The 144,179-nt window shown below is 47.4% G+C and overlaps 3 protein-coding genes and 1 long non-coding RNA gene across 5 annotated transcripts in view; 2 read left to right on the forward strand and 2 right to left on the reverse strand.

Moving 5' to 3' along the window:
* The window catches only part of LOC141085363 (uncharacterized), a 20,156-nt gene extending 6,707 nt beyond the window's left edge, over positions 1-13,449 (forward strand). The window contains exons 2-3 of the mRNA XM_073570655.1: positions 2,025-2,123; positions 2,861-13,449. Coding sequence (XP_073426756.1) covers positions 2,025-2,123; positions 2,861-6,306 — 3,545 coding nt within the window. The 3' untranslated portion in view covers positions 6,307-13,449. The remainder of the gene's footprint in view (positions 1-2,024; positions 2,124-2,860) is intronic.
* Positions 13,450-20,030: 6,581 nt separating this feature from the next.
* XRCC1 (X-ray repair cross complementing 1) lies at positions 20,031-48,343 on the reverse strand. Its single transcript, XM_073570656.1, has 18 exons — positions 48,193-48,343; positions 42,083-42,258; positions 41,749-41,841; positions 41,533-41,640; positions 41,272-41,430; positions 41,125-41,199; positions 40,333-40,450; positions 39,744-39,850; positions 39,425-39,548; positions 38,832-39,060; positions 34,632-34,748; positions 34,273-34,366; positions 31,950-32,127; positions 31,343-31,400; positions 30,717-30,856; positions 29,235-29,325; positions 21,410-21,485; positions 20,031-21,015 (listed from the first exon to the last, which is right to left on the reverse strand). The coding sequence occupies exons 2-18, from the start codon at positions 42,131-42,133 to the stop codon at positions 20,902-20,904; spliced, it is 1,932 nt and encodes a 643-aa protein (XP_073426757.1). The 5' UTR covers positions 42,134-42,258; positions 48,193-48,343; the 3' UTR covers positions 20,031-20,901.
* A 4,526-nt stretch (positions 48,344-52,869) lies between these two features.
* On the reverse strand, positions 52,870-103,343 carry LOC141085366 (phospholipase A2 inhibitor NAI-like). 2 transcript variants are annotated; one of them, XM_073570657.1, is made up of 5 exons: positions 103,199-103,343; positions 85,502-85,618; positions 70,111-70,260; positions 57,274-57,405; positions 52,870-53,773 (listed from the first exon to the last, which is right to left on the reverse strand). In XM_073570657.1, exons 1-5 carry the CDS (start codon positions 103,296-103,298, stop codon positions 53,580-53,582), a joined length of 693 nt encoding a protein of 230 aa, XP_073426758.1. In that variant the 5' UTR covers positions 103,299-103,343; the 3' UTR covers positions 52,870-53,579. The 2 variants fall into 2 exon arrangements, with proteins under 2 accessions (XP_073426758.1, XP_073426759.1); XM_073570658.1 differs by lacking the exon at positions 103,199-103,343 and adding an exon at positions 96,940-97,048.
* Positions 103,344-121,223: 17,880 nt separating this feature from the next.
* Positions 121,224-122,231, forward strand: LOC141084922 (uncharacterized). The gene is made up of 2 exons (XR_012231170.1): positions 121,224-122,043; positions 122,085-122,231. It is a non-coding gene; the product is annotated as an uncharacterized lncRNA (long non-coding RNA).
* The last annotated feature ends 21,948 nt before the right edge of the window (positions 122,232-144,179 follow it).

The raw sequence follows: 144,179 nt of genomic DNA on the forward strand, positions 1-144,179 counted from the left end.
GAGTGCAGTTCTGGAGTATAATACAGGATGTAACTCAGGATCAGTAATGTAATGTATGTACACAGTGACTGCACCAGCAGAATAGTGAGTGCATCTCTGGAGTATAATACAGGATGTAACTCAGGATCAGGAATCTATGTACACAGTGACTGCACCAGCAGAATAGTGAGTGCTGCTCTGGAGTATAATACAGGATGTAACTCAGGATCAGTAATGTATGTGCACAGTGAGTGCAGCTCTGGAGCATAATACAGGCTGTTACTCCTGATCAGTAAAGGTACCTTCCCATCAGTGGGGTTTGTTTGGCTTCGGAAACTTATTGTGAATTATTTACAAAGTTAATCAGCTTTATATGGAAACTATAAAACTGACAGTAATAACCCCTTTGGATCCTGTACACTTTGGCTTCTTGCACGTCAGGTGTATGTAAGATATTCTTGTAGATGTGATCTGTCATTCGCTCCGTCAGTAATCAGAATTAGGACGACGCCTAAGAAGAGAATCTCCTTTTAGGTTGCTGTAGTTAAAGGGATATTCTATAGAAGCAGCTAATTGTAAACACATGCTGCGAATCTTTGATCCCGCCATCCAAATGTGGCATTAATTCATTGTGAAGTCTGTTTGTTTCCCTTTTTAAATCTGTTCCGTATCCAAAGTGATGTGATTTACAGTGTAGTGGAGGAGGCATGGAGATTACTGGTGACGTCGACAGATACGCCGATGAGTGGAGAAACCCACCATCCTTCTTCTAGGTTGAAGTGAAGCTCCACCTCGCAGTCTTCTGACAGGGGCTGTGTTTAGATTAATGGTGGTCCAGAAGCAGAATGTGGTTTGCATCCTCTCTGTGCTGATCATGGAGATATGGTGGGGGACACTTCTGTTTAAGATGTTCTCTTAGACCGCTTCTAGATGCTTCGGCCTTGGTGTATGTTCACGTATCACGGATATGCTCTTGGGTGATCAAGAGGGTCTGTGACTTCCCTACCGTCCATAAGTGGTGGCTAGCCTCCGAAGTCAGGAGTGCAGCGCTTACAAGCTTTTTCTATAAGACTTGCAAGCTGTAGTGTGCTTGCGATGCTGCAGAGGCGGCAGCAGTTTTGGAAAGTGCACATATTGGGTCAGTGGTGCAGCCATGTTGCCGGTCCAAACAATCAGGAGCGAGCCGCCCCCAACAAGCAGTGGAGTAGTGCACTCCTGTAGCTCAATGTTGAAAACCCCAGAGTGCTCAGCTTATCTTCCCCCAAAAACAGTAGGATCTGGTCTTCAAAGTCCAGCTGCCTGACCCTTCTCATTTGTTGGGGGAGAGTCCGGAGGACCCAATAATGATGTTTTTTGTCTCATGTTAGCTGTGGCCAGCGTGCCGTAATGAAACGGCCCAGAAACCTGGTCACCTAAAATCTAGCGACCTGTCCCACCCATAAGCTCAGATGTTCACCAACTTCAGAGTTTTCTACGCGACCAGTTAAGAATTTGGTGCTGATTAGGGGTCAGAGCACCCCTTTTTTTTTTTTTTTTTTTTTAAATATATTCCAAATCTACTGCTTCTTTTGCTTTTAGAGACTCTTGAATAGTACAAAGCGAGACACACCTAGGGGAGATTTTTTTTTTTGAGTGTGGAAAAGCTAAATGACTATTGCGGAAACACCTAAAGCAACAGACAGCTTTTTCTACTCCTCCATGTACAGCTGGGCATACAGCTAACAGAAGGAAAAAAGCCTCAGCCAGGCACTCACTGAAAAGCAAAAGGATCGGGCATGTTGCATTTCTGCATGTACAGTCCTTCTTTTCCCTGCCATCGGCTGTCACATGCACATTAGATGTCGGCTGAGGTTCCACCATCGTGAATCTGATGTGTATTGTCAGCCTAATGTTGGATTCATCCCAGGGGCTCGGTAGTCGCAGGTGCTCTCCTAAGAAGATTTGTAGATGCTTGATTCTGTGACTGCATCATATAAGGGGCTGACTCGAGGATTTTTTTTTTTTTTTCTCTCCCCACCCTTCTAACATTTGCTGTTTATTTTCAGGTCTCCAGATGTCCAAACCGGATGTGTTATCCATAATGGAAAATGCAGAAGAGCCCTTTGGTCAGGAGAACAATCAGGCCAGGGCAAGTCGGGTGGAAAGTAAGCATCAAACTATTACTGTATTCCAGACTGTACATTGCTGAGAAATCCTATGCAAATGTATATTCAAATATGGAAATTACTCAGGTCAATTTGAAGAGAATGTCATCAGAAAAATAACCTATTGTTTAAGTTGGGATTTTAATTTTTTGTTTTTCATTTTGCGTATCGGTGTAATAAAACTAATTAGAAATTTTGCAATGTTCACACTGGCCACTAGGCTTTATACTTAGACTCATACTTCCTGCTATGTAGACTTTTCAGCAGTTTCATTATCATCATGGGCAAGATTACAGTGAAAGGTAAGCCCTCTACCATAGATAACACAGGAACCACCATTCACAATAGGTGATGTCACAGCTCACCTTCTCCCCTCCTGTTCAATGACTGATAACACCTGTATATAACACAAGATGTACCATTCACAATAGATGACACAGCTCACCACCTCCTGTACAGTGACTGATAAGACCTCTATATACAGTAGATAACACAGGATCCACCATTCCAAATGGGTGATTTTATGATGACACACTCCCTTTCAAGGGGTAGAGCTGTATACATTAATAGAGGGACATCATCTGTTCGGGATCCCGATCTCTTGGTCAGTGTGGAGAGCGGGTAGAAAGAGCAGGGAAATAAGGGAATTTGACTGAAGAGTCTTTTTTGTCTGGAAAGTCTCATGTCTTCATTTCTACTTTGCATTATGTTGCCTCCTAATTTATCTTTTTCATTAGTTGCAGAATGCTGGAGCGGTGGAACGACAGAAGAACCAAGATCCTTCGCTCCTCTAGTTGGAAAACAGCCTGAAGACCAGACCGCTCCACAAAACACGCAAAGTACTCTTATTGTCAGTGAGATTGAAACCGCCGACAACAGTTGGAGGGAAAAAAATATCCATCCCATGATGGCGACTGAACCTGTGTGCCAGTCAGACAGTGGCACTGTTGAATATAGTTATCCAGCAGGGCAAAGCTCACAGTCAACCTTGCCTCTTATAGAGAAGGTAAGACACAGAGAAAATGACATGGTGGACCAAGGAACTGGTGGCCCAAAGATGACAGGAACTGCTGAGGACTCCTCAGTACAGCCGGCATTACACGGAGTCACTCCCATGCCTACCAACTTCGGAAAACTTGAGAAGGATAATATTGTGATCTGCAGACCACACGGGTGGCCGAATGCTGGACCGACAGCTAGAAGAAGAGATTCTGGTTCTACAGAACAACCAAACCAGAGGTTCTGGGGACTGTTTCAGTGCTCGTTCTGTAATTTCGTCTTTCAAGATCTTTCTGAACTTTTGCAGCATCAAGAATCCCACAACCAAGAGAAATTCCAAGTAATCGGGAACGAACAGGGGCGTCCTGATCACCAACAGCAGCAGTCGTCATCTCCAGTCTTGGAGTGGAGGAGATACCGCTGTATAGTGTGTGATAAGACCTTCTGCAAGCAGTCATCGTTAGTAACACACCTGCGTATACACACTGGTGAGAAACCCTTCTCTTGTCATGTGTGTAGGAGAAAGTTTAACCAGCGTACCAGTCTGACTGTCCATCTACGGACTCATACTGGAGAAGCACCGTTTCCTTGTAACAAATGTAATAGGAGCTTTCGACAGCAGTCTAACCTTACTCACCATATGAAGAGTCATCAAAGAGTGGAGGAACTCGACGGAGTGGATTGGAGCGAAGAAAACACGGCCCCAGGTATTCCTTTCATGTATCTAATTTCCGAAGCGGATGAATCCAGTAGCGAAGTTTGGAGCAACAAAGTTCCGTTGGTTAAAGGAGACAAGGCAGAAGATCCAGAATCGTGTAAAAGGCCCTATGTCTGTGGACACTGCTTTAAACGTTTCACTCATCAGTCCAACCTCATGGTTCATCAGCGAATCCACACCGGAGACCGATCGTATCGCTGCCAAGAATGCGGCAAGCATTTCACCAGAAGGACCAGCCTGATGGTTCACTTACGGGGTCACACTGGAGAGATGCCATACTCCTGCATCCAGTGTGGAAAGAGTTTTCGTCAACAGTCAAACCTTCTCTACCACATGAAAAGCCATTCTTTGACAGCTGAACCAAAACCCAACGTGAGCACCGAAAATGAGCAGTCCACAAAGATGTCAGGGCATCTGATTGGACCTTCTGGTCAGTATCTTGAGCGAGATAATTCGCAGATGTTAAACATTGGTGGGGGACGAACTGAAGAAAATCAAGTCAGGGCATACCAATGTAACCAGTGTTCAAAATGGTTCCCGAGCTCTCATAGCCTCTTGTTACATCAAAAGCTTCATGTAGAGCAGTCCAACGCCATCATGCATTGCAGAGAAATTCAAGTCTCGTACCCCATGAACAGAGCCTTTCCACACGCGTACCCTGAGAACATGCTATCTCCTCGTCAGGAACATGATGCTTACCCTCCGCAACATTTTAAGATGGCTCCACGATCTGAAGGCAACATGTCTGGGATGCTGAATAGCCTCGAGTCCAACCTTATCCCCCAGCCAGAACACAGCATTTCCTATCAAAGAGTTGGAAGACAGCCAGGAGAGGGAAGACCTTCAAAAGGTCCTTTCCATGTGCTAGGAAGAGGAAGACCAAGAAAAATTACTTGGTTAGGTCATGGACCGACTCCAGCAGGGTCTTCCATGGCAGGAAAAGCAATACATAAGTGCTGGAAATGTCCAAGACACTTCAATAATAAGTCAAACCTAATTGTCCACTTGCGTATACACACTGGGGAAAAGCCCTTCCAGTGTTGGCTTTGTGAGAAGAGATTCAGACAGCAGTCAAATTTGATCCAACATCTGAAAAATCACGAGGACGTTCTCGGGGATGAACTCATAACTCGTCCACGGAAGCTTGCAATTAAAGAACAGCTAAACGGGAAAAGCATTCAGGCTATAGGAATGAGTCAGTCCCCGAACACTGTCCAGATCCGCTCAGGTTTTCTACCATTCGATGGGAACCAGTTGCATCACAATCAGAATGGGCAGCTGTTCCAGGGACCTCATACTATCCACCTAGGTGATATTGCCTCCAGTAGTGAGTGCATCTCAGATAATTTGGAGGTAAATGGCACCTCATCGTCTACGTCGTCCTCGCCTGAAAGCACATACAAGTGCAGCAGCTGCTTTAAAACATTTACTCATAAATCCAACCTCTTGGTCCATGAACGTATTCACTCAGGAGACAAGACCTATCGCTGCCTTGAGTGTGGCAAACAGTTCAGTCAGCGCACCAGTCTGATGGTGCACCTAAGGACTCACACGGGCGAGATGCCGTACTCTTGTTTGCAGTGTCGGAGACGTTTCCGGCAGCAGTCCAACCTACTTTATCACATAAAGACAAACACTGTGCAAGGGCAGCTAAACTGTACTGCGGAAAACTTGCCAAGTTCTCCATTACTTCCTAGACTAGACCCTACGATCGAGCCAAGCATGAGCTCCGACATGGAGGCTTCACCAGGGCAAGCCCATCCTTGGGTCCACCTAGAAACTAATGCTAAGACCGAAACCGCAGCCGCTTCACCTCCCGATGGAGCAAAAGGAGAGTTCCACTGTCCTGCCTGTGACAAAATATTTACTCACCAGTCCAACCTATTAGTTCACCAACGAATCCACTCCGGTGAGCGGACATACCATTGCCACGAGTGCAACCGTCAATTCAGTCAACGCACCAGTCTGATGATCCACTTACGCACTCACACCGGAGAGATGCCGTATGCCTGCCAATGCTGTGGCAAACGGTTTCGCCAACAGTCCAACCTGTTGTATCATTTGAAGAGTCACGTAGGGCAAGAGATTACCGTAGATGCTACACAAAGTGCAGAGTACGCAGCACCCAGAGCCAGAGGCCGTCCTCGGAAATCAGAGTCAAACGACATCAAGCAAAAACGAATAATTCCTCGAGGCAAGCGTACTTACAAGTGCACCGAATGCCCACGGCGCTATAACCTCATGTCAAATTTGGTTGCGCACCAAAAGTCGCACGACCTACAACCCCTGTACAGTTGTTTGGAGTGCGGAGACAGCTTCCTTCACCAAGGGTATCTTGCTGTTCACAGAAAACAGCACGCTAAGGTCAACCCTCCTCATCATGGCGTACAGTTCTGCTGGAGACCAAATCAGGAGCTGATGGATGGCAGAAATTCAGGGACAGAAGAAGAAAGGAATGCCGTATAGACGCCGCATGTAAAATAATCATAGATGTGATATCGGTAAAGATTTAAGGTCTCTGTAAGGCCTCAGAGTATGGAACTTGTACCTGAAATTTGAGATTGACAATAGTCTTACACTTTGCAAGGTGGGCTTTACTTTTGACATGTCATCGCAATGGCAGACTGTTTTGTACAATTACAAAGGCCTTTTAGGAGGAAAAACAAAATCCTAATTTGGTAGAAAAAGCTGATGGCTACGGTTCTCCGGAAAGACTCCGGAGTCGCACCACTGCATTACTATGAGATGAATATATTGAATATAAATGGGTCGTCCGAGATTGGGAAAACATGGCTGCTTTCTTCCGAAAATCCGCTCTGACCCCGGTCTATGGCTTGTCTGGAATTGTAGCTCAGCTCCAGTACTATGGGCTGCAGTACCACACACTACCTGTAGAACAGGGATGGTGCTTTTTTTTTTTTTTTCTTCCTTTAAACGACCATGTTTTTCTAATTCTGAAACCACTCAATAACAATAAGTCTATGAAATGACATGGGAAGCACTTATCTATATAGAGTAGATTATAAACCGCTGCACCGCTATTCGACTATTGTAACAGTCACAGCGGCATGTAGTATGTATATATATATATATTTTTTTTTTTTTTACAGTTTATGGATGATTTGGTAACATTTATCCAATATTCCTTTTTCCGACTTCTTTGGGCAGACTATATATTTAAGAAATTATCCCCTTTTTTTTTTTCTTTTTTTAAACGTGTTATTTATTTTTATATCTGTCTCGTTTTTTGCTCTTACGTTTCACAATGAAACCCTTACTATAGGCATCTTTCTGTTGTTGGTATAGTAGGGATATGTCGGCAGCTACGACTATATTCTGGCAGGTTGCCTTTTGAATTTACGTGACGTTGCGCCTCGTCGCATCACTTTTGATTTTTACTGTATGAATTTCAGAGGTAACAAGTTATATACGTACGTATTGTCTTATTTATGCGTTTATTATACAAGTTTTACTTTAGCGTTTATATAGGAGTTCGTTTGTGTTATTGCTTTCCTTTTGTGTCCGACCGCTGATTCTTAACCGCAGTCATAACCGTGACGCACCTGCTCTGCTCTGTGAAGACCTATAGGAACTTAAAATGTGTGTGAACACATTCTGGCGCTCTGCTTATTTAATAGAGAACATTTATGCAAAATTCCTGTTGCCTCCACCAGGGGGCGACTTGTATATAGTTGTGTTTGGTCCTTGACATGAATGGGGTCAACATACGGACTGGTCAACTAGAAGTAGCTGATATTTATACAAGGGATGGAGAGGGGTAGCTGTTTTAAGACTAGTCTCAGCCATAGTTGCCAGCTGTCGTGTGTTTTTTTTTTTTTTTTTTTTTTTTTTTTTTTTTTGGGCTGGAAAGTGTTTTTTCCCCTAGTGGTTTCAGTAAGAGGTGGGGCTAAGAGGGCAGGACTTAAAATGGAACTGTCACTTCAGGAGAACTTGCTGCAGAATGTTTGTATGCCTCTAGCTCCTCCCTCCATAGAATATGACGGTTTGTTTAACATTCTATTACCGCAATAAGAATCTATCTTCACTGACTACAGATTTTACCCGTGAATTGAAAGTGAACGGTCAGTCCAGAAGGATAAAGAAGATTTCTCTGATTAACATATATTGCAAAGTTACTTATTTTCACATGTACTATTGATTTATGGAATAAAAATTAAAATGACAGTGACACTTATTCCCCTTACCCCATAAATCTTGGCAGCTATCACCCAATTTGCAGATAATCAGGGAAAAAACAGAGTAAGGTGGGGCCGGTCGCTGATGTGTGTCACACACAGCGAGATCGCCGATGCGTCACAAAATCAGCAATCTCGCCAGCGATCTCGCTGTGTGTGACGGGGCCCTAAGACAGCTTGGCTGAACCAGCTGTGAAGCAGCATTTTTTTCAGTGGAAGGTTCTCGCAACCCCTTTTCTATTGATAGCAGTACTTTAAAGGGGTTGTCCACTTTGTGAGATCTTCTTAAAAAGTAGAGAAACCAAACAGGCAGTACTGACGTTTTCTATTTCCTGGTCTTTTCCCGACATGAAAAATGACCCCCTTGATAATCTGTGGCAGAGGCGGATCCTCAGTGTGGCCAGTAATTGGCTGTTTAATCATTTGCTATGTGTCAAGAGTGACAAGGAAGAAGGGCCCCCAGAAGAATGTGGACAGGAAAAATGGGATATTAGTGAGGAATCACTATATTTTAGCACATTTTGTCATTCTGACTCTTAGATTTGTTATGCCAAGTAAAGGTTCACTTATTTATTGAAAGCTGTGAGATATCCATAGACTATTGTTCTCTTGAGATAAAAGCTGGTTTGGATAGCCCCCAATTTGCAAAACGACCACTTGAAAATAAGTTGGGGACATTGTGTTTCACTTCTGAAGATCCCTAGTGATCAGCTGAAACATCCTGGCAAAAAGTTCAGTTTCCCTACAGCCCTCCAACAGGAGATATAAGGTATTGCAGCCATAAAAGCAATGGCCTTTTTCGTGTAATGCCCAGATGGCTCTTGACCCTATAAATCTTTGGTTCAAACGTGATTAAAACGGCAAAACCACTTCATTTTTCACAGCCTTATGCGAGAAGAAATCAATAGGAAGAGGAAATTTGGTGAAGGAAGGGTATAATATCTAATGATTTCCCTATATTCCTGCAAAACAAATGACCTTTAAGTGTATAACTCGGTTGCTTCTTGGAGATTTATGGCTTCGTCTGGAGTTTCACACCTTTTCTAGTGCAGGAGATATAGTGCTTTTCTTGCCCTTTTTAACATTCGAAGACTCTCAATAAATTCCCAAGGGAGCGACTTGGTTGCCATTTGGATCTTTTATATGAATCCTTCAGTATATCGTTATTGCTTCCCGAAAAATATGATAGTAAATACTGGAGCGTTTTTATGCCCCACCCCCATGGTGTAATCTTAGTCCTAGAAAGTGCAGCCTCCCAATGGGGATTTTAGTAATGTGTTACTAAACAACTGTTTTCCAAAAAAAAATCGTCTAAGTAGCTACGTCACCTTTTCGGGCATTGGGTGCGCTTGTCCTAGGAAGCTTACATTTAAATTTTTTTTCCCTGTATATCGTTTAGTTTTGTGGACTGTTACGAAGATCTGCCCGCCCTCAAAATAAGACTCAGTCGTGTTACTTTGCATCATTAATCACATAAGTGCTTCCCATTTCAGCAGTATTATTATGACTAAAATGAGTATATGTACCTTTTGTCTACAGACGATTAAGGCAGCCGTTTTTTTATTTATTTTTTTTCCCCTTTTTTTTGTTTTGTTTTTGCCCCAATCTGATCAATTCACCAGGAACCAGTCAGGTAATTCTCATCTTTGTGCCTCAATACCATCACTAGCTCCTGGTAGATTGACATTGTGGTATATGGGCTCCGGCAAATAAAATGGCTGCCTTTTGAAGTTTGTAGACGGCGGTTAAACCTCGCCTCCAAGGGGGTTAAAAGAAAAAAATCTGAATTGTTAGGATGTTACGTGAGTGAATATTATAAGGTTCATATATATATTTTTTTTACTAATACATAGTTGTACATATGACTTGTCTAACCTGCAAAAAAACAACACACAAATCTAACGTATTAAGAGGGGGGGTTATCCATTTGTGTTGCCAAAGGCGAGAAGCTCCTTTGCATCGCACCGTTTTGTCGCTTTGCGCTTATTACTGCAGTCAATGGAGTCTCATGATGATTCGTGGTCCTTGACTAAACAGAATGGGCCTTACTGTCCATAACAACCAGCAAAAAAATGGTTTGTTTTCATTGGAAGGATTTTTTTTTTTATGATTATTAAGAATAAGAAGCAATGTTATGCTAATTAGACTTCAGAATACAATACAGAAAAAAAAAATCTTCACTAGCCATTTACAATTCATATATATAGCAAATATATAAAAAGTCAAATAATATATATACTGATCCTGAGTTACATCCTGTATTATACCCCAGAGCTGCACTCACTATTCTGCTGGTGCAGTCACTGTGTACATACATTACATTACTGATCCTGAGTTACATCCTGTATTATACTCCAGAGCTGCACTCACTATTCTGCTGGTGCAGTCACTGTGTACATACATTACATTACTGATCCTGAGTTACATCCTGTATTATACTCCAGAGCTGCACTCACTATTCTGCTGGTGCAGTCACTGTGTACATTACATTACTGATCCTGAGTTATATTTTTTTATTATACCCCAGAGCTGCACTCATGCACTCAGTATTCGGCTGGTGGGAGTCCAGAGCTGCACTCACTATTATAATAAAGGATGTAACTCCAAATCAGTAATGTATGTACACAGTGACTGCACCAGCAGAATAGTGAGTGCAGCTCTGGAGTATAACACATGAGGTAACTCAGGATCAGTAATGTATGTACACAGTGACTGCACCAGCAGAATAGTGACTGCAGCTCTGGGGTATAACACAGGATGTAACTCAGGATCAGTACAGGATCAGTAATGTATGTACACAGTGACTGCACCAGCAGAATAGTGAGTGCAGCTCTGGAGTATAATTTAGTCTAATTCAGAATGTGATGAAATTACAGTTTACAAATGTCTGCCAATTCACCATGAAGATATATTCGAAATAACAATCTGTACAATAATAACAGTGGGGCTAGGGCTCCAGAATCTTATTATAGAGTAACCATCAGGTTGGGCAACCAAAGTCTTGGCTAAGTTGGTACCCACCCTTCCATGGTCAGACACAGTCCCGCTGTCTGTGCAGTGCCTTCCTTTCCTGGCGCCCATGCACACTAGGCTCCACTAATAGAACATCCATGCCAGTTTGCAGCGCCAGCAGTTCGCTGTCAGTGGTAGTTATAGTATAGACAGCTCTTGTCTTCTGCACGACTAATGAAGGCCCATATTCTGGGGACCATCTCCGACACTATATTATATTCTGAGTCACAGTTATTATTAGTACCAGAACGAACATTTGGTAATCTGTTAGGAATGAAGATGTTATGAGACGCTTATGTAGATCGAGACGAAACAGTTAATATCTTTGCTTATAAAATTTGAAACAGTGACCTCGTTATCTGTATGTGACAGTTTTTTTTCTATCCTGAGAAAACTTTATATGCATAAAGTCTTCGCTTTTTTTTTCTCTCTTCTATTTAAAAACTAATTGCAATTGAAAGATCGCAGTTTACGTATTGACCTTTAGAGGGCAACAGAAAGCATCTCCCTTTACAGGGTGTTGCAAAACTATAAGTCCACTGCTGAGAAGTGATGGTTCAAAGCTGCTTGAGCCAGGATAAACAGCTGTTAAAAACAAAGAGGTTGTGCTACATCTCATTTTCCCAGGAGATTGAAGAGTGTCTTGTATTCTGCAAGTCTACATACATCCTCTGTCTCCAGAGGGGGTCTTAAACCCCATGAATTTTTTTTTTTCTTAAACTGCTGAGAATTGTATAAAATAAAAAGTGTAATCGCCTTATAATTCCCTTCCCCCATCTCTACGCTGCAGCCAATCACTGGTGTCAACACGTCACCCGATATAGTGATTGGCTACAGCGGTCATGTTTCTACATGGCAGAAAACACTGTTTGGGGTTTTGGTTTTTTTTATAGGAACGGTTTTCCAAGAAGTGTTTGTTTCTCTTTAAAGCGAATCTGTTAAAAAAAAATCTGTGAACGTTGAATTCTAGAAGTTTATGCATCTGGGATTTTCATTGAAGGAGCCCTTTAAAATAGGTTTTCAGATTTTAGTAAACCTCCTGCAGCTGGGTCAGAGGGGTTTTCCGAAACCCCCTTTAATGTTTAGCTCAAATTGGATCCAATCTATAAGAGCAAATCATCAGGAGTTGACGCCAAAGACTGCAATGAGGCATTAAGCTAATTTTGCCTTGTGCCTCTGTTTTTTTTTTTTTTTTTTTTTTTAATAAGCTCAGACGACAAAACTAGTGGTGAATGTAGAGAAAATTAGGGAATAGATTGTTTGCATACATACGACTGCTCCTACATGTAGCATGTTACTGTAGAAGGAAAGTCACTGAGTGTCTCTCCCCACAAGGGTACGCTCTGAAAATTGTTTCTGAACCTCTGTCCTCAGGGTGAAAAGTGCAGTGTCTGTATGTATTTTGCAATAATCAAAGATTATCGTCTTGTAGAAATCCTCTTTTTCTACCCCGAATAATGAAATCTGATGTATCTGTTCTCTCCATTGTGCATATTTACCCATTTGTGATCGGTTTTATTTCTTTTACAAGAAACCTTCTTTGTCTTCCATGGAAACGTTAAATTTGGATTGTGTACAGTAAAGGGAGGGTGGGTGGGAAGGAAAAAAAAAAAAAAAAAAGTGGTCTCTTCTCATAAAAAGACGTTACCTCACTTGCTAATCGTGCGTTTCGATCTGTAAGGACCTGCTTTCCTTCCGTGATAAACCAAAAACGGTTGGATCGATGGAAGACTTTCTGTTCTGAAAGCCCAAACATGATGGAGAAATACTTGTATTGTGAAACGACAGACATTAGAGATCTCATTGTTACTTTCGATGGTGAGCCATCATTGGAGCAGAATATTGTGTACCCACGCTTAGTTTTGTGGAGAGGATGAGCTTAGATCAGATCATCTCTCACTCTGAAGGATCCCAACACGTTTCTCGGTTAGATGAAGACCATGTTTTGTGTTCACTTTTAGACCTCATGGGACAAAAGGTCCTTTTTGAGGGGAAAAAAAGAAGTCCTCAATGGAAAGAAAGTAAAAACGGGGTAGAGACTCTACAGCTGGAGGGTGATGAAGCTACCTGGAAAGCTAGATCTACACCATCTGTTACTTACCCAACCAAAGGGAAGCTTCAGAACAACTGCTAGTCCATAAGTGGTTGTGGAAATCAATGCTCAGTGGAGCGATATGGCATCTGTTTATGCGGTTGAGGACTAAGACTTGCCAACGAATGGACTATTAACTTTGTAAAAGTTCTGTCTCGCTCAACCAACCTTCCAAATGTACTCTCTGCTGTAACACTTCACCAGGCTCTTTTGTAATAAAGCCTTCTGTAGTATGCTCCTGTTAGATTAATTCTCCATGTGGTATTACTAACAATGCATTAGCAAAAGAGAATAAAAAAAATATATATATATCACGTTTGGATAAGTCAATGCTTAGCGAGATTTTCTTTACTCCACTGGTCGGCCTTTCTACCATAGACCTCTATCGGAAGGGGCTGATTGCTTGGACTATTGGCCAGTGGTTCGTGGTATTTTTTGTGTTATATATTAGAACGAGAGCCCTGTGAACTGCCTCCTACTTGCCCGTATTCACAGCTCCTATTTTGATTAGTTGGCACATCATCTTATGATGTCATATCAGGCTGGCTAACTGGAAGAAGAGACGCAAATGTCGGCAAGTAAGAGGCAGTTCATAAGGTTCCCATCCAACAGTCAAAGATCATTGACGCAGCCGGTGGACCCTAGGGTACTGCTAGTCAATTCACATCTCTACTAGAAAACTATCATGTCAACTACAGAAGGTGGCGAAAAAAATACTCAGTGGTTACAGACTTGTGAATTGTTATGGTATTAAACTGGAACCATCTTCTAAAGGTAAAGTTATAACACTTGTAAACTTCAGAAGCTAGACCCTACATAGCCAGCCTATATGTATTGTTCATTCATCGGCCATAACATAGACGACACATGTCTTATAGGGTGTAGACCTCTGTGCCGATAGAACAGCTATGACCCACAAAGGCCTGGATTAAATGATATCTTTGAAGTGTCCTGTGATGTCTGGCACCAAGATGTTAGCAGCAGATCCTTATACATGTGGCCTTCATCAGTCTTGTTTTTCTGGGACATCCCACAAATGGTCAATTGGATTGAGATCTGGGAACTTATGTTCCTCCACTACTGACTGACGTTATCTCTGAATGAGGCACTGTCATTAGGAATCCCACTGCTATGAAGGTACTTGGTGTGGGCAGTGTTAGGTGTCCTGTGATATCTGTCAACAAGATGTTAGCAGCAGGTCCTTATATTTGGGGCCTTCATTGATCAGACTTGTTTTTCTGGGACATCCCACAAATGGTCAATTGGATTGAGATCTGGGAACTTATGTTCCTCCACTACTGACTGACGTTATCTCTGAATGAGGCACTGTCATTAGGAATCCCACTGCTATGAAGGTACTTGGTGTGGGCAGTGTTAGGTGTCCTGTGATATCTGTCAACAAGATGTTAGCAGCAGGTCCTTATATTTGGGGCCTTCATTGATCAGACTTGTTTTTCTGGGACATCCCACAAATGGTCAATTGGATTGAGATCTGGGAACTTATGTTCCTCCACTACTGACTGACGTTATCTCTAAATGAGGCACTGTCATTAGGAATCCCACTGCTATGAAGGTACTTGGTGTGGGCAGTGTTAGGTGTCCTGTGATATCTGTCAACAAGATGTTAGCAGCAGGTCCTTATATTTGGGGCCTTCATTGATCAGACTTGTTTTTCTGGGACATCCCACAAATGGTCAATTGGATTGAGATCTGGAAATGGAGGTCTACACATATTACCTTGATCTCCTCATGCTCCTCCACTCCTGAGGCAGTGCCATTAAGGTTGTACTTGGTCTGTACAATGTTAATTGTCACATCCACATGTCAAACTCAACCTATCCACCAGAACGTTGCTTCATCACATGGTCTCCCCTACTTCCATTGGTGCAGCCTGCTGCCATCTCTGCCCCAGGTAAGTGACACGTGATCCATCAGACCTGGTGCCTCCTTCTGCTATTGCTCCATTTCTGATGCTCCTGTGCCATTATGGCCAGAGATCAATATAGGCACCTTGACTGCACAGCCCCATACCTAATAAGCAGTGATGATCTGCGCGTTCTTACACCTATATAAATTTTGCCCTACACGGTGTGTACGTGGTGAAATCTCTCTATTTTCATGTCCCAGGACTTCACCACTCCCTTCCACCTGCTCTGTGAACTCCTACTCTCCTCTACTACATTACACCTATCACAGCCAGCAGGAACTTCTTCAGCAATGTGTAGCACAGTCATTCTTACCACAGTCCAATCTACTCTCCTCATTACCTTGTCCTTGGTTCGCCAGTTCTCCTTCCTTGGGCTACTTCTGATTGGTACAAACTAGTGATTAGCGAATGTGCTGGGATAAGGTGTTATCTGCCATGCTTGGGTTCTAACCGAATGTCTTCGGCTTGCTCGAAAAATATCACTAGTACTAACCTTTGAACACTGGAAACAGAACCTCAGGGTGTGCCGCACGTCGGCAACCTCCACAAGACGTGACATTTTGTTTCCTGATATTTATTTTACTCATTTATATAGCGTCATTAATTCCACAGCACTTTACAGACATTATTGGCACTTTCCCCATTGGGGCTCACAATCTAGATTCCCTATCAGTATGTCTTCGGAATGTGAGAGGAAACCAGAGAACCCGGAGGAAACCCATGCAAACACGGGGAGAACATACAAACTCCTTGCAGATGTTGAACCCAGGACCCCAGCGCTGCAGTGCTAACCACTGAGCCGTGCTGCCCAGATATATTCATCCTACCAGCATATACGAGACATGTTCAATAATTTTAGCTACCTGAATATGAAAAACACATTTTCGGAGTAAATTTAATTTGCTCCTTTTCAATATAATGCCCCCCCCTGAATTCAACACACTTATTCCACTTCTCTTCCAGTGATCGGATGCCCTCAAAATAAGGAGACTCCTTGCTACCGCAAGAACCCCGTCATCATCATCAGGAAATAATTGCCCAAGCAAATATTTCTAAAATAGAAAATCACTATGAACCACCGGGTGTTAGGGACTGGCGGAACGCACCTAATTAAATAGACGTAGAGACTAGGTGCGTTGGCAGTCCGGGATCCACTGTGCAGAGGCGTTAACTGCTGCTAGGCAATGACGGACAGTGTATGGTAAAGAATGGCCAAACTCACACGGGTTAGAGTCACCCGATGTGTACTGAGGCAAACTGTTACTTCACAGAGAGTGCCCTGAACGATGTAGGAACCGTAGCCTGTTCAGCCTCATAGACTACGACTAGGAGAGCGCTAGTGTGACATCACAGGACGCTGCCCCAAGCCACAGGGTAAGCGCCCCTCTAGACCCACTCGCGCACGGAACCACTATTGTGGTGCCGGTAGTAAACCTTTAAGGTACGCTGTGCCCTGTTATGTCACAGGGTGCAGCAGTTGCTTACCGCACTGGTGGATGCCACTAACCAGCCTCAGTTTAGAGCTGGAAAGCACACTATCTGTGCACGGCGCCGCTCTGATGGACGCTGTGGTAATGCGGTACCGAGGTGCCATGTGCTGAATGGCGACCTCAGGCGCTAATACATAAATGGAGCTGAGAGCACTGCGGCGCTAGGCAGTGCCAGTACTTGGTGCTGACTAAAACCCCTAAACCCTACCAACTTACGTATCAAAGGGAGGGGAAATATAAGTCATTCACCAGTCTCAGATATCCATCATCAAACACACCATTTTAGCAACATGTCTCTATATCAGCACATGGCTGGGCGGCCATGCAAAACTTTTATAGCTACAGCCATCCGGGACCTTCCTGGTGGCCCAATCGGAGCAGCAACAGGACCTGAGCACGTGACCTCCGACCTTCAGTGAGAAATCGACCCACGGGCATGCTCAGTAGGTGAAAAGCAGGACTTTGCCCCAGGAGTGTCTGTTTGCTGCTGACTTAAGCATGATACAATAGTAGAGCCAGAAGGAGCAACCAGATGCCTAGCATTAGCCTGGGCAAGGCACTAGGACCAACATCTCTGTTGAGCAGCCTCCTCTCTGGCTAGAGAGGAATGGGAGACCACAGAAGGCAAGGCTCGAGTGCCCTCCTGTGCAGAGGCAGGAACCTGATACCTAACAACGGGTCTGGACTGTAGGGAAGACTTAAACTCCATGAAGCCGTGTTCCCCGAGAGCAGCGGTTTATGAGCTGGCACAATGTCATGAAATGGCAACACACCTGCTGACAACTTCCTATGTTTTTTTTCTCTTTGCTTGCCTCGCGTAATGTCTTCATTGCTGAAGCATAGGTGTCTCCATTAATTGTCTTGTGTGGCATAAATTCTAGTAATAAAACTTAGCATGATCTTTCCAGCTGACTGCTGGACACAAACATTTTTTGGAGTTCGTAACCCATTGTGTTTCCATTGGATGGACTCTTATTTGATGTCAGGATCATGATGGCGGACTAAGGGTCTGTGCACACGGTGCGGTTTCTACTGCGGATCCACAGCGGATTTACCGCTGCGGATCTGCAGCAGAACTGCAGGTGATGTACAGTACCATTATAGCCTCTGTAATAAAAAAACGCTGTGCACATGCTGCGGATTTTTGCGCGGAAAAAAAAAAGCAGCATGTGACTTCTTTTGTGCAGTTTTGCTGCAGTTTTCCACCTGCTCCATTCTACAAATCCGCAGGTGGAAAACTGCAGTGGAAAACCGCACAAAAACAGCAGTAAAACCGCAGAAAAGAAGAAATCCACAGGAAAAATGCAGGTCATTTGACCTGCGGATTTAGTAAAGTCCGGGGGAGGATCCGCACTGTGTGCACATAGCCTCAGGCTTCATCACCAGGAATAATTTAATTTGAAAATAGATTTTCTCTTGGCACGTTTACGTTCTCTTGGCTACATGTTCTTTTTGCTCAGGCATCAACATTTGTGGAACCCACCAGGAACAGACCTTTGACGTCAAAACATCATGAAGAATACTGAAATGCCTAATTAATGAGCTAGAACACTGACTGACACGAAGATCGTCTATAATCATGGCCTACAAATTACTGCATATTTTCTATGAAGATGCTTCGATAGCTTGCCCTGAACAGCAGTCATCTTCAATTAATTCCCTACCATTGGCCCAAACCTTTACTTGGTAATAGGTAGATGCATCATCACCACACACCGCAATCATGCTTGCATGGATTTCCTTAGGCTTCTTTTCTTCCTTTGTAAGGAAATTAATCATGGAATGATGCTCCATATCATTCACTTTTTTTGTAGAACCAAACTGTACTGCACTTACCATCTTGTCAGTTCCAGTGCTTTAATCAGACTGAACTTCTAATGTGTCTGTTGCACATCCAAACATGTCAGCGTGCACAGAAAAGCTCTCTAAAGGTACTGTCACACTTAGCAATGTACCAGCGATCCCGACCAGCGATATGACGCGGTCAGGATCGCTGGTACATCGCTAAGTGGTCGCTAGTGAGCTGCCACACAGGCAGATCTCACCAGCGACATCGCTGGGGACGAGGGTCGCTACTTACCTGTCACACCAGGCGATCCTGCGTCCTCCCGCCCGGCTCCACGCATCGCTCGTCGTCACAGCAGGAAGCGCCGCAGGAAGCTGACGACGAGAAACAGTCCTGGACGTTCTCGCGCGATCAGCGATAACCAGCGGGGGAGCGGGTCGTAGGTAAGTATCAGACACAGCGATATCGCTAGGAATATCGCTATAACGTCACAAGTTATAGCGATATTGCTAGCGATATCTCTTAGTGTGACATGCCCTTAAGGGAAGAGGCAGATGGCCTTACAACTCAGAAGCGGATCACAAGGCGATGCTCAAACTGGCCGTTGGCTCTCTGTCACAAGGGCGTCACATCCCCTGGAAGACCTGGAGTTAGTCATGTCGGGTAATGAATTGCAAGTCTTTCTTGTGATTTGTGTCCCATATTAAATGGATTTAGTTTCCTCTGATGCTGAAGTGGTTAACAACACTTTCTATGCGAGTCAGAAAAATGTAGCCCCATTTCAGCTGCTTCTGATCTTGCCATTACCTCTTCCTATAAAACATTCTTGTCCCTGCCATTGAAAGATTTGTCTTCCTGTGCTGTGTATTAAAGCTAAGTGTTTGGAGTAGAGTTGTTGTAGTAGTGATCTGTTTGCTGTAGTGCGTGTGTATCTCCTGGTCCCTGTTCCCATTTAGTTTATTCCTCCCAGTTCCTATCCTCCTCCCTATTGTTTGTTAGTGTTTTGTATGATAAAGGTTTTCTGTTTGCCCTATTTTGTCTGTGTGTCTTATTTACATTATATTTCTGTCCCATGCCTCATGGTGTGGGGGAGGAAACAGATCAGGGTTTAACAGGCGCATAGTAAGGTCGGAGACTTGGGCCTCTCTACCTTCAAGAGTACATCTGGGAAAAGGATAATTAGGGTCCCTGTTCCAGGGACAGTTTAAGGCCCCCCTTCCTTACTGAAGATCGTCATAGCGTGATCCTCTTCTGACCCAAGCGTGACAGCTGCAAATACATGCTGTCATGCCAAGGTGGGGAGAACTGACAGCCAGTCTAAGTATTGTGTTGTGATCCTCATCCAAGTTATATGGCCGGGTGACTTTTCCTTAAAAGTTAAAGAACATGTTGGGGTACATAAATTGAACACCCCTCATGCTCTATGCTAATCACCTTACCCGTTTGTGTTGTGGTCAGTTAGTGTTGAAAATGAAGGCATTTAATTTATTATGAAACACTGCTATATATAGAGAAGACCCTACCCGTCCATTACATGATCACCTGTGCCTGTGAAAGAGCACCACGTAGCATTACGTCACATGAGCCGACCCGTGGGGATTAGAGATGCCGTGTGGGACTGACGTCCATCATTTTCCTTGCAAAATACATACAGAATAAAGAGAAAAAACAACCTGAACGAAGCAACTTGTTTTAGATTAAAAAATACTATTTACTACATTTGCATCTCAATAGAAACAAAACAGGAAGAAACGACGACATTACGAAAAAAGGATGTGAAGGAAATTTCCATCTTTGTAACTATTCAAATTTTTTTGTGTCGATGCGTCTAAAACCAAAAGTGAGGCATCTTTGAAAAAAGGTTACGTTAACGATCTTCTACCGTTTTTGTTCACAGCTCCCGTGCAGTTCAATGTCTGTGTGGTTACAGATCACAATGTGTAGTCGTACGCTGTGTAACTTCCAAGTAAACAAAAAAAAGTAGGGAAAGTATGGCTGCAGAATCAGGCTATGTACTGTAGTTTGTAACTATAGGTCTGCAGGGGAGCTGTGTACACAAAACGGAGAGTTGCTTTATATTTTTATTATGCATCGAAACCATACAAAATTTGCCACACGTAGCCCTTAAAGGGGTTTTCTGGTTTTAGACTAATATATATATATATATATATACGCAAGAGTGCTGCCTGATGGGTCTCTGCCATATGCAAAAGTGTGTACAACAGAACAACGTACCCCCAAAAATTAAAAAAAAGAAAAATAAGTCGCCACTTTATTTTTTTCTATTTTCCAGTGACTTGTTCCTAGGAAAGCCGGGTAGCTATCAATATGGCCGCCATTAGGGTTCCTGACTCGCCTTCTCTGTGTAGTGGATTTGCTCCTCTTCGGGATATGTTCAAAGTAACCAACCAGCCCTTAAAATGGCGACTGACAACTCTGTGAGTGCTGTAATCAGTCAGATCGGTTGTCAACCACATCCCGTAGAAACTGATGTGTGTGGTGGTGAGGAGGGAGGGGAGATTCTCTTCTGAGTGTTAGAAATACACGGTTGTCATCCATTATGCCTGCGGGACCACCACGTACGGCTGGTGGGGGATGCACTTTTGCCTTTCGTTGCAGTTGTAGATCCAACGTGGACGGACGAAATACAGGCTGACGTTATCGTTGAGCGCCTGTGAGGGGAGGGGAATAAAATAAAATTCCTACATTAAATTCATTAAATTAACCCTGAAAGAACGAATGAGATAAAATTGAAAGTTTGCTTTATTTTTTATTTGGGGGGGGGGGGGGGGGGGATTTTTTTTTTTTTGAGATGTTAACTTTGGGGTACAAATGATCCAGCGACATTGTTCTACATATTTCGCTTATCAACAGGATGTGTGACATGTGTATGATCGATTACAGGGTAGGGGGAAGAGTCAGACGGATCGTGAATAAAAGGTTCCAATGTTCTCGGGATCACAAAGAAAAGTTCCAGTAGTGGGAGACCCACCAATCATAAATCGATTATTTTCTGCAGAACACTCCCATTAAAACCTCCCCATTTTCTTCCTGCTCGGACCTCACCTCTTCAAAGCTGTCATCCCATTCCTGCACTGTGATCACGTACTGAACCTTTTCATTCATATATTCTTCCATCTCCCTGCAGAGAGAAACGTGTGGGACATGGGACACTGCAATAGGTACAGAAGGGGCATAAATGGCGGATAGGTGGGGGGATATGCGGCCGCCTCTATGCATACCCTCCCCTTTCCTCCGTGGCACAATGCTCCGACTTATAGACTTGCTGAATCCGAACAGTGGCACCCCTTTATCTTCAGGATCGTACACATGGTCAAAATTGTTGGCACCCCTTGTTTAATGACAGAAAAACCCACAATAGTCACAGAAATAACTTCTATGAAAATGAAAGTCAGACATTGCTTTTCAACCATGCTTCCACAGAATGTAAAAAAAAATATATAACTCATGAAATAGGCCTGGACAGAAATGATGGTACCCATAACTTAATATTTTGTTGCACAACCTTTTGAGGCAATCACTGCAATCAAACGATTCCTGTAACTGTCAATGAGACTTCTGCACCTCTTGACAGGTATTTTGACCCACTCCTCAAGAGCAAACTGCTCCAGTTGTCTCGTGTTTGAAGGTTGCCTTTTCCAGATGGCATGTTTCAGCTCTTTCCAAAGATGCTCAATAGGATTTAGGTCAGGGCTCATAGAAGACCACTTCAGAATAGTACAATGTTTTCCTCTTAGCCATTCTTGGGTGTTTGTAGCTGTGTGTTTTGGATCATTATCCTGTTGCAAGACCCATGACCTGCGACTGAGACAAAGCTTTCTTACACTGGGCAGCACCTTTCTCTCTAGAATACCTTGATAGTCTTGAGATTTTATTGTACCCTGCACAGATTCTAGACAGCCTGTGCCAGATGCAGCAAAGCAGCCTCCTCCATGTTTCACAGTAGGGACAGTGTTCTTTTCTTGATATACTTCATTTTTCCATCTGTGAACATAGAGCTGATGTACCCTGCCAGAAAATTCCATTTTTGTCTCATTTGTCCATAGGACAGTCTCCCAGAAGCTTTGTGGCTTGTCAACATGTACCGTATATACTCGCGTATAAGCTGAGATTTTCAGCCCATTTTTTGAGGCTGAAAGTCCCCCTCTCGGCTTATACGCGAGTCATATACGAGCTTCGGCGGGGGAACAGGGGTGTCAGAGATCATACTCACCCCCTCCTGGCTCGTCTCTGCAGCCCCCCTGCTCCTTCCATGGTCTCGGCGCCCCAGTTGTTCCTGCATTCAGTGGTCACCTGGTACCGCTCATTAAAGTCATGAATATGCGCATATTTAACCCCTTCATGACCAAGCCTATTTTGACCTTAATGACCAGGCCATCTTTTGCAATTCTGACCAGTGTCCCTTTATGAGGTAATAACTTAGGAACGCTTCAACGCATCCTAGCGATTCTGAGAATGTTTTTTCGTGACATATTGGGTTTCATGATAGTGGTAAATTTAGGTCGATAATTTTTGGGTTCTTTTGTGAAAAAAATGGAAATTTGGCGAAAATTTTGCAAATTTTGCAATTTTCAAATTTTGAATTTTTATTCTGTTAAACCAGAGTGTTATTTATTAACTATTTTGTGTCACATAACATTTCCCACATGTCTACTTTACATCAGCACAATTTTGGAGACAAATTTTTTTTTGTTAGGAAGTTATAAGGGTTAAAAGTTGACAAGCGATTTCTCATTTTTGCAACAAAATTTACAAAACCATTTTTTATAGGGACCACCTCACATTTGAAGTCACTTTGAGGGGTCTATATGGCAGAAAATACCCAAAAATAACACCATTCTAAAAAACTGCACCTCTCAAGCTACTCAAAACTACATTCAAGAAGATTATTAACCCTTCAGGTGCTTCACAGGAACTAAAGCAACATGGAAGGAAAAAAATGGACATTTTAATTTTTCCAACAAAAAATTTATTTAGCACCAATTTTTTCATTTTCACATGGGCAACAGGATAAAATGGATCCTAAAATTTGTTGGGCAATTTCTCCTGAGTACACCGATACCTCATATGTGGTCATAAACCACTGTTTGGGCGCACGGCAAAGCGTGAAAGGGAAGGACCACCATTTGACTTTTTGAATGGAAAATTAGCTCCAATCGTTAGCAGTTGCCATGTTGCATTTGGAAAGCCCCTGTGCGTCTAAACATTGGAGCTCCCCCACAAGTGACCCCATTTTGGAAACTAGACCCCCAAGAAACCTATTTAGATGCATAGTTAGCACTTTGAACCCTCAGGTGGTTCACAAATTTTCACTTTTTTTCACAAAAATTTTCTTTTAGCCTCAATTTCTTCATTTTTACATGGGTAACAGGATAAAATGGATCCTAAAGTTTGTTGGGCAATTTCTTCTGAGTACACCGATACCTCATATGTGGTCATAAACCACTGTTTGGGCGCACGGCAGGGCCCAGAAGGGAAGGAGCGCCATTTGACTTTTGAATGGAAAATTAGCTCCAATCGTTAGCGGACACCATGTCGTGTTTGGAGAGCCCCTGTGTGCCTAAACAATGGAGTACCCCCACAAGTGACCCCATTTTGGAAAATAGACCCCCCAAGGAACTTACCTAGATGTGTGGTGAGCACTTTGAACCCCCAGGGGCTTCACAGAAGTTTATGACGCCGAGCTGTGAAAATAAAAAATCTTTTTTTTTCCTCAAAAAATGATTTTTTAGCCTGCGATTTTTTATTTTCACCAGGGTAACAGGAAAAATTGGACCCTAAAAATTGTTGTCCAGTTTGTCATGAATACGCTGGTACCCCATATGTGCGGATGAATCACTGTTTGGGACACGTCGGGGCTTGGAAGGGAAGTAGTGACGTTTTGAATTGTCGACTTGATGGAATGGTCTGCGGGCGTCATGTTATGTTTGCAGAGCCCCTGATGTGCCTAAACAGTAGAAACCCCCCACAAGTGACCCCATTTTGGAAACTAGACCCCCCAAGGAACTTATCTAGATGTGTGGCGAGCACTTTGAACCCCCACGTGCTTCACAGAAGTTTATAACGTAGAGCCGTAAAAATAAAAAAATCATTTTTTTTCACAAAAATGACCTTTTTGCCCCATTTTTTTATTTTACCAAGGGTAGCAAGAGGAATTGGACTCCAAAAGTAGTTGTGCAATTTGTCCTGAGTATGCTGATACCCCATATGTGGGGGTAAACCTCTGTTTGGGTGCACGGTAGAGCTCGGAAGGGAAAGAGCACGTTTGACTTTTTCAACGCAGAATTGGCTGGAATTGAGATCGGACACCATGTTACGTTTGCAGAACCCCTGATGTGCCTAAACAGTGGAAACCCCCCACAAGTGACACCATTTTGGAAACTAGACCCCTAAGGAACTTATCTAGATGTGTGGTGAGCACTTTGAACCCCCAAGGGCTTCACAGAAGTTTATGACGCCGAGCTGTGAAAATAAAAAATCATTTTTTTTCCTCAAAAAATGATTTTTTTAGCCTGCAATTTTTTATTTTCACAAGGGTAACAGGAAAAATTGGACCCTAAAAATTGTTGTACAGTTTGTCATGAGTACGCTGGTACCCCCATATGTGGGGGAGAACCACTGTTTGGGCACACGTCGGGGCTCGGAAGGGAAGTAGTGACGTTTTGAAATGCCGACTTGATGGAATGGTCTGCGGGCGTCATGTTACATTTGCAGAGCCCCTGATGTGCCTAAACAGTAGAAACCCCCCACAAGTGACCCCATTTTGAAAACTAGACCCCCCATGGAGCTTATCTAGATGTGTGGTGAGCACTTTGAACACCCAAGTGCTTCACAGATGTTTATAACGTAGAGCCGTAAAAATAAAAAATCATTTTTTTTTTTTTTTTTCTTCACAAAAATAATCTTTTTGCCCCCAATTTTTTATTTTACCAAGGGGAGCAAAAGGAATTGGACCCCAAAAGTTATTGTGCAATTTGTCCTGAGTATGCTGATACCCCATATGTGGGGGTAAAACACTGTTTAGGTGCACAGTAGAGCTCGGAAGGGAAAGAGCGTAGTTGGACTTTTTCAACGCAGAATTGACTTGAATTAAGATCGGACACCATGTTGCGTTTGCAGAGCCACTGATGTGCCTAAACAGTGGAAACCCCCCCACAAGTGACACCATTTTGGAAACTACACCCCCTAAGGAGCTTATCTAGGTGTGTGGTGAGCTCTTTGAACCCCCAAGTGCTTCACAGAAGTTTATAATGCAGAGCCGTGAAAATAAAAAATCATTTTTTTTCCCACAAATATAATTTTTTAGCCCCCAATTTTTTATTTTACCAAGGGTATCAGGAGAAATTAGACACCCAAAGTTGTTGTGCAATTATTCCTGAGTACGCTGATACCCCATATGTGGCGGTAAACCACTCTTTGGATACATATCGGTGCTCGGAAGGGAGGGAGCACTCTTGACTTTTTGGACACAAAATTGGCTGGAATCAATGGTGGCGCCATGTCAAATTTGGAGACCCCCTGGTGTGCCTAAATAGTGGAAACCCTCTCAATTCTAACTCAACCCTAACCCCAACACACCCCTATTCCCAACCATAACCCTAACCGCAAGCCTAACCCTAATCCCAACCCCAACACACCCCTAACCCTAATTCCAACCCTAACCCTAATTCTAACCTTAACCCTAATTGCAACCCAAACCCTAATTGCAACCCAAACCCTAATTACAACCCAAACCCTAATTACAACCCAAACCCTAATTGCAAGCCTAACCGCAACCCTAACCCTAATTCTAACCCTAAAGGAAAAATAAAAATAAATATATTTTCTTTATTTTATTGTGTGTCACTAGCTATGGGGGTGATAAAGGGGGGCTTTATTTACATTTTTTTGTATTTTGATCACTGTGATAGTTTATCACAGTGATCAAAGTGTACCTGTATGAATCCGCCGGCTGGCAGACTCGCGGGCGCACTGCGCATGCCATTTTGTAAGATGGTGGCGCCCATGGAGAAAAGACGGTGGGACACCGGGAGGTACCGGGACTGATAAGGTACCGGGAGGGGGGGGGCTATAGGGGGCGATCGGAAGGCAGGGGGAAGCGGAGGGGGAGCAGATTATTGCGGCGGCTGCCGATCGCCGCCGTTAGAAGGTGGCGGCGGCACATCACCGCTGCCAGCCGGGTGGGTGGGGGTCGGATCATGATCTCCAGCCATGTCTGATGCTATTGCAACATCAGCCATGGCTGGATAGCAATATTTCATCAAATTTCATTGATGAAATATTACTATCGCTCTGATTGGCTTTTTCACTTTTAACAGCCAATCAGAGCGATCGTAGCCACGTTGGGGCGAAGCCACCCCCCGTGGTGAAGTACAAAGCCCCCTGTATCTGCGGGTCCGGTGACCTTTCATTGACCCCGGTCACCCGACCCCGCAGGGGGGCTTTAAACTCATGATACAGCGTATGTGTCACTGGTCGGATTGGCACAGACTTTCATGACGCATACGCTGTGTCACTGGTCGTGAAGGGGTTAATTAGCGGTACCACGCGACCTTGAATGCAGGAACAGCTGGGGCTGAAGAGACCGTGCACCAGGAGGGAGTGAGTATGACGGGGGGAGGATGGGGAGCAGAGCAATATTTACCGGTCCCCGCTCCATCGCTGTCTCCCGGGTCCTCTGCAGCAGAGGACGCAATGACGTAGTCAGTGGGCGCCCTCTGCTGAACGTCACTGCAGAGGACCCGAGAGATAGCGATGGAGCGGGGACCGGTAAATATAGCCAGTGCCGGGAGCCTGAGCCAGCGGCGAAACTGGCACCTGGCCCCCAGCGACGGAGAGGTGAGCATGTCTTTTTTTTTCTTTAATAGCAGCGGCAGCAGCATATGGGGGGCTATTTTATGTATGGAGCATCTTGTTGGGCCACCGTTAACCTTTGTGCAGCATTTTATGGGGGGGGTATTTATCTATGGAGCATCTTGTTGGGCCACCATTAACCCTTGTGCAGCATTTTATGGGGGGTATTTATCTATGGAGCATCTTGTTGGACCACCATTAACCCTTGTGCAGCAATATATGGGGGTATTTATCTATGGAGCATCTTGTTGGGCCACCATTAACACTTGTGCAGCAATATATGGGGGGTATTTATCTATGGAGCATCTTGTTGGGCCACCGTTAACCCTTGTGCAGCATTTTATGGGGGGTTTATGTACGGAGCATCTTCTTGGGCCACCATTAACCCTTGTGCAGCATTTTATGGGGGGGGGGTTTATCCTTGGAGCACCTTCTTGGGCCACCATTAATCCTTGTGCAGCATTTTATGGGAGTATTTATCTATGGAGCATCTTGTTGGGCCACTATTAACCCTTGTGCACCACCACCCTTGGCTTATACATGTCAATAAGTTTTCCCAGTATTTTGTATCAAAAATGGGGGGGGGGGGTTCGGCTTATATGCGGGTCGGCTTATACATGAGTATATACAGTAGTTTGGCAAATTCCAGTCAGGCCTTTTTTGTGATTTTCTTTCAACAGTGGTTTCCTCCTTGGTCATTTCCCATGAAGTCCACTTTGGCTCATACAATGACAGATGGAACGATCTGACACTGATGTTCCTTGAGCTTGAAGTTCACCTTTAATCTGTTTAGAAGTTTTTCTTGGCTCTTTTGTTACCATTCGTATTATCCGTCTCTTTGATTTGTCAGCAATTTTCCTCCTGCGGCCAAGTCCAGGGAGGTTGGCTACAGTCCCGTGGAGCTTAAATTTCTGAATAATATGTGGAACTGTAGTCACAGGATCATCAAGCTGCTTGGAGATGGTCTTATAACTTTTACCCTTAATATAGTTGTCTATAATTTTCTTTCTAACCTCCTGAGCCACCTCTTTCCTTCGCTTCCTCTGGTCCATGTTGAGTGTGATACACGCCATGTCACCAAACAGCACAGTGAGTGTCTGTAGCCCTCTATACAGGCCCACGCACTTATTCCAAGATTGTAGACACCTGTGATACTAATTAGTGGACACACCGTGATTTAACATGCCCCTTTTCTCACATTATTTTCAGGGGTTCCATCATTTCTGTCCAGGCCTACAGTATTTCATGAGTTTTATTATTTTTTTTTTTTTTTTTTTTTAATTCTGTGGAAGCATGGTTGAAAAGCAATGTCTGACTTTCATTTATTCATTTTAATAGAGTTTTGATTTGTTATTACTTTTGTCAGATTCAAATTATTTCTGTCATTACACAAGGGGTACCAACAATTTTGACCATGTGTGTATATAATAATATGATGACATTCTACCATTATGCCTTGGCTACAAAATATGGGAACACCCCCCCTTTCTAAGGATTTATCTTTTTATTGCATAGGCTATCCCAGTGTAAAAACAATAAAAAGAGCTGTACCGAGCCCTCATTGTGACCTCGTGACTGCAACACGTGAACACTGCAAACAATCACTGGGTTTAGCGCTTTTGTGCCCAGTGATTGGCTACAGTGGTCACCTGTGTTAGGTAAGTAAGGGTTATTTACAGCAGGCAGTAAAAAAGAAACAATAAGAAAAAAAAAAAAAAGCAAAATGTTTATACCTTAAGCGCTGCTGAATGTGCCTGTAACGGAGCATGGGTGCAATAAAACACTTACCAATCGCCATCTTCCTTGTTTTTTTCAGTCCTCTATTCTGACCATGTGAGCACCGGCTCACACAGGGTCCGAGTAGGAAGGCAGTGTCACTACCCCGACGTGAGCCAACGGATGAGGCGCCAGCCCCTGTGTGATCCGGGGAGTCACAAACAGGACTAAAGTGACACCAGGGAAGACGGCGATCAGTGATTATTGTCATGCCTTTCTGTTTAGCTCTAATAAAACATACCCATTAAACGCCGTGATGTATCGCTGCAGCAGGCGCCGTTCAGCAGGAGGAAACTCTCCGTACAAGAAGAAGTGTTTGCCAACAAATAAATCTGTAGAAGGACAATAACGATACACAAGGGTCACCCTACGATTTTTCATGTGTTTTCCTTGGTGATGCTGATAATCTCTGCTGCTGGGGGGCAAAATTTTTTATAATCAGTCTCCTTCCCCTTCTGGCAGATGACAAAACAAGCGCAGATGCTCTGCTCCTGTCCCGACAAGCAGGCAGAAATCCATTTATGAATATTATACAGAGACCTCGCTGTGGGAAAAGCGACTGAGCATGTTTGTCCGTTCATTACATGAACACGCACATTGCTATACGCGCTGAACACCAGGTGGCGCCATTTTATAAAGAAAAACCACCACTAGATGATTTTGTGGCCTATAAAAGGCAAATATGGTTCACTAGATGTGTGCCCGATGCTATCGCATCGGGAGGGCAGAAACATCACAATGGGGGCAGCTTTGTGGCGCTGGGGGTGGCGGCCCACCCACTTCCGTGCAGTCAAAGTCGGCAGGAAAGACGGTGTTTTGCGGCCTGTGCTGGAGATGGTGTGCGGTGCCACCAGAGGGTGCCTGACCCAATCTCCAGCACAGGCCTCAAGCCGCGGTCTTTCCTGCCGGCTGTGACTGCACGGAGGTGGGTGGGCAGGCAGCGGCGGGATCCGGCGCGTGTAGTCAGGCGGTGGCATCCCTCTCATTACTCCCCCCTCATTACACCCTTTCGTTACACCCCTCTCACAGCCGGCAAGAAAGACGGTGTTTTGCGGCCTGTGTTGGAGATGGTGTGTGGCGCACCAGCACCCAATCTCCAGCACAGGCCTCAAGCCGTGGTCTTTCCTGCCGGATGTGACTGCACGGAGGTGGGTGGGCGGGCAGGGGCGGGATCCGGCGCGTGTAGTCAGGTGGTGGGTCCTGGCGGGGGTCCGGCGGCGGCATCCGTCTCATTACTCCCCCTTCATTACACCCCCCTCGTTACACCCCTTTAACAACCTCGTGATCGCAGCAGCGGCCTGGACCCGAGCGGCAGCTGGGATCTGAGAGGCGGCTGGGATCCCAGCGGCGGTTGGGATCGCAGCGGTGGCCTGGATCCGAGCGGCAGCTGGGATCCCAATGGCGATTGGTATCGCAGCCGTGGCCTGGATCCGAGCGGCAGCTGGGATCCCAGCGGCAGTCGGGATTGCAGTGGCGGCCTGGATCCGAGCGGCGGTCGGGATGGCCGCTGCGTCCTGGATCCGAGCGGCATCACTTGGGTGTTCCAAAATGGCGGTCGGCGTACTTCCGGTGCGGCGCAGTGGATTGTGGGATTCGGGGACATCCAGACGGAAGTGGTTGACAGACAATTTAAGGCAATTATATATATAGATGATCACTTTAAACAGTATATCTAATGGCGGTGACCACTCCTTTATCTGTACATTGTAAGGTTCTCACCCACCTGGAAGCTCAGGAATCGGGAGGTCGACCTCCGGCTCTTCCTCCACATCTGTGTTCTCATCAGTAGATCCGGCATAGGGATCATCTCCTCTGGGTGGAGAGTGCGCTTCTTTCTTTGCCGCCTGCTTCTGTTCCTCCACCCTGAGAATAACGAGACGATACGTGGACAGTGAATTTTCACAAGCGGCCCAAGCACCGTACCAGAGTATTGCTCCGGGCGAAAAACGTCCGTAAACGCTATCAGTGCGGAAAAGGCAAAAAAAAAAAAAAAAAAAAAGTGAGATCTTGTATAAAAGCCAATGCTGTGCTTTTCTGCAGTGTTCAATACCTCTGCTTGCTGTTCGTGAATGGTCACAGAAGAGGCTGAAAAACTGTCCTGGGTGACGAGAGACCTCAAATACATCTGTGACCAGGTCAGGCTGGGGGTTTTAGCTTCTACAAGTGAACAAGATCGCTCCCATTCACTGACAGCAAGTGGGGATCTTGAAAATGGCAGTGTGAACAGAGGTTATGTACACATATCCACAAGATAGGTGATAAGTGTATGACAGCTGGGATATGCCCCAAAGTCTGCTGTGTTAACGGAGCGCTAGCGAGCGTCGCCCCATTCACTTCTATGACACCCACTTTCTTAGCTCGTCTTCTGTATCTCCCTCCGAGTCATCATCTTGATACCGACCTCCACCTGTAAAAAAAAAAAAAAGATGCAGAGTTATTATCTGTAAAACAAGGGAATCAGGAGAAGCGATCCACCTGCGACTGTCAACCAGTTAAATTCCACTGTCCAAACTCTGACAGCGGTAGTCAACCCGCGCAATCGCCGTGCCGTGAACGTAGGGTGCCGAATGGTCGCCATGACAGTCAGGGGTCTGCTGAAGACCCCCATGCTTGTTATCTCGATCCTCCTGTGAAAGGCAGCCTTCAGCTGGTATTCATAGGAGATCGTGATTTTCACATAGCACTGCTAGGAAAATGGTGACAAGCAAAATTTTGGTTTTCTTACAAATTTTTGAAAAATATTTTTACCACTTAAATGAAATAAACTATACATGCTTGGTATCTGCGAACTCGTACTGGCCTGGAGAATCATAATGGCAGCTCAGTTTTACCATATAGTGAACGTGGTGAATAAAACAAAAAAACATCATTGTGAAAGTGCACTTTTATTTCGAAATTTCAATGCACCTGGAATTTTTTTTCCCGCTTTCCAAACTGGGTCCAGCCAATCACTCACCCGCCTCCTCCTCATCTGTAGACCCTCCGTACTCATCCTCTTCTTTTGGGGGATTCTCTCTTTTTGTGACACTGCGTGTTTCTTCCTCGCTGTCTTCTTTGACTGTGGTTTTTGCAGGTTTGGCTTTTACAGGGCTGGATGACTGATTCTTGTGGTTTGTCCGCCCGGAGTCCGGATTCTGGAAGAGATGAAAAGAAATAAAAAAAATAAATAAATAAATTATATATATATATATATATATATATATATATATATATATATATATATACATATACACACACACACACAGTTGTGTCCAAAAGTATTGACACCCCTGCAATTTTGTCAGATAATACTCAGTTTCTTCCTGAAAATGATTGCAATCACAAATTCTTTGGTATTATTATCTTCATTTAATTTGTCTTAAATGAAAAAACACAAAAGAGAATGAAGCAAAAAGCAAAACATTGATCATTTCACACAAAACTCCAAAAAATGGGCCAGACAAAAGTATTGGCACCCTCAGCCTAATACTTGGTTGCACAGCCTTTAGCCAAAATAACTGCGACCAACCGCTTCCAGTAAACATCAATGAGTTTCTTACAATGCTCTGCTGGAATTTTAGACCATTCTTCTTTGGCAAACTGCTCCAGGTCCCTGATATTTGAAGGGTGCCTTCTCCAAACTTCCATTTTTAGATCTCTCCACATGGTTCTATGGGATTCAGGTCTGGACTCATTGCTGGCCACCTTAGAAGTCTCCAGTGCTTTCTCTCAAACCATTTTCTAGTGCTTTTTGAAGTGTGTTTTGGGTCATTGTCCTGCTGGAAGACCCATGACCTCTGAGGGAGACCCAGCTTTCTCACACTGGGCGCTACATTATGCTGCAAAATTTGTTGGTAGTCTTCAGACTTCATAATGCCATGCACACGGTCAAGCAGTCCAGTGCCAGAGGCAGCAAAGCAACCCCAAAACATCAGGGAACCTCCGCCATGTTTGACTGTAGGGAACGTTTTTTTTTCTTTGAATGCCTCTTTTTTTCTCCTGTAAACTCTATGTTGATGCCTTTGCCCAAAAAGCTCTACTTTTGTCTCATCTTACCAGAGAACATTCTTCCAAAGCGTTTTAGGCTTTTTCAGGTAAGTTTTGGCAAACTCCAGCCTGGCTTTTTTATGTCTCGGGGTAAGAAGTGGGGTCTTCCTGGGTCTCCTACCATACAGTCTCTTTTCATTCAGACGCCGACGGATAGTACGGGTTGACACTGTTGTACCCTCGGACTGCAGGGCAGCTTGAACTTGTTTGGATGTTAGTCGAGGTTCTTTATCCAACATCCGCACAATCTTGCGTTGAAATCTTGTCAATTTTTCTTTTCCGTCCACATCTAGGTTAGCCACAGTGCCATGGGCTTTAAACTTCTTGATGACACTGCGCACGGTAGACACAGGAACATTCAGGTCTTTGGAGATGAACTTGTAGCCTTGAGATTGCTCATGCTTCCTCACAATTTGGTATCTCAAGTCCTCAGACAGTTCTTTGGTCTTCTTTCTTTTCTCCATGCTCAATGTGGTACACACAAGGACACAGGACAGAGGTTGAGTCAACTTTAATCCATGTCAACTGGCTGCAAGTGTGATTTAGTTATTGCCAACACCTGTTAGGTGCCACAGGTAAGTTACAGGTGCTGTTAATTACACAAATTAGAGAAGCATCACATGATTTTTCGAACAGTGCCAATACTTTTGTCCACCCTCTTTTTTATGTTTGGTGTGGAATTATATCCAATTTGGCTTTAGGACAATTCTTTTTGTGTTTTTTCATTTAAGACAAATAAAATGAAGATAATAAAGAATTTGTGTTTGCAATCATTTTCAGGAAGAAACTGAGTATTAGCTGACAAAATTGCAGGGGTGTCAATACTTTTGGCCACAACTGAATATATATATATATATATTACAGATCTTATTATCTGCTACTACTACCCTCAGTAAGTCAATAGAAAGATCTCCTGACATTGACTCTTAAAGGGGCAGGAAAATAACACAAATGGCTGCTTTATTCTAAAAAATGTTGTCCAAGTTCGGGTCTATTTTTGCATTTCAGCTCCATTCATTTTAATAGCACTAAGGTGCAGTACCACACATGACCCGTGGACTGGGGTCGTACTGTTTTTAGAAGATATTAGCTATGTTTTTCTAATCCAGGATAACCCTCCGAATACCAACCAACTGGTCTCCCGAGCTGAACCCATCAGCCTGAAATATACTGTGGAGTGTCAATTCCGTAAACCCGTGTCCAGTCTGTGACACGTAGATGTGTGAATGCGTCCTAAGGAACAGAATAATTACCGGTCTGTGTGTCTGAGCTTTCTGTCGGGGTGGAGAGTCGTCTTCGCTGTCGTCATCCTCTTCACTGCTGCTGTCGGCCCCGACCATCAAATATCTGAAAAGAACAGAAAATATCAAAATTCAGGACGAGAGATGAGTGAATTGATGGCAGAATCAGGTCCCTGCGGCCACGTCAGTAGTCCGCGGCCACCAGATTTGAGCACTGTGAGCCGCCTCCTGCCTGCAGGTATCCCCCCCAAGGTTACTGTACCCTAGTTATACTCTGAGCACCCCCTAGTGGTGACTGCAGGATGCCAGGATTTTATCATTTACCTCCATGCAGGGGATCTGGAGTCCGTGACCCGCATGACGTGACTTACTGCTTATAGGGTAAACGCTGCTTCTTTTTGTAACAGTCCAGAATCCACTCCTTGCGCACAATGATTCCTCCGGCAGCTTTGACTTGACCGTATTTTGGGGTGTTAGCAAATGCACATCTAAAAAAAAAATGTGTATAAAAAAAATGTGACTATGAGTTCAATGATTGATCGGAGCCCAGTCAACCTGACACCGGGGGCAGGGAACAGTGGTCTGCCCCACTGACTTGAAAGGGGTCGTGCCGCAGTTTCCTGTACTTCCCGGTGGCCTTGGGGAGGGTACGGGACGCAGCACTTTACCAGGGTACACAGGGTAGAGGACACAGCACTTTACTAGGGTACACAGGGTACGGGACGCAACACTTTACCAAGGAACACAGGGTATGGCCGCAGCACTTTACTAGGGTATACTACACAGGGTACGGGACGCAGCACTTTACCAGAGTACACAAGGTAGGGGACGCAGCACTTTACCAAGGAACACAGGGTACGGGACGCAACACTTTACCAAGGAACACAGGGTATGGCACGTAGCACTTTACGAAGGTACGGGATGCAGCACTTTACTAGGGTATACTACACAGGGTACGGGACGCAGCACTTTACCAGGGTACGGGACGCAGCACTTTACTAGGGTACACATGGTACGGGACGCAGCACTTTACTAGGGTATACTACACAGGGTACGGGACGCAGCACTTTACTAGGGTATACTACACAGGGTACGGGACGCAGCACTTTACCAGGGTACGGGACGCAGCACTTTACTAGGGTACACAGGGTACGGGACGCAGCACTTTACTAGGGTACACAGGGTACGGGACGCAGCACTTTACTAGGGTACACAGGGTACGGGACGCAGCACTTTACTAGGGTACACAGGGTACGGGACGCAGCACTTTACTAGGGTACACAGGGTACGGGACGCAGCACTTTACTAGGGTACACAGGGTACGGGACGCAGCACTTTACTAGGGTACGCAGGGTACGGGACGCAGCACTTTACTAGGGTACACAGGGTACGGGCCGCAGCACTTTACTAGGGAACGGGACGCAGCACTTTACTAGGGTACACAGGGTACGGGACGCAGCACTTTACTAGGGTACACAGGGTACGGGACGCAGCACTTTACTAGGGTACACAGGGTACGGGACGCAGCACTTTACTAGGTTACACAGGGTACGGGACGCAGCACTTTACTAGGTTACACAGGGTACGGGACGCAGCACTTTACTAGGTTACACAGGGTACGGGACGCAGCACTTTACTAGGTTACACAGGGTACGGGACGCAGCACTTTACTAGGGAACGGGACGCAGCACTTTACTAGGGAACGGGACGCAGCACTTTACTAGGGTACACAGGGTACGGGACGCAGCACTTTACTAGGTTACACAGGGTACGGGACGCAGTACTTTACTAGGGTACGGGACGCAGCACTTTACTAGGGTACGGGACGCAGCACTTTACTAGGGTACGGGACGCAGCACTTTACTAGGGTACACAGGGTACGGGACGCAGCACTTTACTAGGTTACACAGGGTACGGGACGCAGCACTTTACTAGGGTACACAGGGTACAGGACGCAGCACTTTACTAGGTTACACAGGGTACGGGACGCAGCACTTTACTAGGTTACACAGGGTACGGGACGCAGCACTTTACTAGGGTACGGGACGCAGCACTTTACTAGGGTACGGGACGCAGCACTTTACTAGGGTACGGGACGCAGCACTTTACTAGGTTACACAGGGTACGGGACGCAGCACTTTACTAGGTTACACAGGGTACGGGACGCAGCACTTTACTAGGGTACGGGACGCAGCACTTTACTAGGGTACGGGACGCAGCACTTTACTAGGGTACACAGGGTACGGGACGCAGCACTTTACTAGGGTACACAGGGTACGGGACGCAGCACTTTACTAGGGTACGGGACGCAGCACTTTACTAGGGTACGGGACGCAGCACTTTACTAGGGTACACAGGGTACGGGACGCAGCACTTTACTAGGGTACACAGGGTACGGGACGCAGCACTTTACTAGGGTACGGGACGCAGCACTTTACTAGGGTACGGGACGCAGCACTTTACTAGGGTACACAGGGTACGGGACGCAGCACTTTACTAGGGTACACAGGGTACGGGACGCAGCACTTTACTAGGGTACACAGGGTACGGGACGCAGCACTTTACTAGGGTACGGGACGCAGCACTTTACTAGGGTACGGGACGCAGCACTTTACTAGGGTACGGGACGCAGCACTTTACTAGGTTACACAGGGTACGGGACGCAGCACTTTACTAGGGTACACAGGGTACGGGACGCAGCACTTTACTAGGTTACACAGGGTACGGGACGCAGCACTTTACTAGGTTACACAGGGTACGGGACGCAGCACTTTACTAGGTTACACAGGGTACGGGACGCAGCACTTTACTAGGTTACACAGGGTACGGGACGCAGCACTTTACTAGGTTACACAGGGTACGGGACGCAGCACTTTACTAGGTTACACAGGGTACGGGACGCAGCACTTTACTAGGTTACACAGGGTACGGGACGCAGCACTTTACTAGGTTACACAGGGTACGGGACGCAGCACTTTACTAGGTTACACAGGGTACGGGACGCAGCACTTTACTAGGTTACACAGGGTACGGGACGCAGCACTTTACTAGGGTACACAGGGTACGGGACGCAGCACTTTACTAGGGTACGGGACGCAGCACTTTACTAGGGTACACAGGGTACGGGACGCAGCACTTTACTAGGGTACACAGGGTACGGGACGCAGCACTTTACTAGGGTACGGGACGCAGCACTTTACTAGGGTACGGGACGCAGCACTTTACTAGGGTACGGGACGCAGCACTTTACTAGGGTACACAGGGTACGGGACGCAGCACTTTACTAGGGTACACAGGGTACGGGACGCAGCACTTTACTAGGGTACGGGACGCAGCACTTTACTAGGGTACGGGACGCAGCACTTTACTAGGGTACGGGACGCAGCACTTTACTAGGGTACACAGGGTACGGGACGCAGCACTTTACTAGGGTACACAGGGTACGGGACGCAGCACTTTACTAGGGTACGGGACGCAGCACTTTACTAGGGTACGGGACGCAGCACTTTACTAGGGTACACAGGGTACGGGACGCAGCACTTTACTAGGGTACACAGGGTACGGGACGCAGCACTTTACTAGGGAACGGGACGCAGCACTTTACTAGGGTACGGGACGCAGCACTTTACTAGGGTACGGGACGCAGCACTTTACTAGGGTACGGGACGCAGCACTTTACTAGGGTACGGGACGCAGCTCTTTACTAGGGTTCGGGACGCAGCACTTTACTAGGTTACACAGGGTACGGGACGCAGCACTTTACTAGGGTACACAGGGTACGGGACGCAGCACTTTACTAGGTTACACAGGGTACGGGACGCAGCACTTTACTAGGTTACACAGGGTACGGGACGCAGCACTTTACTAGGTTACACAGGGTACGGGACGCAGCACTTTACTAGGTTACACAGGGTACGGGACGCAGCACTTTACTAGGTTACACAGGGTACGGGACGCAGCACTTTACTAGGTTACACAGGGTACGGGACGCAGCACTTTACTAGGTTACACAGGGTACGGGACGCAGCACTTTACTAGGGTACACAGGGTACGGGACGCACTTTACTAGGTTACACAGGGTACGGGACGCAGCACTTTACTAGGTTACACAGGGAATGGGACGCAGCACTTTACTAGGGTACACAGGGTACGGGACGCAGCACTTTACTAGGGTACGGGACGCAGCACTTTACTAGGGTACGGGACGCAGCACTTTACTAGGGTACACAGGGTACGGGACGCAGCACTTTACTAGGGTACACAGGGTACGGGACGCAGCACTTTACTAGGGTACACAGGGTATGGGACACAGCACTTTACCAGAGTACATAAGGTAGGGGACGCAGCACTTTACCAAGGAACACAGGGTATGGGACACATCACTTTACCAGGATACACAGGGTACATGATGCAGCACATTACCAGGGTAAACAGAGTATGTGACGCAGCACTTTACAAGGGTACACAGGGTATGGGACACAGCACTTTATGAACACTGAGCGCAATTCGCACTCATGGTGCCATTGATCATGAAGTGATGCCGTATTGGAGCCACAGACAATTCTACCTACATGAGGTGGGTGCTGTCCGGGGTCCAGTCGGGTCGGTATTTGGCCCCCATCTCCAGGGCTTTATCCCTAAGGTCAGATCGGAACGGATTCTGAAAACCACTCAGTACAAACACCGTCCCTTGTAAGATCCGGTTCAGCTCTACGGGCTGGGAGGTGGTGGGGGTCTTCTTCTGAGAAGGTTTCTCTGGTGGAGAAGTCTTCTTTACAGAGGGTGCAGGTTGCGGCTCAGCTAAAATGACAGGAACACAAGAGTACAGCAGCTGGACCAGGGTCCTAAAAACGTCGCTGGCCGGCACGTGAATGGTTGCATCCATCCTGGGTGCTGCTACTAGGCTTTCACAATACCATGAGGTTGTAAGGCACCCAGGAAGTTTGCAGGACCATGGTCCAGATGCCTCGTGACACCTTTGCATGGATTGTCTTAGGCATTAGTGCTCGGCTCATTAAATATGGCTGAGGTGTAATACCGCACACAACCTGTAAATGAGGGGTGGTGCTGTTTAAAAAAAAAAAAAAAAAAAAAAAGTAATTCTTTCTGCTCCTGGATAAAAAAAATAACAACAATGCAATCAGGAACAATATCATTACATTACCTTTCATTTTTTTGGGCATGGGCTGAGAGTTGCCCTCTTTGGCGTGGGACGGGGAAACCTTGGTGTGTGGGTGACTCGGGGGCTCTTTTTTAAACTCGTACTTGCGTTTTCCAGAAGATGGATCCTAAGGTGAAAGACAGGAAGTGAAAACTACCATACTGGTTTGTGAGGCAACCGGATGGGAGAACAGGAACAATATCTCGTAATTTCCAGCACCCATGCTAGGAGTTTAAGTATGGTGTGGTGCTGCCTCATAGGCCGCAGCTGGGCTAGGAAGGCAGAAGTCACCCATGATGTATGGAATGATGAGATATGTTACCTTTGGGGTTGTGCTGCTGGGGGGCGTTTTAGTCATTTGTTTTTCAGCGTTCGTTTCGGTAGAGCTGGACCCCTGTAATGTCGCTGCAGCGTAGCTGGTCTGTGGGGCTACACGGGAAAATAAAAGAGACAGTTACTGTAAAGGAGCATGGAGACCTTACGCATTTTAGGACGGGAGAGTAATTTACTGTGGGTCGACTACGAGCAATGTAACCGGTCATCCTGCGAAATAACAATCGCAGGTTTAAGTCCCCTGGGACTAAAAAAAATTAAAGGTAATAATAAAAAATAAAAGATATTAGAAAATGTAAATAATAATTAAAATATATTCCGATCTTTCAAACATATATTATTTAACCCGTATATTATATGGTGAGCATGCTCGGGACTTTTGGGGACCCCGTGGTCCAGAGATTGGGGTAGGATCAGAGGTGAGCATGCTCGGGACTGCTAAGGAACCGCTCCGCTCTGTCTATGGGATGGCTGGATGAGCGCTGCACTCGGCTTTCTCTACTCCAGCACTTCCACAGACAATGGATTGGGGGTCCGCATATACAAGAACAGACATACATTTTATCACCTTTCTTTACCTTTCGGGGGTGTTATTTCAGTTTTGCTCGCACGATTGAAGAAAAGACTTCCAGGACGCATTGAGGGGGACGAACTCTCCTCATCTTTCACCTTGAACTGCCCCAGCTTGGTGACTTTCTGTAAGCAAACATTATAAAAAAACAGATAAAAAAATAAAGTTCAATAATAATAATAAGAAGAAGATTAAAAAAAATTGTCATTTTTTCCAAGAATGCACTCCTTTTGTGATCGTCGTAACCAGGGCATCTGGGGTAAAGCTGGTCTGCCAAGCCCCTGAGTCTAAACTATGGTGGAGGTGTATATACGCCAGGTCTTATAGCGGCAGCATAGCTGAGTGCTTGGTAGGCTGGAAAAGAGAAGAAGGGGTACTTCTGCCTTCTGGGGGTCCCTGGTGGTCTTTATCATCCAAGTAACAACCTGCTCCTTCTAGAACATAGGAACCTCTAATCTCAGCGTTACATATGCAATAAATTTGTGCTGCACCTGAACAGGTTAAAGTGGGGGTCTGATACCTGACATCCGGATGTAAACACTGAGCAGCATTAATGAGAAGACCCCACTGTCTGAACAGGAGCTGGTTTGCACAGCAGCGGCTGCTACACTTAAAATTCAGCTCCGTTTACTGTTTACATCTCTCCACCATCAGATCTGATCGGTGATGGGTGTCAGGTGTTGGACCCCCATCGGTCTGATAATGATGGGTGGGGGTCATTGATATTATGTGCCCTTTAATACACAGAACACAATAGACATCAGAAGGAGCAGAAGCAGCGATGGCGACAGATACTGACCGGAGACGAGGGAGGAGGGTCGTCTTTGTCCGGAGGCGAATGGAAACGTATAAATGACAGTCCGTACGCCAGATTCTACAATGGACAAGAACGGTAAGTTACCGGACTATGGCACACGACGAGGCAGACGCTGCGGATGCCGCTTACCTTGGTGTACGGCTGAGTGCACACGATCTTCACCCGGTCCCACTTCTTCTCCGCCGCCGTTTTCACCAGCTTGTCCGACCCGAACATCCGCGTGCGGTTCAGGTTGCTGCCGTTCTTGCTCTCGCTGGGTGACATAAAGGACGACATTCCCAGGAGCACCTGATGGAGGACATTGGGCCAAGTAGAAGAGTATGTGAGACCCCTGGATTGTTTCCATTCACTGACCACAAGCAGAAGTATGAAGACCGCCTCAATCCTGACCTCATACTCCTGCTCACTGACGGACGTGGAATGACCAACCAGCAACTCCACAAACGCAGAGCCTTCGTTTCCGATGTCGATGCTATGGATCTGCTCTTCCTTCTCAAACTAAGGAGACAACGACAGTCGGGTCAGACCCTATGGAAGAGGAGGACCAGAAGTGCACTCTCCGCAAATATCTAGCCGGCGGCACAAGACCCAGGCTACGCTACGCACCTGCAGGATCACTGAGACCTGCTTCTCCCCGGCTTGTTTTGCTTTCCATTTTCGGTAGGTGTCAGGCTTCAGTAGGTTCTCTGCGGTGTGAGTCTAAGACGAAGAAGGAGGAAGAGGAGGAAGATGTAAGCAACCGGGGTCAGCAAAGTGCGGATTTTACCCTACGCACAATGAATGGCCGTCCTGCACATATAAACATCCACATGGCAATTTCTGTGCAGACATTTTCCGCACTGTGTGGACGATGCACAAGGTCACATGAAGCATCAAATTGCGCCGTCCCTTTAAATAGACTCACCCAGCCATCCTCACCTTCACGTGTGCCGATACTCACCGTGTCCGCGCTGCTACAGGACACCACGTGCTTCAGTTTGATCTCTGGCATCTTTCTCCCTTTCTAGGGAGCGACACAGAAACCCAAGAGCCGCTCAACCGACCAGTCTTCTACCGTGCTCCACGGGCTGCCAGCACATGCCCACTACACGTACCAGAAAGCGAGACCCAGCAACACTGCAAAAGGGGTTCAATTGTGCTTTTTTTTATAAAGTTTATTTAAATAAGCATAGAACCCACCCATAATGTAATGTATGTACACAGTGACTGCACCAGCAGAATAGTGAGTGCAGCTCTGGGGTATAATACAGGATGTAACTCAGGATCAGTAATGTAATGTATGTACACAGTGACTCCACCAGCAGAATAGTGAGTGCAGCTCTGGAGTATAATACAGGATGTAACTCAGGATCAGTAATGTAATGTATGCACACAGTGACTGCACCAGCAAAATAGTGAGTGCAGCTCTGGAGTACAATACAGTATGTAACTCAGGATCAGTAATGTAATGTATGTACACAGTGACTGCACCAGCAGAATAGTGAGTGCAGCTCTGGAGTATAATACAGGGTGTATCTCAGGATCAGTAATGTGATGTTTGTACATAGTGACTGCACCAGCAGAATAGTGAGTGCAGCTCTGGGGTATAATACAGGATGTAGCTCAGGATCAGTAATGTAATGTATGTACACAGTGACTGCACCAGCAGAATAGTGAGTGCAGCTCTGGGGTATAATACAGGATGTAACTCAGGATCAGTAATGTAATGTATGTACACAGTGACTGCACCAGCAGAATAGTGAGTGCAGCTCTGGGGTATAATACAGGATGTAACTCAGGATCAGTAATGTAATGTATGTACACAGTGACTGCACCAGCAGAATAGTGAGTGCAGCTCTGGGGTATAATACAGGATGTAACTCAGGATCAGTAATGTAATGTATGTACACAGTGACTGCACCAGCAGAATAGTGAGTGCAGCTCTGGGGTATAATACAGGATGTAACTCAGGATCAGTAATGTAATGTATGTACACAGTGACTGCACCAGCAGAATAGTGAGTGCAGCTCTGGAGTATAATACAGGATGTAACTCAGGATCAGTAATGTAATGTATGCACACAGTGACTGCACCAGCAAAATAGTGAGTGCAGCTCTGGAGTACAATACAGTATGTAACTCAGGATCAGTAATGTAATGTATGTACACAGTGACTGCACCAGCAGAATAGTGAGTGCAGCTCTGGAGTATAATACAGGGTGTATCTCAGGATCAGTTATGTGATGTTTGTACATAGTGACTGCACCAGCAGAATAGTGAGTGCAGCTCTGGGGTATAATACAGGATGTAGCTCAGGATCAGTAATGTAATGTTTGTACACAGTGACTGCACCAGCAGAATAGTGAGTGCAGCTCTGGGGTATAATACAGGATGTAACTCAGGATCAGTAATGTATGTACACAGTAACTGCACCAGCAGAATAGTGAGTGCAGCTCTGGGGTATAATACAGGATGGAACTCAGGATCAGTAATGTATGTACACAGTGACTGCACCAGCAGAATAGTGAGTGCAGCTCTGGGGTATAATACAGGATGGAACTCAGGATCAGTAATGTATGTACACAGTGACTACACCAGCAGAATAGTGAGTGCAGCTCTGGGGTATAATACAGGATGGAACTCAGGATCAGTAATGTAATGTATGTACACAGTGACTGCACCAGCAGAATAGTGAGTGCGGCTCTGGGGTATAATACAGGATGTAACTCAGGATCAGTAATGTAATGTATGTACACAGTGACTGCACCAGCAGAATAGTGAGTGCAGCTCTGGGGTATAATACAGGATGTAACTCAGGATCAGTAATGTAATGTATGTACACAGTGACTGCACCTGCAGAAAAGTGAGTGCAGCTCTGGGGTATAATACAGGATGGAACTCAGGATCAGTAATGTAATGTATGTACACAGTGGCTGCACCAGCAGAATAGTGAGTGCAGCTCTCTGGGGTATAATACAGGATGTAACTCAGGATCAGTAATGTAATGTATGTACACAGTGACTGCACCAGCAGAATAGTGAGTGCAGCTCTGGGGTATAATACAGGATGTAACTCAGGATCAGTAATGTAATGTATGTACACAGTGACTGCACCAGCAGAATAGTGAGTGCAGCTCTGGGGTATAATACAGGATGTAACTCAGGATCAGTAATGTATGTACACAGTGACTGCACCAGCAGAATAGTGAGTGCAGCTCTGGGGTATAATACAGGATGGAACTCAGGATCAGTAATGTATGTACACAGTGACTGCACCAGCAGAATAGTGAGTGCAGCTCTGGGGTATAATACAGGATGGAACTCAGGATCAGTAATGTAATGTATGTACACAGTGACTGCACCAGCAGAATAGTGAGTGCGGCTCTGGGGTATAATACAGGATGGAACTCAGGATCAGTAATGTAATGTATGTACACAGTGACTGCACCAGCAGAATGGTGAGTGCAGCTCTGGGGTATAATACAGGATGTAACTCAGGATCAGTACAGGATCAGTATTGTAATGTATGTACACAGTGACTGCACCAGCAGAATAGTGAGTGCAGCTCTGGGGTATAATACAGGATGTAACTCAGGATCAGTACAGGATCAGTAATGTAATGTATGTACACAGTGACTGCACCAGCAGAATAGTGAGTGCAGCTCTGGGGTATAATACAGGATGTAACTCAGGATCAGTAATGTAATGTATGCACACAGTGACTTCACCAGCAAAATAGTGAGTGCAGCTCTGGAGTACAATACAGTATGTAACTCAGGATCAGTAATGTAATGTATGTATACAGTGACTGCACCAGCAGAATAGTGAGTGCAGCTCTGGAGTATAATACAGGGTGTATCTCAGGATCAGTAATGTGATGTTTGTACATAGTGACTGCACCAGCAGAATAGTGAGTGCAGCTCTGGGGTATAATACAGGATGTAGCTCAGGATCAGTAATGTAATGTTTGTACACAGTGACTGCACCAGCAGAATAGTGAGTGCAGCTCTGGGGTATAATACAGGATGTAACTCAGGATCAGTAATGTATGCACACAGTGACTGCACCAGCAGAATAGTGAGCGCAGCTCTGGGGTATAATACAGGATGGAACTCAGGATCAGTAATGTATGTACACAGTGACTGCACCAGCAGAATAGTGAGTGCAGCTCTGGGGTATAATACAGGATGGAACTCAGGATCAGTAATGTAATGTACAGTTGTGGCCAAAAGTATTGACACCCCTGCAATTTTGTCAGATAATATTCAGTTTCTTTCTGAAAATGATTGCAAACACAAATTCTTTGGTATTATTATCTTCATTTAATTTGTCTTAAATGAAAAAACACAAAAGAGAATGAAGCAAAAAGCAAAACATTGATCATTTCACACAAAACTCCAAAAAATGGGCCAGACAAAAGTATTGGCACCCTCAGCCTAATACTTGGTTACACAACCTTTAGCCAAAATAACTGCGACCAACCGCTTCCGGTAACCATCAATGAGTTTCTTACAATGCTCTGCTGGAATTTTAGACCATTCTTCTTTGGCAAACTGCTCCAGGTCCCTGATATTAGAAGGGTGCCTTCTCCAAACTGCCATTTTTAGATCTCTCCACAGGTGTTCTATGGGATTCAGGTCTGGACTCATTGCTGGACACCTTAGAAGTCTCCAGTGCTTTCTCTCAAACCATTTTCTAGTGCTTTTTGAAGTGTGTTTTGGGTCATTGTCCTGCTGGAAGACCCATGACCTCTGAGGGAGACCCAGCTTTCTCACACTGGGCCCTACATTATGCTGTAAAATTTGTTGATAGTGTTCAGACTTCATAATGCCATGCAGACGGTCAAGCAGTCCAGTGCCAGAGGCAGCAAAGCAACCCCAAACATCAGGGAACCTCCACCACGTTTGACTGTAGGGACCGTGTTTTTTTTCTTTGAATGCCTCTTTATTTCTCCTGTAAACTCTATGTTGATGCCTTTGCCCAAAAAGCTCTACTTTTGTCTCAACATTCTTCCAAAACATTTTAGGCTTTTTCAGGTAAGTTTTGGCAAACTCCAGCCTGGCTTTTTTATGTCTCGGGGTAAGAAGTGGGGTCTTCCTGGGTCTCCTACCATACAGTCCCTTTTCATTCAGACGCCGACGGATAGTACGGGTTGACACTGTTGTACCCTCGGACTGCAGAGCAGCTTGAACTTGTTTGGATGTTAGTGGAGGTTCTTTATCCAACATCCGCACAATCTTGCATTGAAATCTCTTGTCAATTTTTCTTTTCCGTCCAAATCTAGGGAGGTTAGCCACAGTGCCATGGGCTTTAAACTTCTTGATGACACTGCGCATGGTAGACACAGGAACATTCAGGTCTTTGGAGAAGGACTTGTAGCCTTGAGATTGCTCATGCTTCCTCACAATTTGGTTTCTCAAGTCCTCAGACAGTTCTTTGGTCTTCTTTCTTTTCTCCATGCTCAATGTGGTACACACAAGGACACAGGACAGAGGTTGAGTCAACTTTAATCCATGTCAACTGGCTGCAAGTGTGATTTAGTTATTGCCAACACCTGTTAGGTGCCACAGGTAAGTTACAGGTGCTGTTAATTACACAAATTAGAGAAGCATCACATGATTTTTCGAACAGTGCCAATACTTTTGTCCACCCTCTTTTTTATGTTTAGTGTGGAATTGTATCCAATTTAGCTTTAGGACAATTCTTTTTGTGTTTTTTCATTTAAGACAAATTAAATGAAGATAATAATACCAAAGAATTTGTGTTTGCAATCATTTTCAGGAAGAAACTGAGTATTATCCGACAGAATTGCAGGGGTGTCAATACTTTTGGCCACAACTGTATGTACACAGTGACTGCACCAGCAGAATAGTGAGTGCGGCTCTGGGGTATAATACAGGATGGAACTCAGGATCAGTAATGTAATGTATGTACACAGTGACTGCACCTGCAGAAAAGTGAGTGCAGCTCTGGGGTATAATACAGGATGTAACTCAGGATCAGTAATGTAATGTATGTACACAGTGACTGCTCCAGCAGAATAGTGAGTGCAGCTCTGGGGTATAATACAGGATGGAACTCAGGATCAGTAATGTAATGTATGTACACAGTGACTGCACCAGCAGAATAGTGAGTGCGGCTCTGGGGTATAATACAGGATGGAACTCAGGATCAGTAATGTAATGTATGTACACAGTGACTGCACCAGCAGAATAGTGAGTGCAGCTCTGGGGTATAATACAGGATGTAACTCAGGATCAGTACAGGATCAGTAATGTAATGTATGTACACAGTGACTGCACCAGCAGAATAGTGAGTGCAGCTCTGGGGTATAATACAGGATGGAACTCAGGATCAGTAGTGTAATGTATGTACACAGTGACTGCACCAGCAGAATAGTGAGTGCGGCTCTGGAGTATAATACAGGATGGAACTCAGGATCAGTAATGTATGTACACAGTGACTGCACCAGCAGAATAGTGAGTGCGGCTATGGGGTATAATACAGGATGGAACTCAGGATCAGTAATGTAATGTATGCACACAGTGTCTGCACCAGCAGAATAGTGAGTGCAGCTCTGGAGTATAATACAGGATGGAACTCAGGATCAGTAATGTAATGTATGTACACAGTGGCTGCACCAGCAGAATAGTGAGTGCAGCTCTGGGGTATAATACAGGATGGAACTCAGGATCAGTAATGTAATGTATGTGCACAGTGACTGCACCAGCAGAATAGTGAGTGCAGCTCTGGAGTATAATACAGGATGGAACTCAGGATCAGTAATGTAATGTATGTGCACAGTGACTGCACCAGCAGAATAGTGAGTGCAGCTCTGGGATCATGTACATCCTGTACTATACTCCAGAGCTGTGCTCATTATTCTGCTGGAGTAGTCCATCAGAAGTGTCACTCCTACGGATGTTATGGCAATCCATATGTAATAATGTGAGTAATAGACACTACATTCTGTGGCCACCACCTATACACAGGACACACTGTAACATGCCATACACACAGTGCGCTAGCCCCGGGCATACATACACAGATATAACCGCATAGATAATACATACTGTACACACGGCCCACGGCACTAGCGTTTCTCACTCTGAGACCAAACCTCCCGCCCTGGAAGTGATCCTCTTTCAGCAGTATAAGGCGCACCGGAAGTCGATACCAGCCATGTTTTTTCCCCTCACACTGCCGGAAGTTTTTTGGAAGCCATATCTTTGTACATCAATGAGGGTAATGTTGTCGGCCATCTTTGTACACCAATGAGGGGTAGATGTTGTCGGCCATCTTTGTACACCAATGAGGGGTAGATGTTGTCGGCCATCCTTGTACACCAATGAGGGGTAGATGTTGTCGGCCATCTTTGTACACCTTGAACATTTTTTTAGATTCTTTCTACCTAGGCATTGCAAGTAATGACTACTACTGATGACACAGCAGAGAATATACAGGCCCCACAATATGTTCTATATACAGAATTTAGATTTTTTTTTCCATTATTTTATAGTTTTCAAAACATTCTGAACATTGTAAAATAAAAATATCCGAGATCGGTAACTTTTTGTTTATTTTTCCATCTACGGAGCTTTGCGAGGTCCTGTCTTTTATGGTGTAGTTTCTATTAATACCACTTTGGGACATATACAACATTTTGATTTCTTTGTATTGCATTTTGGAGGGTTAGCCGTGACTGAAAACTGGCAATTTCGATTCTTCTTTTTGGCATTTACCATACGGTATATATTATATTTTGATCCATTGGACTTTTACAGTTTCAGGGTTGACAAATGTGCTTTTTTATGGAAAAATGAGGGTGATTTCATGTTTTTAAATTATATATATACAGTATATGTGTGTTGTTTTTTTACCTTTTTTTCATTATTTTTTAGGGGATTTGAACGTGTGATCATTTGATTCCTCTTTCCATATACTGAAATACGCTCCACTTAACGGGAGGACCAAGATGGCGGTGATTGAGGTTTTCCGCTGGCCATTAGCTACAGTGGCAAGGTAACGGCACCCACAATGCCTGCAGTAGCTCCGTCACTCTTGACTCTTTCGACAGTGGCCACTGACATGGAAATAACAGTCAGATGGCCGTACAAGTTGGACAAGGATCACAACACAACTAACAGACTGGCCGTTGTGTTGCCAACCCGAACCTGACAGCTGCTTAAAAATACATGTTAGGGTCAGTAGAGCTGATGGCCAGTCCAACTCCTCCTTTAGGCCGGGGTCACACTTGCGAGTGTGATGCAAGAATCTCGCGCGAGTCTCTCACCTCAATACCCGGCACTCGGGACCGAAGCGCTCAGCTGCATAGAAATACATGCAGCCGTACACTCCGGTCCCGAGTGTCGTCGGCAGTGCCGGGTATTGAGATGAGAGACTCATGCAAGTTTCTCGCATCACACTCGCAATTGTGAACCCGACCTTACGCTGTCACTGGATGTGTTTGGTAGCACTCGGCATAGTTTATGGGACTGTTGGCTTCAGGGAATATAGAGTCATAGCTGTCGGTGCCCTGTCTACCCCGATATATGACGTGGCTCTCATTATCCCACTTAGATTATGAATATCATCTGAGGCTTCATGGTAGAGGAAAATATATTTTAGCACCAGTGTGTTGATGATTGGACATTGTGTGGTGGTGACTGGTCATTCTCAGTCCCATGCGGAAAGCACGTACAGTCTCAGGGAGAGTAAGAAACAGACTATAGATGAGGATCAACCACCACCATTTCATAAATCCAGAAATCGCAGCCATGTCATTTCTAGTCTTGTTATTCTGGCTATAGGTCATCATACCGACATCATGGTGCGTCTGGCAATCCTGTAAGTTTCTCAGTCCGGCCTCCATGTATCGGACTTGTTTTTGCGGCACATCCCATGGTGATCGATCGAATCGTGATCTGGGAAATTTGGAGATAAGTCATCACTCTTTCTCATGTTCTTCCTTTCCTGATCGACCATTATCTGCTGAAAGAGAGGGCCCTATACAATATTATGTTGGCAGGTTCCAGCTAATGTCTTTTGGGACAACCCCTTTATACACAGTGCCTTGTGAAAGTATTCGGCTCCATGGAACTTTTCAGCCTTTTCCCACATATCATGCTTAAAACATAAGGATACCAAATGTAAATTTTTGGTGAAGAATCAACAACAAGTGGGGCACAATTGTGAAGATGAACAAAATTTATTGGTTATTTTAAATTTTTGTGGAAATTGAAAAACTGAAAAGTGGGGCGTGCAATATTATTCGGCCCCTTTAACTTAATACTTTGTTGCGCCACCTTTTGCTACGATTACAGCTGCAAGTCACTTGGGGTATGTCTCTATCAGTTTTGTACATCGAGAGACTGAAATTCTTGCCCATTCTTCCTTGGCAAACAGCTCGAGCTCAGTGAGGTTTGATGGAGATCGTTTGTGAACAGCAGTTTTCAGCGCTTTCCACAGATTCTCAATTGGATTCAGGTCTGGACTTTGACTTGGCCATTCTATCACCTGGATACATTTATTTGTGAACCATTCCATTGTAGATTTTGCTTTATGTTTGGGATCATTGTCTTGTTGGAAGACAAATCTCCATCCCAGTCTCAGGTCTTCTGCAGACTCCAACAGGATTTCTTCAAGAATTGTCCTGTATTTTGCTCTATCCATCTTCCCATCAATTTTAACCATTTTCCCTGTCCCTGCTGAAGAAAAGCAGGCCCAAACCATGATGCTGCCATCACCATGTTTGACAGTGGGGATGGTGTGTTCAGGGTGACGAGCTATGTTGCCTTTACGCCAAACATATCGTTTGGCATTGTTGCCAAAAAGTTCGATTTTGGTTTCATCTGACCAGAGCACCTTCTTCCACATGTTTGGTGTGTCTCCCAGGTGGCTTGTTGCAAACTTTAAACAACACTTTTTATGGATATCTTTGAGAAATGGCTTTCTTCTTGCCACTCTTCCATAAAGGCCAGATTTGTGCAGTGTACAACTGATTGTTGTCCTATGGACAGACTGTCCCACCTCAGCTGTAGATCTCTGCAGTTCATCCAGAGTGATCATGGGCCTCTTGGCTGCATCTCTGATCAGTCTTCTTGTTTGAGATGAAAGTTTAGAGGGACGGCCGGGTCTTGGTAGATTTACAATGGTATGATACTCCTTCCATTTCAATATGATCGCTTGCACAGTGCTCCTTGGGATGGTTAAAGTTTTGGAAATAATTTTGTATCCAAATCCGGCTTTAAACTTCTCCACAACAGTATCATGAACCTGCCTGTTGTGTTCCTTGGTCTTCATGATGCTCTCTGAGACTATCACAGAGCAGGTGCATTTATAAGGAGACTTGATTACACACAGGTGAATTATATTTATCATCATTAGTCATTTAGGACAACATTGGATCATTCAGAGATCCACAATGAACTTCTGGAGTGAGTTTGCTGCACTGGAAGTAAAGGGGCCGAATAATATTGCACGCCCCACTTTTCAGTTTTTGAATTTCCACAAAAATGTAGAATACTGTATATACTCGTGTATAAGCCGGGCTTTTCAGCCCATTTTTGGGGCTGCAAGTCCCTCTTTCGGCTTGTACACGGGTCATATACCTGGGGGTCGGCGGGGGAGCGGGGGTGTCAGAGATCATACTTACCTGTCCTGCCGCGGTTTCTGCAGCCTCGCTTCTCCACTGCCTCCCTTCCTGTCTTCAGCGGTCACGTGGTACCGCTCATTACACTCATGAATATGCGCATATTCAAGAGTGTAATGAGCAGTACCACTTGACCGCTGAAGACAGGAAGGGAGACAGTGGAGAAGCGAGGCTGCAGAGACCGCGGCAGGATGGGTGAGTATAGCGATAATCACCTGTCCCCCGGTCCATCGCTGCTCACCGCTGTTTCTGCTGCATCCTGTGTCAGTGACGTTTAGGCAGCAGGGGGCCCGATGACGTGGTTAGTGCGCGCCGCCCCTCTGCTGGCTGAACAGTCACTGACACAAGAAGCGGCAGACAGCGGCGATGGACCCAGGGGAGGTGAGTATGGCGGGTTTTTTTTTGCAGCATATGGGGGCATAGTCTATGGAGCAGCATATGGGGGCATAGTCTATGGAGCAGCATATGGGGGGCAAAAACTATGGAGAAGCATATGGAGGGCAAGAACTATGGAGACGCATATGGGGGCATAATCTATGGAGCAGCACATGGGGGCATATTCTATGGAGCAGCATATGGGAGCATAAACTATGGAGCAGCATATGGGGGCAGAGTCTATGGGGCAGCATATGGGGGCATAAACTATGGAGCAGCATATGGGGGCATAGTCTATAGATTCCACCCTCGGCTTATACACAAGTCAATAAGTTTTCCCAGTTTTTTTATGGCAAAATTAGGGGGGTCGGCTTATACACGGGTCGGCTTATACACGAGTATATACGGTAACCAATAAATTTCGTTCAACTTCACAAATGTGTCCAACTTGTTGTTGATTCTTCACCAAAAATTTACATTTGGTATCTTTATATTTGAAGCATGATATGTGGGAAAAGGTTGAAAAGTTCCAGGGAGCCAACTACTTTCGCAAGGCATTATACTTTTCGAGACACTTCCAAAGCTAAAAATGTACCGACTGCTCCGGTTAATACCAGTACTACTGTTTTCGGGGGACTCGTGATCAATGTTCCCTTCCAAGTGATCTATAATCAGTGTTATCGGACAGCATGCAAGTGCAGGATCAACAAAGAGTCCAGTCAGGTTTTATTAAAAAAAAAATTATATTTAATTATTAATTTAATTTATGGTTCAAAAAACACTATTGACGAAATGCAATCATAGCAACATTTCAAGAATCACAGAGGATCGTGGTGTATATAGCGTGTTCCATACACAAAGCATGTCTCACCGGTCAGGTAACATTTCCAGCAATCAGGGAGGGTGGGAAGGGTGTTTCTTTTATTTAGGGAACTACAAGTCCCATCATGCTCATGAGAGTCTTTTGTGAAGGAGATGTTCAACCAAAGTGTAGGAGTGCTGAGGCTTGTAGTTCTACTATTTGCAGAGAAAAGGGGTGAGGGCAGTGACCTGCATCGCTTCTGCTGTTGGAAACTGCTGGAAGTTGTAGTTCCATGACAGATGGATTAATAGGCTGCTGACCATGAGGCTATTTGGAGTATATTACTTGCTATGTAGTATGGTGGCAGGGCTCGGTGGGCACCTCGGAGGGTGCAGTAATGTGTCCGAGTAGCTTGGTAGCCATGCAGTTGCTGTTGTACACGACCCATATAATAATATAATTTCTGCACATACATTTATACATAATTCGGAGCTGTTATATAGATATACCTGCGGTTACACATGCATTGCCCCATTTGTATACGGTAGATACGTCTCCGCAATGCATTCTCGCCCGTGAAGGGTCCACATGAAGTCTCCTTGGGGAATGGGGGTGATATATGAGGTGGAATATTATGATAGCAGCTTGAGCATCGCAATCCCAATGGCCGCAGGGAACAGAAGGCCGGGGAGAAGCGCTGGTGCTTGGTTAGAACAGTCGAACTGTTTGGTGAGAATCTGGTCGTAGGGCAGGACAGTCACGTTCTTCATTGCACACACGTTCTCGGTGACGCACGCTTGAGCTGAGTGTGACACCTTTGTCTTCGCTGTTGGAAAGACAAAGATTATAGTGGTCATATGGACATTTGTTATTAATTCTTCTTTCATTGTCATTAAGAGATACATATAAAATACTCTACGATTTCTAATTGTTTTTTGAGGGGATGTAAATAAGGAAAAAAATATTTTTGGAAAAGTATTTTTGCCATATTTTATTCTATTATTCTTATTACTACTGTTAATTGTAGAACAATAATAAATATCAATATACAAATATAATATTATTATATTATTAAAATTCACTCCTCGACATTAAAATTGCAACACCAGAAAGGAAAAGTTGTGGAAATCAGCGGAAATGTTTTCAAAAACATCTCGATTTATTCAGTACGGAGTATGAGCGCAGATAGGGTATGTGCACATAAAGGAGCAGGTGTCAAAACACTGCGGATCCGCACAAAGAATTGACATGCTGCGGATTTAAATCCTCAGAAAATCCGCGCGGCAAAATCCGCGCGGCAAAATCCGCAGCATGTGCACAGCATTTTTGATTTTAGGTTGACTTTAATGGTACTGTACAATGCAGCAGAATCTGCTGTGGATAAGCAGGGCCAAATCCGCTGCGGATCCGCAGCAGAATCCGCAACGTGTGCACACACCCTTAAAGTCATGGCTGCTATGTTATCAGACAGGTTATTAATGGTTGTCTGAGGAAGGTTTTGCCTCACTGAATGCACTTGGGTGAATTATCAAGATCCACTGCTGGCAGCTTCCTCTGCAATTACCGAGCAAAGACGTCCCAGAGGTGCTCGATGGATGACAAGTCTGGTGACGCTGTACGCCATGGTGGCACATGTAGACTGCTTATAGTAGCACCAGAAACATGCAATCTGAATGTGTCGTGTTGAAAAATGGCTCCTGGGACACTTTTAGGTTCCCTGTTTAGGCCTCTACATCCCAATTTCCACGTAGACTCTAGACCAATCTCAAGCTATCATTGTGTCCAAGACAAATGTCCAAGAGGACTGGTACAGGCATTACATTTTGCAGATCTTTTGCTTCTGAAAAAGTGTTAAATCCTGCACATGGAGGTGTCAAACTACACTAACAGCTCGGATTATATTGATTTTGTCGTGTAACCAGTGGTGCGGCCATTTTTCAAAAATGTTCTCGTATTCAATTTTCAACAAGACAAGGCCAGGCTGCATGTTGTGAACAGCCTGCGTCGCCTAAACGTGATCACATGGCTGCAGCGTCTCCGATCTTGTCTCCCATCGACCACAACTAGGACGTCATTGCTCTGTGATTTCAGAGGAGCTGCCAGCAGCGGATCTTGATGATTCACCTAAGTGCATTCAGTGGCAGAATCTTACTCAGACGACCATTAATAACCTCACTGATGGCACCCGAGGTTGGAAGTGCCGTGATATCTGCTTGTGGCTCTCATACTCCGTACTGAACAGATCAAAATGTTTTGAAAATGTTCTTTCCATTTTTTCATCATTTGCAGATCAGTGACACGTCTATCCATCCTGTGACTTCCATATTTCCATGAGATTTCCTCCTGGTGTTGCAATTTCATTACTAAGGAGGTTTTATATATATATATATATATATATATATATATATATAAAATTATATATATTCTTATGTATTTTGTATTAATTATGTGTAATTTTGTTTTAAAGGGGTTGTGCAGCCTTCTGGGTGTTTTTTTAACGACTTAATTGGATCAGTATCTTTTTTTTTGTGTTTTTTTTTAGCCCACACTGAGACTGGCTTAGTTATTAAAAAAGAATGGCTGATTACCCCCCCCCCATTTTTAATATCATTAGCTTTGTACTAAATAATTATGGTTTTTGAACTTTATCTGTGTGTACCTTGTTTGTGACATTTTTAATGTATTATAAATATTTTTATTTTATGTTTATTTATTTTTAACTTGTAATGTATTATCTTAGTCCTCCACACCAATGCAAGCTACTTTGTCACTATGGTGCAGTCGTTTGCTATGGGCAAATTTATGAAATGAGAGGACCTGTCTTTGAAGTCCATAGCAACCAATCACAATGCAGCTTTCACTTTTTTAAAAAGCTCTGTAAGAAGTGAATGCTGTGATGTGATTGGTTGCTAATGTTAACATAGCCAGGTCCTTTTTCAAACAGCTTTATAAAACTTTTTCTAAGGCTAAAGCTAAAGCTTATAAATCTTAAGCCCCCGTTACACACTGCGATATCGCTAACAATATCGCTGTAAAGTCACTGGTTTTGTGACGTTGCAGCGATATTGCTAGCGATATCGCTGTGTCTGATACTTACCTCCGACCGGCTCCCCCGCTGCTCATCGTTGGTCACGCAAGAAGGTCCTGGACCATTTCTCGTCGGCCACTTCCTGCTGCGCTTCCTGTGGCGCAGACGAGCGAGGCATGGACGCGGGCAGGAGGACGTCAGGATCGCCTCGTCTGACAGGTAAGTAGCGACCCCCGTCCCCAGCGATGTCGCTGTGAGGTCTGCTTGTGTGGCAGCTCACTAGCGACCACTTAGCGATGCACCAGCGATCCTGACCGCGTCATATCGCTGGTCGGGATCGCTGGTACATCGATAAGTGTGACAGTACCCTTACTTCGCTGATGATGCTGTAACGCGCAGATCCCAAGATTTTTTTGACTTGCATGTTGTCGCGGCTCTTTGCTGAAACAAGATGCACAGCAGTCCTCTATTGTGTCCCTGGGAAAGCCTGTGATCTAATCAAAGCAGGATGTCCCCTTTGATCATGATCTGTTTGCTCCTGACAAACAGTGAAATGGCCAAGATTGGAGCTATCTCTCTTCCTGTGATTTTCAGCAGGAGCTTAGCTGTTTTAGGTTGGCAGGGGACACCGATGCAGAAATAAAGTACACCCCATGTCATGCGGGAGTAGTGATGAGCGATTATACTCGTTGCTCAGGTGATCTCCGAGTATTTTGGCGTGCTCGGAGATTTAGTTTTCGTCGGCTCAGCTGCATGATTTATGGCTGCTGGACAGCCTGAATACATGTGGGGATTCCCTATCAAACTGGCATTCCACACATGTATTCAGCCTGTCCAGCAGCCATAAAACATTATTATTTTTATTATTGCGCCATTTATTCCATGGCGCTTTACATAAACATGCAGCTGAGGCGACGAAAACTAAATCTCCGAACATGTCAAAATACTCAGAGACCGCTCGAGCCTGCTCGGGGAGACCCGAGCAACGAGTATACTCGCTCATCACTATGCGGGAGCTAAAAATGTTATCAAGGCAATATGGCCGCTTTGCTAACGCAAATCACTGCCCAACTAGGAAAGTTTAGACTTTAATGTAGTTTAGGAAAGTTGAGGAACAAGCCTCTCGGGATCTGGGATGGTGGCCATATTGGTTGCTAGATAGAGATTAGTAAGAGAAGCCTGGATAGGAGTTTAAGTAATGTGACAGAGGAGGTCATATGTGACTCGAGGACATATGTGACTAAGAACGGTGTAGTGTAGCGGGTATGAGTTGAGATTATGGCGGTGCAGGTACTTACCGTCTATGGCAGTGTAGCTCGCGCACTTTTTCTCTTCTCCGGTGCACTTGATTTTGATTGCGTTTTTGCATTTCTCATTGGGTTCATTGCATGTCATACACGCCACCTTGTTTTCACTCATGACTTTTGGTACTGGCAAAGTATACAAAGAGACAGAGATGGCCATTTACATTTTTTTCCTATAAACCAGGTGATGTTCTTACCACTGATCGCTCACTACGCCAATTAAAGTAACCAAAGTTCAAGTACGGACTGCAATGTCCAGACCGGCCGAGGGTCTCCTGACCCGACCCATAGTGATATGTGAGGCTGTTGATATGCAAGGGTGAACGTTGGCCATGTGAAACCGGCCTAACATTGGTCAAACCCAGAAGTGGGCTGCCACTTACTTAATAGTGGATGTTTGTCCGACTTTTGTTCCGTAGGTGTTTGGGATAATAGGATCAGGCATATCGAATCTCTGCATGCCCAATGCTCTCTTCAGCCCCTCATCCAGAACACATGCATGCTTGGCCAAACTGAGCTTGCATGAGTGTGAGAGGGGAAGAAAAATAACTGTGCACAGCCAACACTCGCTAGCACTGCTTTACACTACCTCCCGTATGTGCCCACTAGTGACAGGTGGGAGAAAGCCACTTGCACGTTATTAATCTCTCTCATTGGGGGCAAAAATGATGCAGTCTGGTGACAATGTGCCGTTAACATAGAATCTAAAAATAAAATCCAGAAAATCACATTGTATGATTTTTACATACATTTCATTTTATTCCATGAAATAAGTATTTGATCACCGACCAACCAATAAGAATTCTGGCTCTCACAGACCTGTTCTTCTTTAAGAAGCCCTCCTAATCTGCACTCATTACCTATATTAATTGCACCTGTTTACACTTGTTACCTGTATAAAAGACACCTGTCCACACACTCAATCACACTCCAACCTCTGCACCATGGCCAAGACCAAAGAGCTGTCTAAGGACACCAGGGACAAAATTGTAGACAGAAAAAACAGGAACGTTCCAGCTAATAAAAATGCTTACTTTATTTCAAAATAAAAAATTCCAGTAAATTGGCTTTCTCCTCATAAGCAAATGGATGTGCTGTGGGGCACTAAAGCATCAGCTACGCGTTTCGATCCTGAACAGATCTTTTTCACAGCTGAAAATTAATTACATGACACAAACCTTATACTCGTCAAGGACCAATGAAAATTACAACTTTTGTCACGTGTTTTAGCAGAAGGTCCTGTGCGCATTTCTCTACATAATACAGGTTTGCGTTATGCTTACAGATTAAAGCAAATTTACAAACAAAATTGTAGACCTGCATAAGGCTGAGATGGGCTACAGGATGTCACGGACGTGGTTTGTGGAGAGCCTGGAGGGACGTGACTAAGGCCTGTTTCACACATCCGTTTTTTGGCATCCGCCATCCGTTTTTTGCATCCGTTTTTGTGTGAAAAAATGGATCCGTTTCCGTTTTACCGCAAACGGATGCAAACGGATCCATTTTTTTTGACGGATCCGCGGTAACCGCTAATGGAAGTCTATGGGACCAAAAAACGGATCCTCCAAAAAAATGGCGGATCCGTTTTTTAAAGGAAAATGACAGATTTGGACGGATTTTAAAAAATGGAAGTGTGATCCAGGCCTAAGTGAGCACCTGACTGTTCACTAGAGCCTCTGATGGTGAAGTTAGACTTGGCTCCCGATGAACGCCAGGTGTCACGTCAAGGCAGACCAATGGACGCGCAGCAACTGAACCCAGAGGACAGACTGGATGGAGCAGAAGGCAGAATTTGTATTAGCATGCAGCAGAGTTTGCATCAGAGTGCAGCAGGCAGGGATTTGCATTAGTGTGCGGCAAGGATTGGTATGCAACCATACACAACATAGACAGCAAACAGGAAGGTTGCTCAGGCACCTCCCCAGTGGGGAGGAAGCAATATATACATAATGCCTCTCAGCCATTGGCTGGGGAGCAAATAGCAAGTGCATGTGCTGGCCCTTTAAGAGGGCGGGAGCACACACGCGAGTGCCCTAAGGACATGGCTTAAAGCTCTGTTGGAAGCATGCAAAGTATGAGGAAGGGGGAAACCGACAGCAGCACAGGTGAATGAAGTGACACAACAGAGACCTTGCCTGTCAGATCAGGGATCTAGTGTGGTGCTAACAGTATCCCCCCTTTACGCCCCCTCCTCTTCAGGCCATCGAGGAATTTCCGGAGGAGAATTGGAGCGTGAATGTTTTCCTTTGGCTCCCAGGATCCATCTTCGGGACCAAATCCCATCCAGTCAACAAGGAAGAAGGTCTTGCCTCATACCTTCTTCATGGCCAATATGTTCGCCACTTCAAAAACATCATCCAAGGCAGTTGGCATGGGTGTGGTACTGGGATCCTTGAAGAAGGGACTCAGGATGACTGGCTTCAGCAGAGATATATGGAAGGAATTCGGAATCCGTAATGAAGGAAGCAGCTTCAATTTATAGGAGACCTCGTTGATCGGCTTCTATACTTCGAAAGGCCCGATAAAATGAGGACCCAGCTTGTAAAAGGGAACCTTCAGCCGGACGTACCTGGACGAGAGCCATACCTAGTCACCAGGGCAGAAGCACGGAGGATCCAGAACCCTTTTGTCTGCATGTCTCTTCATGCGGGCAGAGGAAGCTTCTAAAGTGGCTTTGGTGTCTTCCCACAACTTTACAAAATCCTTGGAGAGGACATCTGCCGCAGGAACGTCAGAAGGAACCATCACCGGGAGGGGAAACTTAGGTTGCCATCCTAACACAATGTAGAACTGAGACTCTCCCGAGGTTTCACCAATGTGATTGTTGTACGAGAACTCAGCCCAGGGAAGTAATTTCACCCAATCATGGTGGGCATTGATGAAGTGTTGCAGGTAGTTAGTTGCCCAGGACCTGGTTGACATGCTCCACTTGCCCATTGGACTGAGGGAGATAGGTCGAGGAGAAATCCCAGACGATATCCAGATGTTTACAGAGAGCTCGTCAGAATCTGGAAGTGAACCGCGAACCTCGATCGGACACAAAATGACGAGGAAATTCTTGCAGGCGGAAAATATGTTTCATGAAGCTGTCAGCCAGTTCAGAAGTGAACGGAAGAGAAGACAATGGGGTAAAATGCACCATTTTGGAGAAGCGATCCATGACTACCCAGATGACGGTGCAACCCTCGGATACTGGCAAAATGAAATCCATAGCTATGTGTTGCCATGGACCAGCTGGTACAGGTAGCAGCAGGAGAGAACTGGTAGGAAGTCGTCTGGGGACTTCATTGCGGGCACAAATCGGACAGGTAGACACGTAAGCACAGATCTCCCTCCTCATGGATGGCCACCAGTAGTGACGGGAAATCAATTGTAGTGTCTTCCTTTCTCCCGCGTGACCAGCCACCTTGGACGAGTGGCCCCAAGACATAACTCGCTCCTTCTCGGATTCAGACACAAGGGTCTTTCCTGGGGAAATTCGCGACAGACTGACAGGAGCGACAGTGACCATCTTGGATGGTTCAATGATAAACTGAGGATCCTCCTCTTGATCCCCAGACAGAAAAGAGAGAGAAAGGGCATCGGCTCAGACATTCTTGTCACTGGACCTGATATGCAACAAAAAAAAAAAAGCGGGCAAAAAACAAAGACCACCTGGCTTGGAGTGGATTAAGTCTATGGACGGACTGGAGGTATGCCAGGTTCTTATGGTCCGTGTAGATAACTACTGGATAAGCTGTGCCCTCCTTCAAAGCCATCTTAATGATGAGTAACTCTCAATCACCAATGCAGTAGTTAGGTTCTGGAGCAGAGACTGCCTTTGAGAAGAAACCTCAGAACACGCTGCGACTCGAGGAAGATTTCTGAATGAGCACAGCTCCAGCCTCTAATGACAATACGTCCACCTCTACGAAGAACTGCTTGCTCAAATCCGGACGATGCAGAACAGGAGCAGTGGAAATGGACCATTTAAGAGAGTGGAAGGCCTCCTCAGCCTCTGAGTACCAATTCTTGGGGTCGGCTCCTTTTCGGGTAATAGCAGAGGTAGGAGCGGTCAGAGTGGAGCAGTGAGGCATGAATTGGTGATGATAGTTGTTAGCAAAGCCAAAGAATCTCTGGATGGCTTTGACTCCAACGGGCAACGGCCATTTAAGGATGCAAGAGACTTTCTCAGGATCTATCCTGCGTCCGGTATCTGAGATAATGTATCCCAAGAAGGGAAGGGAGGACTGTTCAAAAACGCATTTCTCTTACTTGGCGTAGAGTCGTTTCTCCCTAAGATGCTGAAAAACTTGCCGAATTGCTCGTCTGTGGGAGGCCAGATTTGGGCAAAATACCAGAATATTGTCTAGATACACAACCACGCAGGAATAAAGCAGGTCCCTGAAGATATAATTGACAAACTCTTGAAAAACTGCCGGTGCTTTACTGAGGCCGAAGGGCATAACTCGGTATTCATAATGTCCGTCCCTGGTGTTGAAAGCCGTCTTCCATTCGTCTCCCCGACGAATGCGGACTAGATTGTAGGCGCCGCTCAAGTCTAATTTGGTGTAGATACTGGCACCTCTTAGGCCTGTTTCACACATCCGTTTTTTGGCATCCGCATGGATCCGCCAAAGTGTGAAAAAACAGATCCGTTTCCGTTTTGCCGCAAACGGATCCTTTTTTTTGACGGATCCGCGGTAGCCGCTAATGGAAGTCTATGGGACAAAAAAACAAAAAAACGGATCCGCAAAAAAAATGGCGGCTCCGTTTTTTAGCGGAAAACGGATTTTGACGGATTTTAAAAAACGGAAGTGTGATCCAGGCCTTAATCAATGAAACAACTCAGGGATCAATGGGATAGGGTATTTATTTTTTACCGTGATCTGGTTGAGGCCCTGATAGTCTATACAGGGTTACAGTGATTCGTCCTTCTTTTTAACAAAGAAAAACCTGGCCCCAGCAGGATAGAAGAACTTCTGAATGAACCCCCTGGCCAAATTCTCCTGAATGTAGTCCGACATAGCTTGAGTCTCAGCTGGGGACAGAGGGTAAATTCGGCGTCTAGGGGGTGTAGATCCAGGAATCAAGTCGATAGGGCAATCGTACGGACATAGAAGACATAGACATAGAAGACTATCCTGTCAGTATAAAACATCCCAATAGAGACCTCAAGCTGCTCAGTAGTCAGACGAACCATCTCCTGAAGAGTTCTCCCATCAACAGATGTTATTGCCAGGGGGTTCTTGAGTGGATAAACTGGGATTTGGAACCGATCCACTACAGCCTGGAAGATAAAATTTTCCAGCTGCCCCAGAATCCAAATACGCCGACTCAACAAACTGGGATTCTCCAGTTGTCACGGCCACAGTAAGGCTATGTGCACACGCTGCGGATTCACCTGCGGGTTTTTTCGCACGGAACCGCAGGTAAAGTGACCTGCGGTTTGGCCTGCGGTTTTCCCCTGCGGTTTCACACCTCTACTATGTTAAAGGTGTGAAACCGCAGCGGAATCCACAGAAACAATTGACATGCTGCGGTTTATAAACCGCAGCAAAACCGCGCGGAAAAAAACGCAGCGTGAGCACAGCGGTTTTTAAAACCCATAGGGTAACATGGTACTGTACCATGTCTGCAGAACTGCTGCAGTTCCGCAGGGTCAAAAACGCTGCGGAACTGCAGCAGAATCCGCAGTGTGTGCACATAGCCTAAGGGTCAGGGGTAGGGAGATGTCTTTTCTGTCTAGGGAGGCCTCTCCTACCGACCCTAGATGCTGGAGCTTCTTCGGTTTTACCAGACAGACTCGAATGGAGTGACCCATGTCTCCACAATGCATGTACTGGCCTTTAGCATGTTGATCCCTCAGTCGCTGTCTAGCAAGGGGAAGGTGATCGATCTGCATGGGTCCAGATCAGAGGCGTAGCTAGGGTTTTGGTTCGGGGGGGGGGGGGCGAAACTTCTGAGTGGGCCCCTAACCAGAGAATCTCAGCAGATGACCGCACTGTTGTCAAAAATAATCTCTCTCTCTCTATATATATATTCATTCCATTATTGCGGCGTCAGCGCGGCCCCCCAGTGCGCGCCGCAATAATGGAAGAGAGAGTCTGAATAAAAGAAAGACTATGCAAAGAACTAATTTAGGATCACCACACACTGATAACTAATAATTGTGAAAAAAAATCATGAATTTTATTGTACATCAGGTCATGAAACACTACACACAATAAAAACATTTAAAAACAAGGTAAGGGACTGTAACAAACAAAAGGTCCCATAGTCCACAGTATGTCCACCAACTGCCTAGACAATATACAAATCACATATAAATTACTATTTAGTAGTAGTATGCTGCTGGTTGTTCCATTTAGGTAAGACCATAGGTTGTGTCAAACAAGACCTGATACACAGTGGTTATAGTATACTCAGATAAAGTGTAATGTCATATCAAGCATAATAACTGAATAAATAACCACACAAAGAATGTGTTCAATCCCATTAGTCAATGGCTATAGCAAATCAGAAGTGAAATACTGAAAGATGCACTAGCCCTGGTTGTAGTATAGCTATACATCACCATTTCCCTATCAGGATAAGTATCGGAGTCCGGTCACCCAGTCATCCCAGTCAGAATCTCGGCACATGGTGTAATACCCGGAAGAGCACGTATTACACCATGTGCCGAGATTCTGACTTCAACCGCTCTATTGCTGAGGGCTCCCAGCTGGTAATAATCTTTTCATTATCTTTTAATGAATTTAGTATATAAATATCTGGTGTACACAGGGATGGGATACACTCACCTTGAGGAAGACACCTTGTGTGTCGGAACGCGTGGGTTTCTTTATGCCACCTGATGGGCTGCCTGTCTGACTGCTGACTGGGATGACTGGGTGACCGGACTCCGATACTTATCCTGATAGGGAAATGGTGATGTATAGCTATACTACAACCAGGGCTAGTGCATCTTTCAGTATTTCACTTCTGATTTGCTATAGCCATTGACTAATGGGATTGAACACATTCTTTGTGTGGTTATTTATTCAGTTATTATGCTTGATATGACATTACACTTTATCTGAGTATACTATAACCACTGTGTATCAGGTCTTGTTTGACACAACCTATGGTCTTACCTAAATGGAACAACCAGCAGCATACTACTACTAAATAGTAATTTATATGTGATTTGTATATTGTCTAGGCAGTTGGTGGACATACTGTGGACTATGGGACCTTTTGTTTGTTACAGTCCCTTACCTTGTTTTTAAATGTTTTTATTGTGTGTAGTGTTTCATGACCTGATGTACAATAAAATTCATGATTTTTTCACAATTATTAGTTATCAGTGTGGTGATCCTGAATTAGTTCTTTGCATAGTCTTTCTTTTATTCAGAATCTATAGTACTTCTATGTAAATTTGGTGATCCCAGTAGGTTATATTTTTGTACTATTTACTGATGGTGCCCGCTTAAATTGTCTTTGAAAATGGAAGAGAGAGTGTCACATGGCGCTCCCTCTCCCATCATTACCCTCTTCCTCTGACACACAGCAGGTGCACGATGACGTCACTTCATCGCGTCCCCGCTTTTGCCGGTCTGACTGCAGCGCAGCTCCTGACATCAGAGCAGAGCCGCCGCCGAAATCAGCGTGGGAGCGAGGAGAGTATAGTTTTTTTTTTTTTAATTTATATAATGAGTCCTGGTTGCATGATTATGATACTCCGTATGGGGGTGGGGGCGGCAGCATGATACTCGTATGAGGGTGCAGCATGATATACCCTGTATGATGGAGGGCAGCATGATACCCCGTATGATGGGGGCAGCATGATACCCTGTACCATGGGGGGCAGCATGATACCCTGTACCATGGGGGGCAGCATGATACCCTGTATCATGGGGGGCAGCATGATATCCCGTATAAGGGGGCAGCAAGATATCCCATATAAGGGAGGGCAGCATGATACCCCATGAGGGGGCAGCATGATACCCCATGAGGGGGCAGCATGATACCCTATGAGGGGGGCTGCATTATATTCTGAAGGGACTACATTATATTCTCTGGGGGGGCTGTATTATACCATATGAAGGGGGCTACATTATAGAGAAAGAAAGAACAGAGAGAAAGAAAGAACAGAGAGAGAAAGAAAGAACAGAGAGAAAGAAAGATTCTATAAAGATACTACAGCAGCCCGGCTCCCATTGTGGTGCCCACCTGAGCCTCCCGATGCAGAACATATCATGATCCGCTCACATGGCCGACATCCCCGAGTACAAGGCGATCCCGCTGTCCGCGCCGTCGGAGGAGACACGGTGATGGATCTGAAGCACTCCCTGAAGTGCCTCCACGGTTCCGTCACATTCTCCTCCCCAAATTACCTAATTTCCAGTGAGCTTCCAGCACATCACTTCCGATGGAACGTCAAGTGCGAATTTTAAAGTGCTCCGCGGGGCTCAGTCGTGTACTGCTGTGTCCGCGGGAAAACTAAGCTCCCGACCGGGGCAGACTCTCTCAAAATCGAGATTTTTGGGAGGTGTGAATGCTCCCCACCACACACCTTGTACACGCATAGCTCCGCACACCTCATACACACACCGTTCCGCTTTCTATGCCGCGTACACACGGCTCCGCTCCATACACCTCGCACACACATGGCTCCACTCAGTACACACACGGCTTCATTCCGTAAACCTCGTACACACGTGGCTCTGCTCTGTACACATCGTACACACACGCGGCTCCGCTCCGTACACTTCATACACACACGCGGCTCCGCTCCGTACACACACGCGGCTCCGCTCCGTACACTTCGTACATACACGCGGCTCCGTTCCGTACACTTCGTACACACACGCGGCTCCACTCCGTACACTTCGTACACACACGCGGCTCCGCTCCGTACACCTCGTACACACACGGCTCCGCTCCGTACACCTCGTACACACACGCGGCTCCGCTCCGTACACCTCGTACACACACACGGCTCAGTTCCGTACACTTCGTACACACACGCGGCTCCGCTCCGTACACTTCGTACACACACGCGGCTCCGCTCCGTACACTTCGTAGACACACGCGGCTCCGCTCCGTACACTTCGTAGACACACGCGGCTCCGCTCCGTACACTTCGTACACACACGCGGCTCCGCTCCTTACACTTCGTACACACACGCGGCTCTGCTCCATACACTTCGTACACACACGCAGCTCCGCTCCATACACACACGAGGTTCCGCTCCGTACACTTTGTACACACACGCGGCTTCGCTCCGTACACCTCGTACACACACGCGGCTCAGTTCCGTACACTTCGTACACACACGTGGCTCCGCTCCGTACACTTCGTAGACACACGCGGCTCCGCTCCGTACAATTCGTACACACACGCGGCTCCGCTCCTTACACTTCGTACACACACGCGACTCTGCTCCATACACTTCATACACACACGCAGCTCCGCTCCGTACACACACGCGGTTCCACTCCATACACTTTGTACACACACGCGGCTTCGCTCCGTACACTTCGTACACACACGCAGCTCCGCTCCGTACACACGCGGTTCCGCTCCGTACACTTTGTACACATACGCGGCTTTGCTCCGTACACTTCGTACACACACACGGCTCCGCTCCGTACAACTCGTACACACACGCGGCTCCGCTCCGTACATCTCATACACACACGCGGCTCCGCTCCGTACACCTCGTACACACACGCGGCTCCGCTCCGTACACTTCGTAGACACACGCGGCTCCGCTCCGTACACTTCGTAGACACACGATGCTCCGCTCCGTACACTTCGTACACACACGCGGCTCCGCTCCTTACACTTCGTACACACACGCGGCTCTGCTCCATACACTTCGTACACACACGCAGCTCCGCTCCATACACACACGCGGTTCCGCTCCGTACACTTGGTACACACACGCGGCTTCGCTCCGTACACTTCGTACACACACACAGCTCCGCTCCGTACACACACGCGGTTCCGCTCTGTACACTTTGTACACACACGGCTCCGCTCCGTACACACACACGGCTCTGCTCCGTACACTTCATACACACACGCGGCTCCGCTCCGTTCACTTCGTACACACGCGCGGCTCCTTTCCACACACTTCGTACACACACGCGGCTCCGTTCAGTAGACTTCGTACACACACGCGGCTCCGCTCCGTACACTTCGTACACACACGCGGCTCCGCTCCGTACACTTCGTACACACACACGGCTCCGCTCTGTACAACTCGTACACACGCGGCTCCGCTCCGTACATCTCGTACACACACGCGGCTCCGCTCCGTACACCTCGTACACACACGCGGCTCCGCTCCATACACTTCGTAGACACACGCGGCTCCGCTCCGTACACCTCGTACACACACGCGGCTCCGCTCCGTACACTTCGTACACACACGTGGCTCCGTTCCGTACACTTCGTACACACACGCGGCTCCACTCCGTACACTTCGTACACACACGTGGCTCCGCTCCGTACACTTCGTACACACACACGGCTCCGCTCCGTACACACACGCGGTTCCGCTCTGTACACTTCGTACACACACACGGCTCCGCTCCGTACACTTCGTACACACACGCGGCTCCGTTCAGTAGACTTCGTACACACACGCGGCTCCGCTCCGTACACTTCGTACACACACGCGGCTCCGCTTCGTACACACACGCGGCTCCGTTCAGTAGACTTCGTACACACATGCGGCTCCGCTTCGTACACACACGCGGCTCCGTTCAGTAGACTTCGTACACACACGCGGCTCCGCTCCGTACACTTCGTACACACACGCGGCTACGCTCCGTACACTTTGTACACACACGCGGCTCCGCTCCGTTCACTTAGTACACACACGCGGCTCCGCTCCGTACACTTCGTACACACACAAGGCTCCGCTCCGTACACCTCGTACACACACGGCTCCGCTCCGTACACCTCGTACACACACGACTCCGCTCCCTCTGCCCCCCGGTAGCTACACTACTGGTCCAGATGAGTCCACGACAAGGGAGGGTGAAGGAACAAGTGGCCTTTGAAAAGACGGAGCCACTTCACAGGCACACTTACAGAAACGAAGCTCTATACGGATGGCGAGGGTGATCAGGTCGTCAAAGGTAGTTGGTAAATTTTGACCAGCTAGCTCATTCTTTATGTTTCCAGGAGGTCCTCCCAGAATGTTGCCACCAACGCTTCATTATTCCAACCAAGCCCAGACGCCAGAGTACGGAAGCGTACCGCATATTGTCCCACAGACGAGTTGGACTGACGTAAGCGAAGAAGAGTGGAAGCTGCAGAAGTGGTTCGCCCGGGTTCATCGAATACTTTGCGAAAGGCTTCCAAGAATATGGTCAAATTGGAGATGATAGGGTCCTTTCTCTCCCATAATGGATTCAACCACGCAAGGGCCCCACCTCCAAGATGAGACATAAGAAATTCCACCTTTGTTCGGTCTGACGGGAAGTGATGTGGAAGGAGTTCAAAGTGTAGCCGGCACTGATTGATGAACCCGCGGCAGAGCTTCGGATTGTTGTCAAAGCGTGGTGGAGCTGCGAGTCGGGGACCTGGATCTTGAACTAAGCAAACTGTCTGGGAAGTCTCCGGAGAAGACACGGCTGCTTTAGCATGCGGGAACACTGGAGAGATGTTTAAGGCCTCCAACTTGGTGGTTATGGATTGCAATGTAGAGATGTTTAAGGCCTCCAACTTGGTGCTTATGGACTGCAACTGTATAGACAGCTCTTCCTGTGCATCTTTCTGTCAGCAGAGCTCCTGGTACATGGTCTGAACAATCAGGATCCAGGGTCCAGCGGGGTCCATGGCCTAAACAAATTGTCATGGATATGGTTTGTGGAACCACTATGCCACGGACCATAGAGAGCCTGGAGGGGCATGACTAAGCGAGCACCTGACTGTTCACTAGAGCCTCAGATGGCGAGGTTAGACTTGGTTCCCGATGAACGCCAGATACCACTCCAGGGCAGACAAACGAATGTGCAGCAGCTGGACCCAGAGGACAGACTGAATGGAGCAGCAGGCAGAATTTGTATTAGAATGCAGCAGAGTTTGCACCAGAGTGCGGTAGGGATTGGTATACAACCTTACACAACATAGACAGCAAACAGGAAGGTTGCTCAGGCACCTCCCCAGTGGGGAGGAAGCAATATATACATAAGGCCTCTCAGCCATTGGCTGGGGAGGAAATAGGAAGTGCACTCACTGGCCCTTTAAGAGGGCAGGAGCATGCGTATGAGTGCCCTAAGGACTTGGCTGGAAGCCTGACTGGAAGTTCTGCTGGAAGCATGCAAAGCATGAGGAAGGGGGCAACCGACCGCAGCGAGTGAAGGGACACGCCGGATACCCTGTCTGTCAGAGCAGGGATCCGGAGTGGTGCTAACATAGGACACTAGGTGTAGGTGGGAAAACTTTGGCAGTGTATCAAATAATTATTTTCCCCACTTTATATAAACTGGGATCCAAAAGAACCAGCACTTTTTGGTGAGCCAGGCTAAATGATATACAACTGGACTGCCCATCATTAGTGCCCACTATCAAAACTGGTATAATAATTTACCCGCATGCTAAAACTAATCATCCGCTCTCTGCACTAATCTACCAATTACTCCATTAGTAGTAGGCACACCTTTGGATAAGGGACTGCCTCTCCTTAAGGTGTATTAAGTCTTATTGGCAATGCATCATTGGAACATGTTAATAAGCCAGCACCATAGGACGCTACTATTCATCAGGCCATGTTTGGGATCGGGAGGAGACTTGTGCATCACCCTCCTGACTGGCGCAATCATGCTATCTCATAGGCGGGAGGCACTCACCTTCCAGGCTACTAGTTGGGCATTTGTCTCTCTCGCAGCACTTGGTTGTGGCATACAGGTTCGTGGCGTTCAGGGAGATGCTGTAAGTCACGTTGCACATATCCTTGGTCCCGCAGGATCTCACAATTGATTTTGTTGTTCCTTTACCTTCTGGTAATTTTGGAAAGAAATGTAAATGTTATCTCATCAGGAAAATGTACAGATCTCTGAAAAACTAACAAAGTATTACTCCAACCGGCGGTTATTTTGGGGGTGTAGGAACTCTGGATATGCCTGATGAAGATAAAGAGGACCTGTCGCCAACGCAAAAGTGTCCAGTTTTTGCTCTTATTTTATTCTTGCTGTTACCTTGAGTTTTTTTTTAGTTTTTAAATCCAACATACGTTTCCAGAAATGCAGGCCTTTTTATTTAGTGCTAATTTTATATAGACATGGCTCACAGGATCCTCTGGGGCGTGTGTTTAAGCTGCTCTACATAAGTATCCTGTGAGTCACACCCCCTTAGTAAAGACCATGAAAACTAACACTAAATAAAAAGGCTTAGGCCGGCATCACACATGCGAGAAACACGGCCAAGTCTCGCATGTTAATACCCGGCACTGCTGCCGGCACTCAGGAGCGTGGGTTTTTTTTATTCAAGGGGGGCTGAAAGAAGTTTCCTTTGTGTTGTCTGAGCACTGGTGTGCATGGAAAGTCTAAGAAGGGACTTAAAAGCACCGTCGCCCCTTAATTTTCTGGATTAGTAAGGGTCCAAGAGATCGGACCCCACTAATTCTAAAAATAATGTCATTTCCTAACTTTACTCTACCATTTTCCAAGATGGAAATAACTAATATGTGCTAAATAGATGATAACTGGGGGTCTGATTACTGAGACCCCATTTGATCAGGAAAAAGGGCAGACCAATTTTACCTGTGTGAACAGAGCAGTAGTGAGCACGTGCGACCACCAATGGAGCAGTGGTCGAATATGCTCACTACCACTCCATTCACACAATGGTCTTTGAGACCCCTTTTCTCATGATCCCTGGATTTCCAGCACGCAGACCCCTGGGGCGATCACCGCGGCTGCTCATTTCTCCTGCAGTGGTTTCTATGCAGATAATGTGGGGTTTCACATGGCCATTTAAATGAATGGACGTCCATGCAAAACATACAAGTGCTTCTTGCAAAATTAGAATATCATCAAAAAGTTAATTTATTTCAGTTCTTCAATGCAAAACGTGAAACTCATATATTAGAGTCATTACAAACAGAGTGATCTATTACGTGGCACCCCCAGGAGTATGGTCGCCACAGTGGCATTGCCTTCCTCCTAGGGAGTGTGATGTCATGCTTGGAAGCAATAAAGGATCTCTCTAGCAGTTAACCACAACACACAACACAGTTTCCATTCCAGGTCAGCAGAGGGAGCTCTGAACCAAACCTGGGGGAGGAGCTACTCTCTGGGGGCCAGGAAGGAAAGTTAGGGAGTTCGTGTGAGGAGGGCAACGTGTGTGGGTGTGAGAAGAGGAGCTGGGAGATTGAGCAAAGAGTTCAGGCTCATACCCAGCTATAGCGCATGATCTGGAGCCCGGTCTCCAAGGCTGTACGGACACTGATGGTCCTGCAACAGAAACCGGAGGAATAGGAAGCTGTAAATGCTCTGTTCCCACATAAGACTCGGAGGCACAACAGCGACGTGTGAGCCAGAAGAGGAAGGCTACAGCTGTCTGCCATACGAGGGAGTTCTAAAGAGAATAAGCAAGTGGAACTTCAGTGTAACACAGTACTGCAAGTACCTAAAAATAAGCGCTAGGATGGAGACTACACAACCCATCTGCATAGAGAGATTCCTAAGTTGCTTCCAGGCTAGCCAGCTCCTGTGCCATCTGTAATCTGGACCCTGGACTGCATTTGCCAAGCAAAGTAAAGGTAAAGAAACTGCACCCTGTTGTGTCCTTGCCTTCTTCCTGCAACCCCGTCAGCACTGCTTCATCCCTGTGCCAGACACTGCACCCTCTTCCTCAACACCTATCCTCACTGCCCTGGGATTACTGCCCTACCTGTGGAGGGCCACAACATCATAGCTGCACCACACCATCTGTCCCAGGGGATCTGTCTGCAGCGTCGGCTTAACATCTTCATTGCCGAACACCAGAGGTGGCGTCACGAATCATTCACTCATAAACTTTATTCCATCACTTAAACCCTTTTACATGGGCGCCCAGGGCCACAGACCGGGTCACCGCTGCTGTGACATTCCCCTTTGAGAGACCGGCCCGGTACCGAGTACCCCACAGCCCTGGTAGGGCGACCCAATTACACGTGTTTATTTCTGTTAATGTTGATGATTATGGCTTACAGCCAATGAAAACCCAAAAGTCATTATGTCAGTAAATTAGAATACTTTATAACACCAGCTGAAAAATGATTTTAAAATCCGAAATGTTGGTCTACTGAAATGTATGTTCAGTAAATGCACTCAATACTTGGTCGGGGCTCCTTTTGCATCAATTACTGCATCAATGCGGCGTGGCATGGAGGTGATCAGCCTGTGGCACTGCTGAGGTGTTGTGGAAGCCCAGGTTGCTTTGATAGCAGCCTTCATCTCATCTGCATTGTTGGGTCTGGTGTCTCTCATCTTCTTGACAATACCCATAGATTCTCTATGGGGTTAAGGTCAGGCGAGTTTGCTGGCCAATCAAGCACAGTGATACTGTTGTATGTAAACCAGTTATTGGTACTTTTGGCAGTGTGGACAGGTGCCAAGTCCTGCTGGAGAATGACATTTCCATCTCCAAAAAGCTTGTCGGCAGAGGGAAGTGGAGCACCCGCCAGGGCCGTGGGGTACTCGTTTTAAAAGGGCAAGTGTCACAACAGCGTTGACCTGGTCTGTGACCCAGGGCGTCCAATGAAAATGTTGAATAAAGTTTATAGAGGATGATTTAAAAGGGGATTAGTTTGTGACGCCACCTGTGGTACTCGGCAAGTGAGGTGTTAGCCAACGCTGCAGATTCAGTCCACTGGGGCAGATGTTAATGCAGCAGAGTTGGTTCAGCTCTCCCCAGGCAGAGCTATTCCCCAGGGCAGATTATGGTGTAAGGGCTGGTGATGATGGTGGTTGTTGTGCAGGGCAGATGATACAGCAAACAAATCTGAGGACACAGCGGGGTTGTAGTTTCCTTCACCTCTACTGGATGTATAGAGGAGCAGACCAGAGCACTGGTTACTAGAGTTGAGCGAAACGGGTCAAAAAATTTCAAAAGTCGCCGACTTTTGGTAAAGTCGGGTTTCATGAAACGAAACCCGACCCTAGGGTGAGGTCGGCCACGAGCTCGGCGACTTTAGCGCCAAAGTCGCGTTTCAAAAGTTTGTTTTCCACCTTTTTTCAGCCAATCAGGATCCACGGACACTGTGGGCAACGTGATGACATAGGCAGGGGTCACCACCATCTTTGGGAAGGGCATGCAAGTGATTGGCTTGCTTTGGGGGGTGTCACAGGGGGTATAAAAGGGCGTGCACGCCGACCGCCATGTTACTCATGTTACTCATGCTGATCTCAGAATAGGGAGAGCTGCTGCTGCTGCTGATTCTGTAGGGAGAGAGTTAGGCAGGGAAGAAGACACCAAAAACTGCTTCTGCTGTGTGTGCAGTGCAAGTGGAGGCTATATTGTGCTGGATCAGCTGTGTTGGTTGTTAGGCTGCCTTATAAGGCTTCCTGATAGCTGCATTGCTGTTTTCCCACTGCTCTGCAAACTGCTTTTTTAAAAGCAATCCAAATTTTTTTTTTTGTCCTGGTGAGGTACTGAGCGTGCATTTTTTCACACCATACAGCGGTGTACGCTCATCACACAGTACCGTGTAACGGCTGTTATCACGGCCACAGTGAAGCTATCTGCGTGTGACTCTGTAAGAATAAGTCGAGGACATGTTCCGTTCTTACAGACCTCCACCTTCTAGTTTTGTCTGGTTTTCAAACAGTTAAGTAGATCTGCTGTTTGATCACATTCAAAACTATAGAGAGACAGCGTGTGTCAGTCCGTATACTTAAAAAACACGGAGCTTGACAATTTTACGGACACCTGACAGCGGTGTACGTGCACGCTCCTCTCTCAGTACCGTGTAACGGCTGTTATCACGGCCACAGTGAAGCTATCTGTGTGTGACTCTGTAAGAATAAGTCGAGGACATGTTCCGTTCTTACAGACCACCACCTTCTAGTTTTGTCTGGTTTTCAAACAGTTAAGTAGATTTGCTGTTTGATCACATTCAAAACTATAGAGAGACAGCGTGTGTCAGTCCGTATACTTAAAAAACACGGAGCTTGACAATTTTACGGACACCGGACAGCGGTGTACGTGCACGCTCCTCTCTCAGTACCGTGTAACGGCTGTTATCACGGCCACAGTGAAGCTATCTGTGTGTGACTGTAAGGATAAGTCGAGGACTTGTTCCGTTCTTACAGACCTACACTCTAGGGAGATTCCTATTCTGCCCAATTCTATATACACCTTGTAGTTTGTCATACACTAGCCAATATCTGCCTGTGACATAGCGGTGTGATATTCACTGGGCCTCACACAATCCAACAGTGTCCACAAGTGTGTTCAGAAATTCTACATCTCCCCGTCCTATAGTGACATTTTTCACACCTGCGACATTGAGACTGTGACATAGCGGTGTGAAATTTACTGGACCTCACACAATCCAACAGTGTCCACAAGTGTGTTCAGAAATTCTACATCTCCCCTGACCTATAGTGACATTTTTCACACCTGCGACATTGAGACTGTGACATAGCGGTGTGATATTAACGGGGCCTCACACAATCCAACAGTGTCCACAAGTGTGTTCAGAAATTCTACATCTCCCCTGTCCTATAGTGACATTTTTCACACCTGCGACATTGAGACTGTGACATAGCGGTGTGATATTCACAGGGCCTCACACAATCCAACAGTGTCCACAAGTGTGTTCAGAAATTCTACATCTCCCCTGTCCTATAGTGACATTTTTCACACCTGCGACATTGAGACTGTGACATTGCGGTGTGATATTAACGGGGCCTCACACAATCCAACAGTGTCCACAAGTGTGTTCAGAAATTCTTCATCTCCCCTGTCCTATAGTGACATTTTTCACACCTGCGACATTGAGACTGTGACATAGCGGTGTGATATTCACAGGGCCTCACACAATCCAACAGTGTCCACAAGTGTGTTCAGAAATTCTACATCTCCCCTGTCCTATAGTGACATTTTTCACACCTGCGACATTAAGACTGTGACATAGCGGTGTGATATTCACAGGGCCTCACACAATCCAACAGTGTCCACAAGTGTGTTCAGAAATTCTACATCTCCCCTGACCTATAGTGACATTTTTCACACCTGCGACATTGAGACTGTGACATAGCGGTGTGATATTCACTGGGCCTCACACAATCCAACAGTGTCCACAAGTGTGTTCAGAAATTCTACATCTCCCCTGTCCTATAGTGACATTTTTCACACCTGCGACATTGAGACTGTGACATAGCGGTGTGATATTCACAGGGCCTCACACAATCCAACAGTGTCCACAAGTGTGTTCAGAAATTCTACATCTCCCCTGTCCTATATACACCTTGTACCTTGTTTTACATTACTATACAGTTTGTGGGATTTTGTGTACATTTTAACCAAAAATGAGGAAGGCTGGTGGAAGAGGCCGTGGAATTGGGCGGGGGTTGCCAGCTGGTAATGATGGTGTTGGTGGTGGATCTGATTGTAGTGGCAGAAGCAAAATAGGACTGAATGCAGGAGGTGTTAAGCCTGCGTCATCGTCTGGCTCCACAAGGCTTAGTTTTCTAGGAGTTGGCAAACCACTTTTAAAGCCAGAGCTTCAGGAAAAAGTTTTGGCTTACATTGCTGACTCAGCCTCCAGCTCTATCGCCTCCTCTTCTGAAGTTGTAAAAAATAAAAGCACTGAGTTGTCATTGGAGGCTCATGTTCATGAACCACACCTTTCCTTGTGTCCTTCACCCCAACCAAGATTGAAGGATGACGCAGGCCATACAACTGATTACTCCATGGAGCTGTTTTCACATACCATGCCTGGGTTATCAAGTGAAATGGTGAATTACCCAGGCCAAGATGAATCTGACATGGAGTGCACTGATGCACAGCCACTGATAGATGATTCTGCTGGTACATTCAGTCAGAGCACTACATTGTCCTCGCAGTGTAATGAGCCAGATTCTGACCCTGATGAGACTCAGGTGCCCCTTCCCGCATACTATACCTCCATACACGGTGACACAGAGGAAGGTGCACATGACATTGAAGAGGAGGTGATGGATGACCCAGTTTTGACCCAGATTGGCATCCATTGGGGGAAGAAGATGCTGCTTCCAATAGCTCAGATGAGGAGGAGGAGCATCCACAGCAGACATCGACATAGCAACAGCTGTTATCTGGCAGGCCCGGAGCACTCCAAAGACAGGTTCCAAAAATCAAAAGAGTTGCTGGACAGCTTGTCCAGACGGTCAAAATAGCACAGCGTGCTAGGCCGCAAAATGTCTTCCAAAGTAGGAAGAGTGCAGTGTGGCACTTTTTTGAACAAAATCCTCATGATCAGGCCAAGGTTATCTGTAAGAAGTGCGCAAAGACCTTTAGCCGAGGGGAAAATCTGAAAAATTTGAATACCAGTTGCATGCTTAGACATTTAACCAGCATGCACTTGCAAGCGTGGACACAACACCAAACCTCAAGTACCACATGTGCAACTGATCACAAAGAAGGTAGTCAGCAACGCTACATTGTTTCCCCCACTGTAAGCCCACCAGTTAGCACAGCAGCAAATGTTGAGGTGTCGTTGCAAGGCCAAAGCAGTCCGGGAATCCCACTGTTATATCAACGAAAGACTGAATCTAGGCCATCAGAAAGAACACCAACTCCATCACCATCATCAACCCTCTCTCAGTCTGCCCTGTCCACCGCTAGTTCCACCATATGCAGCTCGCAAGTCCAGCTCACCCTCCCAGAGACTATGAGTAGGTCAAGAAAGTACTCAGTCTCTCATCCGCGTACACTGGGTTTGAACGCCCACATTGCCAAACTAATCTCGTTAGAGATGATGCCCTATCGGTTGGTGGAAAGGGCAGCTTTCCGTGAACTCATGGCCTATGCAGTACCACGCTATGACCTACTCAGTCACCACTTCTTCTCTCGCAAAGCCATCCCAGCCCTCCACCATCATGTGAAAGACCGCATTGTCCATGCACTCAAGCAGTCAGTGAGTGGAAAGGTGCACCTCACAACAGATGCATGGTCCAGTCGGCATGGCCAGGGCCGTTACGTGTCCATCACTGCGCACTGGGTTAATGTGGTGGATGCAGGGTCCACAGGGGACAGCGGTGGTGGGACAGTGCTGCCTAGCCCACGGTATAGGAAACAGCTGGCTGTAGGCGTTCGACCCTCCTCCTCCTCCAGAAGCGAAAGCTCGTCCACAGAGCGCAGTCGTACGAGCACTCCATCTGCAGCTGCCACTGTTGCACACGAGGTGTCCCCCTATCGAGCAGCTAGTGGAAAGCGTCAGCAGTCTGTGTTGCAGATGATGTGTTTGGGCGACAGACACACCGCGGAGGTGCTGGCCGAGTACTTTCAGCGACAAACTGAGTCATGGCTGGGCAGTATACATCTTGAGGCAGGCAAGGTAGTTAGTGATAACGGCCGTAATTTTGTGGCAGCCATAGCCCTTTCAAAACTCAGCCACATACCTTGCATGGCTCACACCTTGAACCTGGTGGTGCAGTGCTTCCTCAACAATTATCCGGAGTTAACAGCCCTGCTCCAGAAGGTGCGAAGACTGTGCGCGCACATCCGCCGGTCGCCTGTACACTCCATTCGTATGCAGAAGCTGCAGCGATTGCTCCACCTTCCCAACCACCGCCTCATTATCGACATTGCAACAAGGTGGAACTCCACCCTGCACATGGTTGAGCGGCTGTGCGAACAGAGGCAGACCATAATGCATTTGTGGGAGGATACACGGCCAGGCACTTTGAGAGCAGACATGGAGTTGACAGGTGTGCAGTGGTCGAAGCTGAAAGACCTCTGTAAAGTCCTTCAGTGTTTTGAGGAATGCACACGGCTGTTAAGCGCGGACGATGCCATCCTAAGCATGAACATCCCACTTATGCGTCTGCTCATGCAAACTTTGACGCACCTTAAGGAGCAGGCGTCTGCAGCCAATGTTGACGAGGAGGAAGAGGAGGAGGGAATCCTTGATGACATTCAGCCATTGTCTGCTCAGGGACCTCTCCTGGACGAGGTTGAGGAAGAAGAGGAGGAGGAGGATGATGATGGGGATGATTACTTAGGGGAGGAGGATGCATCTCGTGGGGCAAGTGAAAATGTTGGCGTGGCAAGGTCTGGTACAGGGTTTGTGCGTGATTGGAGGGATGTGAATTTGCTAGAAAGTGCTCCTCCAACCAGCACTCGCAGTGCATCATTGACACCGAGAACATTGGCCCACATGTCAGATTATGCCTTGCAGATCCTAAAAAGGGACCCCCGCATTGCCAAAATGATGAACGATGACGACTACTGGTTGGCCAGCATCCTGGATCCACGCTATAAAGGCAAATTACAAAACATCATGCCACACGAGAACCTTGACCTAATATTGGCTAATAAACAAGCAACTCTGTTAAACCGGTTGAGGCATTCCCAGCACACAGCAGCGGTGATGGTTCTCACACGAGCCGTACGGGCCGGGGGCAGCTTGGCAGAGGTGTTCGTGGTGCACACAGCAGAAGTGGCGTTGGGGACAGGGGTTTCATGACAATGTTGTGGACTGATTTTTCAAGTTCCGCTCACACAACTGGTCATACTGCATCGATGGAAAGTGACAGGAGACAGCAGTTGTCAACTATGGTTACAAACTACTTTTCCTCCCATATCGATGTTCTCCCGCACAGGTCATTCCCCTTTGACTATTGGGCCGCTAAACTGGACACCTGGCCTGAATTGGCACAATATGCCTTACAGGAGCTCGCTTGCCCAGCTGCAAGTGTGCTATCGGAAAGAGTCTTCAGTGCAGCTGGATCAATCCTGACAGAAAAAAGGACCCATCTGTCAACCCAAAATGTGGATGATCTAACCTTCATTAAAATGAACCATGCATGGGTTTCCAAGGATTTTGTCCCACCTTCCCTTGATGACACATAGGTTGCCAGAAAAATGGCTTGTTTTGGTCCTCCTCCTATTCCGCGAACTTGACCTATTTCGCCTTTTGCAGCAGCTGAATGTCCCACATCAACATATGCCACTTTGTAAACCGCCCTAACTGGGCTGCCCCCCCCCCATGGCCGGGGTCACCACCTAGCGCACGAAACCGTGCGAGTGCCGTTGCCCTGGACAGCTGGGTAGGCCGACTCTTGGGCGCAGGCACTGGCACAGGGTCCCTCATAGTGCAATCAAGTGTCTCTGACGGTGGTGGTGCACACCCGCCGTCAGACACACCACCGTACTATGAGGGGCCTAGTGCCAGTACCGACTGTGTAGTCTGGGCTGTCAAATCCTTCACTAGGAGTGCCACTACAAATTGATTGAACTGAAAGATGATGGTTAAGATGTAGCTATGCCCTGTCCTGCTGGCCGGGCTCTAGCTCCAGATGATCAATGGCTTCCATTTCTTATGGACGTCGACTCACAATGACATGCAGTGGTGGTTTATCATCTGCTTTCACAGTTTTCCTACTCACAAAAGGTGTGACATTCCGGCGCACATTTTAAAATGTGCCCTCTCATGCCAATCAAATAGAATCGCCTACGGACTGTGGCTTCTGTCTTTTGCACTCCAAACTTACGTGACAGATCATGATAGCCAGTGAGCACCATGTTTACATCGCTCCCTGTGATAAAAATTTGATTGAGATGAGTAACAGTGATGGAATCAACGGAAGTGCGATACAGCAAGACTTTATTCACAAAAACATGTTTTCACTGTCTCAACACACAAATTAATTGAGGGCCAGCATCGCCTATGAGAATTGTGACGGAAGTTTTTCCCGTGAATAGTAATTCCTAGATTTCTGCAATCACTAGCCTTAATGTCAGTAATTGTATGCATCTCATTTCCTATTGCGGAGAGGCTGGACTGTATTACTGAGACAGAAATATATATGAAGATTTAAAAATAACACCAAAAGTATATAGTTGTGTACGCCTCAAATGCATTTCCATTTTTCCACTTTTTAGATTGCTGTGTAATCTATACTGAGAAAACGGAGATTTTACATGTTTAAACTATGCTATATATACCTGCTATCCAGTGATAAAGTACCCTTTCTCAACTTTGTACAATCTGGTCAAATCCATACTGGGCCTGAGAACATCTGAGTCTGCCTCCTGATCTATAGACATATATTTTTAATGTGTAAACTAGGCTACATATATACGTGTTATCCAGTGAAACTGTACCCTTTATCAACTTTCTACAATGTTGTTGAATCCATACTGGGCCTGAGAACGGCTGCCGAGCTGTTAAGCAAGCTACAGCACCTGTGGTTTGGACACGTAATTTTTTCAGGAATGACGGTTAGGCCTAACTCCGGAATTGCGGTTGACCTGAACTTACTGGGAAATCATTGTTCGCGGGGAATAATCTGAATCCCAGATCCCCATCACTAACGGAGTTCAGCAGGTTATCTGCACCTGTAAGCGACAAAAGCTGGTCCTTTCAGTGTAGCGTGCATGCAGCCCTGGACATGTACGGGAATGCTAGACCTGTTATTGCTCAATCTCACGTGCCAGAGCCTCACTTATCCCTCTAGTAAGCTTGACACGTACTGCGGAGGCATGCCGGAGTCTCGGTTGTTAACGGAATAAAGCTGAGAAATCGCTAGCACAACTACAAACACACATACCACACCACACACACACAGAATCGACAAAGCTTTCAAAGTGTGCATCTTTTCTTTAGGTGGCATGGTTGTGGTTTCCCGGGTGGAGTCCAATTAAGCCACAGGCTCCACTCCTGGTAGTGCCCTTTTGGACATTCCTTTAAGGTTCACCTTTGCAATCATACTGCCCCCGGAAACCAAAAACTTTGCCTTCATGGACGCTGTTTGGAGGTTCGTGGGAATAACGCCGCCCGATCAGCAGTCGGCATATGGGTCGCCCTCCCAGGGCTGTGGGGTACTCGGTACCGGGCCGGTGTCAGTGGGATGTGTCACAGCAGCGGTGACCCGGACGGTGGCCCTGGGCACCCATGTAAATGGCGTGGCATAATGGTAAAGAGTTTATAGAGATAGTTTGACGCCACCTGTGGTGTTCGGCAACATAGATGTTAGGCCGACGCTGCATGCAGATCCTCTGGGACTGATGGTGTTGTGCAGCAAAGATGATGAAGCTCCCCACAGGTGGAGCTGGAGTCCCAGAGAAGTGTAGATGTAGTGATGGGGGAAAGGCACAGGCAGTGTAGGTGCTGGTACCCAGATGTGGCGGTGCTGGAATAACTGTAGGACACCAGAGCGTGCAGTTCCAAAGCTTTACTCACAGTCTGCAGGTTACACAGATGCCTGCCTCCGTGCTGTGTCCTCCGGGTCAGGACCTCAGCCAACCTCCGGGACCAAAATGGAAAGCTCCCTTCCAACACTCCGCCAACATGTACCTTCCTAAACGTCTCCTTTCTAGCGCTTGTGGGGGAAGCACTCACAGGACCGTGGTTCACTGAAGCGCCTCCTGTCTAACAGATGTTCCTCAGACTTTACTTGCATGGCAGACAGCTGTAGCCTTTTCCTTCTGGCTCCCACACGTCGATGCTGGGGCCTCCGAGCCTTAGTTGGGTACAGAGCATTTATAGCTGCTACTTCCCCCGGTTTCTGCTGCAGGAACGTCAGTGTCCCTACAAACTCGGAGACCAGAATCCGGACCATGCGCTCCAGCTAGGATTGAGCCTTAACTCTGCTCATCCTCCAGCTCCCCTTCTCACATCCACACACTTCCCCTTCCCTGCACAGAGTGCCCTAACTTACCTCCTCCCGACCACAGAGAGCAGCTCCTCAGCAGTCAGGTTCAGAGGTCTCCCTGCTAGCCTGGAGTGGGAAATGTGTTGTGTGTTGGTTTCACTGGTAGAGAGATCCTTCATTGCTCCCAAGCTTGACAACACACTCTCTAGGAGGAAGGTAATTCCACAGTGGCGACCGTACTCTTGGGGATGCCACAAGTGCACTGAGGCCCAGCCACTGCTGGATGATGCTGCTGGTACATTGACCCAGACCACTACATTCCCCTCGCACTCTACACTGCCAGAATCTGACCCAGAGGAAACTCAGGTTCCCCTTCCCACATACTATACCACCTTACACGGTGACAAAGAGGAAGGTGCAGATGAAAGTGCAGGTTCCTTGAGCAGGTGGGGGGGGGCATACTCATGGGCGATGGCACTGGCACAGGGCACCGCATAGTATGCAAAAGTGTCTCTGCCGGTGGGAGGGCCTAAACAGCCAAGTGCAGTGAGATGGAAGATGGGGACGACAAGGAGTTCAGAGTAGTGCAGGGATTCCCTAGCAAGGAGACTTATGTAATTGTTTTCAATGTTGGGACAGCAATTTTTGGGGAGCACTATACTCTGGTGAATGATATATGGGGCCCACCATACACTGGAGCATTCCAAAGGTGGACATCAGACACTGGAGCAGCATTTACAGGGCCCATTATACACTAGAGCAGTAGAAATGGCGCCCATTATATATGGAGCATTATTTGGGCCCATAAGACAGTGGAGCTTCATCCATTGGGACCAACATATACTATAGCATTATGTGGAGCTCATCATATACGGTTTGAAACATTATATGGGATCAATGATTCCATATGGAGAAATATATGGGCCTCATTACTCTGTATAGCGCACTAAGCGCTGGCCATAATACTGTATGGAGTTATATACTGTCCGTTTTTGGAGGTATTGGAGAATTTAAAATGGATATCAGTCATGAGATGTAAGAAGTGAAGTATTTTTCATTGTACTATACTGCTATTTCTCTGCCGTATCGGAGCATCATGAGTTGTGGTATGTGTTAAAGGGGCGCTCTTTGGCCTTGGGCCCACGAAAACCTGGAGCCAGCCCTACCCCCCACAACTGTAGCCAAATAACCCCCATTTTTCAGTGCGTAACTAGTATTATGAAGTAAATTAAGGTTGACAAGCTTAAGTAATAAGAATTGATGCTTTTGGCATTCAAATGGGCACTGTAGGTGTGTTTCCTGTCCTCCTCTCACTGCCGACTTTAATTCCCCATTGACTTACATTGGGTTTCGCGTTTCGGTCGGAACCCCGACTTTTCCCTATAGTCGGCCGATTTTGCTCGACCCGACTTTTGGAAAAGTCGGGTTTCATGAAACGAAACTCGACCCTAAAAAACCAAAAGTCGCTCAACTCTACTGGCTACAGATGACAATGGGCAGCCCGAAGCAACTCAGGATCCACTCAGCCAGGTGGGTTGGAGGCCTCCTTACTGTGCTGCTCTATTTGAGGTCCTTGCTGCCTAAAGCTCTGCTCAGTCCTCTGTTCCTCTCACTGTCAGAAAATGTTACCCGCATGGCAACAAGCTTGAGCCTTTCACTGGTATCTCTCCTCGTGGCATCTACAGGTTCTAAGGCTAGTTTCAGACTAGCGTTCAGGAGGGCTACGGATGGCAGCCTAGTTCCTCCGTGAAAATCTGCCTACTGCCGTATGCATCCAGCATTTCCCTGCATACCTATCTTTAACATTAGGTACGCAGGGACATGCTTTGTATGCGGATGCGTCCGCATGCGGCAATTTGACGATTTGACGTGTGCAGCGACCGCACGGAAACACAAATAGAACGCATGTCCTTTCGTAGCTAATGTTAAAGATAGGTACGCAGGGAAACGCTGGATGCAAGCGGCAGTAGGCAGAGCGTGGGCGGAACTTCATGGAGGAAGAAAGGAGGAAGTAGGCAGCCATCCGCAGCCCTCCTCAACGCAAGTCTGAAACCAGTCTTACCTGCTGCTGTGCCTTCAAGTGTGTGATGGGGCCAGAAGACCTGCAATCTTCTGCCCTCCAGATTTAGCTACTAAGACCGTAGTGCTCTGCAGCCACGGACTCCGGTGTCCAGTTCTCGCGCTGAGCTCTGGGATGAGTGTGGTCACAGCTCCTCTTTCCAAGCTTCCCTATACTTTTCTCTTCCTCTCTGACTCAGAATCCAGTTTGGGGACAAGCTCCTCACTTGCTCAGTTCCCCAGCACTGACTGACTGAAACTCTAACTTCCTCCTCCTGACCAGAGAGAGCAGCTCCCCTGAAGTTGGGTTCAGAGCTCCCCCTGCTGGCCCGGAGCAGGAACTGTGTTGCATGCTGTGTATACCTGGCCAAGGGATCCCTCCTTGCTTCAGGCCTGACATCAACCCTTGTGAGGGAGGCAATGCCATTGTGGCAACCGGACTCCTGGGGTGCCACAGAAGCTTGATAAAACACAGTGGACCTACACCAGCAGATGACATGGCTCCCCAAACCATCACTGACTGTGGAAACTTCACACTAGACCACAAGCAGCTTGGATTGTGTGCCTCTCCACTCTCCCTCCAGACTCTGGGACCTTGATTTCCAAATGAAATGCAAAATTTACTTTAGTCTGAAAACACCTTGGACCACTAAGTAACAGTCCAGTTCTTTTTCTCCTTGGCCCAGGTAAGATGCTTCTGGTGTTGTCTGTTAGTCATGAGTGGCTTGACACTAGGAATGTGACACTTGTAGCCCATGTCCTGGATATGTCTGTGTGTTGTGGCCCTTGAAGCAATGACACCAGCAGCAGTCCACTCCTTGTGAATCTCTCCAAAATTTTTGAATGGCCTTTTCTTAACAATCCTTTCAAGGCTGCGGTTATCCCGGTTGCTTGTGCACCTTTTTCTACCAAACTTTTTCCTTCCACTCAACTTTCCATTAATATGCTTGGATACAGCACTCTGTGAACAGCCAGCTTCTTTAGCAATGACCTTTTGTGACTTACCCTCCTTGTAGAGTGTGTCAATCACTGCCTTCTGCACATCTGTCAAGTCAGCAGTCTTCCCCATGATTGTGGAGCTACTTAAACAGACTAAGGGACCCTTTTAAATTCTTAGGAAGCCTTTGCAGGTTTTTTTTGTTAATTATTCTAATTTACTGAGATAATGACTTTTGAGTTTTCATTGGCTGTAAGCCATAATCATCAACAATAACAGAAATAAACACTTGAAATAGATACTGTGTAATGTCTCTATATAATATATGAGTTTCACTTTTTGTATTGAAGAACTGAAATAAATTAACTTTTTGATGATATTCTAATTTTGTGAGAAGCACCTGTAGATGGGCCAGGTCCTTCAGGGGGATATGTGTAAAGAAGAAACGAAAGGACTTACGTGTGATGGTCTCGGTGATGGTGGAAAGGCAGATGTCAAAGGTTTTCTCACATGGCTTCTCGTTGGTGCTACAGTCGCTCCCAGTGGAGGTGCAGTGGTAGCAGTTCAAGGAAAAGGCTGAGAAAAATAAAAATTGGTTTTATTCTCCATAAATCACAGAATATACAGAAAGTCATACAGAATAGCATTATATAGGGAAACACTGGGGACATTCTAGTACCCATAGGTCACCTCTATAGATGTGTCCCTACGACAACTACTCTGTACAGGGAGCATTATAATAAACCATTGGTCACCTCTATGTAATACTAGAATTGTCCTTATGACAAATACTGTGTACAAGAAGCATTATAATAAACCATAGGTCACCTCTATGTAATATTACATGTGTCCGTATGATAACTAACCTGTACATGATGGAGCATTATAATAAACCATAGATCACCTTTATGTAATATTAGATATGTCCCTATGATAACTACCGTATTTTTCGGAGTATAAGACGCACCGGACCATAAGATGCACCCCAATTTTCAGAAGGAAAATAGGGAAAAAAATAATAATGTGTCAAATGGGGGTCCGTCTTACAGACCGAATTCAGCTTACCTGGGAAGGAATCCGGCACAGGTGGAGGAGTGGTCACAGGGGTCATTCAGTGGTCCAGGCTTGTGCAGTGGCAGCTCTGTGCTGGGGCAGGTTGGTTGTGCTGGAGCAGCTGGGCTGTACTGGGGCAGCTGGGCTGGGCTGTTCTGGGGCAGTTGGGCTGTGCTGGGGCAGCTGGGCTGTGCTGGGGTAGCTGGGCTGTGGCAGCTGTGCTGGGGCAGCTGTGCTCAGGCTGGGGCAGCTGTGCTGGGGCTGGGGCAGCTGTGCTGTGCTGGGGCTGGGGCAGCTGTGCTGTGCTGGGGCAGCTGGGCTGTGCTGGGGCAGCTGGGCTGTGCTGGGGCTGGGGCAGCTATGCTGGGGCTGGGGTGGCTGGGGAGATTCAAATCTCGGCAATGAGATCTCGTCTCCCGAGATCTCGGGACGGGATCTGAACCTGCGCGTGCGCCGTCCCCGGACCGGCGGCCATCTTCCCGGCGTCCATGTTCCCGGAGGCCACCGCAACATGGCGGCGGCCAGCAAGGGATGTGCGGGGGCCTCCGGGCTTGGAGGAAATGCCGGCGGAGCCGCCGCCCCTGCACCGGAGCACAGAGAGCCGGTACCCCTGCACCGGAGCACAGCCCGCTGCCACCACCGCACTACAGAGCCCCGCGGCACCCGCACCAGCCTCCAGCCATGATCGGAGGTTAGTATATTGCGACTATAAGACGCACCCCCCACTTTCCCAAAAAATTTTGGGGGAAAATAGTGCGTCTTATGGTCCGAAAAATACGGTACTCTGTACATGGTCCATTACAGTATAATAAACCATAGGTCACCTCTATGTAATATTAGATAAGTCCCTATGATAACTACTCTGTACCTGGAGCATTATAATAAATCATAGGTCACCTCTATACAATACTAGATGTGTCCCTATGATAACTACTCTGTACATGGAGCATTATAATAAACCATAGGTCATAGTAACATAGATTTGAAGGCTGAAGGAGGATCTTATGTCCATCTAGTTCAGCCTATTTTTAGTGCAGCTGTTCTGCATTGTTGATCCTGGGGAAGGAAAAAAACCCACAGAGTAGCAGCCAATTTTCTCCATAGGGAAAAAAATTCCTTCCCCTAAGCTGGGTCAACCATCTACCTATAATATTCTGTTATTTGTAACCTTCTACACTGTTACTCACAAGAAAAGCATCCATTCCTTTCTTAAATTCATTCAGTGAGTTGGCCATCACCACTTCCTCAGGAAGAGAATTCCAGAGCCTCACTGCTCTTACCGTGAAGAACCCTCTTCTATGCTGGTGCAGAAATTGTCTTTCCTCCAAATGAAGAGAATGCCCCCTTGTTCTTGTCACAGTCCTTGGTACAAACAGTTCATTGGAGAGATCTCTGTATTGCCCTCTGATATACTTGTATATATATATTAAGTCTCCCCTAAGTCTTCTCTTTTCTAGAGTAAATAGACCTAATTTTGATAACCTCTCTGGGTATTGTAGTGAACCAACTCCATTTATCATTTTAGTAGCCCGCCTTTGAACCCTTTCAAGTTCAGTAATGTCTTTCTTGAGCACCGGCGTCCAAAATTGCACACAATACTACAAGTGTGGTCTGACGAGTGATTTGTACAGAGGGAGAATTATGTTTTCATCTCGTGTCCCCAGACCTCTTCTAGGGTCATGGGATGCATTAGAAGAGGTCTGGGGACACGAGATGAAAACATAATTCTCCCTCTGTACAAATCACTTGTCAGACCACACTATACAATACTAGATATGTCCCTATGATAGCTACTCTGAACAGGAAGCATTACAATACACTATAGGTCACCTCTATGTAACATTAGATGTGTCCCTATGATAACTACTCTACACGGAGCATTATAATAAACCATAGGTCACAGCTATAATAAATAATGAATAATCTTTATTTTTATATAGCGCTAACATATTCCGCAGCGCTTTACAGTTTGCACACATCATCATCACTGTCTATGTAATATTACATGTGTCCCTATGATAACTACTCTGAACAGGAAGCATTACAATACACCATAGGTCACCTCTATGTAACATTAGATGTGTCCCTATGATAACTACTTTGTACACGGAGCATTATAATAAACCATAGGTCACCCCTATGTAACATTAGATGTGTCCCTATGATAACTACTCTGTACACGGAGCATTACAATAAACCATAGGTCACCTCTATACAATACTATATGTGTCCCTATGATAGCTACTCTGAACAGGAAGCATTACAATACACCATAGGTCACCTCTATGTAACATTAGATGTGTCCCTATGATAACTACTCTGTACACGGAGCATTATAATAAACCATAGGTCACCTCTTTACAATACTAGATGTGTCCCTATGATAACTACTCTGTACATGGAGCATTATAATAAACCATAGGTCACCTCTATACAATACTAGATGTGTCCCTATGATAACTACTCTGTACACGGAGCATTACAATAAACCATAGGTCACAGCTATGTAATATTACATGTGTCCCTATGATAATTACTCTGCAAATAGAGCATTATCATAAATCACCTCAATGTAATATCAGATGTGTCCCTATGATAACTACTCTGTACATGAAGCATTATAATAAACCATAGGTCACATCTATGTAATATCAGATGTGTCCCTATGATAACTACTCTGTACATGATGCATTACAATACATTATAGGTCACCTCTATGTAATACTAGATGTGTCCCTATGATAACTACTCTGCACACGGAGCATTATAAAAAACCATAGGTCACCTCTATGTAACATTAGATGTGTCCCTATGATAACTACTTTGTACACGTAGCATTACAATAAAGCATAGGTCACAGCTATGTAATAATACATGTGTCCCTATGATAACTACTCTGCAAATAGAGCATTATCATAAACCATAACTCACCTCTATGTAATATTAGATATGTCCCTATGTCAACTACTCTGTACATGAAGCATTATAATAAACCATAGGTCACCTCTATGTAATATCACATGTGTCCCTATGATAACTATCTTTGTGTCCTTGAATCTTTGCACACTGTGCCGCGACTGACACCCGGTATTTACCGTCTCGGCACCAGATGTCCCATCCATAAAGTGATTTGTTATTCCTGTACACATGCTCCTCTGCTCCGTGCGTCATCCCCACCGCTTGCTGACCTATTTCGCAGGTGCTCCTTTCATCCTGGCGACTATTTTGGTATTTTGGAGTAAAATCTTGTAACCCCCTGACATTAATCACTGTGAAATAAGTCAGTGCCGGTGAGAAATCACTAAAATAATTCCGCTTTTTTTTTGCTGCTGATACTTTTGAGCAAATCATAAATGATTTTTATATTAAATGTTTAGGAAGTGCTGTCATAGGGGTGACAGGGCTTCTTCTCTTTAATCCTTTTCTCCAAACTCTATTTTGTGCCATTCCTCTATTATTCCTCCTGGAAGTTTATGAATAAATTGACATCTGTGTTTTATTATTATTAAGGGGCGTGTCCCTGACTACTCTGATAGTGTCCAATCAGTGATGACTGCATAGAGACACGCCTCCTTAACAAGGGAAATGGGAACACACATACATTTTCAGGAGGAATAACCAGAGGGACAATATAAAAATTAGTAATAGAAAATGATGATCCGGAGTTGTTATTTCATGAGGAATACAGATGTTTACTAAAACGGACATGTTAGGACTGGTGACTGGTCCCCTTTAAGGAATACTCCGTGCAAAACTGTGCTCTTTGAAACCCTATTTCAGGCTCTGACGCCCCCTACAGTCTTGCACAAGTAATTATTTTTACAGAAATAGTTCCACTTTTGTCCATAGGTTGTGTCTGGTATTGCAGCTCAACCCCATTTAAGTCAATACGACTAAACTGCAGTACCAGACTCGGCCTATAGACAAGAGTGGTGTTTTTTTTAGAAAAAAAATGCAACAAATGCAAAAAACATTCAGCCTTATTTTAAAGGAGTCATCCAGGACTAAGATATTGATGAGTCATCCTGAGGATCACTCGAGATCTGGCACCTGCACAGATAAGCTGTTAGTAGGCAGCCAATATGAATGACATATATCATGCTGGGACTAGGCCTATAGACAAGAGTGGTGTTGTTTCTAGAATGTATAGCGTACGTATATGGTGCTGGGACAGCACAGCCCCGTACGGTGGTCAATGTCAGATGCTGCAGCTCAGCTACTATTGAAGTCAATGGGAGCTGACCTAAGAACAATCACTGCAGTTTACAGGACACTTCTGGCAATCACACACCTGCTAACAGATGATTGATGGGGGTGCTGAAGGACAGGTCTTCGATATTGTTGTCTTGGACAATCCCTTTAATTTTATCTTTATTTGGGAAAGAAATATGCCAGCCCCTATCATCCCCTAACTTCAGTCCATACTTGATGACGCCCTGTGACTTTGCTGGAAGCTCAGTCATATTTTGGCAGCCAAAGATGGGCGACGCAGCTTTCCGGAATCTGCAGAATGATGATTAATCGTTGTCTGCACTAATTGTACTTTTTCCAATCACCTGACTGGTCAAAAAAATGACTGAGATGCATTCAGGATCCCATGGGCATTGGGCAAAAGTACATTCAGTGCTACCAGCCCAGGCCTCTCCGCGATCTATCGATCACCATTGTATCCCCGGGACCTGTCCCATAAATCTATATAAAATATGGAGGCACGTCCAGATACTTTTACGCTGAAGTATATACAATGCGAGGAGGGAGGGTGCAATTCTGACATTAAACAGGTTCTCTGAAAATATGCAAAACTGGCCCTAAGTTAGGGAAAGTTATAAAATAAATTGCAACTACTAACTCCTTGAGTCCCCCTGCTGCTTTGGTGGTCATCAAAAATGATGACATCCTATACATCAGTCGCCTGACCACTGCAGCCAATTGGTAGTAACATTTGGGTGCAGTAGTTGGTATTTCTTTATTTTGTAACATTCCCTACCTTAAGAACAATGTTGTGGAATTGCAGGAAACCCTTTAACATGTTATTTGCAGGTCACAGGTCTGTGGTCAGTGATGAGGTGAGATGTTATAATGCAGCTTGGTTGTCCACAGAAGCTAGGTATATCCTGTGCAGCGTTTTGACTATATGTAATGTGATATTGTTCTGGGAAAGTGATAGATAGATTGTACACTTGTGTTCCTCATGTCCAAGTTCTTAAAGTAGTGTTGTAGTCATTTACTGTAGCTTACAAGCTGTCTGTCAAAGACTGTAACTGACAATTGTGTATCAAACACTTAAACACCAAGTTGTGTGCCAAAGACTCTAACCATCAAGTAATATACCAAAGACTGTAACCACCAAGTTGTGTACAAAAGACTGTAACCACCAAGTCGTGTGCCAAAGACTGTAACTGCTTAATCGTGTACCAAAGACTGTAACCACCAAGTCATATACCAGACTGTAACCACCAAGTCATATACCAAAGACTGTAACCACCAAGTTGTGTACAAAAGACTGTAACCACCAAGTCATATACCAAAGACTGTAACCACCAAATCGTGTAACAAAGACTGTAACCACCAAGTTATATACCAAAGACTGTAACCACCAAGTCATATACCAAAGACTGTATCCACCAAGTTGTGTACAAAAGACTGTAACCACCAAGTCATATACCAAAGACTGTAACCACCAAATCGTGTAACAAAGACTGTAACCACCAAGTCTTGTACCAAAGACTGTAACCACCAAGTTATATACCAAAGACTGTAACCACCAAGTCATATACCAAAGACTGTATTCACCAAGTCGTGTAACAATGACTGTAGCCACCAAGTCTTGTACCAAAGACTGTAACCACCAAGTCGTGTACCAAAGACTGTAACCACCAAGTCGTGTACCAAAGACTGTAACCACCAAGTCGTGTACCAAAGACTGTAACCACCAAGTCGTGTAACAAAGACTGTAACCACCAAGTTATATACCAAAGACTGTAACCACCAAGTCATATACCAAAGACTGTAACCACCAAGTCGTGTAACAATGACTGTAGCCACCAAGTCTTGTACCAAAGACTGTAACCACCAAGTCGTGTACCAAAGACTGTAACCACCAAGTCGTGTAACAAAGACTGTAACCACCAAGTCGTGTAACAAAGACTGTAACCACCAAGCCATGTACCAAAGACTGTAAAAGCCAAGTTGTGTGCAAAACACTGTAACTATTAAGCTGTTTTTACCAAACACTGTAACTACCAAGCTATGTGATAATGACTGAAACTGCACAGCTATGTGCCAAAGACTATGCCAGTATGCCAAATGCTGCAACCGACAAGTTGTGTTTCAAAGACTCTAAGAGCTAAGTTGTGTTTCAAAGACTGTAACCACCAAGTTGTTTGCCAAAGTCCATAACTATCAAGCTCGGAATCACAGCCTATAACCAATATTATTTGTGCCGCAATCAGAGTAAACTACAGTTCGCTTGAACCAGAATGAAGTCTGTTTGACTCCCATTGAGTTACTGTAAAAGGTCCCATGACCCAGGTCCTTAACCTCAACTGTCTTATAATTTATTTATTCAGTCATTAAATGATTATTTCCAACTGGACAAGATCTCACCTATCCACAGAACAGGTGATACATTGTTAACTGCTGGGGGAACCCACACCGATATTGAAAAAGGGGAACTGCAATGCCCCTTTCGAATGGACTGCCACCTACTGGCCAGCTAGGTTGGTGTGATGGGCACCACCACCACCTCTTGATCAGAACTACTCAGGTTAGTGGGTTATAAAGTGGATGTCCCCTTTAAAGGCACAAAACCACTTTCATGGAGAAACACAGCAGACTATAGATAAGTTCACACTGGGCGTTTTTCCTGCATTTTTTAATGCTAATTTTCAGTTGCTTTTTACAGTATCAGCAAAGCCTAGGAGTTTCTTTGAGATCAGGATTTTGTGCTTTGCATCGTTTTTTGCCATAGAGCATGTCACTTCTTTCAGCATTTTTTTAGCGTTTTTGCAGTGTTTTTCAATCATTGACTTGAATGGATGGTGAAAAAACGCTGCAAATACGCAGGTTGACTTTTCTTGCAGCACATGTGCTGCAGAAAAATCAAGGACAGCCGGATGTGACATCACTCGGCTCTGTTACATCTAGATGGCAGGCTGCATATTGTGTTCATACAGCCTGTCATCCAGCAGAGAGGACCCGAACCCCATTCACTTGAATGGGGGGCCCGACAATACAGTGTTTGACATGCTGTCATATGCATGACAGCACAGAAAACACCACTTCTGATCGGTGGGGAAACCATCCTCGCCGGTCAGAGAGCCGCGGTTACCACGCTGTCAAAAGACAGCGTGAGCGCTGAGCTGTGATCGGAGATATACAGCTTACCTCCGGTCATTGGTGTCAGCTGATGGGACAACCGCTCCCATCATCCGACTCCTGCTGCCGCCAATAACAGTGCAGGAGCGGATGAAGGGAGTATTCATTAGCCTCTCCTGCGCTGTAAATAATAACTAAAAAAAACCTGTGTGGATTCCCCTGTATTTTTGATAACCAGCCAGGCAAAACTCAGAGCTGGGGGCTGCAACCCTCAGCTATCAGCTTCAGCAAGGCTGGTTATCAAGAATAGAGGGGTCCCTGTTTTTTTTTATTATTTAAATAAATAAGAATTTAAAACAAAACAGTGTGGGGTCCCCTCTATTTCTGACAACCAGCCTTGCTAAAGCTGACAGGTGGGGGCTGGTACTCTCTGTGAGATCCCCGCTAGCATGGTGAGAAAGTCGCACTGTGCAGAGGCGAACTCACCACAGTTGAAATTCACCGCAGTGAAATTCGCCCAGTGAACTCGCCTCGCCTCTGCCACTGCTGTTAAGCCCGGCTGGGAACGCAGCCTCAGTGACATCACCACTAGTCACTGAGGCTGCGCTCGCAGCAGCTTATTTACCAGTAAGTTCTCAGCCTGGACAGTCACATCTTGGCACCGTCCAGGTTGGAAACTATTTCTCCCCCAGACATGGATTACGGCATGGGACAGAATGACGGAGAGGTGAGAGATATTGTTGTTTTATTATTTTAGGTTTATTACAGGAGAATGAGGGCTTCAGTGGAATTAGGTGAGGTTGTAACTGTGGTTTAATTAAGATTACTAAAGGAGTCTGTGTCATTTTATTCAATTAAAGGACTTTATTCTTGGTGTGTGTGTTTTCATACAATGTGACTATAGGGTTAGTAATGAGGGCGTCTTATTGACTTCTCTACATTACTAACTTCAGGACTTGATGTCACCTGACAATACAAAGGTAACATCAACCCCACAAATATTAACCCCACTTGCCAACGCTACAGGGCAAGTGGGAAGAGTGAGGCTAAGTGCCAGAATTGGCGCAACTTTTCTGTGGCGTCTGAGAGCTGATGTTTTTAGCCTGGGGGGCAGTATCCATGGCCCCTTCCTAGGCTATTAATATCAGCCCGCAGCTGTCTGCATAGCCTTTGCTGGTTATACATACAGTATATATGTATTTAATGTGTATATACCTATTCTATCTATTCTAACCTGGCACTCTGTGATTTTACTGTATGCCGCATATGAATTACTGGCTTTTCAAAGGATCTAGAGGTATGGTTCTACAGCAAGTAGTTTTTTTTCCTCTGGGGGGCACTCAATTTTATCAGCATGCACAAAGAGACACAAGTTATCCCCAAAAACGCATGAAAAAAACGCACTAAAACCGCAACAAAACGCAAACAAAGAAGCACCAAAAACACACCTAAATATGCGTTTTTGCCGCAGCAAAAACGCCCAGTGTGAACTTACCCTATGGGTCCTGCAGGGGGGCCGTGCTTTCTCGGATTTGTTTTTTTTAGAAGGCTGCAATAAATATTTCCCTGAGAGCATCTTCCTCAATGCCCATAAGTGACTGAGAATGAGGACGCCCTTGGTAATAAATACAAGAAATGCAGCTAAATGGATTTTCCCCCTTCTTCACTTAATTCATATAATGAGCTCATCCATCCAAGCTCAGATGTAAAAATTCTGGGGGAAAAAAATCTGCAACTTTTTAACATACTTTGTGCTTCTATTGTTCACTATTGTCAGGATCACTGTTCGCTGTCAGTGAATGGGAACAGTCTGAGGCTGAAAACCTGTATATTCCACACATTTCTGCATTGATACATTGTAGCAAATTAGCACTACAGGAGAGAGCTTGATGCTAAAGACATCTGGTCTGGAACGTACCTGTCCTGCCACCTCTACATGTAATGTCTGCCTGGATGTGGTGACCACCGCCTCAAGCACATCAGGGGACCCTCATTCTTCCCACTGAGGTTTTTTATTTGGCTGAGTTTTCGGAGCAAAAACTTTACAAAACCACAAGTTTTGCTGGAGAGTTTCTGCCCAACTCGGGAAAAAACTTAGTGTGAATACACCTTTAGACATATGGATATACCGTACCGTAACCGGCGATCAAGGTTAAAAAAATGTATTTTGTAATGAGCCTTAAATAGTAATTTCTATAATTTACTAATAAATTTTAGGTAAGAAAGATATGTATCGGATGTGACAGAGAAGGGGGCTGGCTCAAGTACGAGAATAAGCAGAAAGAGAGCAGCCCACTTCTCTGTATGCATTGTCTGTGACAGAAAAGGGGGCTGACTCAGATATGGAAATAAGCAGACAAACAGAAGCCTCCTTCTCTGTCTATGCATCAGATGAAACAGGGAAGGGGGCTGGCTCAGATATGGGGATAAGCAGACAAACAGCAGCATCCTTCTCTGTCTATGCATCGAATGTAACAGAGAAGGGGGCTGGCTCAGATATGGGAATAAGCAGACAAACAGCAGCCGCCTTCTCTGTGTATGCATCAGATGTAACAGGGAAGGGGGCTGGCTCAGATATGGGAATAAGCAGACAAACAGCAGCCTCCTTCTCTGTCTATGCATCAGATGTAACAGGGAAGGGGGCTGGCTCAGATATGGGAATAAGCAGACAAACAGCAGCCTCCTTCTCTGTCTATGCATCGAATGTAACAGAGAAGGGGGCTGGCTCAGATATGGGAATAAGCAGACAAACAGCCGCCTCCTTCTCTATCTATGCATCGATTGTAACAGAGAAGGGGGCTGGCTCAGATATGGGAATAAGCAGACAAACAGCAGCCGCCTTCTCTGTGTATGCATCGGATGTAACAGGGAAGGGGGCTGGCTCAGATATGGGAATAAGCAGACAAACAGCAGCCGCCTTCTCTTTGTATGCATCAGATGTAACAGGGAAGGGGGCTGGCTCAGATATGGGAATAAGCAGACAAACAGCAGCCTCCTTCTCTGTCTATGCATCAGATGTAACAGGGAAGGGGGCTGGCTCAGATATGGGAATAAGCAGACAAACAGCAGCCGCCTTCTCTGTGTATGCATTGTCCGTGAAAGAGAAGGGGGCTGGCTCAGATGTTGGAATAAGCTAACAGAAGCCACCTTCTCTGTCTATGCATCCGATGTGACAGAGAAGGGGTCTGGCTCACACATAGAAGTTTGCACTTAGCCAGAAGGCAAACCCCCTTCTCTGTTTATACATCACCCATGAGAGAGAAGGGGGCAGGCTCAGATAGGGAACTGAACAGCCAGCCCTGTGATTGAGAAGGGGCCTGGCTGAGATATAAATCTCCATTACACAGCACTGATATCTTGCCAACATGGGAAATTATACACATATATACTGTATATATTAACTGGACCACCCCTTTAAGTAATTTGTCTGCCTACATAATTCATCTTCATAGAGTTTCTGAATTCTCCTATTTTCTGTGCAGGTTACAGCTGCAGTTTGTGCTTCAAAGCTGACCTTTCCTTTGTACCTGAGGACAGGAAGTTGCTACCATGGTCATCCATGCTGAAGGCCATGGGACTCAGGCTGCTGGTCACCCGGTCACCGGCCGGCAACCTCCTCATATGTTAGCAATGGATAATGTGAACCATGACCACCGTCCAGCAATGATTTGTAATCTGGCCAGTCCCAATATATAGCGGGTATATATAACATTACTGAGCAGCTGGAAGGGAACCAAGAAGTCAATTACTTGTTCCGACTCCCATCTGCTGTGTCACTAATGGGGCTGAGGTCACTGCCATGGAGTTTAGGAAAAGAGATTCATTACACTACAGCTTTCTACTTGCAATGTAGGCTGCCTGCCCATCACCTGTAGTCAGTGAAAACCTGCCCACCATGGAAAAGAGGCTAAAACAAGTGCCATTAGTTGGTATGAAGTGGGGGTCTGACCACCGGGACCCCCACAGATCCTAGCAATGAAGCTGAGGTGTGTATTATGATGTTCTGCAGCAGCTGAAGTGTAGTATGATGTTCTGCAGCAGCACTGATGTATTATGATGTTCTGCAGCAGCTGAGGTGTATTATGATGTTCTGCAGCAACTGAGGTGTATTATGAGGTTCTGCAGCAGCTGAGGTGTATTATGATGTTCTGCAACAGCTGAGGTGGATTATGAGGTTCTGCAGCAGCTGAGGTGTATTATGGGGTTCGCAGCAGTTGAAGTGTTTTATGAGGTTCTGCAGCAGCTGAGTTGTGTCATGAGGTTCTGCAACAGCTGAGGTGTAATATGATGTTCTGCAGCAGCTGAGGTGTATTATGAGGTTCTGCAGCAGCTGAGGTGTATTATGAGGTTCTGCAGCAGCTGATGTGTATTATGAGGTTCTTCAGCAGCTGAGGTGTATTTTGATGTTCTGCATGAGCTGAGGTGTATTATGAAGTTCTTCAGCAGCTGAGGTGTATTATGATGTTCTGCAACAGCTGAGGTGTACTAAGAGGTTCTGCAGCAGCTGAGGTGTATTATGAGATTCTGCAGCACCTGAGGTGAATTATGAGGTTCTCCAGCAGCTGAGGTGAATTATAAGCTTCTTCAGCAGCTGAGGTGTATTATGAGGTTCTGCAGCAGCTGAGGTGTGTTATGATGTTCTGCAGCAGCTGAGGTGTAATATGGGGTTCTGCAGCAGCTGAGGTGTATTATGAGGTTCTTCAGCAGCTGAGGTGTATTATAATGTTCTGCAGCAGCGGAGGTGTATTATGAGGTTCTGCAGCAGCTGAGGTGTATTATGATGTTCTGGAACAGCTGAGGTGTATTATGAGGTTCTGCAGCAGCTGAGGTGTACTATAATATTCTGCAGCATCTGAGGTGAATTATGAGGTTCTGCAACAAATGAGGTGTATTATGAGGATCTGCAGCAGCTGAGGTGTATTATGAGGTTCTGCAGCATCTGAGGTGTATTATGAGGTTTTGCAGCAGCTGAGGTGTATTATGATGTTCTGCAGCAGCTGGGGTACATTATGAGGTTGTGCAGCAGCTGAGGTGTATTATGAGGTTGTGCAGCAGCTGAGGTGTATTATTAGGTTCTGCAGCAGCTGAGGTGTATTATGATGTTCTCCAGCAGCTGAGGTGTACTATGATGTTCTGCAGCAGATGAAGTGTATTATGATGTTCTGCAGCAGCTGAGGTTTATTATGAGATTCTGCAGCAGCTGAGGTGTTTTATGAGGTTCTGCAGCAGCTGAGGTGTATCATGATGTTCTTCAGCAGCTGAGGGGTATTATGAGATTCTGCAGCAGCTGAGGTGTATTATGATGTTCTGCAGCAGCTGAGACAAAACCCTGTATAATACACCCTGCTGCCTCTGTAATGTCGCTATTTCTCTCAGTAGCGAAGATCAGCAGTGTTTCCGTGGCGGAAATGAGCAGTGTCTCGATGGCGGAGATCACCAGTGTCTTGATGGCAGAGATCAGCAGTGTGTCGATGACAGAAATCAGCAGTGTCTCAATGGTGGGGATCAGCAGTGTCTCTATGGCGGAGATCAGCAGTGTCTCGATGGCGGAAATCAGCAGTGTCTCGATGGCGGAAATCAGCAGTGTCTCGATGGCAGAAATCAGCAGTGTCTCGTTGGTGGAGATAAGCAGTGTCTCGTTGGTGGAGATAAGCAGTGTCTCGGTGGTGGGGTTCAGCAGTGTCTCGGTGGCGGAGATCAGCAGTGTCTCGGTGGCGGAGATCAGCAGTGTCTCGGTGGTGATCAGCAGAGTCTTGGTGGTGGAGATCAGCAGTATCTTTATGGCAGGGATCAGTGGAGATCACCAGTGTCTCTCTCGGTGATGGAGATCAGCAGTGTCTCGGTGGCGGAGATCAGCAGTGTCTTGGTGGTGGAGATCAGCTGTGTCTCCGTGGTGGAGATTAGCAGTGTCTCGGTGGTGGAGATCAGCAATGTCTCGGTGGCAGAGATCAGCAGTGTCCCTCTCGGTAGCAGAAAACAGCATTGTCTTGATGGCGGAAATCAGCAGTGTCTCCGTGGTGGAGCTCATCAGTGTCTAGGTAGCGGAGATCAGCAGTGTCTCAGTGGTGGAGATCAGTAGTGTCTCAGTGGCGGAGATCAGCAGTGTCTCGGTGGTGGATATCAGCAGTGTCTCAGTGGCGGAGATCAGCAGTGTCTCGGTGGTGGAGATCAGCAGTGTCTCAATGGCGGAGATCAGCAGTGTTTCAGTGGTGGAGATCAGCAGAGTCTCGGTGATTGAGATCAGCAGTGTCTTGGTAGTTGAGATCAGTAGCGTCTTGGTGGTGATCAGCAGTGTCTCGGTGATGGAGATTAGCAGTTTCTCAGTGGAGGAGATCAGCAGTGTCTTGGTGGCGGAGATCAGCAGTGTCTTGATGGCAGAGATCAGCAGTGTTTCGATGACAGAAATCAGCAGTGTCTCAATGGTGGGGATCAGCAGTGTCTCTATGGCGGAGATCAGCAGTGTCTCGATGGCGGAAATCAGCAGTGTCTCGATGGCGGAAATCAGCAGTGTATCGATGGCGGAAATCAGCAGTGTCTCGATGGCGGAGATCAGCAGTGTCTCTATGGTGGAGATCAGCAGTGTCTCGGTGGCGGAGATCAGCAGTGTCTCGTTGGTGGAGATAAGCAGTGTCTCGGTGGTGGAGATCAGCAGTGTCTCGGTGGTGGGGTTCAGCAGTGTCTCGGTGGCGGAGATCAGCAGTGTCTCGGTGGCGGAGATCAGCAGTGTCTCGGTGGTGATCAGCAGAGTCTTGGTGGTGGAGATCAGCAGTGTCTTTATGGCAGGGATCAGTGGAGATCACCAGTGTCTCTCTCGGTGATGGAGATCAGCAGTGTCTCGGTGGCGGAGATCAGCAGTGTCTTGGTGGTGGAGATCAGCTGTGTCTCCGTGGTGGAGATTAGCAGTGTCTTGGTGGTGGAGATCAGCAATGTCTCGGTGGCAGAGATCAGCAGTGTCCCTCTCGGTAGCAGAAAACAGCATTGTCTTGATGGCGGAAATCAGCAGTGTCTCCGTGGTGGAGCTCATCAGTGTCTAGGTAGCGGAGATCAGCAGTGTCTCAGTGGTGGAGATCAGTAGTGTCTCAGTGGCGGAGATCAGCAGTGTCTCGGTGGTGGATATCAGCAGTGTCTCAGTGGCGGAGATCAGCAGTGTCTCGGTGGTGGAGATCAGCAGTGTCTCAATGGCGGAGATCAGCAGTGTTTCAGTGGTGGAGATCAGCAGAGTCTCGGTGATTGAGATCAGCAGTGTCTTGGTAGTTGAGATCAGTAGCGTCTTGGTGGTGATCAGCAGTGTCTCGGTGATGGAGATTAGCAGTTTCTCAGTGGAGGAGATCAGCAGTGTCTTGGTGGCGGAGATCAGCAGTGTCTTGGTGGTGTGAGATCAACAGTGTCTTGGTGCCGGAGATCAGCTGTGTCTTGGTGGTGGAGATCAGCAGTGTATCCATGGCAGAGATCAGCAGTATCTCGGTGATGGAGATCAGCAGTGTCTCAGTGGCGGAGATCAGCAGTGTCTCGGTGGTGGACATCAGCAGTGTATCCGTGGTGGAGATCAGCAGTTTCTCGGTGGTGGAGATCAGCAGTGTCTCGGTGGCGGAGATCAGCAGAGTCTCGGTGGCAGAGATCAGCAGTGTCTCTCTCGGTAGTAGAAATCAGCATTGTCTTGAAGGCGGAAATCAGCAGTGTCTCCGTGGTGGAGATCATCAGTGTCTCGGTAGCAGAGATCAGCAGTGTCTCGGTGGTGGACATCAGCAGTGTGTCAGTGGCGGAGATCAGCAGTGTCTCGGTGGTGGAGATCAGCAGTGTCTCAATGGCGGAGATCAGCAGTGTCTCAGTGGCGGAGATCAGCAGTGTCTTGGTGGCGGAGATCAGTAGTGTCTTGGTGGTGGAGATCAGCAGTGTCTTGGTGATGGAGATCAGCAGTGTCTCAGTGGAGGAGATCAGCAGTGTCTCGGTGTCGGAGATCAGCTGTATCTCGGTGATGGAGATCAGCAGTGTGTCAATGGCGGAGATCAGCAGTATCTCGGTGATGGAGATCAGCAGTGTGTCAATGGCGGAGATCAGCAGTATCTCGGTGATGGAGATCAGCAGTGTCTCAGTGGAGATCAGCAGTGTCTTGGTAGTGTGAGATCAACAGTGTCTTGGTGCCGGAGATCAGCTGTGTCTTGGTGGTGGAGATCAGCAGTGTATCCATGGCAGAGATCAGCAGTATCTCGCTGATGGAGATCAGCAGTGTCTCAGTGGCGGAGATCAGCAGTGTCTCGGTGGTGGATATCAGCAGTGTCTCGGTGGTGGATATCAGCAGTGTCTCAGTGGCGGAGATCAGCAGTGTCTCGGTGGTGGAGATCAGCAGTGTCTCAATGGTGGAGATCAGCAGTGTTTCAGTGGTGGAGATCAGCAGAGTCTCGGTGATTGAGATCAGCAGTGTCTTGGTAGTTGAGATCAGTAGCGTCTTGGTGGTGATCAGCAGTGTCTCGGTGATGGAGATTAGCAGTTTCTCAGTGGAGGAGATCAGCAGTGTCTTGGTGGCGGAGATCAGCAGTGTCTTGGTGGTGTGAGATCAACAGTGTCTTGGTGCCGGAGATCAGCTGTGTCTTGGTGGTGGAGATCAGCAGTGTATACATGGCAGAGAACAGCAGTATCTCGGTGATGGAGATCAGCAGTGTCTCAGTGGCGGAGATCAGCAGTGTCTCGGTGGTGGACAGCAGCAGTGTATCCGTGGTGGAGATCAGCAGTTTCTCGGTGGTGGAGATCAGCAGTGTCTCGGTGGCGGAGATCAGCAGAGTCTCGGTGGCAGAGATCAGCAGTCTCTCTCTCGGTAGTAGAAATCAGCATTGTCTTGAAGGCGGAAATCAGCAGTATCTCCGTGGTGGAGATCATCAGTGTCTCGGTAGCAGAGATCAGCAGTGTCTCGGTGGTGGACATCAGCAGTGTCTCAGTGGCGGAGATCAGCAGTTTCTCGGTGGTGGAGATCAGCAGTGTCTCAATGGCGGAGATCAGCAGTGTCTCAGTGGCAGAGATCAGCAGTGTCTTGGTGGCGGAGATCAGCAGTGTCTCAGTGGAGGAGATCAGCAGTGTCTCGGTGTCGGAGATCAGCTGTATCTCGGTGATGGAGATCAGCAGTGTATCATTGGAGGAGATCAGCAGTATCTCGGTGATGGAGATCAACAGTGTCTCGGTGTTGGGAGATCAGCAGTGTCTCGGTGTCGGAGATCAGCTGTGTCTCGGTGGTGGACATCAGCAGTGTATTTGTGGCGGAGATCAGCAGTGTCTCGGTGGTGGAGATCAGCAGTGCTCGGGCAGCGCCGCTCTTCCCTGTATTCTCCGCGTTCTGACATCGGAATGAGGAATTTTATTGGCGGACAATGAGGATACTGATATCGGTGTCATAACCCGGGGGATGCCGCCTCACATCTCTACTTGGATTTAGTCCCTTCATAAGCTTAAAAATCATTCTGAATAATGAGCCCCATGGGGACAGGGATGACGGAGGGGGGATTGTGCTCTCTGTACAGTGCTGTAGAATATGTTGCCGCTATATATGAATGGAGATACATAGCTCAGCATCTGTCCCTATCCGTGGACCTGTCTCATTCCCCTGCAGAAACCCAATTCCTTACAATGTGCGTCACAGGCAGACATTACCCAGACACCAGAGGCATGCAGGGATCTAGCAGAGGACTGGGAACCGCGTACTATACACACACCCACAGATGTAGCAGAGCTGATTCTCTTCTGTGAGGCTCAAGCTCAGCTCTGCTGCATCACTGCTCTGTGCACAGAAGCACTCACCTCCTTCCAGTATGCTGGCCACAAGACAGAGGAGGGCGACGGCGGCCACCATGGTGCTGCTCTGCAGTGCTCGGGATGCTCTGTGGATGATCTGGATCATCCCATCCTCAGGGTGTGGCGTTTTATACGCAGAATGCCAGGGTGGGTGGGAGTGGGGGGCGAGTGCACGGATTCAGTAGACAGAGGCGGAGAGGAGACCAATGAAAGCCGGGCAGTGGGAGAGGTGTGCGGCATCTACAGACACAGGTCCCCAGCACCAGCGTATGGCCTGGGGGGGCGCTGGACCCCAATAACTGGCTACTGGGGACAGATATAAACTATTCACAAATACAAGAACATTGTACGGACAGATCACACCATATCCCGCTGCTGCCAGTCACATATCAATACAGAGGGGTATCATGCATCATCTATCTATCTTTTATCTATCTATTATCTATCATTCTGTTATCTATCTACTATCCTTTATCTATCTATCTTTTATCTATGTATCTATATGTCTATCTATTATCTATCTATTATCTATCTATCTATTATCTATCTATCTTTTATCTATCTATCTATCTATTATCTATCTATCTATATATTATCTATCTTTTATCTATCTATCTATCTATATATTGTAGTGTGGCTAAGGGTCACATAGTTGATGAGAGATATGTGTCACAGAGATGGCTGGTCTCTCTGAAGTAACCCAGAGTATTTTCTCTAGTGCATGAAAGCACTAAGAGGTTCGTTTGTTGCACCTGGGTCCGGACTGCGGGTAGCTATGAGAGATGGGCGGGGCTGGCTACCCACATACCTCACATCTGGGTGTGGTTACAGCCTATATAATGGAGACTGTTGATTGGCACATGGCCTGGGGAGGGAGAAGGCCTCTTGTGAGTTTGGCTCCAGAATGAGCCTGAATACAGGACACTACCCCAGCCTGTGTGCCCTCAGGCCTGGTGGAGCAGAGCCCTGCTATGGACATTTATACTTTGTTTTGCCTGATCTAAGGCTATATGCAAAAATTGTCCGCAGCATTTCCACAACTCTCTGCCGTGGGTAAAACGCATGCGGAATTCGCATGCGTTTTCCCGCAAAACACAACCGTTTTGCAAGCGTTTTTAGCTTACAGAATGCTAGCGCTTTTCCAAGCGATTTGAAACATCGCTTGGAAAACTGATTGACAGGTTGGTCACACTTGTCAAGCATAGTGCAGCATCAATAGTAAAAGATAGAATGTTAAAAAAAATATGGCTATACTCCCCTCCTGGCGGCCCCTGATCTCGTCAGCGGCGATCCCGGTCCTCAATGGCGCTGCCGGCAAGTTCCGTTCCCATGCGTGCTTTGCGAGAATGACCTTTGTGATGTTACAGTCGGGTGACCGCTATGTCATCAGAGGTCATTCTCTCAAAGTACGCCTGGGAGCAGAACTTGCCGGCAGTGCCGCTGAGGACTCCGGCGGCCGATAGAGGGTAAGTATAGCCCTATTTTTTATTTTAATTCTATTTTTTTTACAGGATTATGGAACCCAGAGCCTGGAGGAGAGTCTCCTCTCCTCCGGACCCTGGGTACCATCCGCACATGAAGCGCTCACTTTACGCATGGTGGGCATAGCCACATGCATAAAGTGAGCGTTTCAATGCAATCGCCACGATTCCGCAAAATTAATGGACATGCTGCAGATTTTTCCGCTATGTAATTCTGCAGCTGAAAAATCCGCTGCATTGGCACAGCAACTGCGGAATCCCATAGGATTGCATGGGGATGCGTTTTGTTAGCGTTTTTTAAGCGTTTCTGCAGCGACAAAAATGCGTCGGAAACGCTTAAAAAACGCAACATGGGCACACAGCCTAAAGGCTACTTACTTTCTGTTTTTGCTTCTGGGTTTATGAAACAATAAACCCACATGAACTTTTAAAGGAATGTGCTTCCTGATTTCCTCCCATCGCAAGTACAATCCAAACAATATCTATTATCTATCAATATATTATCTATCTATCTATTATCTATCTATCATCTATTATTTATTGATCTATTATCTATCTATTTATCTAATATTTATCTAGAAAAAGAAAACACAGCAGCACTCTACTCTATTATCTATCTATCTATTTATCTATCATCTATCTATTTTCTATCTATCTATCTATCATCTATCTATTATATCTATATATTATCTATCTATCATCTATCTATTATATCTTTCTATTATCTATCTATCATCTATCTATTATCTATCTATCTATCATCTATCTATCTAATCTATCTATTATCAGTCTATCATCTATCTATTATATCTATCTATCTATTATATCTATCTATTATCTATCTATCATCTATCTATTTTCTATCTATCTATCATCTGTCTGTCTATCTAGCATCTATCTATTTTCTATCCATCTATCTATTATCTATCTGTCTATCTATTTATTATCTATTATCTATCTATCTATCTATTATATCTATCTATTTATCTATCATCTGTGACGAACGGCCCACCGCCGTTCGTCCAAATACGGAGGCGACTAACGGGGGTCCCGCTGCCACCAAAACGTGACGGACAGCGGACCCTGTGTCACCACTATGTCACAATCCCACCACTGACACGGGTGTATCAGCGGACGGAGGGACGTGACACAATGCCGGCACACGGCTATCACAGGCACAGTGGGGGCTTGTCTTAGTTATCCCACCACGGGCACCATGTGACAAAAATATCCAGCAAGCTAATCTCGCTCTACAATTTGCTGCAGGGGAGTATTTTGGGTGCCCCACCACTGCTATCAATCTTCTAAGTACTGCGGGGATTTATGTACATCCCACTTTCTCTCAGTTCCACTTTGGAACTCGCAGCTCTCCGGCGCCCCCCTTACCCTCAGGTCAGTCAGGGAACTGCACCTAGGATAATTAGTCGCCGGACGGGCTGCCTGTTGTGAACCGGCAATTAGGCTTCTGCAGTAAGGGAATTATCAATGCTGTGGCCGCAGCCCCTCATTCAGCAATATGAGACCCTTCTAGACTACCAGCAAGCCGCAATAGCCGTATACAACGCGTTGCCACCAGCTCCTGGTTTCTCCGCTTAAGTTATAGACTCAAGGGAGGGGTTCGAAGCCAACCCGACAAATTAGTAGCGATTATCTAACAAAGGCATATAGTTCGATTCTTAGAGCATGGAGACAGGCTAAATATTAAATCATTTATTTTCCAAAAGAGGACAGTGATTACAGATAAAAGTTAATTATGTACAGTTACAAATATAAAATAAAAGATGGATGAACATAGAAAGTACACTCACGGTTGTTCATGGCTCTTTAGGCAAAACCATGTGGCGGAGAAAGAAGGCGGAGCCACATATCTCCGCTCATCTGGAGTTCTTGTCAGCACAAGGACTGGAGCTCTTCTGAGCTGGTTTTGCCCAGGGAATGCCTTATAGACTTTCCTATATGACATCACGGAGAGGTGCATTCTGGGTTAATCCCACCTCTCTCATCCCAATGTAGGAATCTTGCTAAAACTTATAATCCTCATAACTCTATGGGGGAAGCTAGTATGGACTCATCAGTGGTATCAATGGTTGCAATTTACCGAATAGAATCAAACAATACCATGCACGCCATAGGTACGACCTTCTATTTGGGAGCAAATCATATCTCAGGTTCAGGACAGGTTAGAATTTCGAAAGATACCCTGTAGCGGAGCTGGGACCGCTCAGATTACCAAACTATGATTTTCATATCTCTACTCTGTACGGTTTTCACAGGGCAGGCTCTTAAAGGTTTACTTCTAACTCCGGATTTCAGACAAAGAGTTTTTTTTTTCCCGCACTTTTTTTTCCTTTCAGCTGAGGCTGAGAGAAGCCAAATGGTGTGACAGGAAGTTGGTTTATAATACTTGGGGGGGGGGGAAGGGAAGCTGCTGCAGTGTGCAATGTAACTGAGACACTGGCAGGCAGCTACTGACAAAATGGAGGGTTTTTTAGCACATTCCAACAGAAAACAAATCTTGCAGACATTGTACATCACACCTCCCCCCCTAAGAGGGCGCTAAGGAGGCATTACCTCTCGGTAATCGGCCATGCGCACCTCAGCGGGTTCGCCCCGGCGGGACAACCCATCGGCATTGCCATTTTCACTGCCCTTCCTGTGTTTTACAGTGAAGTCGTACTGTTGAAGGGCAAGGCTCCAGCGGAGCAACCTTCCATTGGATCCGGACACTGTGTGCAACCAACTCAGAGGGTTGTGGTCGGTTACCACCGTGAAGGCGCGCCCGTACAGGTAGGGCTGCAAACGTTGCAGTGCCCACACCATGGCCAGACACTCCTTCTCGATGGTCGAGTATGCCACTTCCCTCGGCAAAAGTTTCTGGCTCAGGTACAACACGGGGTGCTCTTGGTCCCCCGAGTCGACCTGGCTAAGCACAGCACCGAGGCCAAACTCACTGGCGTCGGTCTGTACCAGAAACGGGCGACTGCTGTCGACTGCTCTCAACACTGGAGAGCTGCACAGGGCTGCTTTCAAAGCTTGGAAAGCCGCCTCACAGTCATCTGTCCAGTTGACTGTTTGGGGTAGCCTCTGCTTGGTGAGGTCAGTCAAGGGTTTGGCAAGGGCGCTATAGTCCTGTACGAACCGCCTATAGTACCCTGCAGTGCCCAAGAAGGACTTCACCTGCTTCTTGGTCCTGGGGGTGGGCCAGGACACAATTGCGTCCACTTTTCCTGGCTCCGGACTCATGGAACCCCCGCCTACCCGGTGCCCCAGGTAGTGGACCTTGTGCATGCCTATCTGGCACTTCCCCGGCTTGATGGTCAGGCCTGCCTGGTGAAGACGCCTGAGCACCTCCTGGAGGTGCTGAACGTGTTCCTCCCAGGTGGAATTGAAGATGGCAATATCGTCTAAGTACGCCACCGCGTACTCCTCCAGTCCCCGAAGCAGGTGGTTGACCATCCGCTGGAAAGTGGCAGGGTCATTCTTCATGCTGAAGGGCATGACCGTGGACTCGTACAGTCCAAAGGGGGTGATAAAGGCGGATTTCTCCTGTGCCTCAGGGCTCAGGGGAATCTGCCAGTATCCCCGACTCAAATCCAAGATGGATATGTAGTTGGCGTTTGCCAACCGCTCGAGCAGATCCTCGATGCGCGGCATCGGGTGAGCATCAGAGGTTGTGATGGCGTTGAGCCCCCTGTAGTCCACGCAGAACCGGGTGGTTCGATCCTTTTTAGGCACGAGGACTACAGGTGAAGCCCACGCGCTTTTTGACCGTCGAATCACCCCCAGCCTTAACATCTCATCGATCTCTTGGTGCATGACTTGTTGCACCTCTTCAGAGATCCGATAATGGGGTGTGATTCCCAGTGTCCACCTCATGAACCGCTAACTCCGTCCTCCCAGGACGGTTGGTGAACACGGCCCGGAAGGGTTCCAGAGTTTCCACCAACTGCAACCGATGGGACACGGTTAGCGAACCACTTATCTCCATGTCCTCAATGGACCCATCAGCCTTGGCCTGGGCCAGCATGTCCAGGAGGGGATCTTCCTCCCCATCCTCGGGCAGGTTGCAGACGGGTAGGACGCAAGCTTCACGTTCGTGGTGCGCCTTCAGCATATTGACGTGAAAGGCCTTGCGCCTACCCCGATCATGGTCAAGCGTGACCACGTAGGTGACCGGGTTGAGTTGTTGGTGGACGACGTACGGGCCTTCCCAGGCTGCCTGAAGCTTATCCGTTGGCACGGGGACCAGCACCCACACCTTTTGACCCACCTGGTAGGTCCGCTCCCGGGCGTTCTGGTCGTACCATTGCTTCTGGTCAGCCTGAGCCTGCGTCATGTTGTCATGTACCAACTGCGTCAAGGTCTGCATCTTGTCACGGAAGCGCATGACATAATCCACGATGGACACTTCTGTGGGGTTTGGCTCATCTTCCCAGGACTCTTATCCACCCAAGGGGTCCCCGGACTCGCCTGCCATACAGGAGCTCGAAGGGGGAGAACCCGGTCGAGGCCTGCGGAACTTCTCTGTAAGCGAACAGCAGGTGTGGGAGGTACCACTCCCAGTCGCGCCCTTGGGTCTCAACCAGTATGCGGAGCATCTGTTTGAGGGTACCGTTGAAGCGTTCACACAAACCATTATTCTGTGGGTGATACGCACTCGATACCAGGTGCGTCACCTGCATTTTCTCACAGAGAGCCTCCATTAGGCGAGACATGAATTGGGGCCCTTGATCGGTAAGCATCTCCCTGGGAAATCCTACTCTTGAAAAGATGGTCACCAGTGCGTCAGCCACCTTATCTGCCCTGGTTGAAGACAGAGCTACTGCCTCTGGGTACCGGGTAGCGTAGTCTACCACGGTGAGAATGTATCGCTTTCCGGAGCTGCTGGGGACGGACAGCGGTCCTACAATGTCCACCGCGATTCTCTGGAAAGGCTCCTCTATCACCGGCAAAGGAATAAGGGGAGCCTTAAGAGCAGGCCCCGCCTTACCCACTTTTTGACAGGTGGCACAGGAGCGGCAGTAGTGTGTTACATCTGTCCTCATCTTGGGCCAATAGAAGTGTTGAGACAGCCGTGCCTTTGTTTTGCTGATCCCCAAGTGTCCAGCGAGTGGAATCTCATGGGCAATCCGCAACAACTCAGTTCTGAACTGATAGGGGACGACCAGCTGTCTTTCCCTCAACCACTCCTTTTTAGGATCTCCGGGTACTGTCTCCCGGTACAACCTTCCTCGTTCCCAGAACACCTTCTCCTTATCAGTCTCGGAGGTGGGCGTCTTGGCGAGACCTCTCAATTTCTCCAGGCTGGCATCTGAGTGCAGAGCAGCCTGGAACTCCATGCTGGAGGCTGCCAGAAGTGACGTCAGGGTCCCCTCTTTACTGGGACCTCTGGAACCGGCTCTGGGTTCACCTCTGGTTCAGTCTCTCCTGTAGCAGCAGAGGGTCCAGAAGACAGTGCGTTACCTGCGATCTGGGCACTCTGACTGCGTGCGACAGCTGCTATGTATGCTGCCTCCCTGGGGATTTCTACAGACCCACCAGCCGGTGCTGCCCTGGGCTCTACCTCCCCATCCACCCCCAACACTTCAGGAGCAGTGCTACTTATGGGCCAGTTACCTTCCTTAGTGCCACTGGTCAGTTGCATGGCATTACATTCCTCATGGTCCCCATGCACCTCCCCATTTCCTTGAGCACCGTTGCTTGCTCCTGCCAGGGGTTCCTCAGCCGTCTCACTCCGCAGAGTGACGGGGCTGAGCACTTCGGTACCTGTGGACACATCTACCGTTTCAAAGAAAGGGTTAGCAGGTTCAGTCGGCACAGATACATCATCATCATTATCATTATCATCATTCCTAAGAAAAGAATGGTTATCAGATTGCTTTGGTACATTCACATCACCATCAGCATCATACCTGGGGAAAGAATGGTTGTTAGTTGCATCATTACTCATCAAGGCATTAGCAGGTAACACATTCAGTTTCCCATCATCATCATCATCATCAGGGTTAACGTTACCCTTATTATCAGTTTGGGGAAGGGTGTCAGGGACGTAGTATGCAACCATCCGCCCCAAGTCAGTCCCCAATAAAACGTCAGTGGGCAAGTTTTCAGACACTCCCACCTCCCTCAACCCGCTCCCAGCACCCCAATCAAGATAAACCCGGGCAACTGGCAAGGGACAACGGGTGCCTCCAATCCCGGTGACAGGGTTTTCCCCTCGACAAACTCTTCAGGGGCCGCCAGTTCAGGACGGATGAGGGTTCGTTCAGCCCCGGTGTCCTTGAGGCCTGTAGCAAGACGGGCCCCCACCTGGACAGGTTGAACGTTGTCGTCAGCCCTCCCAACCACACCTCCCACCAAAAGAACAGAGGCGTTGGGCCCGGGGGCCTTGGCTGGGGGACTCTTCGGCTTTTCCGGACAGGTGTACGAGAAGTGACCAGGCCGCTGGCAGTGGTGACACAGGCGCCTGTCAGTAGCCGGCCTGCTGTTGGCAACAGGGACTGGGCCTCCGGAGGGACGGCTTGTTGGGGCACTGGGGTTGGTTGCAGGCTTACCCCCTTTCCAGCTGGTGGCGACTGGCCTCCGCGTCTCAGGCTTCCGGTTGGCCTCGTAGTTGTCGGCGAACTGCGCCGCTTTGTCCGCATTCGTTGGTTCGCGGTCCAGGATGAACTGTCGGACCTCAGCTGGGCAGAGATGCAGGAACTGGTCTTTGATCATCAGATCCCGTAGCTGCTCAAAGGATTCAACGGACAGTCCATGGATCCACTGGTCAAAGTGGGTCCTGAGTCCTTGCACCACATCACTGTAGCTATGATGTGGGCCACGTTGGAGGTGTCGGAACTTCTTTCGGTATACCTCAGGTGTCAGCCGATATTTGGCGATCAGCGCCTCCTTTATGGCGCGATATTCATCATCATGCGCTTGCGGAAGAGAAGCAAGCGCCTCCAGAGCTTTGCCTTTTAGCCCTGGGGTCAAGTACCTGGCCCATTGGTCTTTGGGCAGACGGTACTGTCTGCAGGCTTTCTCAAAGGCTCGCAGAAACGTGTCCAAGTCCCCGTCCTTTTCCATCACGGGAAAATGCTCTGGCCGGGGTTTAGGAGTCTGGACGCTGCTGGGCTCACTGCTTCGGGCTGTGGGGGCATTCCCACCCCGCTGGAGTACCTCCAGTTCATGGGCCCTCTACGCCTGGCGCTCGGCTCTCTCAGCCTCTGCTCGGCGCTCACGTTCGGCTCTCTCAGCCTCAGCTTGGCGCTCGCGTCTCTCCGCCTTCCGCTCGACTCGCTGCTCTGCTCTCTCTCTCGAGCTTGCTGGATGAGCTGCAGACGTCCGTCACGGTCTTCGGCAGGGAGTGCGTCCAAGGCCGCTTGCAGGTAGGGGTCCAGCGTGCTCTGATTGAATGTGGGGCCAGTGCTCATGAGTGGAGCCTCTGCTGCAGCCCCGTTGTTACTTGGGCCAACGTCTGCGCCCGCTGGATTCTGGTCGTTGTCCAGCTGCACCAGAGCCGCAATCAGCTGGGCTCTGTTTTTGTTCGTGGCGTCAAGGCCTTGGAACGTGCATAACCCAGCAAGAACTTCCTTTGTCTGCTGTTTGTACCAAGGTTCTCCTTTTGCCGCCATGGTTGCCAAATAAAAGATAGAAAAAGAAAAACGAAGAAACGGGAGGGGGATACTTGCAAGTACACACTAATGTCTCAGGACTAGTAACCACTGAGTCTGTTCTCCAAAACCTATGATGCAGGATTCCCGCAGGAACCGTGCAGGTTTTTAGTGAGAGGAATGATTGCTCAAACCAAATCACTAATGCTCTAGGATTATCCCACCGCTCTGCCACCAATATGTGACGAACGGCCCACCGCCGTTCGTCCAAATACGGAGGCGACTAACGGGGGTCCCGCTGCCACCAATACGTGATGGACAGCGGACCCTGTGTCACCACTATGTCACAATCCCACCACTGACACGGGTGTATCAGCGGACGGAGGGACGTGACACAATGCCGGCACACGGCTATCACAGGCACAGTGGGGGCTTGTCTTAGTTATCCCACCACGGGCACCATGTGACAAAAATATCCAGCAAGCTAATCTCGCTCTACAATTTGCTGCAGGGGAGTATTTTGGGTGCCCCACCACTGCTATCAATCTTCTAAGTACTGCGGGGATTTATGTACATCCCACTTTCTCTCAGTTCCACTTTGGAACTTGCAGCTCTCCGGCGCCCCCCTTACCCTCAGGTCAGTCAGGGAACTGCACCTAGGATAATTAGTCGCCGGAAGGGCTGCCTGTTGTGAACCGGCAATTAGGCTTCTGCAGTAAGGGAATTATCAATGCTGTGGCCGCAGCCCCTCATTCAGCAATATAAGACCCTTCTAGACTGCCAGCAAGCCGCAATAGCCGTACACAATGCGCTGCCACCAGCTCCTGGTTTCTCCGCTTAAGTTATAGACTCAAGGGAGGGTTTCGAAGCCAACCCGACAAATTAGTAGCGATTATCTAACAAAGGCGTATAGTTCGATTCTTAGAGCATGGAGACAGGCTAAATATTAAATCATTTATTTTCCGAAAGAGGACAGTGATTACAGATAAAAGTTGCTATAAAGTTGAGACATTAATTATGTACAGTTACAAATATAAAATAAAAGATGGATGAACATAGAAAGTACACTCACGGTTGTTCATGGCTCTTTAGGCAAAACCATGCGGCGGAGAAAGAAGGCGGAGCCACACATCTCCACTCATCTGGAGTTCTTGTCAGCACAAGGACTGGAGCTCTTCTGAGCTGGTTTTGCCCAGGGAATGCCTTATAGACTTTCCTATGTGACATCACGGAGAGGTGCATTCTGGGTTAATCCCACCTCTCTCATCCCAATGTAGGAATCTTGCTAAAACTTATAATCCTCATAACTCTATGGGGGAAGCTAGTATGGACTCATCAGTGGTATCAATGGTTGCAATTTACCGAATAGAATCAAACAATACCATGCACGCCATAGCTACGACCTTCTATTTGGGAGCAAATCATATCTCAGGTTCTGGACAGGTTAGAACTTCGAAAGATACCCTGTAGCGGAGCTGGGACCGCTCAGATTACCAAAATATGATTTTCATATCTCTACTTTGTACGGTTTTCGCAGGGCAGGCTCTTAAAGGTTTACTTCTAACTCCGGATTTCAGACAAAGAGTTTTTTTTTCCCGCACTTTTTTTTCCTTTCAGCTGAGGCTGAGAGAAGCCAAATGGTGTGACAGGAAGTTGGTTTATAACACTTGGGGGGGGAAGGGAAGCTGCTGCAGTGTGCAATGTAACTGAGACACTGGCAGGCAGCTACTGACAAAATGGAGGGTTTTTTAGCACATTCCAACAGAAAACAAATCTTGCAGACATTGTACATCACATCATCTATCTATTATATCTATCTATTATCTATCATCTATCAATTATATCTATCTATTATCTATCTATCTATCATCTATCTATCTAATCTATCTATTATCAGTCAATCATCTATCTATTATATCTATCTATCTATTATATCTATCATCTATCTATCTATTATCTATCTATCTATCTATCTATCTATCTATCTATTATCTATTTATCTATCATCTATCTATTTTCTATCTATCTATCATCTGTCTGTCTATCTATCATCTATCTATTTTCTATCCATCTATCTATTATCTATCTATCTACACCGTGTGCAGAATTATTAGGCAAGTTGTATTTGAGAGGATTCTTTTTATTATTGAATAACAACTATTTTCTCAATCAACCCAAAAGACTCAGATATCAAAGCTTAATATTTTTGGAAGTTGGAGTGGGATTTTTTTAGATTTGGTTATCTTAGGAGGATATTTGTTTGTGCAGGTCACTATTACTGTGCAGAAATATTAGGCAACTTAATAAAAAACAAATATATACCCATCTCACTTGTTTATTTTCACCAGGTAAACCAATAGAGCAACACAAAATTTAGAAATAAACATTTCTAACATTCAAAAACAAAACAAAAAATATCAGTGACCAATATAGCCACATTTCTTTACGATGACACTCAAAAGCCTTCTATCCATAGATTTTGTCAGTTGCTTGATCTGTTTACGATCAACATTGCATGCCGCAGCCACCACAGCCTCCCAGACACTGTTCCGAGAGGAGTACTGTTTTCCCTCCCTGTAGATTTCATATTTTATGAGGGACCACAGGTTCTCCCTGGGGTTCAGATCAGGTGAACAAGGGGGCCATGTCATTATTTTTTCTTCTTTTAGACCTTTACTGGCCAGCCACGCTGTGGAGTATTTGGATGCATGTGATGGAGCACTGTCCTGCATGAAAATCATGTTTTTCTTGAACGATACCGACTTCTTCCTGTACCACTGCTTGGAGAAAGTGTCTTCCAGAAACTGGCTGTAGGTCTGGGAATTGAGCTTCTCTCAACCCGAAAAGGTCCCACAGTCCATACCAGTACCCCACCTCCACCTTGCTGGCGTCTGAGTCGGAGTGGAGCTCATTGCCCTTTATTGATCCAGCCTCGGGCCCATCCATCTGGCCAATCAAGAGTCGCTCTCATTTCATCAGTCCATAAAACCTTAGAAAAATCAGTCTTAAGATATTTCTTGGCCCAGTCTTGACGTTTTATCTTATGTTTCTTGTTGAAAGGTGGTCGTTTTCCAGCCTTCCTTACCTTGGCCATGTCCCTGAGTATGGCACACCTTGAGCTTTTTGATACTCCAGTAACATTGCAGCTCTGAAATATGGCAAAACTGGTGGCAAATGGCATCTTGGCAGCTTGACGCTTGATTTTCCTCAATTCATGGGCAGTTATTTTGCGCCTTTTTTATCAACACACTTCTTGCGACCCTGTTGGATATTTGCCATGAAAAGCTTGATTGTTCGGTGATCACGCTTCAAAAGTTTGGCAATTTCAAGACTGCTGCATCCCTCTGCGAGACATCTCACAATTTTTGACTTTTCAGAGTCCGTCAAATCTTTCTTCTGACCCATTTTGCCAAAGGAAAAGAAGTTGCCTAATAATTAAGCACACCTTATATAGGGTTTTGATGTCATTAGATCACACCCCTCCTCATTACAGAGATGCAAATCACCTGATTTACATAATTGGCAGTTGGCTTTCAAGCCTATACAGCTTGCAGTAGGACAACATGTATAAAAAGGATGATGTGATCAAAATTCTCATTTTCCTAATAATTCTGCACCCAGTGTATTATCTATCTGTTATCTATCTATCTATCTAGAAATCCAAAAAGCAGAGGCAGCACACAATTCTTAGTGAAAAAAAAACTACTTTTATTTAGCCCATGTTGCCAGGCACTTTAAAATGCACCATTGCTGTGATCCCTCTGGTCTACGTATTAAGGGCATTGACTGTATACAAACGGATCTGCATGGGGTAAGCTCAGCTGCTTATTGGCACAGAGTCACGTTGGATATGGCAATTAACCATTGGGCTTAAATGAAACACTCAGTTTTGCGCCATTCCTCTGATCTGTTCCACACCACTTGTTTTGTATTTGGCATCCAAATGTCTTTTATTGTTTGTTGTTTTTCATGATTTTAACTTTTTTTTATCTTACCTTCTAGTAAATAATATTTGCCTCTTCCTTTTGATCTTCATCATCTTTTGGCTTTGGGTTGTCCTTTGGACTATGGAAACGAAGAGACATTGGTGTAAATTCAACTGAATAATGATGGACTAAAATTGTTTCCCCTGCCCTCTATCTTTGGTCACTGTTATGCGGTTTATTGCACAACACTTTTTTACCAATTCTACCGCACTATAATGTTGAATTATTCACCATCACCACTAACCGCTTTTAAAGCGGTGTATGTTATTATCGTCACGCAATTGTTTAATATACATACATTATTTATTTCATATCTGTATTATTTATTGCACAATAACACTTTACTGTCTATTCTACCTCATTATAATGATGTATTATTCATTTTCACCCCTCTCTGCTTTTATAGTGGTGTAGTGATTTTTGTGTGATTTTTTTTTATATGCAGATACTTGTATTTATTTATTTATTGCACATCAACACTTTATTAATACCTATCTTACCTCACTATAATAATGTTTTATTCACCATCACCATTTTGTCACTCTTCTAGAGATGTATTGAGTTTTTGTGCATTATTTGTTATGTCGTGTGTCTTCCTCTCCCGATGACACCCTTGGCCGTGCTGACTTCTGGTTAGTGCTAGCGATTAGTGTTGAGCATTCCGATACCGCAAGTATCGGGTATCGGCCGATATTAGCTGTATCGGAATTCCGATACTTAGTTCCGATACTTTTTTCATATCGAATACCGGAATCGGAAGTTCCCATAATGCTAGGAGCCCGCTCGATTTGATTCAGCCAATGGGGATCCTCAGAAGTGTGGGCACATCCTGTTAGGCATGTAGGCATGTTAACTACTGGCATGGCTGTGATTGGCTGCTGAAATGATGTCATGATGCACTATAAAAACCGCTGCAGCCGCCATTTCTGGTCACTCTGCAGTGAATTCAGTTAGGGACAGGCTGCTGTTGAAGACTGTGAGGGACAGTTAGAAATAGCGATCATCCAAAATATCTATTGCTCTACCCAGGCTACATAATCCACCACTGTAGCATTTTTGTAGCCCAGCAGCGCTGTTTTAATAGCTGTCTGCAAGGGCTGTGTGAGTGCAGACCCACGCTGTGTAGTGTGTCCTGCAGGCACGTCTGCTTGTAGGCCGCCCAGCGTGTGTCTCTGCCTCATACACATTTTTCTTTTATTGCTGCTTTTTTTTTCTCCTCTATAGTGTGCTTCCATACGTATCCATATACGTTGGTTGCAAACACTAAAGGAGTGGACAGCGGAGCCTTTCAGCAGCCTATCAGTGCTATAGCCCATTTCTCTGCACTGTTTTTGGCTGTCTGATAGGTCTCTCTGTGTGTGAGTGCAGCTCACGTTGCAGTGTGTTCTACAGCCACCGCTAGCTGTAGTCCGCTCAGTGTGCGTCACTGCCTCATACATAGTCCTTTTTTGCAGCTAATTTAGCCAGATTTTTGCTCCTATATTAGTGTGCTTCCAACCGCATCCATTGTGATTGGTTGGTTGCAAACACTATATAGGATTAGATAGAGGAGCCTTTTTGCTGGCTTGTGCCCTTCAGGGCCAGCCAGACTAGTATCACCCTATTTTTTGGAGCCTCATCAATTGCATTGTAGGTTAGCTTCCTGCATTGTAATCGCTCCAAAAAGTTTGTGATACTATAGCTTTCAAACTTTGGTCACATCCTTTTCTTCCCCCCCCCCAAAAAAAAGGAAATAAAGTTCACCAAACACTCCACTTTACAGTTGTCTAGGCCACATTAGATCATATTAAAGTGTAGTACACACACTCTTAGCCAAATTAGTGTTTCTTATACTGGTTAGCAGGTGTTCAGGAATAAGAACACTAAGCCACCCCTTTTTTACTTTTCTGCCTATCTATCAGTCTACCAAGATGAAGAAGGCAGGGAGTAAGGCACGTGGTCGTGGCCGTGGAGTTTCAGCAGGGAGAGGACGGGGGGATTCAGCAGGGAGAGGACGTGGGGATTCAGTGTCTGCTGCGGCCACCAGTGACCCGGCATCCCCCACTTTTACCAGGCAACAGTCCTTCATGCGCAGCTTTGTAGGACCTCGCCGTACCCCACTGCTGCGTGACGAACAAATTGAAGCCGTTGTCGGATGGATGGCAGCTAACGCGTCCACTTCAATGACTTCCGCATCCTCCCAAGGCCAGAGCACTGAAGAGCAACCATCTGTCTCTTCACCACCTGCCAAATTGCCCAGGCAGTCTGAGAGCCCTGGACATGAGCCATCTCAATCTTTACTTCTGTTCTCAGAATCTGTTGGCTTGGAAAGAGGTGGCCAGCCAAGCAGCATTCTAGAGCGTGAAGAAGAGGGAGTATGCAGTGATGCGCAACTGCTTTGTCCCTCTGAATCTGAAGAGGCGGGTGGGCCAGTGCCTATTGTCAGCACACCTCAGTGCTCATCTGATGATGATGAGACTCAGTTGCCAATTTCTGGTGCGTACGGTGCTGGCGAGACAACCCAGGACCAGCCGGTGCTTGAAGAGGGGAGTGGAGATGATGAGGTCCTTGACCCATCATGGCGTCAGCCACAGGAAGGTGGTGGGAGCAGCTCTGAGGAAGAGATTCCCCGAACGGCCAAAAGAGGAGGGAGAGGGCGGGGGCAGACTTGGTTGCCTGTAGCCTCCACTTTGGCACCCGTGAGGAGCAATCCTCTTCCAAAACACAAAACAGGCGCTCCCAGGACTTGCAGTGCGTGGTCTTTTTTTGACACAGTTGCAGATGACATTTGCTTTGTCAAATGCAAGCTGTGTCATCAGAAAGTGAAACGAGGGAAAAATGTGAGCAACCTCAATACCACAAATATGTGGAAACATGTGCGTACCAAGCACGAGGTAGAGTTACACAGACACACTGAAGATGTAGGCCAACCTTCAGCAGCACCTACCACCTCTTCAGCTCGTGTTGGGGCCTCTTCCTCCAGCTCACACACAGCTGGTTCGGCTTCCTCACTGGAACGCCATGGAAGAACCACTGCCACTGTTGTCCAGAGACCCAGTGAAATTCCACCCACTGAACCACGTTCGCAGTCATCAGCACACTCCCAGGCCACTCACCAGCAATCGGTAGCACAGGCATGGGAGAAAAAGCGGCCATACTCGGCAAACCATCCCCGAGCACTGGCTCTGAATGCCGGCATTGCCAAACTACTGGCCCTTGAGATGCTGTCATTCAGGCTGGTGGAGACTGACACCTTCCGGAACTTTATGTCATTGGCAGTTCCACAATACAATGTGCCCAGCCACTTTTATTTCAGCAGGCAAGCCGTCCCTGCCCTGCAAAAGCATGTGGAGGGAAAAATTAAAAATGCGCTACTAAATGCCGTCAGTAGCAAGGTCCACCTGACCACCGATGCGTGGACCAGTAGCCATGGACAGGGACGATACCTTTCCCTCACTGCCCATTGGGTCAATGTTGTGGAGCCGGGTACAGATCTGGAGAGTGGCTCTGTACGTATTCTGCCAACTCCAAGGATTGCAGGAATGCAGTCTGTACATATTGAGTCCTCCTCCTACTCTAGTTCCTCGGAATCAGCACTGCGTGAGCCTGTTAGGCCAGATATGAGCACAGGTGTGGCCAAACGTCAACAGGCCGTCCTTAAATTAATTTCTTTGGGGAATCGGAGCCACACAGCACAGGAGCTCTGGAATGCCATCAAGCAGGAGAGCGATGTGTGGTTTGTGCAAGCGAATCTCCAGCCAGGTTTGGTAGTTAGTGACAATGGCCGAAATCTAGTGGCAGCTCTGGGCCTAGGCAACCTCACTCACATACCATGTCTGGCACACGTGCTCAATTTGGTCGTGCAGAGCTTTCTGAGGGACTATCCGGATCTTGATGCACTGCTGCACAAGGTTCGCCTAGAGTGTGCTCACTTGCGGCGTTCCAGCATGGCAAGATCGCGCATTGCATCTCTGCAACGCCGATTCCGCCTGCCAGAACATCGCATCATATGTGACCTCCCCACCAGGTGGAATTCAACGTTACATATGTTGGAGCGGTTGTGTGAGCAGCAGGCAGCAGTAATGGAGTACCAGCTGCATCAGGCGCAAACAAGTCGCACTGTGCGCCGGACACACTTCACCACCACTGAGTGGGCGACTATGAGGGACATCTGCCAAGTTTTGCGTGCCTTCGATGACTCCACGCGGATGGCCAGTGCAGATGATGCACTAATGAGCATGACTGTCCCCCTCATCTGTCTGCTTCAAAAAACCTTACAAGCACTAAGTGAGGAGGTTTTTGAAGAGGTCGAGGATGAGCAGTCAGAAATGCCATCTGCTTCTGGCAAGTCTGCGCAACGTGCTTCCACACAAAGGCCCAGGCAGGAGACACTTAGTGAGGAGGATGACGAGGAGTCAATGGAGGAGGAGGAACACATCTCTCCAGAGGAGGGAGGTACACAAGGCTCTAGTAGTCAGTGTGTACAGCGAGGGTGGGGTGATGCTGAGCAGGCAGAGATGCTGCCTCAAGCTGGGGACAGCGTTTCCGGTCCAGTTGGCAGTCTGCAGCACATGGTTGATTTCATGCTGCAGTGCTTGTTAAATGACCGCCGCATCGCCAACATTCTCCACACGGCTGATTATTGGGTGTACACCCTCCTAGATCCTCGCTACTGGGACAACTTACAAAGCCTCATGCCACAGTTGAACCGGGAGCGAAAAATGCGGGGGTACCAAGAAACACTTGTGCAGGCCATCATGTTCTCCATTCCCCCCGCAAGTGTTGCTGGTAGTGCTTTTCAAAGCAGCCATGTGGGTAGAGGCAGTGGAGGAAGCTCTGCACAAAGAGGTAGCAGAGGCAGTGCCGCAGGACAAGGCAAGGCCAGTATGGCCCAAATGTGGAAAAGTTTTGTGGGACCGCCACAAACGGCTACACCATCACAGACGGCTCCAGTCAGCAGGAGGCAACGTTTCTCTCTCACCCATGACAGCACCACGGAGAGAGGGGATCCACCCTTCAGGGACAGGAACCTACAGATAAAAAGGGCGGTACCTCTCCTCCGCCTTCAGTTGGGTTCCTGTCCCTGACGGAGGGACCCACAGGACGGTACCTTTCGTGTGTCCAGGATCCGGGGCCGGCCTGACTGGTGGTGGCAGCGGGAAGGCCCCTGCCTCGGGAAGGTGCGGTGCCCGAAGCCGCCACTGCTGGGGCCCATGCGGGCTGCCGGGTGAGCGGGCGGGAGTGACGCCGGAGCCGCCGCTTCGGAGAGGAAGTCGGGGCTCGTGGGGACCCGGTAAACATGCGGGCGGCGCCGGGTTACAGAGGTGTACCAAGATGGCGGCCGCCCCGGAAGTAGAAGCCGGCTTCCGGGTCCCTAGAACCGGCGCATGCGCAGGAGCGCTCTCCCGGGGACCGCGGTGCAGGATGGGAGCGGTGACGCCAGCCGGGAAATTTTAAGAAAGGAACACAGTACGGATGGTCGTTCCAGTAGTTACTCCACGCAGCATAGCACGTCAGCTGCAAGGAGCAAATCGCCACCAGGAGAGCAGCCTATTCAGGACCTGACTCCATCTCCCGAATCGATACCTGCAGCCGCATACCTTTGGGTGAGTGATCTTCGTGAATGTTCACCATTGTATTAAAAGTTCCATTTCCCTTACTAGGGAAAGAAGGGGAAAAGAAAAGGGAGTGCCCCACTTGTGCTAGTCCCCTACCTATTTCTTGAGAGAGTGGTTCTACACCTCAGAGCCAGCTGCCACCTTCACCATCTCACTCTGCTGCGGACACCAGGCAGCCAGAGTTCAACACCAGTTTCAAGCAGTGGCTTCAAGCCAGCTGGTAACTCCACCAGGTTTCTGCAGTGGCTTCACAAGACGCTATCACCAACACCTGCCTAGACCATGTGACCCCATAGGAAAAGGGAATGGTCAAATGATCAGGGGCCAAAAACTGCTATAACCCCAGTGACCACCGGGGGCAAAAGCCAAAGCAAAGAAAACATCGAGTGCGAAAAAAAAAAAAAAAACGGAACCATGTACAAAAGAAATCCTCTGTTAGGAAACTCCGGATTTGGCCTCTGACCTAAAAGCTGCGATTAAATTGGAGGTCAGAGTGCCCTTATATCCCTTAAGCATAGGGACAAATCAAAAAAAAAAAAAAGAGAAAGACACAATAGTGATTTCCCAGTCAGATTCTCGACATCGGGAGAAATCACGTCAAAACCCTCAGATTCCAGTTCCTCATCCTCAGACGAGGAAACAGAGGGGCGTCACTGCTTCCCCCTAGACGAGGTGGACAAACTAGTGAAAGCGGTAACGTCTACCATGGGGGTGCTGGACCCTAGGCCTGATAAAACAGTCCAGGACATAATGTTCGGGGGACTGGGCCAGAAAAGGCGCGGAGAGTGTTCCCGCTAAATGAAAATGTGCGGGGTCTAATCAAAAAGAATGGGATAAACCGGACAGGAAAAACACCACGGTCCCTTCCCTTAAAAGGAAATATCCCTGTGAGGAAAGGGGCCCGAAGCTCGATGTAGCTGTCGCAAAGGCCTCAAAAAAAAAAAAAAAAAAAATTTTTGCCCTCCCCTTTGAGGACATGGGCACCCTCAGGGGTCCCCTAGATAAAAAGGCAGATACCTTTCTTAAAGGTGCATGGCAGTTAGCTGGAGGTAACCTCAGGCCAGCCATAGCGGGACGCCAAGGGATAAAATCCTAGACTCTATCCCAGTAATAAGGGGAGCGGCTGCCTTCCTAGCGGACTCATCCGCAGACTCAGTCTGGTTATCGTCCAAAGCAGCAGCACTCTCAAATGCAGCTAAGAGGCCCTTTCGGAATAGAAAGTTTCTTTTGCGGAGACCACCGAGAGAGCAAAGTGGGTTGACAAGAGAAGAGATAGAGGGTTCCTCCTCGGCAACTTGTCCTGAGACAAAAAGCCCTCTAGGTGACAGTTTGCTCAGGGTGGGGGGAAGGTTAACCCCTTTTTCTCCCAGCCTGGAAAAGAATATCAAACAACCCATGGATAGTAAACCCCTAATCCAGGAGGGCCTAAGGATAAACTTCTCTCCCTCCCGCCTCAAAAGTATGTAATGACTCCGCTAAGATCCAGTATGCAAGAGCAGAAAGCCCTAGGAAACGAAGTCCTAAGCCTGGTAGAAAAAGGAGCCCTCCAGGAGGTTCCCCTGCAGGGAAGGGGCAAGGGGTTTTACTCCCCTCTTTTTCCTGGTGACCAAGCCAGGCGGCAGGTTTCAGACAATTATAAATTTAAAAAAAAAAAAAAAATTTTTGGAGTCAATCAGGGTCACGGGCCGTTCTAGGCCGAGCGTGACTGCATTCGTCGGGTGGCGGCCGCTAAGCAGCTTGAGCCTTGGCCCGAACCCGAATGGGAGACGAGCCCGCGCTTGCAGGTCCGGGGTCATGCGTTTTAAAAAAAAAAAAAAAAAAGCGGTGTTGGATCTCAGCGACGCCTATTATCACGTCCCCATTCACAAAAACTCCAGGAAATATCTCAGGTTAGCTGTCTCGATAAAGGGCGAGATAAGAGAACTCCAGTATAGAGCCTTGCCATTCGGAATATCTGTAGCTCCACGGGCAGAGATGATGGCCCATATAAGGGAGCAAGACATAATATTAATCCCGTATCTGGACTATTTTTTAATAGCAACCAGCTCGGTTCAAAAACGCTGGGAACAGGGGGACAGAGTGATGGGCACTCTGCAAGGCCTGGGCTGGCTCCTGAATCTAAAAAATCAAGATCAGAGCCCAGCAGAGTACAGGAATTCTTGGGTCTAATATTGGACTCAAACATTCAAGAGTGCCGCCTCCCAGACCGCAAGAAGGAGAAAATCGCTCAAATTGTAACAAGAGCCATCCAAAATCCCTCCATGACATTAAGGAAAGCGATGTCACGACTAGGTTCTCGCTCCGCCTGCCTGCCAGCAGTCCAATGGGCTCAGTTACACACGAGAGTTCTACAGTGGGATGTACTAGCCAACTAGTCTGCAGTAGGGGGACACCTAGAGGGTCGTATTACCCTAAATTCAAAAACTACTCATTCCCTAACCTGGTGGAAAAGCCAAGACAACCCTTCCAAAGGGATCCCCTGGGTAACAAAAAATAACACACATAGCTACCACATATGCCAGTCCCACAGGGTGGGGAGCACACATGAACAACGAAGTGGCCCAGGGTACGTGGGGAGTTCAAGAATTAGAAGCCTCCTCGAACCAGTGAGAGCTCTTAGCAGTGGGCTACGCATTAGTACACTTCTTACCCCTGCTCCGGGGTCATCATGTCCGCATATTTTGGACAATCAAGTCACAATAGCATATATAAATCATCAGGGGGGGACCAGGTCCCGAGCCCTAATGGAAACATTCTCCAGAGTCCTCAAATTAGCAGAGGCAAACCTGCTATCTCTGTCACCACTACACATCCGGGGCACGGAGAATCAAAGGGCAGACTTTCTAAGTCGCTCCCAATTATGACAAGGGGAATGGGTCCTAAAGCGGTCCGTTTTTCGGCAGATTGTAAAAATGTGGGGGGAGCCGGGCATAGATCTGTTTGCCGACTTCAGAAACAAAAAGTAGAAACTTTCTGCTCCATAGACCCCAGGGGGAATCCTCTAGCTCTGGACGCCTTCATACTCCCATGGACATGGGGCCTAACATATGCCTTTCCCCCGATCATGCTGATCCCAGCAGTGCTAAGGAAAGTCAGGGAGGATGGGGCAGGAATGATTTTAATAGCCCCCTTCTGGCCCAAAAGAACCTGGTTCTCCTGGCTAAGAATATTCTCTCTAACCGACCCATGGATCCTCCCAGATCTCCTGGACCTGCTATCGCAGGGGCCAGTGTTACACCCTCAAGCAGGGAGATTCCATTTAACAGCATGGAATTTGAGAGGGCACTGATGAGAGACAGAGGAATTTCAGAGAACCTGATAACTACACTACAAAAAAAAAAAAAAGAGAAAAAATTCTTATCCACTTCGGAGGTAAAGGTTCAGGATGAGGTTCACATTGACAAAATCCTAGAATTTCTACAAAAGGGCCTAGAACAGGGTCTAGCGGTCAACACATTAAAGGTACAAGTAGAGGCCTTGGGCACCTTTATAACCATAATGTGGTAGGTAATCCCTGGGTGACAGATTACTAAGGCCGTATCCAGATCCAGGCCGATAGCTAATCAAAGATTACAATCATGGGATCTAAATCTTGTACTATCCACGCTAACAGGCCCTCCATTCGAACCTATTCACTCAGCATCCCTAAGAATCCTGTCGTTAAAAACAGTGCTTCTTTTGGCGCTAACATCAGCTCGCAGAGTGAGCGATATGCAAGCTTTATCAGTAGGGCCACCTTTCACAAAGATTCTAGATGATAGGGTCATTTTAAAGCCTGACCTGGCATATCTACCCAAAGTGTCATCACACTTCTATAAGTCCCAAGAGGTAGTCCTTCCCTCATTCTGCCCAAATCCTAAAAAGAAGGGAGAAGACAAATTCCACACCTTAGACGTGATGAGGTGCCTAGTGCAGTATCTAGAGGCCACCAAGAAATGTAGGAAGGAAGGCTCTCTCCTTGTGTGGTTTCAGGGACCTTGGAAGGGACTCAAAGCATCTAAGAGTACCCTGGAAAGGTGCATAAGGGATGCGATTGCCCTGGCATATTCATCCAGTGAAAATACCATTCCGGAAGGGTTGAGAGCCCATTCCACAGGAGTGATGGTGACCTCATGGGCTGAAAGATCTGAGGTATCAATAGAAAAAATCTGTAAGGCGGCCACCTGGTCATCACCTTCGACCTTTTTTAGGCACTATAGATTAGATCTAGCCTCTACGTCTGACCTGACCTTCGGGAGTAGGGTCCTTCAGGCGGTGGTCCCTCCCTAAGCTACCAATCTCTGTAATTCTCTCCGTGGTGCTGTCATGGGTGAGAGAGAATAGCTTAGTTACTCACCGATAACGGTGTTTCTCAGAACCCATGACAGCACCCGCTTATTCCCCTCCCCTTCACGAGTGTGGTGGGCACGTTTTACTGTTAGTAGAGTGTTTCCGTTTAGACACGGTGCTTCTGATAATAAGCAATATTATAATGTTATGCATATATTTCTGTTGTCTAACTAACCTGGAGACCCTCTGATGCTCTGTAACCAACTGAAGTTGGAGGAGAGGTACCGCCCTTTTTATCTGTAGGTTCCTGTCCCTGAAGGGCGGATCCCCTCTCTCCGTGGTGCTGTCATGGGTTCTGAGAAACACCGTTATCGGTGAGTAACTAAGCTATTCCGTCAGATGGTGACAGACTACTTGTCGTGCCCTGTTAGTGTTCTCCCAGACGGCTCTTCCCCGTTCAAGTATTGGGTCTCTAAGCTGGATACATGGCCAGAGCTTAGCCAGTATGCATTGGAGGTGCTGGCTTGCCCTGCTGCCAGTGTATTATCGGAACGTGTCTTTAGTGCTGCAGGTCGTGTGGTAACAGACCGTCGCACGCGACTATCCGCCGATAATGTTGACCGGCTTACTTTTCTGAAAATGAACAAGGCCTGGATCTCACCTGAATTTGCCAGTCCTCTTCCAGAATAAATAATTGGCTGGCAACAGGATCCAGGTCTCCTGTTGTGTTCATGTTTCTATGACCTGAACTTTATTTCCTGGGCTACAGCAACGCCCGTTGTTGCTCAGAAGTGCTGTCTACACAGACAAAACACTCGCTCATGTGTAAGTGGGGTTCGGTAACGTCAGCTGATCCCCTGCTGTGTGTATGGCAAAGTGTCCTGCTCCCTCCACAGTCAAACAACCTCAGATTTACACCTGGCTCCAAGTAGGCCTCGGCCTACTACCTGATTTTTCCTGGGCTCCGACAACGCCAGTTGGTGCTCAGAAGTGCTGTCCGCACAGACAAAACACTCGCTCATGTGTAAGTGGGGTTCGGTAACGTCAGCTGATCCCCTGCTGTGTGGAGGGCAAACTGCTGCTGCCTCCAAATTCAAACAACGTCTTATCTTAAACTGCCTCCAAGTAGGCCTCAGCCTACAAAATGACTATCCCTGGGCTCCAACATCGTCAGTTGTTGCTCGGAAGTGCTGTCCACACAGAAAAAAACAATTGTTCATGTGAAAGTGGGGGTCGGTAACGTCGGCTGATACCCTGCTGTGTGGAGGGCAAAGTGTCCTGCTCCCTCCAAAGTCAAAATACCTCAGCTTTACACCTGGCTCCTAGTAGGTCTCGGCCTGCACCCTGATTGTCCCTGGGTTCCAACAACGCTAGTTGGTGCTTGGAAGTGCTGTCCACACAGAAAAACACACTTGTTCATGTGAAAGTGGGGGTCAGTAATGTCAGCTGATCCCCTGCTGTGTGGAGGGCAAACTGCTGCTGCCTCCAAATTCAAACAACATCTTATCTTAAACTGCCTTCAAGTAGGCCTCAGCCTACAAAATGACTATCCCTGGGCTCCAACATCGTCAGTTGTTGCTCGGAAGTGCTGTCCACACAGAAAAAAACAATTGTTCATGTGAAAGTGGGGGTCAGTAACGTCAGCTGATCCCCTGCTGTGTGGAGGGCAAAGTGTCCTGCTCTCTCCAAAGTCAAAATACCTCAGCTTTACACCTGGCTCCTAGTAGGCCTCGGCCTGCACCCTGATTGTCCCTGGGCTCCAACAACGCTAGTTGGTGCTCGGAAGTGCTGTCCACACAGAAAAACACACTTGTTCATGTGAAAGTGGGGGTCAGTAACGTCAGCTGATCCCCTGCTGTGTGGAGGGCAAAGTGCTGCTGCCTCCAAATTGTAACTACTTCAGATTTAAACATTCTCTGATTTGGCCTCTGTCTCCACTCTGTCTCTAGTATTTCCCCTGACCTCCAACACCGCCAGTTCCTGCTCACAGTTGCCATCCACGCATTCCACATGTGTTCCTGTGTTACTGGGGTTCTGTAACGTCAGCAGATCCAACAATGTGTGTCCGCCCAGCCTGTTTTCAGCACGCCTGCTGTTTCCGGGTAGTGTCAAGGTCACTATGCCACCAATCCGTTGTCCTGTCGTCTTGCGGCCGGGTTAGCCGACTCTACGGTGCCTGCAGTTTAGGTGACTCCTATGTGGGCTGCGGGAACTGGCACTGAAGGCTGGATCCGTAGTGCCAATGGGACATGGACCCCCTGTAGGACTGTGGGTTTCGGTAACTGCGGCCGGCTTGCGGCCTGGCTACTTTGCTTTGAATGGGTACCTTCTGCTACCCACCCGGGTTCCAGCACTGTCTGCTGGTTCTCGCCAGAGCCTTTGGCCTAGGTGCCTCCATCTCGGTATCCGAGGTCCAGCACCGTCAGCTGGTCCTTGGTAGTGCTTTTTAGCACAGGTACCTTCTGCTTAGTAAACGTGGTCCAGCACCGTCAGTTGGTCCTCGGTAGTGCCATTGGCTTTTGTTCCTTCTGCTACCCATCCGGGTGCCAGCACTGTCTGCTGGTTCTTGCCACAGCCTTTGGCCTAGGTGCCTCCATCTCGGTATCCGAGGTCCAGCACCGTCAGCTGGTCCTTGGTAGTGCTTTTTAGCACAGGTACCTTCTGCTTAGTAACCGTGGTCCAGCACCGTCAGTTGGTCCTCGGTAGTGCCATTGACTCTTGTTCCTTCTGCTGCCACTACGGGTTCCAGTACTGTCAGCTGGTTCTCGCCAGTTTCTCAGCCTTCTTGTACCTTCTGCTACATTTCCAAGATCAAGCTTTTTGAAATTGTCTTTGGTAATCCTTATTGATCTCCATGACGACGACCCTGATGACGACGACCCTGAAGACCACACCAAAGAAGACCAGAAATATGACCCTAAATAATATGACCAAGAGGACAAAGAACATGAAGAACAAGAAGCAGAAGAAGCAAAAGCAGAAGAACAGAAAGTAGAAGAACATTAAGCATAAGACTAAAAATCAGCATAGAAGAAATCAAAATTATAAGCAGAAGAAGACTAAGCAGTAAATGGGGGTGAGTCCGTTCCTCCTTGTGGTGCCCCTGGAAAATGCCTGCTGCTGCAAGCCAAACTGAACGCGGACAAATCCTGGTGTAAATCTTTTGTGACAGGCAGAACGTAAGGTGTAATCTTATAACTTTTATAGATAAGTACTACAGGAATGCCTGTCACCATAAGAAAATGAAGAAAAAGAAGAATAGGAAGAAGATGAAGAAATAGCATATGAAAATTAATAATAGCTGAATAAGAAGAATATGAAGAATGGAAAAAAAAAATAATGGGAAGAATGTGAAGAAGAAGAAGATGAATAAGGTGAAGAAAAAGTTGATAAAAAAAATGCTACTGCTGCGGATCATGAAGGAGAAAGTGTGGGAGAAGTACAAAAGAAGGTGAAGAGCATGGAAGTTGTGAAACATACATATCTGACAAAATATAAAAAAGTTAACATAGTCAATATCTTTTTAACTCCGAACGTCTTGAAAAAAAATATGGAATTAATGCTATGTCATGTGATTTGAATAAACCACTATGCCTTTAATGTCTCCTCCACCTCCCACAATACATTCTACATGATTCTTATTTGTTTTCAATTATGTAGAATTAGCCAACAAGGAAATAAAGGGCTTTTTTTAATTCCGATACCGGAAGTCCCATTGACTTGAATGGGACTTCCGGTATCGGAATCGGCGATACCCGATATTTTTTTCGTATCGGGCGATACCATCCGATACGATATTTTTGGGTATCGAACGGTATCGCTCAACACTACTAGCGATGCATGCACCTGTAACATGGTGGCACGGGGTGGTAGTCATGGGCGAGTCCACTAAGGCACAGTTAGTGAGCACCCCGGCCCCTTGTACGTGAATAGACAGTTCTAATCCCAGTCTCAGGTCACAGTGGGTTACCTCAGAATCACGGCTCCTCTCCACGTTGGCACGGCGTCCTCCGGATACACAACACGTCACACTCTTTAGGGCCAAACAGTGGCAACTTGTTTAATGAAGATAAAGAATGGAAGAAGATAACAATTCCTCGACTCTCCCTATTCAAAGATGCTGCTCCTTCAGCAGCTGCAAAAGCATCAGCTCCTAATGGCTCCTGGAAGCTCACAATCACCTGGAGGGCACTATCACAGTTTCTGTGCGCTGTTCCACTGCCCAGCAGTCCTTGGCACCACCAGGAGGCCCCAGATATGTCTGATGCCCCTACACCTGGGAAGGACCTGGGGTGTACCGCGGTCGAGGCGGCTGGCCAGGTCGTGTTAGGTCTGGTCTGGGACCGGGATACCTGTCCCCAGGGGGAACCACCTGAACCCCTGACGGTGGTGCCGTGGTACACAACGAGCCGGGATCGGTCTCGGGAGGAACGGGAGGAAGATGAGAACTGGGCTAGCTGCCAAGTGACCATCCAACAACTGGCAGCTGAACACCGAGAGAGGGAGCAGCGAAGGTTAGCTGTACTGGGCCCTGATTAGACCGCAAAGAACAGGTCCGAGCCGGTCACTACGGCCCCAGAGATGCAGCAGGTTGGGGCCACGTCCTGAATGTAAATCATGAGAGGGGGTTTGGCTTCATCCATGACCCTAGCCAAATCTCCGATCTGTTCTTTAATCGGCAGGACGTGGAACACCACTTGAGAAAAGGGCACCCTGCCAGAAACCTACATCCGGGAGATCATGTAACGTTTACCAGAAATGAAGGATTGAGAGGCTGGTATGCAATGAATATCAGACGGGTTCCGGAGGATCTCATCAAGATCTACAGGCAGAAACCGCCTACTGCCCCCATGTGCCACGCTGGATCCGCACCAGTTGTGCCGCCAAGAGAACAGAAGGCTACGACTTTTACTCCAATGGAAGAGAATTACTTGCAGGCTGCCAACGCATTTTTCACCCCTGGAAGCAGTTCCAGTAACCAGTTTCCAGAAACCCCAGGAGGGGACAACAACTAGTCAAGATGCTTCCTTAATTTAACTCTCGTTACCCAGGAGGGTATTTGCACCGTTGTGCCTTTGTTTCCTATTTTTTGTACCAGTTTTCTATTTTTGGCTATCATGTTCTAGTTTTGTTTTTCCAGTTGTTGCCCAGTTATATTGGCAGCCTCCATATTGAACTGTGGAGATCATGAACGCTGAATGATCCAGAACTGTAATTTGTACATAGTTTGCACTTCTTTAGGTGCTCTCACATAGGACCCTTTTCCTTGAAAAAAAAAAAAAAAGGGAGATTACCTCATCATAAGGACATTTCCAGAAGACATGTTGGCCGGACCAGTGTCTACAATTGCACTTATTGATAATGCTTAATGTTATTCTTTGAATAGAAATGAGAAAGTGATATAATGAAAGTATTATTGACAGATTTTGTAGGGTTATATTGAAAAAGAAATAGTGAGTATTTTACAGTTTTGTGAATAAAGATATTGTGAATTTGAATAAAGAATTGAAGTTACAGGTGATGAACCAGGCACCCACGGTTGTCACTTAGAGGAGCAAGTAAGAGAAGGTGAAAAGTAACAGAAAGAAAATGTGTTGCTAGAAAATGTGAATTGATATTGAGTTGCTTCCATAGCACTTTAAATTAGGGAGCATAACTTTAAATTTAGATAGTTAACTTGTTTGTAACGTTCAAGAAACCGTGCCTCCCACATTGGGAAGTTTAGTATAAGACATGTTTATTCAGCATTACAAAATTTTGTATGTTCCTGTATTGTTAACTCTGTTTAACTTGCAGCCCGCGGACGTGCTATGTTTGACGGGGGGGGTGGCGCCCCTGAGGATTCAGTTGCCACAGAGGTACTGCACCTCCTCTCGAGGTGTGGCACCCCACCATCCAGGTAGGTTGGAGGCTCTCAACCATGCTCCAACACTCGCATCCCACACAACATAGTAGTTCAGCAAAGCCACATTGCGGCTCCCTGCTTGGAGTGTAGCAGAGCACCTTTGGTGGTTCCCTGCTTGGAACACTAAACGTGTTGGGGGGCGGGTGGAGTTAGAATACATAAAAGAGTGGGAAGGTTTAGAATTTCAGTCAGTGAGGTCGGAGTCAGTCCGATAGAAGTGAGGAGAGAAGATCCCTGGGAGAGGGATGGAGGAAGGAGGTGCTGCAGCATATCTCAGTGACCTGGGTCTGCTGGCACGGGAAAGGAAAGGAGAAAGACATTGAACAGAAACCTGATCTTCCATAAGAAGGAAAGACTAGTACGGAACGTAGGAGAAAAAGGGAATAGAGGACGTGGGTTAGGAGAGAACCCTGCCTAGAAGTTGTAAGCGCAAGGCCGGGGCCCGGTCCCCGAGGTTGTATGGACATTAATGGTTCTGCAGCAGACACCGGTAGAGTAGTGGGCTGTAAATGTTTGGTTCCCCTGAGGCTCAGTCACCACAGAGGTACTGCACCTTCTCCTAAGGTGTAGGAACTCCAGGTAAGGTGGGAACTCCTTTCCACGCTCCAACACCCGCACCCCACACACACACAGGGTAGTTCTGCACAGCCACAAGAGGCTCTGTACTTAGACAGTAGCAGAGCACCTTTGGTGGTTCCCTGCTTGGAACATTGGACATGCTGGGAGGTGGGTGGAGTTAAGACATAAAGGATTGGGAAAGTGTAGGATTAGGGGCAGTCCGTCTGGAGTCAGATAGAAGGTCAGCGGAGTAGTAGGACACTCCGGGAGGAGTGAGGATCCCTGGAAGAAGGGATGGAGGAAGGAGTGCTGCAGCTGCCTCAGTGACCTGGGTCAGCTGGCATGGGAAAAGAGAGAAAGGAGAAAGGCGTAGAACTGTAACCTAAGTTTCCATAAGAAAGAGAGTCAAGTACGGAACAAAGGAGTAGAGAACAGAGAGGAGATGTGGGTTGGAAGAGGAACCCTGCCTATAGGTTCTCAGCGCAAGGCCGGGGCCCGGTCCCCGAGGTTGTATGGACACTTATGGTTCTGCAGCAGACACCGGTGGAGTAGTTGGCTGTAAATGCACTACTCCCATCTAAGACTTGGGGCACAACAGCATCTGTATAGAGAGCCGGGACCCAGGAGAAGGGAGTCCCCGAAGCAGGCTACAGCTGTCTGCCATACGAGTAGAGAACACAGGAACATCTGTAAGGAGGAACTCCAGCGTAACTTAGTGCTAGGAGATCTTCATACTTAAAGGTGCAATAGAGGAGACGTTCAGAAAGGTGTGGGAGAGAGGGTCCCCGTCGAGTGTCCGGGTCGGCGGTTGGTGCACTAGGGATGGAGATTGTCAGGGACAGAAGGGTAATAGCTGGGAAAGATAGAAAAGGGGATGCAGTACCTAGAAATAACCACAAGATGGCAGGGGGGAGTAGTTCAGGACTCAGCAGCAACTTAGAGATAGGAACCCAGAAGGGGAATTCCCAGGAGAATGAGTCAGCAGACAGACACGGAGGCAGCTGGAGACGGTGGGAGCGACTGTCAGCAAGTGTAGATTGCCAGGGCGAGACGAGACGCTTACCGAGGACTTCAGGGGGACGGCACCAAGACAAGCAGCCGAGACCTGCCTCCACGCTCCAGCCCGCTGCCGCCTCCACACTTCAGCCAGCGGCTGCAGCCTACCTGCGGTCACCCGCGACCGCTGCCTCCACGCCCCAGGCCGCCGCAGCCGCCCCGCTCCCACCAGTGGCCGCAGCTGGTACAGTGCTGTTGGCGGCCACTGCCCCGCCCCGGTCTACACCAGGGGTCGGTCCTCTGCTGGTCGTGAACTCCCCGTCGCAGCCGTTAGCTGCGCAGGTGGCCTGCCATTTACCACCCCTCACCGCCGCCGCTTGCCCCAGTCCGGAGACTGTGGCCTATCCAGCCAAGGACTCTGCCGAGGCCCGCGGGGCCCCCGTGTCATCAACGTGCCGGAACCCGCAAAGCTTGCCTCAACAACTGGGCCCAGCAACTCTTCCGTCGAAAGGTCAGCAGAACGGCGAGGGACGTCGGGACAGCTAAGTAGACTTTAGACTTAAGGACCCGTAGTCGACCACACCGCGGCCCTATAGTGACCGGCCGTTGCCGGGAGTAGTCGTGTTCTACATTACCGTGTTTGCTTGTTTAGAGCCCCTGCGTGGGCAACCTGTGTTACCCCTATTTTGGTGATCAGGCCGTGACTGAGTGAAGTCCCCTCAAGTCCCATAAACAAATCTTTAAAAAGCACCGTAGTTGTCTCGTGACTCGACGCTGCATCCTCCGTACCTGCTAGTACCACATTTGGCGTAGTCGGCAGGATGCAGTCTCCAAGCACAGACGGCGGTGCGCCTGATCAGAGTGGGGTTGCGGCCGCTGCCGATGGTGGGGGACCCCGCTCCAGTATCTCTCTGGGGGCCATGCTAAGTAACCTGCCCCGGTTTTCTGGCATCGATGCGCTGTTGTGGAGCTGGACAGAACGGGTGCGGGGCCTTTTCCGCATGCACCCCATGACCCCCGATTTAGAGGCTGAGGTACCCCTTATGGCGCTGCATGGAGAAGCCCGGAAGTCGGTAATGTTGAGACCCCCGGGGGGTCGTAATACCTTCACCAGGGTCTTGCAGATTCTGGAAGAGACGCACGGGGACCCAACAGACGTGGGGGAGTTGAGGACCCGGTTGTTTAGTCGGATGCAGGGGGAGGGGGAGACCATCACCCAGTATATGAACACCCTCCAGGAGTTACACACCGCCATAGAAAGGAAGGACGGAATGGGGGTGGGGCCCATCGACATTACCCTGCGTGACCTGCTAGTGACTGGACTCCGGGACCCGCTAATCAAGCAGGCGTTGCGGGAGCAGATCCGAGTGAACCCACGTTTAGCCTTCACAGAGGTGGGGAGTCAGGCCCGGGTGCGAGAGCAAGAGCAGGGGATGACGGCTCCTGTGGGAAAGGTCCGGAGCATGGAGTCTTCCGTAAGTGTTGTCGAAGAACCCCAATGGATTGTGGAAATGAGACAAGAGCTGAAAAGCATCCGGGGCGAGCTGGCCGAAGTAAAGAAGAGAACGGAGCCCGCACCCGGTCTGCCCAGCTACGATCCCAGGCCCGGGGGGCCTCGTAATACCCGGGGTGGCCGAGCCTCCCCGCCCCGGTGCTATGAGTGTGGGGAATTGGGTCACTTTGCCTGGGAGTGTCCGCAGCGAGGGAAATACCCACCTCGGCGGGCATTAAACTAGAGGGCTCCGGGCATGGGGGACACCGTTCGGAGCCAGAAACCGCAACAAGGGGTGGTGGAAGTCCCAAAGAACTGGTCGCTACGTGCCAATAGTATGGGCCAAAGTTGAGGGTCGTGCGGTGCGATGCCTGGTGGACACGGGGTCGCAGGTGACGACCATGCCGGCAGCGTACTTCCGGCAGCATTTCCCGGAAGCGGCCAGGCCCCAGTGGGGGCCCATGATACGACTAGTGGCCGCAAACCAACTGCCGGTACCTGTCGCTGGAGTGGTGTGGCTGCAAATTACCTTATGTGGTAAACCCCTCGGCCGCCGAGGAGTGGTCCTGACCCAAGGAGAGACTAATGACCGTCATCCGGTCATCTTGGGCATGAATGTACTGCGGGAGTTCGGCAATCTGCTCCTCAACGATTCCACGCAGGAGACCCAAGTCAGTGGGGTTCTCGCACGGCCCAGGGGCAGGTCTTCCAGCGGTTGGTGCGGGAGGCGCGAGTGCTCCAGGAGTGTCAGGAGGGTGAGGCGCTGGGCAAGGTCATCGCACCGGTGGCCCCTCCGCTTCTGCTCCCTCCGGGGCAGACAGTGGTGGCTCTGCCGATCCGTGCCCCGACATCACTGGAGGGCGTCGAGGTGCAGGTGGAGCCATGTTACTCGGAGCGCCTACACCCTGGCATCCTGGTGGCTCGCTCCCTGGCCACCGTGCGGGAGGGGACTGTATTGGTGCGTTGTGTCAACCTGGAAGATCAAGATGTCACCCTGAAGCCCCGGGCCGAAATGGCCAAGCTGGTGAGGCCATTGGAGGAGATGCTGCCGGACCCCGCTGTCCAGCTGAGGGCGCAACCCGAAGACCCCTGGACAGTAGCGGTGCGGATCCAACAAGCTGCCACACCCTCGGCCCAAGAAAAAGGTCGGGTCATCCTGGAAAGAATGCGGCCTAGCTCCGGCCCAGCTTCTCCAAGTAGAGACACTTATTGGGCAATTTCACAGTGTCTTCGCCAGCCACGAGGACGACTTCGGATGTACCACAGCCATCACGCACGGGATCCCCACGGCAGGAGCAGCTCCCATCCGGGAGCGGTATCGGCAAATACCACCGCAGCTATATCAGGAAGTAAAGACTCTATTAGCCCAAATGCTCCGGAAGGGGGTCATACAGGAGAGCCAAAGCCCCTGGGCGGCCCCTATAGTCCTGGTTCGGAAGAAAGATGGCACGCTGGATTCGTATCCACTGCCCCGCATCGAAGAGTCTCTGTCCGCTCAGGGGAGCGGAACGTACTTTTCAACCCTTGACCTGGCCAGTGGGTACTGGCAGGTGCCGATGTCGGAAGAAGATAGGGCCAAGACGGCATTCATCCTTCCCATGGGACTGTCGAGTTCAATCGAATGCCATTTGGGCTGGCCAACGCCCCCGGAACTTTCCAGCGGCTGATGGAGCGGTGTCTAGGAGACCTCAACTTTGAAGCCACGTTGATCTACCTAGACGATATTATCATCTATTCCGCCACGTTTGAGGACCACCTGAAGCGGTTGGTACAGGTGCTCGGCCGGCTGCAAAAGTACGGGTTAAAGGTGAAGCCCCAGAAGTGCCACCTGTTCCGCACCCAGATCGAGTACCTGGGGCACACTGTCTCGGCGGAGGGCGTCCAACCCTCTCTGGGAAAGGTTGCTGCCATCCAGGGGTGGCCCACCCCCGAGACGGTGAAGGACGTGCGGGCCTTCTTGGGGTTGGCCGGCTACTACCGTCGGTTCGTGAACAACTTTACCCGCCGAGCATGAGCCCTGCAAGACCTGTTGAAGGGGGCTCCTACTGGGGCGAATGGACGGAAAATCCAGTGGCAGCAACCGCAAGAGGAAGCATTTCAAGATCTCAAGGCTGCCCTCTCGGACGCCCCAGTATTGGCATATGCGGATTTTTCGCTGCCGTTCATCCTACATACCGACGGGAGCCTCCAGGGACTAGGAGCTGTGTTGTCACAGGTGCAGAACGGCCGCGAGAAAGTGATGACCTACGGTAGCCGGTCGCTGCACGACTCAGAATGCAACCCGGACAATTACAGCTCCTTTAAGCTCGAGCTCCTCGCGGTGGTGTGGGCAATGACGGAGCGGTTCGCAGAGTACCTGGCGGGCTCCGAGGTGGTAGTGCGGACCGATAACAACCCGCTAGCTCATCTGGAAAATGCCAAACTGGGGGCCCTCGAGCAACGGTGGGTAGCTCGGATGGCCAAATTCAATTATAAGATCATTTACAAACGGGGAGCTGAAAACGTACATGCCGACGCGCTCTCCAGAATCTGACACACTATCCCAGGGAGAAGTCGAGACGACGAGTTGGAAGCAGATGAGACGCCGTTCGCCCTCCCCACTACCGCACCGGCAGTCCGCACGCAAGAAGCGCCTCATCCAGGACCCCTAAGAGGGATGCTGGAACAGCCCCGTGACAACTGGATCCAGCAGCAACAGGAGGATACGGAAATTGGACTCCTGTGCCGATGGGTGGCCACTGGCAAATTGCCCACGGGCTCACAAAGGCAGACTTTAACCCAAGATATGTTGCTAGTGTTACGCCAGTGGGAAAAACTAACCATCAAAAAGGGACTCTTATATCGAAAAGCCTTGTCGCGAACCACGTCAGCTACAATATGGCAGGTGATCGTCCCCGGGGCCCATCTTGACCAACTGGCCCTGGAAGCCCATGAGAAGGGGGCTCATTTTGGTGCACAAAAGACTTTACAATGGCTGCAGCAGATGGTAAACCACCCACGCTTACACGCTGCGGTAGAGGAAGTTTGTCGAACCTGCCGCCCGTGCGAGCTCTCTAAACCCCCCGCACAGCGGGCCCCGGTGCAAACTATTGTAACATCAGCCCCTCTGGAGCTTCTTACGGTGGACTATCTGACCATATGTCCTGCCTCTCAGGGGTATGAACATTGCCTTGTTATGGTGGACCACTTCACCAAGTTTGCCGTAGTGACCCCCACTCGAGACCAAACAGCAGAGTCAGCCGCCTATGCGATTTGCAAGAACTTTATTCAAGTGTACGGTTGTCCACAACGAATACATTCGGACCAAGGGGCGTGCTTCCTAGGGAGAGTCATGGAAGAACTACATCATCTTTACGGTATTGATAAATCACGGACTACGCCATACCACCCGCAGGGAAACGGAGCCTGCGAACGATTCAATCGAACGCTAATCCAAATGCTGTGCACCCTGGAGAGCGACCACAAGGCCTGCTGGCCTGAATATGTCCCTGAGCTGGTGTGGGTATATAATAACCGGGTGCACCGAGTGACCCCCTACTCATTGCTGTTTGGACGGGAAGGCAAAGGAATCACAGAAGTGGAGTTAAACCCGGAGGAACCTCTACCCTGGACCGGAGTATCCTCGTGGGTCCGAAACCACCGGCACCGGCTGCAGACCCTCCACCGAATCGTTCATACAAAGCTCCAGGATCTAGAACACCCGGGGGCAGCCCTGCCCCCACCGATTGACTTCCGAGCTGGAGATCGGGTACTCATACTAGAACAGCGCCCCCAAAACAAATTAGAATCCCGGTGGGAGGAGACCCCGTACAAGGTGTTGTGCCAGATAAGCCCCGACGGGCCTGTGTACGAAATACAACTGGAAAGAGATGGTACACCTCTCACTCGTACTGTGCACCGAAATATGTTGCGGCCCTGTGCGTCCACTGATCCCATGCGACCCGAGCCGATCACTCAGGCCCCCGACCCCCCGCCAACGGTCTGGGACCTGGACGACGAAGAAGACTTCCCAGCCACATCCGCAGGCCCTCCAAATAGTGACATTATAGCAGACCCAGTCAGCCTGCCAGAATCGACCCATCCACCACCCCAGAAAGCTCCATCCCGGCCGAACTTAGATGCTCCGAGCGGTCAACAGCTGGCAAACCCCCTGAACGTTACCAACAGGACCAGTTCGTATGGCGACAAGAACTGTCATCTCCAAAGACTAACTCAGGTCTACGAAAGCCCTCGCCCGAGGACTGGCGAGCATACAGGGTGGGGGAGTGTGGGAGAGAGGGTCCCCGTCGAGTGTCCGGGTCGGCGGTTGGTGCACTAGGGATGGAGATTGTCAGGGACAGAAGGGTAGTAGCTGGGAAAGATAGACAAGGGGATGCAGTACCTAGAAATAACCACAAGATGGCAGGGGGGAGTAGTTCAGGACTCAACAGCAACTTAGAGATAGGAACCCAGAAGGGGAATTCCCAGGAAAATGAGTCAGCAGACAGACACGGAGGCAGCTGGAGACTGTCAGCAAGTGTAGATTACCAGGGCGAGACGAGACGCTTACCGAGGACTTCAGGGGGACGGCACCAGGACAAGCAGCCGAGACCTGCCTCCACGCTCCAGCCCATGGCCGCTGCCGCCTCCACACTTCAGCCAGCGGCTGCAGCCTACCCGCGGTCACCCGCGGCCGCTGCCTCCAAGCTCCAGCCCGCCGCAGCCGCCCCGCTCCCACCAGTGGCCGCAGCTGGTACAGTGCTGTTGGCGGCCACTGCCCCGCCCCGGTCCACACCAGGGGTCGGTCCTCTGCTGGTCGCGAACTCCCCGTCGCAGCCGTTAGCTGCGCAGGTGGCCTGCCATTTGCCACCCCTCACTGCCGCCGCTTGCCCCAGTCCGGGGACTGCGGCCTATCCAGCCAAGGACTCTGCCGAGGCCCGTGGGGCCCCCGTGTCATCAACGCGCCAGAACGCACGAAGCTTTTGTCAACGCCTCAACAACTGGGCCCAGCAACTCTTCCATCGAAAGGTCAGCAGAACGGCGAGGGACGTCGGGACAGCTAAGTAGACTTTAGACTTAAGGACCCGTAGTCGGCCACACCGCGGCCCTATAGTGACCAGCCGTTGCCGGGTGTAGTCGTGTTCTACATTACTGTGTTTGCTTGTTTAGAGCCCCTGCGTGGGCAACCTGTGTTACCCCCGTTTTGGTGATCAGGCCGTGACTGAGGGAAGTCCCCTCAAGTCCCATAAATGAATCTTTAAAAAGCACCGTAGTTGTCTCGTGACTCGACGCTGCATCCTCCGTACCTGCTAGTACCACATTGTCACATGTTGGCGGAGTGTTGGAGAGGAGCCTTTCATCTTGCCTGGGGGTTGACTGGGTCCCTGACCCGGAGGACACATTACGGAGGCAGGCACCTGTGTGCCCTACTGACTGTGAGTAAAGCGATGGAACTACAGACCCTGGTGTCCTCCATTCATTATTGCGCCTACACCCTCAGCACCACTACATCTGGGTACGCTCCTACACTACCTGCGCCTCTCCTCATCTATTAATACTACACTGCCCTGGGGCTACAGCTTCACCTGTGGGGAGCTACACCATCTATGCTGCAACACACCACCAGCCCCAGAGGATCTGCATGCAGCGTCGGCCTAACATCCCACTTGCTGAACACCACTTGTGGCGTCACGAACTATTACACTACAAACCGCAACCGCCATAGATTTGGGCGCCCAGGGCCACGGACCGGGTCGCCGCTGCTGTGACACCTCCCGCTGACACCGGCCCGGTACCGAGTTCCCCACGGCCCTGGGAGGGCGACCCAAATGCACTACTCCCATCTAAGACTTGGGTGCACAACAGCAACATTGATAGTGAGCCGGGACTTAGGAAGCAAGGAGTCCCCGAAGCAGGCTACAGCTGTCTGCCGTACAAGGAAGGTTCTTGGGAACATCTGTCAGGAGGAACTCCAGTGTAACTCAGTACTAGGAGTACTTCACTTAAAGGCGCTATAGAGGAGACGTTCAGAAAGGCACATGTTGGCGGAGTGTTGGAAGGGAGCATCCTATCTTGCCTGGAGGTTGACTGGGACCCTGACCCGGAGGACACAGCACGGAGGCAGGCACCTGTGTGTACTACAGACTGTGAGTAAAGCTTTGGAACTTCAAGCCCTGGTATCCTCCATTCATTCCTGCGCCAACACACCTGGTACCGCTACATCTGGGTACCAGCTTGTACACTGCCTGCGCCTCTCTACCCCTACATCTACACTGCCCTTGGACTACAGCTCCACCTGTGGGGAGCTTCACCATCTTGGCTGCAACACACCACCAGTCCCAGAGGATCTGCATGCAGCGTCGGCTTAACACCTCACTTGCCGAACACCAAAGGTGGCGTCACAAACTATTCATTCAATTAACTACATTTCCACCATTGCATCTCCCCTTTTACTTGGGCGCCCAGGGCCACGGACCGGGTCACCGCTGCTGTGACACATCCCACCGATACCGGCCCGGTACCGAGTACCCCACAGCCATGGGAGGGCGACCCACATGCATACCAATTAGGTGAAGCCTTCTCCCAACTGCCTGCTTTCTGCAATAGTAATAATTATGGTGACTGCTCATCTAGTCATTCATATCCATTTCTATCTACATCAAAGAGGGCATTGGAACCCACTACACTCCATTTATATATATTTATAGGCCTTAGTCCTAGATAGTGTTGTGTTAATAGTCATTGACTGGTGCGAGATGGTTGCAGTCATTGCCCCCACAACTCTACACCTGCAGTTCTGATTAATCCATCCTCAGTAGAACCATACAGTAGGGGGCCAAGTTTTTCAGCTGGATAGGTTAAAGTATTGTGTTCACTGTCTCTATTTTTGCCTCATTTTTCCAAAAAACACATGTTTATGGACTGCAATATGATCTGAAATACGTTGGAAAATGTGTCTTTTAGCTGTGGTGGATAAAGAATGAGGATTTGAAATGGAAGCTGCTTGGTTCTCCTTTTTCCTTTGCTTACTACAGCTACATGCAGTGAAGGAAAATGCGAAACCCTGCAACAATGGGCACAGTTACTGCATCCAAAAACGCCTGGGTCATTGACAATCAGAAAGCATTAACATGGTTGTACCTAGTTTTAAAGTTATCAATAGGGGATTGTTTACTAATCATTGAGAGTCCAACCACTGGGTCCTCCACCTATCTTGAGAACTAGGCCCTTATGTGACCAACCACTACTCCATTCAAAAGGACCCTGGTTTTTGTGATAACTGGGGTCCCAGTGATCTGGTCGTTATTCCTTATCCCATTGAAAGGGGATAACTTTCATACTTGGAACAAGCCCATCAAGTAACTGCATTATACCTCCTCCACCATTTGTACAGGGGGCATAATGCAGTCAGGCTGGTAATCTCCTCCTTTTATTCACCAAACCCAGACTCGTCCATCAGACGCCAGACAGAGAAGTGTGATCTGTTATGAATGGGTCACCGAGGAGAAAAAACAACACAAGCTAAGTCTCAGAAAACCAGAGAGGTTGGTAACTATGCAGATTGCAGATCCCTGATCCTAACCACACAACTAGCAGCAGTCGTGGAGCGTACCTACGATGAATATAGACCCCTCGTCACAACCGGAGGACTACATAAGCCTAAAGCAAGAAAAGGGGAAAACTAACTGCCCCAGAGCAGACCCCAAAGGAAAGATAGCCCCCCACATGTATTGACGGTGAAACAAGATGAAAACACAAACACAGGCAGTAAAATAGGCTGAGCAAACGATGGGGCCAAACTAACTAGAAAGGACAGGAAAAGAAAGACACTGTCTGCAATCTGCCAAAAACCCTACAAAAATAATGTCCAACACTTCTGATAGGAAAATTAACCCTGAAGTCACTAGACTTCTCCCTCTATATCAGCACTCTGAAATATTCTGAGACAGAGCAAAAAGAGGCCAATCTAATAAGGGACAAAAAGCAAATTGGCAAATACAGATAAATAAGAGTGGAAATTCAGCACAGCCCCAGCCGGGGCTGGCTGACCACACAAAAAACTGAATTGACCAACAAAAGCAAGTGTGGACATTAGCAAAAAAACTTAGCTTGAGAAGACTGGAACAGAGCTGAAGTCCAAGACCTGAGAAGCAGACTGAATCACCAGCACCAGGATAGGGCGTCGGCTGTCTTATATCCAGTCTGATACTCCAGAGATCCAATCGTTATCCTCATCATCAGGTGGCAGATCACTACCAATTAAACCAACCTCACTACCTCCTGTCACCACCAGAGGGAGAACGGAAGGAGAACTCAATTGGTGGAGCAGAAAATGAGTTCACAACAGTGATCCGTCTCTACACAGAGCACGTCTCCTCCAGAGTCCAGTGGTGGCAGCTTTACACCACTCTATCCGACGCTCGGTATTGTGCTTGGTGATGTACGGCTGCATGCAGCTGCTCCGCCATGAATTGGTGACTTTTCTGCCCTCTGCTCCTCAGCACTCGGTGACCCCATTCTGTAACATTAGGGGGTCTCTATTTTTATTTTACTGGTGAACAATAGTCTTAAGTATTATGGATTAGATTTGAGATTATCTCATCAACACAGCGAAGAAAATGCAAAGCAAGGGTTGAAAATTCCAAAAAATCATCAACATTTCTGCATCAAAATTTGCACATATGTATTGCAGCATATTTTTTTGAACTCCCATATGAATGTAGCATTTTAGCTGACATAATTAGACGCTCGCTAATCATTCAGTATTGGTAATGAGCACCCTCTAGATCTTGGTGCACACCATGAGTGCTGTCGATAACGAGGCATCTTCTCTGGGGTTTTTATAAGAGATAACCATGGAGCCATCAGTCGCACAGTGCTCCACAGACAATCCTAATACATAGGAAATAATCATAAGGCAGCTCATAGTATCTATGCATAATTTATACCCATGGCGGAAGAGAAGAATTACTCTCCAGATATAGACTCTGAGCTGGCACAGTCTGCAAACAGTAGGTCACAGTTCAATTTCCCATTGGTAGGGTTTTTTCCTAAAATTTTAAATGCCCATAAAATGCACAATCCACATATGACATCTTGCAGGAAAGATCCCAATTTTACAATATATAA

This window comes from Dendrobates tinctorius, unplaced genomic scaffold (assembly GCF_039654945.1).
Source record: "Dendrobates tinctorius isolate UK_male_01 unplaced genomic scaffold, ASM3965494v1 ptg000028l, whole genome shotgun sequence".
NCBI lineage: Eukaryota > Metazoa > Chordata > Amphibia > Anura > Dendrobatidae > Dendrobates > Dendrobates tinctorius.

Bases quoted from the DNA above. Each gene is read 5' to 3' on its own strand.
- XRCC1 (XM_073570656.1), bottom strand. From the start codon at position 42,133: ATGCCAGAGATCAAACTGAAGCACGTGGTGTCCTGTAGCAGCGCGGAC. The intron at 39,549-39,743 runs GTAACATATCTC...CTTTCACCTTAG, and splicing joins CCAGCAGCACAACCCCAAAG to GATCCATCTTCTGGAAAACG. The intron at 39,061-39,424 runs GTAATGTAATGA...CTGTCATTTTAG, and splicing joins CATGCCCAAAAAAATGAAAG to CTGAGCCGCAACCTGCACCC.
- LOC141085366 (XM_073570657.1), bottom strand. From the start codon at position 103,298: ATGATCCAGATCATCCACAGAGCATCCCGAGCACTGCAGAGCAGCACC. The intron at 70,261-85,501 runs GTAAGTCCTTTC...CAAAATTACCAG, and splicing joins CATCACCGAGACCATCACAC to AAGGTAAAGGAACAACAAAA. The intron at 53,774-57,273 runs GTAAGTACCTGC...TCTTTCCAACAG, and splicing joins GAGCTACACTGCCATAGACG to CGAAGACAAAGGTGTCACAC.